Below are 144,179 nucleotides of genomic sequence, written 5' to 3'. Positions count from 1 at the left end.
ATTAGCGGTGTCCTGGAGTGGTGTTTCCGCAACGGTTCGACGATTTTCTGACTCGTCATCTTCAGGAAGAGTCTCTGATTTATGTCCAGTCCATTCCTTTAAAGCTTTTGGGGTGTAGATTTCCCTGCTGAGGATCCAACAAGTGCGCCAGTAGCATGCTTTCGGACGAGAATTCGCTGCTAATGGTGACACCCCTTGCACTTCCCCATTCGCATCGGGGTGGGATCCAATCCGAGCGTCGAGTCACGTCTGTTCCACCCGCAGCTTCCTCCACTTTCACATCAGAGTGTCCCTGACGTATTTTTTGCTTACACCACATCCCATATATAACTTGCTTGGATACTGCAATCCAAGGTGACAATATTATCCTTTACTCTTGTCTCTCTGCCTCTTTTATGACCGAATCCGACAGTAATTCTAAACATTCTTGTAGCACATCTCTGTGGGGAGAACGTCCACAGTGCCAGCTGCCATCTGACTCCTGGCGGGAGCAGCACGGTAGTATTCACGTGTCTCTGCGATAGCGACTGGCAGATCTAAGGGACTCGTCCCACATGTCGTCACCGAGCCGAAGTGCCCCTTCTGACGTCACGATCGTGGCTTACAAAGGCCACTGACCATTCATGGGGCTACAGTGAGCACGGCGGGGCGCCTCTCAGCTGAAAAGAAGCTACTGTCTGTACGTCAGTGACAAACAAGGCCAACTGAGACGTATTTTGCCTTGCTCTCCAATGACAAAACATGTACCAAGATTGAACAAAAGCCGTCGTTATAGTCAGCAGAGTTCCCTTTGGCCCATCAACACCACCACCAATCAGCCCTCCAAGTAGGCAACCGGACATATGTATTTGGAAAAATATCATGATGATCTCTCCATTGGCAAAAGATTCCGGAATAGCCCCCATTCCGATCTCCGGGAGGGGCCTGACAAAGGGGAGGTGACGATGAGAAAAATACTGAATAACCAACGAAAGGATAACGTTCTACGAGTCGGGGTTTGGACTGTTATAAACTTGAACGCGACAGGGAAGCTATAAAATCCATAAAGGGAAATTAAAAGGATCATTCTAGGTGTAGTAGGGGTCAGTGAAGTGAAATGGAAAGAAGACAAGGATTTATGACCAGATGAGTATAGGGTAATATCACTACCAGCAGAAAACGGTATAACGGGAGAAGATTCTGTATGAATAGGAAGGCAGGACAGAGAGTCAGTTATTGCGAACAGTTCACACAACACTGACAACGATAGTTCAGGTCTACACCCCGACGTCATAAGCTGAAGATGAAAGAACAGAAAAAGTATATGAGGTTATTGAAAGCATAATATAGTACGTAAAGGGAGATAAAAATCTAATAGTCATGGGGGACTGGAATGCGGTTGTAGGGGAAGGAGTAGAAGAAATGTTTACTGGAGAATATTGGCTTGGTACAAGAATGAGAGAGGAGAAACCAATTGAGTACTGTAGTAAATTTCAGCTAATGATAATGAATACTCTGTTCAAGAATCACAAGAGAAAGGGGTATACTTGTAAGAGGCCGAGTGATACTTGAAGATGTCAGTTACATTACGTCATCGTAAAACAGAGATTACGAAATCAGATACTGGATTGTAAGGCGAACCCAGGAGCGAATATAGAGTCAGATCAAAATGTAGTAGTGATGAAGAGCAGGCTGAAGTTTAAGAGATTACTCAGGAAGAATCAACACGAAAAGAAGTGGGATATGAAAGTACTAAGGAATGACGAAATACGCTTGAAGTTCTCTAAGGCTATAGATACAGCAATAAGGAATAGTTCAGCAGGTAGTACAGTTGAAAGGGAATTGACACCTTTAAAAAGGGTAATAACAGAAGTTGGAAAGAAAAACATTGGTACAAAGAAGTCAACTGCGAAGAAACGCGTGACTAACAGAAGTAACAGAAGTAATTCAATTGATCCATGACAGGAGAAAATATAAAAAAGTTCAGGGAAATTCAGGAATACAGAAATACAAGTAGCTGAGGAATGAAATAAATAGAAAGTGCAGGGAAGCTAAGACGAAATGGCTGCATTAAAAATGCGAAGAAATCTAAAAAGTAATTATTATCGAAGGAACTGAGCAAGTATATGGCTCAAATGGCTCTGACCACTATGGGACTTAACATCTGAGGTCATCAGTCCCCTAGAACCTAGAACTTCTTAAACCTAACTAACCTAAGGACATCACACACATCCATGCCCGAGGCAGGATTCGAACCTGAGACCGTAGCAGTCGCGCGGTTCCAGACTGAAGCGACTAGAACCTCTCGGCCACATCGGCCGGCTGAGTAAGTTTATAGGAAAGTCAAAACCTTTGGGGAAATTAAAGCATGCTTGGTAACATTAAGAGTGCAACGGGAATTCCACTGTTAAATCCAGAGAAGAGAGCGGACAGGTGGAAAGAGTACCTTGCAGGCCTCTATGAAGATGGAAGATTTGTCTGATGTGATAGAAGAAGAAACTGGGGTCGATTTTGAAGAGGTAGGGAATCCAGTATTAGAATCATAATTTAAGAGAGCTTTGGAGGACTTAATAACAAGTAACACAAAGGAGAACATTCTATCAGAATTTCTAAAATCATTGAGGGAAGTGGCAGCAAAATTAGCTATTCACATTGGTGTGTAGAATGTATGAATCTGGCAACATACCATCTGACTTTCGGAAAGATATCATCCACATAGTTCCGAAGACTGCAAGAGCCGATAATTGCGAGAATTATCGTAGAATCAGAATATTAGCTCATGCATCCAAATTGCCGACAAGAATAACGTACAGAAGAATGAAAAAAAATGAAGAGGTGTTGCCTATTACAATCAGTTTGGATTTAGGAAAGATATAGGCACCAGAGAGGCAATCCTGAAATTGTGGTTGATAATGGAACAAGACTAAAGAAAATTCGAGACACGTTTATAGTATATGTCGACCTGGAAAAAGCGTTCAGCAGTATCAAATGTTTCAAGGTGTTCGAATTTCTGAGAATAATAGTGGCAAGCTATAGGGAGAGATGGGTAATATAATATGTGTACAAGAGCCACAAGGGAATAAAAAGAGTGGGAGACCAAGAACGAAGTGCTCGGATTAAAAGGAAGTAAGACAGCAATGTAGTCTTTTGCCCCTATTGTTCAATCTCTACATCAGAGAAGCAGTGATGAAATAAAAGAATGATTCAGGAGTAGAATTAAAATTTTAGGTGTAAGGATGTCAATATACCATTCGCTGGTGACTTTGCTATCCTTAGTGGAAGTGAAGAAGAATTACATGATCTGCTAAATGGGATGAACAATTTAATGAGTACAGAATATGAACTGAGAGGAATCCGAAGAAAGATCAATGATAATTAACAGAAAAGAGAAGAGCTAGGAACTTACCATCAGGATCGATGGTTACGAAGTAGATGAAGTTCAGGAATTCTGGTGCCTAGGCAGCAAAATGACGAATGACGGCAGAGCAAGGAGGACCTCAAAAGCAGACTAGCACTGGCAAAAAGGGGATTCCTGGACAATAGAAGTCTACTAGTATCAAACGTAGGCCTTAATTCGAGAAAGAAATTTCTGAGAATGTACGTTTTGAGTACAGTATTGTATGGTAGTGAAACATGGACTGTGGGAAAACCGGAACACAAGAGAATTGAAGCATTTGAGATGTGGTGCTACAGACGAATGTTGAAAATTAGATGAACTGGTAAGGTAAGGAATGAGGAGCTTCTTCGAAGAATCGGAGAGGAAAGGAATATGTGGAAAACACGGACAAAAAGAAGCGGCAGGATGATAGCACATCTGTTAAGACATAAGGAAATTAATTCCATGGTACCAGAAGGAGCTGTAGAGGGCAAAAACTATAGAGGAAGACAGACACCAGAGTACATCTGCAAATAACTGAGACCGTAGGTTGCAGGTGCTACGCTGAGATGAAGAGGTTGGCACAGCGGGCCGCAACAAACCAGTCAGAAGACAAAAAGAATGAAGAAACAGAAGTGTTGAGTCGGAAGCCATAGGAGCCGATCTCCCTTTTCTGCTCGGTCGTATGAGGACGTCTTGGCGTTTGGAGGACCTCAGGTCATCAGCTGAAGCAGAGGCTTGGTCAGCTAAGCACTTATTACAGATATACTTCTGGCCATTAAAATTGCTACACCACGAACAAGACGTGCTACAGACGCTAAATTTAACCGACAGGAAGAAGATGTTGTGTTATGCAAATGATTAGCTTTTCAGAGCATTCACACAAGGTTGGCGCCGGTGATGACACCTACAACGTGTTGACATGAGGAAAGTTTCCAACCGATTTCGCATACACAAACAGCGGTTGACCGGCGTTGCCTGGTGAAACGTTGTTGTGATGCCTGGTGTAAGGAGAAGAAATGCGTACCATCACGTTTCGGACTTTGATAAAGATCGGATTGTAGCCTATCGCGATTGCGGTTTATCGTATCGCTACATTGCTGCTCGCGTTGGTCGAGATCCAATGACTGAGAGCAAGTTATTATTATCGAAACACAAATATCGATGTAATGAACAAAACACAGTTTTTTGGTATAATCTCTGTGTAACATATGACATGAAGATCAGAGACAATGCTTTGATTGAACTATCTCTCCTGTTTTTGTTTCGTCTAGCGGTAGGCCGCCATTGTAGTGCTGTCTGATAATTAACGACTTCGTAGTGCAGGGAGCTCATCTTCCCTAGCAGGATTTAGTCAGCCATTACGCTGACGATTCATGTTATTAAATGTAAATGCGAAAGGCTCCTAAATTTTGATCTTTAATTAATTTCGAATTAAAATTAATTTCAGTTACCAAAATTCACAGCACTGAATGAGTTCAGTATGTTTCATTTTGGCCGCCTAGCGGCAGACGAGATTCTCTCCAGTTTTGCCTTGCAAATAATGAACAAGAAATATTGAAAATCATCCCATTTCGCAATATCTCAGTTAATCTTTATGTAATTTGGTACATAAATAACCAGTAACACCTGATACCCATAGTAATAATTACAGTTTGCGTAAGAATACGCATATTTTCTTTTCTAAATAGCAGCGCTCACGTAAACTATTTATTAGAAGGCGGTGAGTGGCGCGTTGTGTTTAAAAAATATTATATCATACGTAACTCGGGGAAGCCGTACGAGTGTTATCGCGGTGTAAGTGAATTAAAAGTCTCATTCTAGCCCACAATATTTGAAGCCACACCAACCAAAATCATAAAATATATTATTATAAAAACAAAAATATACACTTATACCGTGATAAGTGTCGCCCAGCGTGGGGCTGAATGTTTATGTACCAACACTATATACAGAAATATTGAGTACATAAAATTAACCGGGGTATAGTCGTATTTATAAAAAAAATTACAAAAATAGTAGTAAATATTTACATGTATGTAATGATGTGTATGATGCAAGAACTAGTACCATATATGTAACATTGTTCCATGTACCAAATATGAAAACTTGCACCTGTACGAGACTTAGGCAGTGAAGATTTGTGGACTGAAGCTGAATCAATACATAAAATTCTCTCAACCAAGATATATTCAGCAGCAAGCAATACTAATTACCATAGGTAAGGGCATTACAGCATGTGCTTCTGGGCTGGAACCGAGAAGAGGAAAGAATCCGGATACCATGCCCTGTGCTAACCTTCTTGCCACAAATTTGTCATAATTGTGAATTACGTTCTTTTACCACAGTGAAAAGTTGGTCAGATTCATTTAATATAAATTAGTACTAGTGAGAGAACCAGTGATAGAATTTGCTGGACAGCGAATTGTATTTGAAGTAGAGGTCAAACAGCTGTGCGATTTCAGATAAACTCAAGTGTAATTGACGATAGGTTCACTTGTGTGTGTACTCACACCAAAACAATATTTCTGTAGAGATAGATATTTGAAGGACACAAGTATTGGAAAGGATTACGTCATAAAGTGAGTGCAAAAGGATAGGTGATAGATTCATTTGTAGTAATTAGTAAGATTTCATTAGATTATGTCAGTATTTTCTATGTGTTTTGTATATTTTGTGTATTTCTTGTGTGTTGTTGTTGTTGTGGTCTTCAGTTCTGAGACTGGTTTGATGCAGCTGCCCATGCTACTCTATCCTGTGCAAGCTTCTTTATCTCCCAGTACCTAATGCAGCCTACATCCTTCTGAATCTGCTTAGTGTATTCATCTCTTGGTCTACCTCTACGATTTTTACCCTCCACGCTGCTCTCCAGTACTAAATGGTGATCCCTTGATGACTCAGAACATGTCCTACCAACCGGTCCCTTCTTCTAGTCAAGTTGTGCCACAAACTCCTCTTCTCCCCAATTCTATTCAATACCTCATCATTAGTTATGTGATCTACCCATCTAATCTTCAGCATTCTTCTGTAGCACCGCATTTCGAAAGCTTCTATTCTATACTTGTCTAAACTATTTATAGTTCATGCTCCACTTCCATACATGGCTACACTCCATACAAATACATTCAGAAAAGACTTCCTGACACTTAAATCAATACTGGATGTTAACAAATTTCTCTTCTTCAGAAACGCTTTCCTTGCCATTGCCAGTCTACATTTTAAATCCTCTCTACTTCGACCATCATCAGTTATTTTGCTCCCCAAATAGCAAAACTCCTTTTCTACTTTAAGTGTCTCATTTCCTAATCTAGTTCCCTCAGCATCCCCCGACTTAATCCGACTACATTCCATTGTCCTCGTTTTGCTTTTGTTGATCTTCATCTTATACCCTCCTTTCAAGACACTGTCCATTCCGTCCAGCTGCTCTTCCAACTCCTTTGCTGTCTCTGACAGAATTACAATTTCATCGGCGAACCTCATATTTCTTCTCCATGGATTTTAATACCTACTCCGAACTTTTCATTTGTTTCCTTTACTGCTTACTCAATATACAGACTGAATAACATCGGGGAGAGGCTACAACCCTGTCTTACTCCCTTCCCAACAACTGCTTCCCTTTCATGTCCCTCGACTCTTGTAACTGCCATCTGGTTTCTGTACAAATTGTAAATAGCCCTTCTCTCCCTGTATTTTACCCCTGTCACCTTCAGAATTTGAAAGAGAGTATTTCAGTCAACATTGTCAAAAGCTTTCCCTAAGTCTACAAATGCTAGAAACGTAGGTTTACCTTTCCTTAATCTTTCTCCTAAGGTAAGACGTAGCGTTAGTACTGCCTCACGTGTTCCAGCATTTCTACCCAATCCAAACTGATCTTCGCCGAGGTCGGCTTCTTCCAGTTTTTCCATTCGTCTGTAAAGAATTCGCGTTAGTATTTTCAGCTGTGAATTATTACACTGATAGTCCGGTAATTTTAACATCTGTCAACACCTGCTTTCTTTGGGAACGGGATTATTATATTCTTCTTGAAGTCTGAGGGAATTTCGCCTGTTTCATACATCTTGCTCACCAGATGGTAGAGTTTTGTCAGGACTTGCTCTCCCAAGGCTGTCAGTAGTTCTAATGTAATGTTGTCTACTTCTGGGGCCTGGTTTGGACTTAGTTCTTTCAGTTCTCTGTCAAACTCTTCACGCAGTATCATATCTACCATTTCAACGTCATCTACCTCCTCTTCCATTTCCATAATATTGTCCTCAAGAGCATCGCCCTTGTATAGACCCTCTATATACTCCTTCCACCTTTCTGCTTTTTTGCTTAGAACTGGGTTTCCAACTGAGCTCTTGATATTCATGCAAGTGGTTGTCTTTTCTCCAAAGGTCTCTTTAATTTTCATGTAGGCAGTATCTATCTTACCCCTCGTGAGATAAGCCTCTACATCCTTACATTTGTCCTCTAGCCATCCCTGCTTAGCCATTTTACACTTCCAGTCTATCTCGTTTTTGAGACGTTTGTATTCCTTTTTGCCTCCTTCACTTACTGCATTTTTGTATTTTCTCCTTTCATCAATTAAATTCAGTATTTCGTCTCTTACCTAAGGATTTCTACTAGTCCTCGTCTTGTTACCTACTTGATCCTCTGCTGCCTTCACTATTTCATTCCTCAAAGCTACCCATACTTCTTCTGCTGTATTTATTTCCCCCATTCCTGTCAATTGTTCCCTTATGCTCTCCGTGAAACTCTGTACAACCTCGGGTTCTTTCAGTTTATCCAGGTCCCATCTCCTTAAATTCCGACCTTTTTGCAGTTTCTTCATTTTTAATCTGCATTTCATAACCAATAGATTGTGGTCAGAGTCCACATCTGCCTCTGGAAATGTCCTACAATTGACAATCTGGTTCCTAAATCTCTGTCTTACCATTATATAATCTGTCTGAAACCTTTTAGTATCTCCAGGGTTCTTCCATGTATACAACTTACTTTCATGATTCTTGAACCAAGTGTTAGCTATGGTTAAGTTATGCTCTGTGCAAAATTCTACCAGGTGGCTTCCTCTTTCATTTCTTAGCCCCATTCCATATTTACCTACTACGTTTCCTTCTCTTCCTTTTCCTACTGTCGAATTCCAGTCACCCATGACTATTGAATTTTCGTCTCCCTTTACTACCTGAATCATTTCTTTTATCTCCTTATACATTTCAACAATGTCTTCGTCATCTGCAGAGCTTGTTCGCATATAAACTTGTAGTGTTGTAGTAGGTTTGGGCTTCGTGTCTATCTTGGCCACAATAATGTGTTCATTGTGCTGTTTGTAGTAGCTTACCACACTCCTGTTTTTTTATGCATTATGCACCTGCTCCTGCATTACCCCTATGTGATTTTGTATTTATAACCCTATATTCACCTGACCAAAAGTCTTCTTCCTCCTGCCACCGAACTTCACTAATTCCCACTATATCTAATTTTAACTTATCCATTTCCCTTTTTAAATTTTCTAACCTACCTGCTCGATTAACGGATCTGACATTCCACGCTCCGACCCGTGGAACGCCAGTTTTCTTTCTCCTGATGACGACATCCTCTTGAGTAGTCCCCGCCCGGAGATCCGAATGGGGGACTATTTTACCTCCGGAATATTTTACCCCAGAGGACGCCATCATCATTTAACCATACAGTAAAGCTGCATGCCCTCGGGAAAAATTACGGCTGTAGTTTCCCCTTGCTTTCAGCCGTTCGCAGTACCACAACAGCAATGCCGTTTTGGTTATTGTTACAGGGCCAAGACAGTCAATCATTGAGACTTTTGCCCCTGCAACTACTGAAAAGGCAGCTGCCCCTCTTCAGGGACCACACGTTTGTCTGGCCTCTAAACGGATACCCCTCCGTTGTGGTTGCACCTACGGTACGGCTATCTGTATCGTTGAGGCACGCAAGCCTCCCCACCAACGGCAAGGTCCATGGTTCATGTGCGTGTGACATTTTGGGGGAAACAAGTTTCTGTGTATATTTGTGTCCAGTTAGTGAGTGTACATTTATGCAAACATGGTTAAGACACGGAAGGAAAAACTGATAGAGAGCGAGAATATGTCTGGGCATGATAAAAATGATAATGTAGTTTCCAGTAAATAATCCACTCGAAATGCCAATCTCTCAAATTTCTAGAAAGGAAGGTGAGCAGCCTGTGAAAGATAACTTATCAGGCAATGCTGAGGATCATGCTCAGATGAGCAGAGTAGTTCACTCAGCTGCTGGGACAGGGAAAGATGATGCTACTGCATCAACAGTTAATGTTGTTCAAGTACCTGTGCCAACAGCTGATTTCTTGACTACTTATGGCACAATTAGATTTAAGGGAGAAGCAACGTGTGGAAAAAGAAAGACAGGAACGCCTTGAACGAGAACGCAGGGAACAGGAGCGTGACGCTCAGTTCCTGGCATAAATGAATGAAATGTTTGAATAACGTGACAAGTAGACTTGGCCACTGTTTCTATGCTTCGATACAGTGTATCGACACGTGGAACTGTTTCAGTGTTTCGGAACGGCTGTGGTTCACTGTTTCGAAACAGTGGTGTTTCATTCCGCTCCTGTCTCGGATAACCCCACCAGATTCGATCCCGAGCCAGACACAGAAACTGTATCGTTGTTTCAAAATAAGGCTGTTTCAGTCCACCTGCGCTTGGAACGGACTAATTGTATCGAAACAGTTATGTTTCATTCCGCTCTGTGTCGTACGAGATTCGGGATCGGCACAGATACTGAAACACAACATAACACTTCATGAAACACTTTCAAGAGTGTCGAAATCTTTTTGACAAGCAATGGAATGAAGCTTAAGATATCCGAAAATAAAGCTTCGTTTCTAGCTAACTGTGTTATTACGAAATGGCGTAACATCTGCTTTATAAACACAGTGCACAATGAAACAACGCATACTATTCACATTCAAAATAATAAATATGTGAAAATCATTCGATTAAATTACTCTTTTTTTATAACATACGATTCTCTTTTCATGTACAGTAATCGCATTAAGAAACGCAAGTAAGCCTACAACATTTTGAATAAAAAAGGCGTAGAGTGACAGTTATTGAACATATACATAAATTTGATCTAGGTATAGTTGCAAGCAATCTGTTTGACATATCACTGATAGTGTAATGGTGAACGGGAAGGGCTGGGAAGCATGGTGACTTTATAGTAATGGTTCGAAACACCTTGAAAGACAAAATTTTTTTCTGTTATATTTTGTTATTTATTCGAATTATTTAGCGTTATTTGTGAGTCTATAGTCACTGTGCCTATTATCCACAATTATTCCCTTTGTGTGCATGGAAATTAGTAGGATGGGTATATTACCCATATTAACGGAATGTGGGAATCCCAGTAGCATATTCGTAGTTTCTGCAATTTGCTCCCATCTCCAGTTCCATTCGTGGTGGTTCTTCTGTCTTCAGCTATGGCTGTCCTCAGCCAATTGAAAAGTATGAAAGTCACACGACACGAAAGCAGCGTATTTGCTGCAGGAAATACGAAACTGCCAAGACGCCCAAGTGTTAGTTTCATACTTTCTGCGAAATGATTAGCGTTCTCGCGCCTCATTTGTGTTTATATCGACATATTTATACAGAAGACATTCAAGATGATAAAATGTGTAGGTCTATTAGATTACAAAAGACAAACTGTTTCACTGTTTCGAAACAGCGTATCGAAACATTACATTGTACTGTTTCATTTGTTTCGAAACAGTTAAGGGTTTCAGTTTGCCCATCTCTGGTGACAAGGCGCTAGTGTCATATTTGTCACAGGAGATCGATGTGGTAAAACAACAAGTCACAGAATTGTTTGAACAAAACAGAGACATTCCGCAAAAGGTAACACAGTTAAACGAACGCGTAGATCAAATAATAAAAGCGCATAGCGTCTTAGAAATTCAAGTGAAAGATGTTGTTAAAATAGGGGACGAAATTTCAAGCAATTTAGATCATAAGATTGACGATTGTGTCACGCAAATTATGGTTCAACTGGAGCTCGAGGACCGTGATTGGTGCGACACCGTATAATAACACACATTATGGAAATACACCACATAATATATGTGGGGTAGGAAAATCAGACTGCGAAAGAATGAAACCGCTCTCGCCAATGAATTATACAGGTATTACGCTGCAAACGAGGCTGGAATACTACCAACCGCAGCACAAGTAAAACATGAAGAATCGTTAAACAAACACCGGCAATTTCAAACATTTAACGATGAAAAGAAAAGCGTAGATCCAGTGATTTTCGTAAAGAGTTTTAGAAACGTGTTACCTGTGTCATGGACTGAACATCAAAATGTTCAGTTAGTGATTTCATTTATTACTGGAGACGCAACACTGTGGCCGAAGGAGTGTGTGTGTGTGTGTGTGTGTATGTTGGGGCTTATGGTCGCTCAACATCGAGTTCATCAGCGCCCTGACACACATTAAGAGGAACGAATGTGGACAGACTGATGAAAACTGAAAAACACACTCAAAGAAAGCAGGAAAAGAAGGAAAATACTACATAAGAAAGTAAAACCGAAGGAAAGGGAAAACATAGCAACAAGAATGCCACACTAAATTGTCATTGGCTGGCCACTTACATAAAATATGGGCGAGCTTGTCACACAGTGAGCAAATTAAAATCCTCCCCCTAAAATCTTTGTAAAAACATTTGACATGGCACAGAACTTCAAAACTTTAGCCACATTCGTCCGAGTGTTGCCTAAAAGAGATGGCAGGTCCGCCGGCAAGTCAGCCGCAGCCCGCTGGTCAGAAAATAAAACGCAATCCAATAAAACGTGTCGCACAGTGACCTGGACGCCGCAAGCACCACACATTGGAGGGTCCTCCCGCCGGAGCATGAAGCCATGCGTCATAGGGCTGTGGCCTATTCGAAGCGGAGTGAGGAGAACCTCGTCCCGTCGATGGAGCTGAAAGGAAGTACACCACACACGCGTAGTGGGCTTGACTATACGGAGATTATTGTCAGTCACTTCTAGCCACTCATCCTCACACCGACGCATGACCCGTGAGCTCAACAGCGAGGTGAGTGCGTGCAGGGGGATAGCACAATGAGATACTTGTGGGGCGAGACGCGCCTCCTTGGCTGCGAGATCTGTCCTTTCATTCCCAGCAATGCCGGCGTGCTCCGAAACTCAGCAGAAAGTTACAACCTTGCCCAGTCGCTGTAGTCGGAGGAGGGCATCCTGGATGGTCTGGACGATTTTATCTGCCGGATACAAACGGTGCAATGAGTGAAGGGCACTGAGTGAATCGGAACAGACAAGAAATTTCGAAGAGGAAGAATGTCTCATCTGCTCCAGAGCCCGCAAGACCGCAGACAATTCTGCATTAAAGACAGTAAAAGTCTGAGGCAGTCGGACCTTGAGTACACGATCCGGAAAAACAACTGAGCAACCAACGGAATCCCCTTGTTTCGACCCATCCGTAAAAATAGCTACATAGTCGTGGTGCTCAGATAAAATGGCAGAAAATGCTGCATTAAAAACGATGGCAGGACTGCAATCTCTCTTGTACTGCAATAAATATAAAATCACTCCGGGCCGCTTCAGTAATCAGGGGGTCAGGGGGTTAAAACCCGGGATTTGGGGTTGTACAGACTCAACACCAAGTGACTCTAGCACACGTTGTATACGGATCCCAAACGGCAACGTAGCCCTGGGGCGGCGGGAAAAAAGGCGGTCTAGAGGTGGATGGGCAACAAGATGGTGAGCAGGCGAGCTTGGAGTTGCAAGAAACTTAGAAGCCTGGCGCACCAGCAGGAGCTGCCGCCGGATGGTACGTGGCGGTTCCCCAGCCTCAGCACAGAAGCTGGGTACGGGACTGGTCCGATAAGCACCCGTGGCCGATGGAGACGGCGGAACAGTGTCCGACGTTCTCGGAATTTGAAAGCAAATTTCTAGCCAGGTACTGGTATAGATCTCTACAGGAGAGGCTACGTGAACAGGTGTACAACCCTGAACCCTTTAATCCTCGCTGTGGTAACCTAAGGAAATACTTTGAACGATACTTGGACAAGACAAGGTATTAGGAGGAACACATGTCGCGAGAGATGTTTTACGAATACTGAAAGGCAAATTACCAATAGCGATTAGGGAAAAAATTAGTGCACGTACCAGATACCTACCTGGAACTGTTCATGGCAACAATAGATTCTTTGGACTTAATACATGAGGATTCCCGGCAGAATAACGGTCAAGGTAATAATAAAGCAAGAAATCAGAGTAATGATAGCCCTAGTAAAAATGGTTATGGCAAAAATAACGAATATTTGCATGGAGAGAACCTCTATAAGAAAGCGAACTCAGTGAATAATGGGCCGCATGCTAATAACTGGAATAGCAATGGTTATAATGCCAACCAGTGTACCAGCATGAAACTGTCTCCATCAAAAAAAGGGGGGGGGGGGAGACAATTATAACCGAAAGGGGCGGAGCGAAGGGGACGAAACTCCTACTTCGTAAACAAAAATATGAGAACAAACAATGAGCAGTGGCAACGGACAGGGCCAGCGAATTGGCAGGCACAACAAGCCATGCCAACAGGTCATGTGCCTGTCAATCATATTAACGTCATTCCGATGCCACCGCCCCAACCTCAGCCACCGAATAGTTAGCCAAATCAGTATGTCACGCATGGTACATCGCAAACTGTGACAGACCGAGTATTGGCACGGTGCGACAGACCGTCAAACTCTGGCCGACCTCTGTAAGCTCTTCCCAGACGGTAGGCAAGGTTAAAGAGGGGGGAAGGCTGAATGTGGATGTGCATTTACTCCGTTATAATGACGGATGCTATATGAGGGAAGAATTAACAGTTGATCCGCGATCTGTGGAGTAACAGGAGGTAGAACATGTACAGGCTGCATTCAGAGCAAAAATAAATGTTATAGAAGTGACAGTAATACTTGATACAGGGGCGAGTGCCTCTTGCATAGATGAGCAGTTATTTAAATGTACAGATCGTGTAGAGAAGTTTGCCAGGGAAAAATTGTAAGGTCGTAGGTGCTCTACGGGGCAGAGTGCAAGTGATAAGGAATCAGATGCAGGCTGACATTGCCATGGAAAAAGAAGCCATATTATGCTCATTCCTTGTGGTTAAGAATCTTACAGTGCTTGCATCCTGGGACTTGGTGCGCTGCGGGAAATGAAGGCTATAATTGACCTCTCCCAGGCCAACTGCACATTATCCTATCGCAACCGAAAAGTTGACCTGGCACTGATAAGCACTCCGGACGTGTATCTAAACTACTGCCGGAATGTCCGAATAACTGCAAATGAGCCATATACATTGAATATCAATCACTGTATCAGTAATCAAAACACTAATGAACAGGAACCCGATTGGGAGTCGGAAGCTGTCACCATCAAACAACAAATTGAAGAAAAAGTAGCCGAATCATCTTACTTAAGCCTGTAACAACAAGCTGACTTAGGTCAACTATTAAATCAATTTGTAAAAGTGTTCTCAGAGAAACCAGGAATCATCAAGGGATATGAATTTGATATGCAGCGTGATCTGAGGGAGCGCTCTGAAATTGTTGTCTTACCGGCTGACAAAGGCAATGCTACAGCTGTTGTCTCCCATAAGGGCTACACCGATAACATGCAGTGTCTGCTTAATGACGATTCCTACCGGAAGATCAGCGTTGACCCTACAAAGAAGGTGGAGAACAAGACGAGATCGCTTCTCAAGGACGCAGATTTAACGGAGAGTGACGCTAAGAAATTGTTACTCCATGGTCCGGTACCGCCTAGACAATATGGACTCCCGAAGGTTCACAAAGAGAGGGTACCTTTACACCCCATTGTCAGCAACATCAGGACACCTACATATTTGTTGGCCAAATCCCTGACGGCAGAATTAAGTCCTTATGTGGTTAAATGACAACATCACATCCGTAATTCCTTAGACTTTGTTAAACGCCTTGATAGCTTCAGGTTGAATGAGTCAGATATCATGGTGAGTTTTGACGTCGTTTCCTTCTTTACTAGGGTACCCTTGCGAGAGTCACTAGAATTGATTAGTCAGAAGTTTGACGAGAAGACCACTGAACTTTTTAGGCATGTCTTGACTTCCACGTATTTTCTTTTTAATGGAGAATACTACGAACAAATGGAGGGAGTCGCCATGGGTAGCCCACTAACGCCGGTGGTAGCGAATTTGTACATGGAGAACTTCGAGGAGGAAGCCCTGTCGTCATCCGAATGGAAACCTACTTGCTTTTACCGTTACGTGGAAGACACGTTCGTCATCTGGCCACATGGTATGGATAAACTCCTTGACTTCCTTACACATCTAAACTCCACACACCCTAACATCAAATACACTACGGAGACTGAAACAGAGGGGAAATTACCTTTCGTTGACGTCTTGGTCAAGAGAAGGGCTGACGGTCATGGGGTGTATCGGAAGACAACGCACACTGATCTGTATTTGCACGCAGACAGCTGCCACCACCCTTCACAGAGGAATGGGGTACTTAAAACTGTAATACATAGGCTGCGCAATATCTCTGACGCAAAGAGTCTTCCCCTAGGAATTGGAACATCTGAGAACTGTTTTTCGAAAAAATGGGTACTCAGAGTGACAGATTCAACATGCTCTCCACCCAACCACTACAGCACAACCTGTGGAGATGGATGAAATCACGAGGGAGGAGGTAGGCACTGCGTTTATTCCATATACAGGCGCACTCTCGGGGAAAATCGCCCGAATTTTGAAGAAACATCGGGTCGGAACTGTGTTTTGTCCTCCGAATAAAACTCGTGCACTGGTGGGGAGCGCCAAAGATGACCTCGGTTTGAGGATGGCCGGCGTGTATCAGATTCCGTGTGAATGTGGCAAGTCGTATATTGGTCAGACGATACGTACCGTCGAGGATCGATGCCGTGAACACCAGAGGCACACTCGACTGATGTATCCGAGCAAGTCGGCGGTCTCTGAACATTGTTTGTCGTAAAATCACGCTATGGAGTATGAACGCACGAGGATTCTGGTACAGACGTCGAGATACTGGGACAGCGTTGTTAGAGAGGCCATCGAAATTCGCACCAATGACGATCTCATAAACCGTGACTGTGGCTATAATCTTAGCAAGGTTAGTGATCCAGCGATTAAGTTAATCAAGAGTAAATCGAGCAAACGTATAGTTGTGACCACCACGGCGGACAGAGCCATCACTCCGACGTCATATCAGACGCCGTCGCAGTCTGTTCCACCGCGCGACCGTGGCGCGGGGCGCGGACAGAGGAGGGAGCGCGCCGCGGGCGGAGGGTATTTAAATCGGCCGCCGCCGCGACCGAACCCAGTCCCCTCTGAGCAGCCATAGCTTACGGATCTCCGTGACGGCACGTTCATAGGAGCTCAGTCCGTCAGCTTACCTGATGATGGCGACATGTACGATCGCCGAAATATTTTGCCCGTTGGACACTTAGACCGGCAGTACACCCGTGGATATTTTGATTATCAAATACGACGGGATAAACTCAAGAATCACATATATGTGGTACTTTTTAAGAATATGTGTACGAGTGAATTGCTTATGAACGAATGTCATGCATTTAAATGAGTGCAATCAAACAAATTATTAGTAAACGAATCCGCGTAATGGCACTTTGCACAAAGGTAGAAATGAGAGAGAAGCATTGTGCATGGTTGTCGGAAACGAATACTAGCAGCGAATCGTTGAACGAATGCGAGAAATAGAATGATTTATATTCTAAACAGTATAATACCTGAAAGTATGACAGATAATTAACATCTGCACAGATTCCAGCTTGGAAGCGCTTGCAGTTACATCCGTACAAGCAAGGCAATTGGAAACGTAGCAACAATAAAAGCAATGAATCAGTGTTAAATGAATATAAAGAACATATGTAAAAAGCTACTGAACTCACGAGTCCAGAAAGACCAATTGGTCGACACTTTAAATAAGAGGTGCCAACTTGATCAATCACTTAGCACAGAGTGATAAGACATATCTAGAAGGGACTCTGATTTGTGTCGCGTACGAAATACGATTGTGTAAAGTGAGAGCCATATTTCTTATGTAGCTCAAGTAATCGGTGTTAAAATATGTTCCAATTTGCAAGTGAGACTAACGGGACCCTTAGTGCAATATGGATAAACTGAATCACTAATTGGAATGTAATGGAAAAAGTGAACAGTAAACTGTGGCCGGCCGCGGTGGTCTCGCGGTTCTAGGCGCGCAGTCCGGAACCGTGCGACTGCTACGGTCGCAGGTTCGAATCCTGCCTAGGGCATGGATGTGTGTGGTGTCCTTAGGTTAGTTAGGTTTAAGTAGTTGTACGTTCTAGGGGACTAATGACCACAGCAGTTGAGTCCCATAGTGCTCAGAGCCATTTGAACCATTTTTAGTAAACTGTGTGATAACACACTGAGTGTTGACTGTATTCAGCAGTAAAAAACTGTTGTTTGAGTACAGTGAACTAAGATAAATAAAATTAACAGTATACATGCTGGTGCCTTCCGCAAGAAACAAGTTAACATGCGAAGTAATACTGACATCCATAGTGTGGAAAAATGTTTCTGTGGACGGAATACTCCAAGTGGACTGTGAATGGACGCTAAGGGTAGCGAACTGCGGATTCTGGGGCTGACAAACGCACGTTAGAAGTGACACAGGCCAAATATAGTGAAGTGAAAAGTGTCACAGCAAGGTACTAGCACGAACATTCACCACAATGACAGTGTGTAGTGCTGAGTAGTGATCACTTAGCAAAAAAACTATGATTAAATCCGAGTAGTGAAATGTGAGAGTTCGAGCCACAATATTTAAAGAACTGGATCTCGTACGTTCGCCTGTTATATAAGTGCATACAAAAACAGTAAACACGAATGACTGTGGAGTGCTTGAAAACCAGTAACATTTCTTTCAGCACTAGCGATATGTGTATTTGTCTTATTTTGCTGATGAACTGATACGCGGTCGAATATTTGCATGTTGCGTTAGGCGAGCAGCCGGCAGATGTTCCTGACTGCACAGCTGATGCGCCGCGCCTGTCGACTGATCGTCAGCTGTTTGCGCGGACGTCACAGCGGAGGTCAACGAACTGTCGCACACGCTTCTGTCGTCGCCAACAACGATCCGCCGACAGCTCAACAATACACCGGCGTCGACAACTCTTATTTCGATGACATTTCGAATTGTATTTATGGTTGATGACGTATTAATAAACACCGACTAGAATGTAAATTTGTAACAGACATAATGTGCAGAGGACACAGAAATTGAGAAACCGATTGCTTATGTCAGATCAAACGTATTGTACATGTAAAAGCAGTGACTATATGTTTCTTATTGTGATGTATATGTGTACGTGAAAGCACAGATAGACATTTTGCGCAAAGGTGACTTAATAGTTCAAGACAAACGTACTGTGTACGTAATTTCAATTAACATCTATTTCTTGTTGTATGTATATATAGATATATATTTTTTTCTTTGTTGATTAATTGAATGGACATGTTATCAGCATAAATAATATAAAGAGAGACTGAATGTCAACAATCCGAAGGCTCCGGGCAATGTTTTTGACCCGTTTTTCCTTACGCCTGTGATTCAAATGGGGGAGCGTAAGCAAATTTGTACCGGGTCTGTAGGATTCCGGATTGTTCACATTCCTGATAAAAAATAGAGTTGGAATTAGTAGATGAACTCACCTGTAATAGTGAGATCGAAACATAAACACATGAACTATGTATGACTTATATAATTGTGTACTGAATTAAATGTACCTATCTTAAACATGTAAACTAAACACTTAAATAATGATGTAAGACGGTAGCGAGTCTGTACATAAAGTAGTAAACCACATTAAATACACCCTCACGAGGGGGCCCATCTGACGGTACGTCACATAAATGGACATTTGGAGAAAGGGAAAGGAAGTTTTTGTTATGAGACGTGTGAATTATAAATTATTTCAAGACTCTGTACGTGTGCGCGATGTGTAACAAATAGTAAAGAACGCAAGTTATTATTACCAAAACACAAATATCGATGTAATGAACAAAACATAGTTTTTTGGTATAATCTCTGTGTAACATAGGACATGAAGATCAGAGACAATGCTTGGATTGAACTCTCTCTCCTGTTTTTGTTTCGTCTAGCGGTAGGCCGCCATTGTAGTGCTGTCTGATAATTAACGACTTCGTAGAGCAGGGAGCTCATCTCCCCTAGCAGGATTTAGTCAGCCATTACGCTGACGTTTCATGTTATTAAATGTAAATGCGAAAGGCTTCTCAATTTTGAACCTTCATTAATTTCGAAGTTAAAATTAATTTCAGTTACCAAAATTCACAGCACTGAATGAGTTCAGTATGTTTCATTTTGGCCGCCTAGCGGCAGACTTCTCTCCAGTTTTGCCTTGCAAATAATGAACAAGAAATATTGAAAATCATCCAATTTCGCAATATCTCAGTTAATCTGTATGTAATTTGGTACGTAAATAACCATAGCCCCTGAGACCCATATTAATAATTACAGTTTGCGTAAGAATACGCATATTTTCTTTTCTAAATAGCAGCACTCACGTAAACTATTTATTAGAAGGCGGTGAGTCGTGCACTGTGTTTAAAAAATATTATATCGTACGTACTTCGGGGCAGCCGTTGTCCGTACGAGTGTTATCGCGGTATAAGTTAATTAAAAGTCTCATGCTAGGCAACAATATTTAAAGCCACCCCAACCAAAATCATAAAATGTATAATTATAAAAATAAAAACTTACACTTAAGTTGATGCTTGATGATCATAGCTTCAATGCTACTAGAGTTTGCTTTTTACAGAACACTGATGTTAGTGAGCCGATCTTGCCATTCCACCTTTGGGATCCTGCCCAGGCAGCGGAGGTGGTTCTTTTCGAGACATCATACGTACCTCATTGTAGTTCATGCTTCGCTAAGAGATTGGCCTTAGAACTGATGTTATGGTTATCAAAGACCCTTACCTGAAGATGACCAGAAGCTAAACGCCAATTTGAAGCACTGTTGTCTTTCAGCGACAATATTTTAATTTTCTGAAAGATTGCTGCCAAGATAGGGGGAGTGTTTTATGTTCTCCAGCATTTATATTATGATTCTTGGGGGGGAAATGGTTGGGTGCATGGTAAAAAGGATCTGCATCTTCCGTATGTTAAGGCTTAGTGCAATACTGTATATGCTTCATCAAATGCATTTATGATTGCGTGTACATCTTCTTCTGTTTTTGCAGAACGACGTTACTAACTGCATATAGAAGTTCAATGATGCTGGTAGTGGATTCTTTCTTTAGTCTCGGCCCATAGTCTACCGAGATTGAACAAACCACCATCAGTCCTGTATACTCTTCCTATGCCGTTTGGAAGCTTCTCGTCGACAAGAGGAAATATAGTGCCAACAAATATTCAAAACAAAGTGGGAGCTATCAGACAGTCTTGATTCTCTCCGCGAGAAACAAGAACGATATCATTCATGTTATCGTTCAGCAGTCTGGATTTTTCTGGAACGGAAAATCATAGCTGATACTGCGCTTATGTCGAAATCCACGCTTTGTTTCAGGCAAACAGTCTTCAGCGGGAGGAATTAGGTGGTTGGATAGAATTCGAACAAGTATTATTCCAGCACCATACAGAAGGGATATTCCGCGGTAGTTACCACAGTCAATTCTGTCTTGTTTCTTGAAGATGGTAACCATCAGTGTATCTCTTAAATCAAGAAGAATGGTTTCAGATCTCCATGTTTTGAAATTGAGAATTAATATATATTCAGTGAGGATACATCCAACTTCCTTCAAAATTTAACTGTGATTCCATCTGAACGGGCGGCTTTGTTGTTTTTGAGTTGATTAATAGCTTCCTCAGCTTCTTGTAGACAAGAGACTTCGCCAAATGAGCTTTTGTAGATTCTTGCAGAATTGTGCAAAGTGTTGTTTCATTGATCTCTGGATCTTTATTTAAGAGTTCGTGGAAATGGTTTTTTCATCTTGTGTTAAGGGAAAAACTGTCCTTCAAGAGGTAGGAGTCATTCATAGATCTCCGCGGGCTTAGAGGTTGAGTTTCTGGACCATATATAGTTTTTGTCATGCTGAAGAAAGCTTGAGCGTTGTTAGAGTGTGCTAGATGTTGCGTTTCTTGGTATATCACCGTCCACTATTTGTTTCTGAGAGCACGAATTTCCCTCTGCACTTCCCCCTTCGCTTTTAGTGATTGACTTTTCTCTGTGAAATCTGGTGCGCCTTTCTCTTTTTGTTTACTAGTGTCTAGTGCCTAGTCCCTCGTCAATATTGTCAAACTAGTCTTGGTGTTTGGTCTTGCAGCATCTAACTGACTCTTCAGCAGCTGACATTATTGCAGCATTCAGTGTCGCCCAGTGTTCTACAGCGCTTTTAAGATATTTATGAGGTAGCCTTTCATGCAAGAGTTTCTGGAAGTTTTATTTACTGTCTCTATCATTAAGATGGTCTGTATATATTATACAGGGCGGTTCATTGATCGTGACCGGGCCAAATATCTCACAAAGTAAACGTCAAACGAAAAAACAACAAATAACGAAACTTATCTAGCTTGAAGGGGGAAACCAGATGGCGCTATGGTGGGTAGGGTCGTATCCTGCAACTCGTTGGTTATTGGTGAGTCTTAGTCTCATAAGTCTTTCGTTTACTTCAGTAGGTAGTTCATCAACGTGAGAAACAAGTTAGTTTGGTGTAAAACTTTGTTCTTTGATTTGTCTTTCGCTTGTTTTTCTGGTTTTACTCAGTGTTGCAATATCGATATAAAGTCTTTTAAGTTGACGGTAGTCGACAGCTGTTCGATTTCCATTATTCATTAGAGTTCGGCTGTTCCAAATAGCAAAGTTTATTTTTATTTTCTGTTGATCGCATGTGGTGTACCCTCTGTGTACGACTTCCCAATCGGGTTAAAACTTAGACTGAGAATGTTCAGGTTAAATTTTACGGCCCCCTCCGCATTCGAGGTGAGGAGTGTGGTTTCTCAATAGACCTGCTCAGTCAGGAACGCAGCACACGAGTTGCTTTATAGCCTCTCCTCATGTAAAGCGGCGATTACATATTCGTCGTCTACATGCCTGTTTGTCAATAGGAGATTCCAATCTGTACGATCCTACTCCCGTCACAAAGGATTTAGTGTGTTCCGCTACGTTCTTCAGGTGTCTGTGCTTGATATCGTTCTATCTGGAAATGCCGCAACAGTCACACATTCCTTCACAGGCACCCACTCACATAGTAGTTACCACCCCTGGAGATTCCGAATGTGCTGCATCCTTCGTCTGCCTTCCCACCGTCGACGAAACTGGCTGTCCGTGCGCCTAGCGTTCCATTATGAACTTTAAGCCACTCCCAGCTCAGCCGCCTTCCTAGGAAGCCGTCGATGTAATAGAGGAGACTATACCGAGAGTATATCGAGGACTTTCTGTCAGCGTTTACTCCCTCAGTCTTCCAGGATCCGTCCTCCTTTCACAAAGCAGTGGGCTCCATCTATATTATCCTCATAAAGATAAAGTCACCGTTCCTCCAGCTCCACCATTCTGAATTCCACATTCTCCACCTTGGCCGCCACTGAGGTCCTCAGTGTACCCTGGAAAGGGGTCTTCATGAGATATTATGAGCTGCGCCAGTTGAACCAAAGTTTTTTTTAATGAGGTGTTATTTCTCCCTCCTTTTCTGTCTAAACCGAGCTTTGGACCTGCTATGGTGAAGTTACAATAACATACACATGAGGGAATTGTGAGACGAGAAAGCTGGACTCAGCGGAAAACTGCACCACGCAGCAGTAATGACTACAACGGTCAGGTCGATGTCGCCACGCCAGGGCAGGTCTCTTCCTATGGGCGACGTGACTAGATACCAGATTTTAGTGAAGCGAATGCACCTAGAAGCGATATTAATATGTCTGAATTTTGAGGCGGAAGCACTTCTCATCTCTGTAGTCCAGCAGCACCTGTCAGGGCCGTGACAGATACTGAGAGGACTGGCCATCACCAGCAGCAGCCATGAGTCGGAGCCAATTCTGCACATGTTGCCGCCCCAGATATTGAGAGGGTATCACCAGCAGTAGCCATGAGTTGGAGCTAATTCTGCCCCTGCCTTCACCAGCATGAAGTTCCTCGTGGGGCAAAGTGGCACAGCACTGCCCACCTGCCATCTATGTAAGTGTGTGTGTGTTTGTATTGAACTGGGGACCTAAAAACGAACTAGACGATTTGTTCCCGCCACAGCTCGCAGTGGTACACAACACCACAACAGTCTACAGCAGTCCACTCACCCGACCGCCATCCCACACTGAACTCAGGATTACTGTCCCGTTCGGCCTCCTGTGGACCCCCTGGGAACGTCTCATTCCTGACGAGTGTAGCCCCAATGTTTTTCGTGGTAGAGTAATTATGGTGCACGAGTAAATGGAGACAGTATTTGTGCAGCAATCGCCGAAATAGCGTAACTGAGGTGGAATAAGTGGAACCAGCCTGCATTCACCGAGGCAGATGGAAAACCGCCTTAGAAACCATCCACAGGCCTCCCGGCAAACCAGACGTCGACACTAGTCCGCTGAGCTGATTCGTGACAGGGACCAGCACACCTTCCCACTCGTGAGGTCGGGAAGCAGTGCGTTAGACCGTGTGGCTAGCCTGGCGGGCTGCCATCCGTGCCAGCACTGAGTTTCCCCCTCAGGACGCAGTACCACAGTGCCAGTCACCGTTGGACCACTGCCAGCAGTGGGTTGAACTCTATGCACAACAGTCTCCACACAACCTTCGCTGGTCACGTGCGGATCCAAAGGCTCGTCCTAGGCGCCATCGCCGACAGAGTATTTGTGCAGCACTGCTGTCACGACTGTCGTCTATACAGGCCACCGACCATCGACGGGAGTGCAGTCAGCATTGCGTGGCCCCTACGTAGCATCCTCTTACCACTGCACTCTTCAAATTATAAGATTCGAAGATGACTGCTATAGTTAGTGAATATGAAGAATACTAGCAAAATATTTTGAATATAATGAAGAGACTGAGTAGTACAAAGTGTGAATTGAGAGTAAACTGGAAAAAAGGCAAATGTAATGAGAAGTAGCAGAAATGAGAATAGAAACTTAATGTCAAAATTGGTGGTTACGAAGTACACGAACTTAAGTTCTGCTACCTTGGAAGCAAAATATCACTTGACGGTCGAGCAAGCACAGGTAGAGAGAGCAGTCCTGGCAAAGAGAAGTCTACTGGTAACAAACATAAGCGTTGATGTGAAGAAGGATTTTTGAGAATTTGTGTTTGGAGCACAGCAGTGAAGCGTGCACAGTGGGAAAACCGGAGCGGAGGAGAATCAAAGCGTTTGAGGTGTAGCACTACAGAGGGATGCTCAAAATCAGATGGACCGGTAAGGAAAGAGAAGTTTTTCCTCAGAATAGTCGAAGAAAGGAACATATAGAAAATAGTGACATGAAACAGGGATGACAGGTGTTCAGGAGTCCGGGAATAATCGACATGGCACTGGAGGGAACTATGGAGAGTAAAATCTGAAGGTTAAGACATAGACTGAATACATTCCGCAAATAATTGGAGGTATGATGTGTGCTACTCTGGGATGAGAGGTTTGGCGGAGGAGAGAAATTCGTGTCGGGCGCATCGAAGTAGTCGGAAGCCTAACGACTAAAAAAAATCGCAGTTCGAACTGTGATTCTCCTCTACAAATTTTTTCCCCACGTAACAGCAATACTTTGCCACCGTACAAACTAAACAACTCTCGAAAGCGAGGAAGTGGTTTATTTCATTGTCACAGCGTCTGTATTACCGCTAATTTTGTTACTGGGTGTTACCTAGGTATTTGGATAAAGAAGTGGGACACTGAAAGGAGAAATGAAAGGAATGAGGTTTATTGCTATGTAGTAAATTCACCTAACAAACCGTGTCATTACGTACGATGGTAGCTGACGTTGCTGTTGGTGTTAGTGTTAGCTGTTGACGTACCCAACAGCGAGAAGAATGGTTTGATGTAATTCGCTATGCAAGTCTACCGCGTGCAAGCCACGTCTCTATGTAACTTCTGCTTCCATTTCACAGAAGCTACATACTGTACCCAGGTCTTGGTCTCTCTCAGAAGTCACCCCCTGTATCCAACACACACACACACACACACACACACACACACACACACACACACACACACACACACTGCGCATTACCAAATTCTGTACTTATATGCACCTCAGTATACTCCCAGTCAACTTATCCTATATTACTCAAATTGCTATAAAGCTCTTTTCTCCGCACTTCACATATGGAGTATTGTTTCCACTACCTTTAACACACTTGGGGAAAATTTTCGCATATACTATTTCGCTTTTTGGTTACTACTCTAGGAATAAGAAGCAGAGCAGTGAACTACCTACCCATTGAGAAGAAATAAAAACTTTGAGGTTTGCCGACGACATTTTAATTCTGTCAGAGACAGGAAAGGATCTGGAAGAGCAGTTGAATGGAGTGGACAGTGTCTTGAAAGGAGGATATAAGATGAACATCAACAAAAGCAGCACGAGGATAATAGAATGTAGTCGAATTAAATCAGGTAACGCTGAGGGAATTACATTAGGAAATAAGACACTTAAAGTAGCAGATGAGTTTTGCTATTTAGGTAGCAAAATAACTGATGATGGTCTAAGTAGAGAGGATATAAAATGTAGGCTAGCTATGCCAAGGAAAACGTATTTGAAGAAGAGGGATTTGTTAACATCGAATATAGATTTAAATGTCAGGAAGACTTTTCTGAAAGTATTTGCATGGAGTGTAGCCATATATGGAAGTGAAACATGGACGACAAATAGTTTAGACAAGAAGAGAATAGAAGCTTTTGAAATGTGATGCTACAGAAGAATGCTGTAGATTAGATGGGTAGATCGTGTAACTAATGAGGAGGTACTGAATAGAATTGGGGAAAAGAGGAAATTGTGGCACACCTTGAGTAGTCGAAGGGATCGGTTAGTAGGACATGTTCTGAGGCATCAAGACATCACCAATTGGGTATCGGAGGGCAGTGTGAAGGGTAAAAATCGTAGAAGGAGACCATGAATACAATAAGCAGATTCAGAAGGATGTAGGTTGCAGTAGGTACTTGGAGATGGAGAAGCTTGCACAGGATAGGGTAGTATGGAGAGCTACATAAAATCAGTCTCTGGACTGATGGTCACAACCACAACATCTTGGAATATGGCTGGAAGCATATAATGTTTCGTTATTTATATTTTGTGGACAGTGATCCACCGGAGATTTCACGATTAGGTTGTCAGAGACCGAACCAACATAACGGGTTTCTAGTGAGGCTAGTATTACATAGAATAAAGGGTTTTCAATATTCAGGCTGCAAACTGATTAATATAAGGGGTGATCAAAAAGTTTCCGTTTGAGTGTGTTGCGAAGCGCAACTCCGGTGCAGGTATGTAAGCACTAAGTGATCAGTATTGCAAATCGTGTCTTTCCGACGCACGTTCTCTAACTGATGAAAAGCGTCAAACAATAGCAACGTGCTGTTATTCTTTTTTTTTGCTGCCGATAGACTAACACCAGTAGACATCCATCAGGGAGTGAAGAATGAGTATTGGGCTGCGTGTTTATCGAAAACATTGTGGAATGATGTGACAAGTTCCGGACTGGTCACGGTTCGACAGTCTGATCGATCTGGGAGGCTATCCTCGTTCTTTAGGGACAAGTGGGAGGCACTGAAGCTAGCACCCTGCACTCCCTGTCTCCTCATGCGATTATCACGCCTTTGGTCCCTTAAAAGTGCCTTGAAGAATCGAAGATTCCTGTCGGACAAAGATGTGACGCTGGCTGTTAAAGACTTCCTCACTACAGTTCAGAAAAGATTATGTTGCTTTATATCTTATTTCATCCTTTTCGATATGCGGGCACAGGGAGCGGATCATTAACTATCTCGGCTTGAGATTGTACACTGGTTTCTGCAACAGATTAATGACAATCCTCTGTTTCTGATTCTTCGTGTTGTCTCCTTGACTTAGATGGCTAACGTACAGACTGTTTTCTGAACGCTGAGACTATTCAAAAATCTTACATAGGCTGTCATATTATTTACACAAGAAGACGTACTTACCAGTTTGAGCATGTGACTATTTTCAAATGCTTTGCAGATTGTAAATGTTGTTACAATACTTGCAGTTGCCTTGGTGACGTATGTGTTATGTTTAAGAACTATTCAGTGCTACATGGGAATACAAAATTTTTCGACACAAACTTTTTTTAAAATCATTGATATTTCATTGCCCTCGCCCCATATGAGATGGTGGCGTGTTGGAAGTCGAATTCCACTCTACAACCAAATGGTTTAAAAACATAAACTAATATGATTGAAAGATGACAAGCTTACAAATAGTCTTAACCCTGATTTTCTAATCACTTTTACTGTAGACATGTCGTAATCGGGTCGGTATGACCCGATATGAAAATACTAAAAGAAAAACAACTACTATCAACACACAATTTTTGTACAGTTGTTGACCTTATTACATATCAATATGTTGTCGATAATAATAGTAATTACTAGTAATTGTAATAATAATAATAATAATAATAATAATACACAGGACCCCTTTTAAAACTGTTATAAAAACAATAATAATAATAACAAAATATAGAAGTTTATTTGAGACTATTTCTGATTTTAATAAGCACTTAGGGTACATTTGAAACAATAGACAGTATTCCATAAGGCATCATTTTGAGAAAGGATTACATTGTTTTTCTGTTCATACAATTGGGGGAAGTGGCAACAAAACGACTGTTCACGTTGGTATGTAGAATATAAGAGTCTGGCGATCTACAATCTGACTTTCAGAAAAATATCATCTACACAATTCCGAAGAGCTGACAAGTGCGAGAATTATCAGCTTAATAGGTCATACATCCAAGTTGATGACATGAAGAAAGTACAGAAAAACGTAGAAGAAAATTGATGGCTTTAGGAAAGGTAAAAAAATGAAATGAAATGTCGTGTGACGATGGCCTCCCTTCGGGTAGACCGTTCGCCTGGTGCAAGTCTTTCGATTTGACGCCACTTCAGCGACTTGCGCGTCGATTTAGGAAAGGTAAAGGCAACAGAGAGGCAATTCTGACGTTGCGGTTGATAATGGAAGCAACACTAAAGAAAAATCAAGACACGGTCATAGGATTTGTAGACCTGGAAAAAAGTTCGACAATGTAAAATTGTGCAAGGTGTTCGGAATTCTGAGGAAAATAGAGGTAAGCTATAGGGAGAGACGGGTAATATACAATACATACAAGAATAAAGAGGGAATAATAGGAGTGGGCAGCAAAGAATTAATTGCTCGGATTAAAAAGGGGGTAGGAGTATTCTTTCGCCCCTAGCGTTCAGTCTGTACATCAAAGATGCAATGACAGAAATGAAAGAAAGAATCAGTAGTAGAATTAAAATTCATAGTTAAAGGATATCAATGATACGATTCGCTGGTGACATAGCTGAGTGAAAGTGAAGAAGAATTACAGGATCTTCTGAATGAAATGAACAGTCCAATGAGTATAGAATATGGACTGAGAGTAAATCGAAGAAAGGCGAAAGTAACGAGAAGTAGTAGAAACGAGAAAAGCGAGAAACTTAACATCTGGATTTATGGTCACGAAGTAGATGAAGTTAAGGAATTCTTCTACCTAGGCAGCAAAATAACCAAGACGGACGAAGCAAGGAGGACATCAAAAGCAGACTAGCACTGGCAAAAAGGACATTCCTGGCCAAGAGAAGTCTACTAGTGTCAAACATTGGCCTTAATTTGTGGACGAAATTTCTGAGAATATACCTTTGGAGGACAGCACTGTACGACAGTGAAACAAGGACTGTGGGAAAACCGGAACACAAGAGAATCGAAGCATTTGAGACTGGTGCTAAAGATAAATATTAGGAATGAAGAGGTTCTGCACATAATCGGAAAAGAATATGTGGAAAACATTGACAAGGAAAAGGGGCAGGATGACAGAATAACGGGACATCTGTTGAGATATCAGGGAATGAATCAGAGGTAAGCCTTCCCGGCACGATTGCGGATTGATAGTGGCGAGTAGCCGGAAGAGCAGTGGACGTCGTGTGCAGCTTAGTTGGCAAGTTCCTGACTACTCTGCAAGCTTAAATTTGACGGCACCTCGAACACCACCTTTATGGTTTGAAGCGCAATAACAGTCCTTCTTGTAATCCTGGAAGTCACCACTCCTTCACACCCGGGTGGAGTTAAGTGTTGTTTTCTGTTTGGTACTTGTTACCGTAATGCCACGTCTGTGTTAATGTGGAACTGGACCTGTTATATTAACACGCCTCCGAGTGATTGTGTGTATGGTCATCGTTCGGTGTAACATGGTAATTTGTTGTTCCAGGCCATATTTCAAGCAAGTGTACGAGTATTCTCTGTTATAAATTGAGTTGATGAAATTCAAATTGTAACATAGTCTGTGAAAGCCAAACGAATGCAGTGGGCCGGCCATGTAGCCCGGATGGAGGATCACAGATGGCCTCGGAAGCTCCTGGATTTCACACCTACACGAAAGAGACCGCCAGGGAGACCCAAGAAGCGTTGGTGGGATGGACTCCATGAAGATTTAAAACAAATGTCAATAGATGTGGACGAATGGCGGATAGCAGCAATGGACAGAATACAGTGGAGGAGGAAACTTGTAGATTCGTGCGTTCCACTGGGCCTGATCACGTAGTAGTAGTAGTAGTAGTAGTAACATAGTCTGTGGCGAAGGTAAGGCACTCTTTGTAGATGAGTATGCCCTGGCCATTGCTTCAGCAGGCGCTGATGTTTTACCTTGTAATCTTCAAGTAATTTTAGGGGGTGTTAGACTTGTAACTTACAGTTGTTGTCGCTTTCACAATAAGGTAATATTCCCTACATCTTAGCTATTCTCGTCTGTAGCCTTATTTGGGAAGATTACTGTTCCCTTACGACGTGTACTGGCCGACTAGTTTTGAAAATGGACGACGCGTTCCTGTTTCCTGGGCCCAGAGAAGGGACGCGTTTTCTTTCTGCTCCGTCACTTCCGTCGTCGCGTGAGGTCTGGATTCGCCCACAATCTGATGCCTCTACCAGCCGCATCGTGTTGGCTCAAGTTGAGTAAATTTGGTCGTTTGATGTGCCACAGCAGAGTGGCGCCACATAACCTTGGACTCTTATTGCTACTTCTGGAGCATGTTAAGTTTTAAAGACTTTAACTTACGCATACAAACTGTTGAGTTTTTTCCTTTGTATCCTTGGTCATTCGCTAATTCCACTAACAGTAAAACTTGTGTGCTTGTTGCTTGTTGGCTGTTACAGCCAACTCTTGCATTTGCCAACTTATTTTATTTTTTGCAAGATTGTGTATTTATTTAAGAACAACGTTTCTGCTCCTGTGCACCAGCTGGGAGTCACATTTTAAATTGTATGTCTTTCCAGCTGTGCCTGTATTTTGGGGGATTGAGTATTTTATTGCTTAAGGGATTTTATTAAGGCTTATACATTGTTAAGGGCTTCCAGCAGCCAAAATCAGTGGCGTGACTAGTTATCCATTCTGTATTTACGGTGGGTGGTGTTTATTTGTTTATCCATACATGGAAATTGTCCGTGCATTTAGTGGAAGTCATTTGTAATTCATTTTACTGATAAAAATCAATCCGTTGAACTCGCTTGCAGACACACATGGTTGGTGTGACTTCTTGCTTATATTTAGGAACTTTAGATTCGTAGTTTCAAGCCCTGTTCTGAACGGTATAAATTGCTAAAGTTTGTAATTAATTAGTAGATCCTGTTCTGTTCTTTAAATTACTGTGAGCGTTGTCATTCTTTTAGCACAATTTTCAAATTGTGATTATAATAATTCTTGTTAAGGAATAAAGTGTATTCCGCGAAACAACAAATGACGAAATGTGTGGCTCCACCTTCCATGTGTTTTTCCTCAAAATTATCCCAATCCTAGCTGTGAGGTACCAAAAAGGCTACACAGCTTCTTGGTAAAAGCAAGAAACATGCGCATTGTTGTAAATCCAGAGGATTTGTTGACTGTTCTGAGTAACTTGGAACGGCAAGAATCATCGTTACCATTAAGTATAACAGAAAAGTAAAACATTTTTGACAGTAGAGTAATAGAAACGGAAATGAACGTGTGGCATCGTTGGCCGGGTGGCTCCATCCGGGGAAGTTCGGCCGCCAAGTGCCAGTCTTATTGCAGTCGACGCTATACTGGGCGACTTGCTCGTCGGGATGAGGATGAAATGATGACGAGGACAACACAACACTCAGTACCCGAGTTGAGAAAATCTCCGACCCGGCCGGCAATAGAACCCGGGCAGCTTTTGGGCTAGCACGTTACCCATGCAAGCTGCCCGTGTTCGATTCCTGTGAGGTCATTGTCACTCGAACATTACATATGTCACTATTAAAGTCTATGACAAGCTGCTTAAAATATTTTAAAATATTTTCATACACATATTGCTTATGCGTTTTCTGACTAAGTCACCAAATTTCATAAAGGTATCTTGGTAGTTAAATAACGAGAAACGAAATTTATAACTGTGTCGGTTCATATAGACCTGCACTAACAGCAGGTTTGAAACCGATGAAAGGGATGAATTTTGTTGGCGTTTGCCTAAATCATTAATGCTGATTTTCTTTGTTGTTTAAATTAAAACTGATGGGCTAAAAGATGAAAACAAAAATTTGTACTTGAAACACAGTGTGGAAGTGGTGACGTACTTCTATAAAAGAGCACGGCATTTTGATTGGAAATCTGAAGGAGCTTCTCTGGCAGAAAAGGATTTGTGGAAGGGAAATGTATCATATACGGTTGAAATGCGTGGGTAAAAAACTGCTGGAGTCTGTTGGACAGTAACTGCAGAGGTAAGGTGGGCGGGGCTGTGGTATCAAGGGAAGAAGGAATGGGGACGGATGGAAAGAGAAAAGCGAAAGGGAAGTCCTAATGTTGAGTGGATAATGGGGCAGTTGTCAAAACTGGTAGGATGGATAAATACATCTACATCTACGTGATTACTCTGCTATTCAGAATAAAGTGCCTGGCAGAGGGTTCAATGAACCACCTTCATGCTGTCTCCCTACCGTTCCACTTTCGAACAGCACACGGGAGCACTTACATTTTTCCGTGCGAGCCCTGATTTCTCTTATTTCATGAGAAGATCCCGTCGCAACGAAAACCGCTTTTGTTTTAATGATTGCCACTCCAACTCACGTATCATGTCTGTGACACTATCTTCCGTATCTCGCGATAATACAAAACGAGCTGCCCTTCTTTGTACTTTTTCGATGTCATCCGTCAGTCCCACCAGATGCAGATCTCCCACCGCACAGCAGTACTCCAGAATAGGGCAGACAAGCGTAGAGTAAGCAGCCTCTTTGGTAGACCGGTTGCACCTTCTAAGTGTTCTGCCTATGAATCGCAGTCTTTGGTTTGCTCTACCCACAATATCATCTATATGATCGTTCTAATTTTGGTTATTTGTAATTGTAATCCCTAAGTATTTAGTTGAATTTACACCCCTCAGATTTGTGTGACTTATCGCGTAATCGAAATTTAGCTGTTTTCTTTTAGTACTCATGTGAATAACTTCGCACTTTTCTTTATTCAGGGTGAATTGTCACTAGTCGCACCTTACAGATATCTTATCTAAATCATTTTTCAAGTCGTTTTGATCATCTGATGACTTGGTAAATGACAGCATCATCTGCGAACAATCTAAGACGGCTACTCAGATTGTCTCCTATGTTGTTAATATAGATCAGGAACAATACAAGGCCTATAACACTTCCTTGGGGAACGCCGGATATTACCTCTGTTTTACTCGGTGACTTTCCGTCTATTACTACGAACTACGACCTTTCTGACAAGAAACCACGAATCCAGTCGCACAACTGAGGCGATACTCCGTAGGCATGCAGTTTGATTAGAGGACGCTTGTGAGGAAAAGTGCCGAAAGCCTTCTGGAAATCTAAAAATATGGAATCAATTTGACATCCCCTCTCATTACTTCATGAGCATAAAGAACTAGCTGTGTTTCACAAGAACGATATTTTCTGAATCCGTGCTGACTATATGTCAATAAATCGTTTTCTTAGAGGTACTTCATAATGTTGGAATACAGTATATGTTCTAAAACCCTACTGCAAATTGACGTTAGTGATATAGACCTGTAATTCAGCGGATTACTTCTACTTCCCTTTTTGGGTATTGGGGCGGATTTCATTGACTGGGAGGAGTCGGTGGAGTTGCTTTAGCATAGGGTAAGGAGTGTCTGCAGGTGTAACGATGGTGCGATATGTTAATAAAGGCACGGGTGCATGACACGGTTGGGGATAAGAGAGGAAACAATGAGGTTATTGGAATGAAATTTGAGGACAGTGCAGAGTATACGAACGTGTTCCGTGTGGCATAGACGGTCGAGTGGATGGGGAGTAGGGGGGAGGAGTAAATAGATAGATCAAACAAGGCGATGTGCAGTGGTTTCAAGGATTTGAAGGTACCGATAGAATTTAGGAGGAGTGTGTTTCCATGTAGTATTTGCATAGGACGTCTCGGATCAGTATTTTGTATCTGCGGAGGATAATAGAGGGATGCAGCCTATTGCACGTAAAAGAGCGTTCTACAAATCCTTGTTGAACCACTTTATGAATCTCCCATTAGAAAATGATGAAGTTGTTAACGACCTACGAATATCAGAAGCCGTACTGACAAAAGACTACGATTTAAATATGATTAATAAATGTACCAGAAGAATCTGAAGACGAAACAGTTATAAATGACGGAAAGGTGTTAACTAGAGAAAAAAAGAAAACTAAAAATACTCTATAATACTATACACAGGAATTATTTCAGATGAAGTGAAGCACATCTTCCAAAGACAAACGTTTGTGTTAGTTTTCCTACCGACAACGCGCTAAATAGCATCATCCGCCATAAAATACAGAAAGGGCAGCTGTTCAGTAAGTCTGGCATCTATAAAATAAATTTTGAAGACTGCAAGAAGGTTTAAATTGGAAAAACGTGGAGAAATTTAAATACACGTTTTAGGGAAGATAATAATCCGTCCACATTCGGCACACTTCTCAATGTAAACAACCACTCCATGTTAGATACAAATAAAATTAAAATTGTTTTACACTGGGCTAATGTGGAGAAAACAATGAACATTTTGGAGGAGATAGAACTATACGAGCCTCTTGAAAAGTAACCACCGCAAATATTAAATGAGAAAACAGATTTGAGAAACAGAATGTCTTGAGACAACTTTATTGTGTTTTTAGTACCATATGAAACAACGATGGTAGGGACTACTTTTACTGTCATGATATCTGGTAATGAAACAAAACAACATTACATAATATGTTTTAATATATTAGTGACGTTTCTACGAATTTTTAAGTACCATAATAGTAGAATTTTAACAAAACGACAATTTGGTTTGTGTAGTAATAACGAATGAAATTGATTGTATTATTGAAGTTATTGTAAGCAGTTTTTACTTACATTAAATAATGGTTTTCATTAAGAACAATTGCAAGACATAGAAGGCATGCAATACTCAGGTCAGACTCCCGAAGCTTACTCTGCTAGTATACATTGACTCATTAGAAAATGTCACTGCATAAACATATTCTGTTTGTGTTGCCTGTTCCTGCGTTTTTATAACGACTCTCTTTACGCCCATGTGAGTGAAGGGACACCTTGTGCCGCTAAATACTTTAAGCAAGGACGCCGAAGCCGTTTATCAACAACATTTCAGTTATACAACTTTTTATACAATACGCTACTGTATGAAGACATTGCGATGTGCAGCCGCTGACTTGGTTTTATCTCGCTGGGAACGTGCACTCATTTTGTGGTCTCTTGTTTCTGTTTGACAGCAGAAGGCAGTCAGTGAGTCTCATTAGACGGGATGAGCATCCCCAGGGAGTTGAGCGTCTCGATGCTCGAGGCAGAGACCACCATACCACGACTGCTTTCCCCGCAGAGTAACTGAGCGTGGCTTTTTGCCTGTTGTGTATGGACGTCAGAGGACAGGACGCTGTGGCGCCGCCCGAGCAATATGAGAGAATCAACTGATTTGACTCCAAATTTTTGGTGCATCCAATGGAACGCCAAGCCACCTTATTTTACACAAAGATGTAGATCAGTCGGTGGGACACTGCTCCAGACCAGTACCAACCTTATGTTTGAGAATCAGCGTTTTCTACTCCAAGGGTGAGAAGTTTTTGCTGTGTTCCCTCATTCATCGTGAAATACGCGATATTCTAATTTGTCACATCGGTAACAGCACAGGGGCGTCTCCTTTTAGTGAAGTCTTAAGAAGATGAATCTGAGCCACTGATACATGTACATTTTCTTGTAGGTGTGCGACTACTCACAATACTGGCCACAGGTTCAGAACCAGAAGTTAGGACTGATTTGTCTAACGAGTTTCAACGTCAGCGGAAGGTGGAAGTATCTGATCCTGTTTAAAAACTTCATGAAACACATCAACCATGGACAGGATTAGGAAGACTCCAGTTGTCGTTCTACTACAGGAGGATATCCGTCCATCCCACATGTGGAGTAAGGTGCGAATAGAAGGCTCCTTGAGAAAAGAGAAGAGAAGATACGAGCTGTAGCCTTACGAATTTTGGAAGGGTCCATAATTTTTCACCTCATTCAACTGGTCATTCCTCTATAAATAGACCACCGTGGGAAGGATGCCGCAGATTGATACTGGTAATTATGGACATTCTGACAAAACTGATTATGCATGGCTTAATGTGTTGTACATTCTGTGATGCACGTTCATTTGTAAGAAACAATGACAAATCGAAAATTGAAATCACTGTGCTGTGTGTCCCTACTAGAGGTAGTATGGACACCCTAATGTAACCATAAGGGGAGTTACAGTAAATCGTGTCCATATGAAGAAAAGGAAGATGAAAAACTAAAGAATTTAATGTTTTATAAAGCTGATGAAGCTATGACAGCTGACAGGTATTTGGACGAGAGACGGATCAAATGGAAAAGGACCAAAATCTAGGAACTGGGAGCAACTGAAAATAATATCTTGCAGGAAATATACACGAGGTGCATTCAAGTTCTAAGGCCTCCGATCTTTTTTTTCTAATTAACTACTCACCCGAAATCGATGAAACTGGCTTTACTTCTTGACGTAATCGCCCTGCAGAAGTACACATTTTTCACAACGCTGACGCCATGATTCCATGGCAGGGGCGAAAGCTTCTTTAGGAGTTTGTTTTGACCACTGGAAAATAGCTGAGGCAATAGCAGCACGTTGTTGAATGTGCGGCCACGGAGAGTGTCTTTCATTGTTGGAAAAAGCCAAAAGTCACTAGGAGCCAGGTCAGGTGAGTAGGGAGCACGAGGAAATCACTTCAAAGTTGTTATCACGAAGAAACTCTTTCGAAACGTTAGCTCGATGTGCGGGTGCGTTGTCTTGGTGAAACAGCACACGCGCAGCCCTTCCCGGACGTTTTTGTTGCAGTGCAGCAAGGAATTTGTTCTTCAAAACATTTTCGTAGGATGCACCTGTTACCGTAGTGCCCTTTGGAACGCAATGGATAAGGATTACGCCCTCGCTGTCCCAGAACATGGACACCATCATTTTTTCAGCACTGGCGGTTACCCGAATTTTTTTTGGTGGCGGTGAATCTGTGTGCTTCCATTGAGCTGACGGGTGCTTTGTTTCTGGATTGAAAAATGGCATCCACGTCTCATCCATTGTCACAACCGACGAAAAGAAAGTCCCATGCATGCTGTCGTTGCGCGTCAACACTGCTTGGCAACATGCCACACGCGCAGCCATGTGGTCGTCCGTCAGCATTCGTGGCATCCACCTGGATGACACTTTTCGCTTTTTCAGGTCGTCATGCAGGATTGTGTGCACAGAACCCACAGAAATGCCAACTCTGGAGGCGATCTGTTCAACAGTCATTCGGTGATCCCCCAAAACAATTCTCTCCATTTTCTCGATCATGTCGTCAGACCGGCTTGTGCGGGCCCGAGGTTGTTTCGGTTTGTTGTCAGATGATGTTCTGCCTTCATTAAACTGTCGCGCCCACGAACGCACTTTCGACACATCCATAACTCCATCACCACATGTCTCCATCAACTGTAGATGAATTTGAATTGGTTTCACACCATGCAAATTCAGGAAACAAATGATTGCACGCTGTTCAAGTAAGGAAAACGTCGCCATTTTAAGTATTTAAAACACTTCTCTTTCTCGCCGCTGGCGGTAAAATTCCATCTGCCGTACGGTGCTACCATCTCTGAGACGTTTTTACAATGAACGCGGCCTCATTTTAAAACAATGCGCATGTTTCTATCTCTTTCCAGTCCGGAGAAAAAAAAATCGGAGGCCTTACAACTTGAATGCACCTCGTAGTATGGGAATTGGCAGTAAGTTGGAATATTTGTTTGTTATATAAACAGACATATGGGGTAAACGAAAGGTCATTGTTGATGACTGACGCCAGAGTAGTACCATCTCAGAATCCTTTTATCGACAGACAAACAAAAAGATCAAATGTGTGAAAGCCTGTATGTGGATTAAAAGCCGTGGGTGCTACAGGCAAGTTAAGCCAAATTGTCAAGAAAATAATTGTAATAGTTGTGAAAGCCACCACCAGTCTAGGAACGAGCGATTTGACACAGTGATTAGTACAATGGACTCGGATTCAGTAGGAAGACGGTTCAAATCCGCGTCCAGCCATCCACATTTAGGTTTTCTGTGATTTCCTTAAATCCCTCCAGGCAAATGCGTCTCTAATGAAACACGATGTCGAAGGGACATTAAACCCTAATGTTCCTTTCTTCATTTCTCCAGTCTAGGAGGGTATAGGGACTATTGGGTTAATGATTCAAAAATTTTTCTTCACATTTAAATTATTTCTTTACTTCCTCTCGTGTCCCATGCACCGGATGAAATCACCATTTCACCATAAAAGCGGTTTGTTCTGATTAGAGATGCTGACAGACAAAGCTCCTTGACGTGCCTGAAAAGCCAATGAGCTTAGTGCGGGAGATATTAAGTAATGGCCTCAGGGATGCCAGCAGAGCTTGAATTGAGAAGGTGTCCCTTAGCTCTCAGCCTTGCATCCTGTATTCTTTTCCCTCTTGTTCCCTTTCTACTGATTTCTGGAATCTATTCCGTCAGTGATTGACCACAGCGACCCCTCTGATTGGCTGGTGGTTTCTTTACCGACTCTAGGGAGCGCTCAATTTTACTAATTACAGGATATTGACCACTTTTACGTATCAAACCATCTGTTTTTTTTTCTACACTTCCCAGATATCTACACACCCTTACCACCCTGCTATTATCAGGACGTAGGATTTCAAACTGGAGAATTCAGAGTAGTGCATAACTTTTTATGACTATAGACATAAATCTGCACTTAATTACGTGGATGCTTCTCTCCAGAATGTGGAGCTCTAGCATTTGAAAAAGCGCAAGCCATTTGTTTCTTTAGAACGATTATCGGACACGTTCAAGTAACTGTAGGCATATCTCATTGAAGTCAATCGGTTCTGGAACTACTGAGCAAAATTCATGCTCACGCATTTCGACGTTTTTAGAGAATGATAATCTATAATTGCGTGGACTTTCGCGGCCAGAGTTGAACTAGAAGTTTTCTGAGTATCGTACTGCGTCATAATGTACAAATCTATACTGGAGAAACCAACGTTTCGGACAGGGTTACAATGGTCTTTTGAGTCAGTCAGTGTAGCCGTGACCGAAACGTTAGTTTCCTCAATGTAGTTTATTATACGATGACTCGGTACAATAGCCAGAAAACATGGTCAATGGTAATCTATTCTAGGAAGATGAAGGATTCTGGAAATGAAACTTCCTGCAGATTAAAGCTGTGTGCCCGACCGAGACTCGAACTCGGGACCTTTGCCTTTCGCGAGCAAGTGCTCTACCATCTGCCAGGAAGTTTCATATTAGCGCACACTCCGCTGCAGGGTGAAAATCTCATTCTGGATTCTGGAAATATTCTGTGAAGCTCAGTTCGCTCTGGTCGTGAATGAGATCCAAAGAACCGCACAGAAAGGCAAAGACTACTTGTTCCGTGCCTTCCGGAAGACCGAGGTTACCGAGTGCTAGACCAGATTTGTGATTCGAGTCAGCACTTCCTTGCAGATAGAGCTCAGTATGTCGTCACTGACGGAACAAAATGAATATAACTTAGGGAATTCCCTAAGGGAGAGAGATACTACTGTTATTATTTAGATTGTATATTAATGATGAAGTGAATGACGGTACAGGCTGCGTCAGACAAGTCACAGACGTTACTGTTGTCTATCGGAAGGTTGCAATTGCAGAGGAATAGCGAAGCGCAAGGAGATTTCTAGAGGATCGACGTTTGTAGCGGGGACAGGCAGTTAACCCTGGACGTTGCACAGAAATAGACGAAGGGAACCATAACTGTAGAATTACATGATCGACGATAAACACTGGAAACAATAAGAACTGTAGAATACCTTGGAGTACACATCCAGAGGGATCCGAAGTAATTCACCACGCAACTGTAGCAAAAGCGGATGCTTGGTTGACATTCACTAGCATTATGGGGTTGTTATACTTAAAGTGCAGCTACTAAGGAAGGTCCAGTGTGGGCTGTAATTATGGTAGCGAAACTTGGTAGACATGCCGATGCGTTAATGCGGAATCGATTTACAATGGAAAACAAATGAACCCACCACCAGGTGTAGATCGCCGATCTACATTGTTTGTATAACGGTATCACATCCACACTGTCATTTGACAAGCCATAAAGTGAGTGAATAGCATGTCTATCGGGAAGAGAGACCGTGCGCCTTTAGTGGAACTGTTTCATGTGAACGGCAGCAGATTACAGTGCTGCACTGAGAGAGTATCACCGATTGATGACCTGAGAAGAGGCCCAACGTCATTAAATGTTTTAAAGATGATTATAACGAAAGTCTAAAACATGGGTCAGGTTGGTGTGGAATCTTGAAGAGTACGGCGTCCTACACCGGTGAAAGTTATGGAAGAATAAGCTGATGCGGTAATTGATCATGCAGCACATGTTCTACACTATGTGATCAAAAGTATCCGCACACCTGGCTGAAAATGTCTTACAAGTTCATGGTGCCCTCCATCGGTAATGCTGGAGTTCAGTGTGGTGTTGGCCCACCCTTAGCCCTGATGACAGCTTCCACTCTCGCAGGCATACGTTCAGTCAGGTACTGGAAGGTTTCTCGGGGAATGACAGCCCATTCTTCACGGAGTGCCGCACTGAGGAGAGGTATCGATGTCGGTCGGTGAGGCCTGGCACGATGTCGGCGTTCTAAAACATCCCAAAGGTATTTTGTAGGATTCAGGTCAGGACTCTATGCAGACCAGTCCATTACAGGCATGTTATTGTTGTGTAACCAGCCGCCACAGGCGGTGCATTATGAACAGGTGCTCGATCGTGTTGAAAGAGGCAATCACCATCCCTGAATTGCTCCTCAACAGAGGGAAGCAGGAAGGTGCTTAAAACATCATTGTAGGCCTGTGCTGTGATAGTGCCACGTAAAACAACATAGCCCCCTCCATGAAAACCACAACCACACCATACGACCACCATCTCTGACTTTTATTATTGGCATTACTCACGATGGTAAATGACATTCACCGGGCGTTGGCCATACAGACACCCTGCCATAAGATTGCCATATTGTGTACCGTGATTCGGCACCCTTACAACGTTTTTCACTCCTTAATCGTCCAATGTTTACGCTCCTTACACCAAGCGAGTCGTCGTTTGACATTTACCGGCATGAAGCGTGGCTTATGAGCAGCTGCTCGACCATGAAATCAAAGTTATCTCACCTCTCACCTAATTGTCATAGTCCTTGCAGAGGATCCTGATGCAGTTTGTAATTCCTGTGTGATGGTCTGGATAGATTTCTGCCTATTACACGTTAAGACCCCTGAGCCGTGCACAGCTCGCGTTTATCTCATTTATTGTTTGTCATATTCTATTACAGTACTGCCGCCTCGTTTTCTTATTCCATTTACTGGCGTCACTAACTTCCTGTCTTACTTGCCCGTGAGCGGCAGCCACAGCGCGTATCGATAAGTGCACTGTCGTACCATCTCTGGAGTGACTGATAGTATTTCCGGGTCGTCGTCTGTATGGCAGTCAATTCGGAGGCGACAGCCGGTGCTCGCCGACCGCTGGCGACACACATGAACTGTCCGACAGAGGGAGGTTGGTGCGGGACGACAGTTGGTTGGTCGTCTCATCGGCCGACGTATACTTGGTCCTTTCACCGTTTCCGGGCCTGGTAAGTTGGTCGGTTGGCGTGGAGCAGCGAGGAAATCTCCACGGCGTATAGTTTGGCCGGGTCTGCTGGCGGCCTCTATACCGTGTCTCAGTGTGTGGTGTTGTTCCCATTGTTACTAGGATCGTGGTTCACCGATCCTGGACATAAAAATTGAGTTTTGATTTAATCTACCAGCAAGTCAGAACTGTTCACATTGTGTCGTTAAGAGTTCGTTGTCAATTGTTGGAATATTCCCGCGAGCAACAACGTGTGTTTTCAAGCTGACAAATTTTAGTTACCCTCTGGTGGAGTTTAACTGTGCTTTGTTATTAGAATTGAAGTGCAGCAGCGGAATCCTGTGCCTTGTGGCTGTTAACGTTCCAGTTACCTGCCAGGTCCATTGACGTAAATTCAGGCAGTGTATTTTCCTCATTGTGTTGTAGCTGTCCAGCACTGTTTGTAGTTTGACAGCTCAGTGTATAATTGGTTGTTCCATTGAACTCCCTGTTGTGTGCTGGTTGGGTGAAGCGGAGGTTAGCTTGTCGGTAGGTCCGTGGACTGTCTGTCGGTTGGGTTGTCGTCAGATCCACAGTGGTTTGGCCGACTGCCAGTCCCACCTAAGCGAGCATTAGTGTCTGAATTCCAGGCCGACCCTCGGAAGTTCTGAGTGCCCTTGGGTGTATTGCCTTTTCTTGTTGTTTGTACTTTTAGATTAAAGTTGTTTTGATCTTGAAGTTTCAGATTATTTGGCCCTTCAGTCGATTTTGAATTAAAGTTGTTCTGCTCTTAAGCTGTGAGATGGTTTGGGCATTCAGCCTAATTTAAGAACTATTTTATGTAAAGCCTTTGCATTTTTAAAATTAATGTTATAGAGTGTTATCTGTTGGGCCTTCAGCCGATTTTGAATTGAAGTTGTTTGCTCTTAAAGTGTCAGATTCTTGGAGCCTCCAGCCTAATTAAGGAACTATTTTAAGATAAGGCACTGCTTTTTAAATTTCTGGTTTTGGTTGAGCTTTAAGTTATTGGCTTTCAGCGGTTTCTAAATTAACGTAGTATTGGCCTTATGGCATGAGATTGTATGGCGCATTCAGCTGCTAATTAAGTTCCAAAACTAAAGCGTTTTTTTTTTTAAGTTTTGTTTTTGGATCTTGTAATTTTGACCAAATAAAAGGTTGTATGTTCGAGTGTAACTGACACCCGCTTATTTTGGCCCCTTTCCACAATTTAAACTACCTGTCCTGTCCTGCGGGTTCAGCAGGGCGAATCAACCCTCTTCAACTGTCGGTGGTCTCTGTCAGTTAACAGACAGGTCGGCCTGTACGCATTTGTGCTGTCCCTTCACGTTACCACTTCACTATCACATCGGAAACAGGGGACCTAGGGATGTTTAGGAGTGTGGAAATCTCGGGTACTGACGTTCGAAGTCCATGAGTTCCGCGGATCGCCCATTCTGCTCTCTCGCGATGTCTAATGACTACTGAGGTCACTGATGAGGAGTACCTGGCAGTATGTGGCAGCACAGTGCACCTAATAAGAAAAACGTATGGTTTTGGGGGTGTCCGGAAACTTTTGGTCACATAGTTTATGTAGCATTTGTGTTCGTGCAATGTCACGAGAACTGTCCATCCGACGGTCAACAGTACGGAAAATTTTGCGCTCTATTTTACTCTGGTACCCGTACAAGATCTATATGGTGCAGCAACTGAAACCTCACGATCCACAGCAACAGTCTGAATTTTTTTCTGGCGCGGATCTAGTTTGATGAGAGACTGTGGAGTGACGAGGCACATTTTTTACTACAGAGTAGTAGGGTTGTGTACAAAGAGCCATTGCATTCGCCGTATGTGACTGTATGGTGTGGATTCAAAAGCATCTTTATCTTCGCTCCGTTCTTCTTTGAAGAGAATACACCCAGAGGGATTGTCAGAGGTACCGTGACATCTGCGCGTTAGCGAGACCTTTTACAGCCTGTCATTCCTGCTTTGCAAAAGTGCAGTTTTGTTGAAATCACTGTTTTCTTCCGAGATACGGCAACACCTCGTGTCGCTTGCCCAGTGAAAGACCTTTTTAATGCAGCTGTACTGCAATGTGCTGTCTCCGGATGTTTACCAGGTGCATGGGATACAAGACCACCTGATCTGACTCCATGCTACTATTGGCTCTGGGGATATCTAAAAGAATGCATTTGTCAGCCAGGAACACATCCAGTCTCTACCTGATCCGAAGGCCAGTATACAGGAACACGTTTCTCAGATCTCACCGGAACTGTTGATCAAGTCGTTTTACCGATGCAACATCTCGCCGACTTCTCTGGTGCTCTTGTCAAGTAACTAAGCCACATTTAATAATGAAATCAACATCATGCCTTTCTCACCTGATTGACGATTTCTGCTCATGGCCCTTTCCTAATCGATTATATATGGAAACACTTCTATACGTCTTTCTTCCATTCACAGCGCCAGATTTGCACCTAGTGGCTAAAACAGAAAGTAATTTTTTCCAGCATAAATTGGTTCCGCATTCACGCATTAGGGTATCTTCTAAATTTTACTGTCATACGAGAATTACAGCCCATAACGGACCTTTGTGGGTAGCCGCACTTTAATTACAACCGCCCGGTATATTAAAAAACTATAATTCACTCACGGTAAAAGTGTCTTACAAAAAACTTGTTCAACCGATTCTTGCGCATCGCTCATTAGCGTGGAACTTATCCAGAGTTGGTTTAATAAAATAGATAGTGTGGAGCGTTTCGTGACGAGTTCAATTAGTCGTAGCGTAAGCGCTATCGATATACTCTGCAGACTCCAATGGTAGACACTTAAAAAAGAGGCGTTGTGCATGACTAGTAGGCTTGATGTTGAAATTCCAAGAGCCCAGTTTCCAAGAAGGACCGGACAACCTATTCCTTCTTCCATGTACGTCTAGCGAAATGAGTTCTACTAGAAAATCAGAGAAACTAGTGGTCATACGGAGATTTATCGAGAATCTTTCTTGCCATACACCAATCACGAATGGAAAAAAGAAGGTGGCTTAAATATATAACACGGTTTGTGACAAATTTAAAGCGAATTTGAGGTGGGAAGGAGAAAAGTTCAGATTAACATTTGCTAGAGTATTCACGACTGCAAATGATAGAGAAAGTAAATGTAGTAGCGAAAACTGGAGGATCAGGAATGGAAGTGGAATTGATAATTATGACTGTGGGCCATTTGATGGAAGTCAATCAATTTGTCTCGTGGGAGATGTCACCGCTCCTCTCACGAAAACGATTTCGACTTCTTAGGAGTCGTCCTATAATGGTGAGTACTACCCACGACAGACGGAAATCGAATCTCGTAGCGAACTGCGCAGAAATTGGGTTCCAACTTTCCAGTTGTCAAATGAGACGATCAAAGGATTAAATCATATGGAATAAAGATTGCTGATTACTGGTTGGTTATAATTAAACTTTCGGCTACTTGCGAGGGTCTCCTTGAGAAACGAATGATCATAGGACAACAATAATTGATCGAATCATTGATAAGGACATGCGAAAGAGAAATAAGGATCAAATCATTGAATGAAATGCATTTTAGTTTCCACATGATTGGGAAAAACTTTTCATTGCCTAAATTGTTTACGTTGCAAGTTAGAAACGTTGCTCAATGTGATCTGCACTGGAACCGCACTAGAGATTGCTCTACTGCTCATCGGAACAACGATGGACCAAGCATGGAATGTTGTGCTGTTGTGACATAGTTCGTTCACTGCATGAAGGTCGTATATTGCGTCCAGCACCCTCAATCATAGCAACATTTGTGGTGCAATCGGCCATAGACCTCTCCCAAGAGCAATTCCAAAATCACCAAGTGATTCGAACTACTGTCTCATGTTCTTCAACTCCGATGCAGAAGGAGAACCTCTCCGTATTTTTCTAACGCGTCGATACTCAGGAAGATGAGCAGCACTATTGCTATTGTTTTGAGTAACCAGCGTTACGAGTACACTTCTGCTGACCTTGTCCAGACGAGCGCTGTCTGTCTGCAGCTGTAGTTCACCCTGATGGTAGTGTTTCAGCCCTAAGTCGCCATACCAGTAGCGGTGCCTAACGGCAAGTTATGACATTAACGCTACTAAGAACGCAAATGTCTCAGCTCAGGCTGAACATCACTCCTATAATGTTGGGTACCCATACGGCAAATGTTTTTTTCCGTTTACACTGGTTCAGGAAGCGGAAGTTTGAATATATCCAATCTGTACATTTTCTCAAAAAGTTCCTACGAACAACAGGAGAACCGACTCATGAAGGACACAATTTAGATCGGCTAGAGTAAGTAACAGACGTGAACTTCTCGAATCGGTTAACACAGGGGTGGTAATCAGTAACAATAAGGTTGTTATGGTGCAGTGACAGCGAGTGTTAAAGGGGAACGTAATTGAATGTGAGAAAATATTCTTTCTTACCAAGTATAAGAAAAACAGATTATAGATAATCTGATCATTCAACATTAACCTTCCTTCGTGTGTGTGAAGACTTGGAGCTACAATGGATAAAATTTAAAGATGTTCTGCAACATGATTCATTCATGTGACGAGCAACATTTCAGAAGCATAGACGTTGATAAGCCGCGTTGAAAAGTTGTTACGAAAACGAAGATAGCTTCATTATAGGATGTAGTGATACCAGACGAAAGCAAACTGAGCAATACGAAAAGTGTTTATTGAGTTAAAAAATGAAGTTTTGACTACCGAGGTGACGAAACTTTCAAAGCAATATTGATCTTATATACAGTAAACAGATCGATTTCATCTTATTTCTCAGTAATAACACTGGCTTCTAAAGAGAAAATTTCAGTCAAGAGGCCAAATACTAACTCGGTCTTCTGCAATTGTTTCACTGTGAAAGAACTAAACAGAGTCACTCTTTCACTCACTGCACAATTGCTGATGTGGCAGACATTGAAATAAGCAACTGTGGAATAAAATATGTAACCAGAGGAAAGAAATGGATCTGATGAGACTTTTTCTCATTCCTTCAATATTATGTATATAAAATTGTTCGCCATCTAATAGCAATGTATCGAAGGAAATTGGAGGAATGAGTGGTTCCAATGGACTGGAAAAATTCTCTGGTCATTTCTGTTCTCAAGAAGGAACATAGGACAGATACACTTAATCAAACGGCTATATCGCTGACGTCAATGTCTTGTACAATTACCGAACACGTTTATAATAACATATTTTGTCCCTTTTGAAGAAAGAAAACTTCCTATACAGAAATAATAACCGATTCTGCAAGAAAGAGACAGCGAGAAACTAATTTGGATCTGTTCGCTCACGAGCTAAGGCGGTCGTGTGTATAATATCTGCCAGGTTGATGCAATGTTCTTCGACTTCCTGAAGGCATTCACATGGGAGTTCAGAGTGGCCTAGGGCTATACGAGCGAAAGCTAGACTCAGGTTGGTTGGAAGTATTCTAAAAGAGTGTAATTAATCTATGAAAGAATTAGCTTACAAAACACTCGCTTCATGGGATTGTGTTACTCGTCTCTCTGGGACCATTAGTAGGTAGGACTAATAGAGAAAATCGATAAGACCCAAAGGAAAGCAGTGTGTTTCGTCACGGACTGATTTCGTAAGAACGAGAATGTCAGTAGTGATATTTTCATTGTTTTCTACAAGAAGTGGGTAGCAATCACAGTTTAGTCAATAATCAGCCGTCTTTAGTGAATTAGCAGTCTAGTTAAAAGTTGATTAAGTCTCTTCAGTAAATTGATTCCTTAGGATGGATAGGATGTGTGACTGCTGTGTACGGACGCAGGAGGAGCTGGCCACTCTTCGCGAACAGCTGAGCATGTTGATGGCCGCGGTCAGCCGTCTTCAGGCTGTTGCCTCGGAGTGTAGCGGCAGTGGGGAGTCTGGTGCGTCGCAAGGTACACCCCAGGTGTTACGTGCTTCACCCACTGTCCCTGCTGTCGAGACATCTTCGCGGGTACCGGGCGCGGTTGGGCCACCCTCTCCCCAAGGGGAGTGGCGGGTTCAGCGGCGTTCGCGGCGCACGAGGCGGAGGGTCAATGTGGAGGCTGGCCGTGTGGCATCGCCCGCTCTGCCTGTGAGTGGACATGTGGCCGCTCCTTCAGCAAGGTCCGAGCAAGCACACGGGGGGAGGGGTTTATTAGTTATTGGGAGCTCCAACGTTAGGCGGGTGATGGAGCCCCTTAGGGAAATAGCGGAAAGGTCGGGGAAGAAGGCCAGTGTTCACTCTGTCTGCTTGCCGGGGGGTCTCATCCGAGATGTGGAGGAGGCCCTACCGGCGGCGATAGAGAGCACTGGGTGCACCCGACTGCAAATTGTTGCTCATGTCGGCACCAATGACTCCTGCCGTCTGGGTTCAGAGGTCATCCTCAGTTAGTACAGGCGGTTGGCGGAGTTGGTGAAGGCGGAAAGCCTCGCTCACAGGGTGGAATCAGAGCTAACTATTTGTAGTATCGTTCCCAGAACCGATCACGGTCCTCTGGTTTGGAGCCGAGTGGAAGGCTTAAACCAAAGGCTCAGAAGATTCTGCCGAGAGCTGGGGTGCAAATTTCTCGACCTCCGTTATCGGGTGGAGAAATGTAGGGTCCCCTGAATAGGTCAGGCGTGCACTACACGCCGGAAGCGGCTACAAGGGCAGCGGAGTACGTGTGGAGTGCACATGGTTTTTTTTTAGGTTAGAGAATTCCCTAGTCATCAGTCCCCTAGAACTTAGAACTACTTAAACCTAACTAACCTAAGGACATCAAACAACACCCAGTCATCACGGGGCAGAGAAAATCCCTGACTCCGCCGGGAATCGAACCCGGAAACCCGAGCGCGGGAAGCGTACTAAATGAAAGAGGAAACAGATTAAAGATGCGTTCCAAGAGGGTGTAGGCAGTATAGAACTTACACACGGATACTGTCAAATGCCCACGGCGGGAGAATGGGTGCTATTGGAGCACGTTCGCTGGCTTCTTGCTGGTCAGCTGTCCCAAACACGATTCGTGAATGGAACAAAACAACGCGGAAGTGACGTTGTTACCAGATATACTCTTCTCCGTAGCTTCTTCATACCTTTCGGGATCTTGTGGAATAAGGATGTAGATCTCACTCTTTATCCATTGACCCGTTGTTGATAGCCACTGTTCTCAGTGTATAGGAATGTACGTACCCAGAACAATGAAGAATGAAGATACTAATGTCTAGCGGTAGTATTAGTGTGTACACTCTTTCGATAACAATTAAAAATGAAACTGATTTAATCAATTTTGAACCATGCAAAGAATTAAAATCACTCCATTGTGATTAACATCTATTTTATAGTACATTAGACACGTAGGAAATTAATTTGCAGTATTGAGGGAAGTTGGTTGATGGCAACAGTAATTTAAGCGAATGATTGGTGTGACACACCCACAGTTAAGTACAGGAATCAAAAATTCTCTAACTTATTGCAAAAATGATAATCACATTGTAAAAAGAACATAAAGCAAACAAATCTGTGACATGATAGACCAAAAGTACATAGACCTAAGAGTTTTAGCTGGTTTACAAAAAAAGCCAAAAAGGAAAATATTGAAGGTATATGCCAATTTTTTACAGAGATAGTAGCAAGATTTTAGGAAGAAATTGTATCACTGCAAGAAATGGATAGGCAGAAAGTTTAATGGGAATGGGAACAAAGTGTAAAGGTGAAGTACATTGTAAGTTTGTAAAGTGGATGTAAAAACAATAAAACACTGTAAAGTGAAAAGACGGCAGTAACGAGGTAAGTTTTATTGAAGTTTCATTAACCAAGAAGTTTTTTCAGTGGTAAAAGGCTGCAATAAACAGAGTGAGAAAATTTTATTTCTCTCAGCCAGAATGATAAAAAATTTCACACGAAGGTTCCGGTGAGCATTATGAGCTTTTGATATATTAAGCAAAGGATCGAGAGTAGCTTTTTATGTTGGCAATGATGATGAAAATATGGAACAGCAGAATTTACTGAAGTCGCTATAATAGCTTCTCAGCTGTGTGTTAACGTTCTTTTGTATTACAGGCCAGTGTAATCACTGAGAATGGAAAAAAAGATCATCGGAATACTTGTTATTTACTCTTGCAAGATTACGTAGATAAAGCACATATCCCATACAGTCTCGTATACAAAAATCGATGTCTCCGTAGCATCATAGCTTGCTTCAACGAAATGAATTAAGTAGTATGAAACTAAGCATTAGATTCATTAAAATAATTATGGCTATATTGCAACGAGGTTCGAGTGACATGTTCTAGTACTCCTTATGAAGCAGGGCCTAAGTATGACAATTGGCATCAAACGAGTTCACAGACGCACTGGTCGCAACAGGTCGGTATAGGCTACAGGAAAATATTAAAGAAACGTTCAGTGAATTTGAATGGGAACCTTACTAGAGATTATGCAACACACAAAGAGATATATCCATTTTTCCGTTGGTCAATTCTCGGATGTAAAAGGAAATACAATAGATAATATTGCTACAAAGTATCTTCCGCCACGAACTGTACAGAAGCTTCGGGGTACACATGTAGTTGTAGATGTAAGAGATTCCGAGAGATGGGGAAGAGTACATGGTAATACGCAAACATCTTTTGTGAATATTATGCAAGCGTTGATAATCTGCGTTTTCGATGAAACCAACGAAGTAATGAAAGATTTATACGCTAAATTCGTTCGTTGGACATACTACATCAAACAAATAGCAGATAAACGCAGCCATTTGCCTTTGATCAGGAAACAGACGGACCAATCATGTATTTATGCAAAGCACCGTTTGCTCTGTTTTTACAGGAGACGCACATTTCGGTGACCAATCGATTGCGAACGATAACAGCGACATCTGATATCCGGTACGTTAACTACATTCCGGTTGGTGCTGCGAGAGCGGAGAGCTTCCACCTATCGTTGCTAGATGGCAGAAGATGTGCGACTGTGGCCATACACCAGTGGCATCGATCGTGGCTTTGTTGACACTTCAGTGACGGAATTCGCGCCGAGTAAACAGCTGTTGTAATTGACGAGCCCTTAGGTGAGGCGCAAATCTGTTGACTAGAATGAGAAAGCTCACACAAAACGCTTTTCCCAGGAGGACATACACAAACACACATGCGCTACAGTTGAGAAGTTACAGTTTAAGATCAAGCTCACACGGCTACCCAGTTCCAAGTATCTCATTTGTTTGCAAATCTGGCATTTCAGATGGTCAAATAGTTTATATTTTTCTTCGATTGTACTTGTCACATTGTAGGAGAAAGTTGGCTGGATCTGCTAATTTGTCCAGTTGGTTTGTTCGTGAACCACTCTATAACTCTAGCTGCCTTTCCTATTGTGATACTGTAGATTATGTAAGACTTCGATTTGTAAATTGAAAAATTTCGCTAATTCTACGGCTCCCTACTATGGTAAAGAACTCAATCCCCCCGAAAAAATTCCCCAGGTTGTTCAGCATCTACGGTGACTGGCTGCAGAATGATTGTATTTCATCTGATTTCTTACCAGTATTTGTCTTTGTATCTGCACTGGATTGAAAACACTGGCACAACAATGCAAATGTCGACGGTATGCTAGGAAATGAACTTGCTCCATTCACTCACAGTACTATCTTTTAGCAGCAGTAACGTCTACATTACTCTTGGTCTTCAAGCTTGGATTAACCTTTTCACTCCCGTGGGAAAAAAAACACAAAACGAAAAAACCACAGGAAATTTTTGTTTTCAAGTTTTCTAGCGTATTAATCAACAAGCATGACGCAAATGCAAATGAAATATTTTTTGGTGATTCGCAAAGCATGGTATTGTATTGTATTGTATGTTAACAGGGGGCCTAGAAACGCAAAGGCATTAATGGAGGCTCACATATGTAGACCACACGTCTCACTTGTCGTGGAAACGTTCTGGCCTTTGCTTTGTATTTTCTTTCCCTTTTTTGCAATAAAACATTTTATTCCATTATACATGTATTTTATTTGAAACAGTAAGTTGTGTATACCAATACACATAGAAAATAAGATTCTTAATGCTAATCTATTTGAAATATATCGTTTCCAGTACAGGTTTTTGTTGATGGTCTAAAGCAACTTCATAAATGCAATAAAATATAATAATCATTCACTAATTTCTGCCAAGTAACGATTACAGTTAGTTTAGTGATAATCTTCAACTGAATTATTATCCTGAGTGCATTTGACGCACATGTCTCTTTATCCCGGAATTGCATGCAGGTTTCCTGCATTTTGAGAATTCCTTGTCTGAACAAATTTTGATAGTTGGCCAACATTGTAAAATCTTTCTTCTGAAACTAGTTGAGCACAGCTTTTCTTGGTTTTTTACTCAAATTTTCTACGTCTTCATTGTCAGAGGAATTCACTGTAAAAGCCCATCCTTTTCCGGTTGCTACCAACACGATATCTTAACATTCTTATTGTTTACTAATCAGTTCCATCAGACTAAACAGAACAATCTTCACATAAAAATGAGAATTCGTGTATCATCCGAATCAGATAATTGCGCATTGCTGTCACTAAGAGGAGCTTGTAATTGGTCGTCAGTTAATGTTTCATGCATTGCTCTAGTGTGCAGAAACAACGGTTCCTTCTGTATTTCATGATAAAGGACCAAACTGAAATTAGTAAAAATGCATGCGACTTTAGGTCCACTTACAAGGACTTTCAGAAAACTGCCTATTTTAAAGTAACGAACAAAATTTATTTATATCTGAACTAATTCTCAACATCTAGGACAATCAGCGAACTCAAGACAAAAAACACAAATTCTCAGCTTAATACTTAGACAGAATAATATTTACACACCTCTTGTAGTTTTAGAAGTAACTAAACTAAGACATGAATCTGTTCGTGCAAGGTGCTGCGCCCTAGTTTTAAAACGAAGAACTAGAGGTTCCACACTCGCGGACCATCGGTTTGTAAGCAGAAAAATACGCCTGTTTAAGGGGAAAAAATATGTACGAAAGTCCACATGTGTGGATGGAGGGAACGTAGAGCTTAAGTACTGCTCGCTTCCGAAGTCGAGTTTGTGTTTTCGATATCATCAACTAACTGTACGTTAACGGCGATATATCGCAGAGTGGATAGGTTTACTGATGAAAAGTCGGCCTGTATGCACCTCGTGGTAAGAGCTAAGTGAATATCATTGAAGAAAGGCACCACGGCGATAAGCTACACTGTTCACGAACCGGCTGCAACCGCATCACATTACTTTTGCGCTGTGTAAGGGTTGTTGCATACTATACATTTCATGTCGTACGTTTTCGTGGTTTCATAGGCTTCTTCACTATTCTGATACTCTCAGAAACAGGTGTAATCAGGGTGACAAACAGAAGGAACCAACTTCGAGTCAAGCCCATGGAGAACAGGTTCCTGAATGAAAATAGAAGACGATTGAATAACCTTAGAAATTTTGTCGTTGGATTTGTGAGTATATATTAAAAGGTTAATTAGTTAGATATGCAAGGACACTGTAAAGAATACAAAGGTGTACAAATTAAAACTTGTTGAGAGCTGTTTTACATCTGGAAGGTGATTCGTAATATTTAAATACCACTGATTCGCTTTTCTCCATAAGGCGTTTCGAAGAATCGAGAATGAAACATTCACATATTTTTTGTCTCAAAAACATTATTCAACCATTATTTATATAAGAGTTACATACGAACCTGTGTGACTTTTAGTACCAAATTTCACATTTCCATTCACTTTATAAACAGCACGTCAGTAAAATCTTGTTCGTTTCGTAACAAATATTTGCCTTTCGGATTTGCTCGTGTGTGGTTTTCCATAGGATTCCTACACAGCAATCGGCAGTAAGCTGTAATCGCGGATGTTTTGCAGCGTTCTTGGTACTTCCGCTCCGTTACACGATTATCCTGCCGGAACCTCTCACGTTGTTCTTCACTCACTGCCCCCGAGTTGTCAGTAAATACGTCCAAATGTAAAAACATGAAATATAATTCATGACTCATGTTTCACCCAATGTTCTCAACTTTGTGTCACCTGTGAGACATAGTCAGGATGTTTATTGTTTCCTTTAAAACTCTCCATAATTCTTTCTTCAGCTAGCACTGATTTGAGCACTCACAAAAATACCTTCTTTAATTTTGGCTTCAGACAGGGCAGGAAACTTGTCGCTGTAACATTTAGAACAATCACCATCTTGGTCAAGAGATTTCACAGATTGTCTTAGTACACCAAGTTTATTTGAAGAGTTGGCAAAATAATATTGTTAGGATCCATCAAAAACATGGTCTCTTGAAAAAATGGTTAAGGCTTTCTTGGCCACTTGTGTCGGGTTCTTGGGCCGGCGTTCGTTTGATGATTTTACGGACGTTTCGCCAGCACCAGTTGCTGGCATTTTAGAAGCTTCACCCTCCACCGCCGGTGGTGAACTGGAGACGACCTCGTGGCCGCAGACTAGATGTACCTGGCGCATTACGTCGGAGGGCTTCACCGGTGCGGTTCTCCTCTTACTACCTGCGACGGTCATTCGCTGCAGCACGGGAAGCCAGGATTCGTTTACCTTAAGGCTTTCTTCTTTCTTGATGAAGGTATTCCCGTATTTTTGTATTTCTATCGCCGCTCTCAACAAGCTGGTGTGATAGTGCTTCTCCACAGCCTTAACTTCCGTGTCGGCGAAATTTGCTACGTGGTCGGTCTCACACAGTGCTTGCTCCGCCACGGACGATTTCTCCACCTGCCCCACCTGCAATATCGCTTATGTTCTTTAATCCTGTTGTTGATTGATCATCCAGTCATTCCGACATAAACTGTTCCGCATGTGCACGGAATGCGGTATATTCCGGACATTCCAAGTCGGTCCTTTGCCAATCTAAGGCACTTTGATCTTCTTAGGCGGTTTATAAATCGTCTTTACAGAGTGTTTGCACAATATGTGGCTGATTCTGTCTGTCGCTCTGGGAATGTATGGCAGAAATGCCGAACCCGACATTTATTTTCCTGATTTGTCATTTCCCCGAGTGTTTGACTCTGTTACACTTCTAATATAACTTGTAGAGTACCCATTGTTACAGCATACTTTCCAAGTGTTGCATTTCGTGTCTGAGGTGCTGCGGCTCGCTTTACGAGAATATTGATCATGTCTCTTTTCTGGTTCGGGTGGTGCTTAGATGTTTGTGCAGGTATCAGTCCGTGTGTGTCGGTTTTATATACACGCTGTGTCCCAGGTCTTCGCCATCCCTTGTGACCAGCACGTCTAGAAATGTTAGTTTTTTTGTCCTTTTCTACTTCCATGGTAAATTTTATGTTGGCATGCAGGCTGTTCAAGTGTGTTAGGAAGTCACCGAGTGTTCTTCACCATGGCTTCACACACCGAACGTATCAACGACGTATCCGTACCACACCTTAGTTTTACAAGTCGCGAAGTCCAGTGCCTCTGTTTCGAAATGTTCCATGAATAAGTTGGCCACCACTGGAATGAGAGGACTACCCATGCCGACACCTTCCAGCTGTTGGTAGAAATTGGTATTCAACGTGAAATAGCTCGTGGTGAGACATACATGACATAGCTTTGTGATGTCTTGCGGGAAAATGAAACCGATGTGCTACAGAGAGTCACTGAGTGGCACTTTCGTAAACTAGGAAACAATATCATAGCTGACCAGAATGTCGTTTGGTGCAAGTTTAGTTTCTTCAGCCCGTTAATGAAATTTCCCGAGTCCTTTATGTATGCGTCAGTTTTCCCCATGTGCGGCAGCAGCAAGGAGGATAAGTGTTTTGCCAGTTTATACGTCGGTGAGCCAGGAGCGCAAACAATCGGTCTTAGTGGAATGGATCTAAGGCAATCGAGGACGGAAGAAAAAGTGTGAAAGATGCCGGAAGCAGACTGACAAGGCAATTTCCGACCTGTCACGCGCAGTGCTCAACCTCATTGAACGACAGTTGACCGAAGAGGAAGAGTCTTTTCTTCAAAAAGGAGGGAATTTCGCTATCATCCGGATAACTATACCTATGGAGGACATCATTGCTAATACCGAAACGGCCATGCCGACCCTTCCTTGTGAAAGATCAGAGGGAGCACGCACTGGAACAACCAGGATACTGTGCCGAGCAAAACAACCAGCTTGCAATCTGAAGAAAGAAGAGCTACAAGCTATTAAGAATCTAACGCCGAGAAGAGTATATTGGTACCGCCTGCCGATAAGGGAAATGCTACCGTCATAATGAAAACCGAAGATTATGAGCAAAATATCCGGAACCTATTAGATCCGACGACGTACCGGAAACTAAGCGCACATCCGACGCAGCATATCACACTGGATACGAATCGGTTAATCAAGGCATCTTCTCTGCCGGCGGATATACAGAGGAACCTGCGCAACACAGAAGCCATACCATCACGGCCGTATGGATTATCTAAGATCCATAAGAACAACGTTCTCAGTCCAGTGGTGGAAAACTTCTTCATGGAACATTTCGAGCATAGGCACTAGACTTGGTGACATCCAAGCGTAAGGTGTCGTACAGATACGTCGATGATACTTTCGATGTGTGGCGCAATGGTGAAGAAAAGCTCAGTGACTTCCTAAGACACTTGAACAGCCTCCATACCAACATTTACTATGGAAGTAGAAAAGAACAACAAACTACCATTTATAGATGCGCTGGTCACAAGGGATGGCGAAAACCTGGGATAGAGAGTGTATCGAAAACCGAAACGCAAGAACCGATACCTGCACAAACTATCAAACCACCACCCGAGCCAAAAAAGAGGCGTGATTCATAGAAGCAGGACGCGAGCATGACGGATATGTGAGCCGCAGCACCTCAGAAGAGAAATGCAACACCTGGAAAGTGTTCTGAGGAGCAATAGGTACTCCACGAGTTACATTAGAAGCATAACAGAGCCAAACACTCGGCGAAGCGGCAAATCAGACAAAGAAATGTCGGGTACGGCATTTCTGCCATACATTCTCAGAGTGACGAACAGAATCGGCCGTATATTGCGCAGACATGGCGTGAAGACGATTTTCAAACCGATAAAGACGGTCAAAGAGTGTTTTAGGTCGGCAGAGGAGAAGAGGGACCCACTTGCAATGTTGGGAATATACCGCAACAAGAACATGCGGTAAAGTTTATGTCGGAATGATTGGACGATCAATCAACACCAGGATCAAAGAACATAGACGACACTGCAGGTTGGGGCAGGTGGAGGGCGCGCAGTGTGTGAGACCGACCACGTAGTAAAATTCACCGACACGGAAGTTAAGGCTATAGAGAAGCACTTTCACACCCGCTTGTTCAAAGTGGCGATAGAAATACAAAAGTACGGAAATACCTTCAGCAATAAAGAAGAAAGCCTTAAGGAGGAGAACCGCACCGGAGATGACCGCGGAGAAGACCTCGGATGTTAGCGCGCCAGGAACATATAGTCTGCAGCCGCGATTCGGCTCCAGTTCACCATCAGCAATGGAGGCTGAAGCTTTGACAATGCCAGCTGCTCGTGCTGGCGAAACGTCAGCAAAATCATCAGACGAACGTCGGCCGAAGAAACCGAGACAGAAGCCAATAGGCATTTTGTCATTGTTCTTGTTCTAAATCCCACTTACGAATATAATACTAATGTTTTATGAATCCCTGTCGTTGGCCTAATATCATATAAATTGTTTTAGACTACTGATGTTCAACATACTGAATTTTCTGCAAAACATACTTAACTTTCGTAATTATCCTTCAGCTACAATGAGTGGGAAGACATTACCATTGTTTACCAGCACACCCTTAAGAGTTCTTTTGCTTTCTTTTCCGTTATCGGTCGTCTGCCTGGTTTGTTGCTGCCTGCAACGCTCTCGTGTGCCAACCCCTTCAACTCAGAATAGTACTTGCAACCTAAGTCCTCAATAAGCGATGGATGTATTTCAATTTCTGTCTCTCTCTGCAGTTTTTAGCACGCAAAACTCCTTCTAGTATCACATAAGTTATTTCCTGACGTCGTAACAGATGTCCTATCCTTCTGTCCCTTCTTCTTGTCGTTGTTTTCCACTTGTTCCTTTTCCTAGACTCTATTAAAACAGTCCAGTAACCTGGATAACATGTAACAGAATGCAATTTGTTTATTACGTTTGGACTGTTATTATAGTAAATTAGATTCTCTCCGTCACTGAAGTGCTGCTAAAAATCTTTTCCTCTGTTCTTGTGGAAAGACAGTGGCGTATCAGCTGCATATAAATTGTTTCCCTGTAGTCTGGAACCTAATAATGACATCCTCGGGTAGCTTTAAATCCTTTAGTATGTCTCTTACCTTGGCTTGCACTAATGGCTGTCGTGCGTGTTATGTTTTAGGAAAGAAGTCATCGGGTACAAGTGATGATGATGAACAAATTGTTACTGGTTGTATTTGAGATAAGATCAGTATTGTCTGTAGGTGGCTTAGGTAGCATACCAGAGCGATGTGTCACTGGTCCCGACACAGATCGCAAGTTTAGATATAATTTCTATTTTTTTTTTTTTTTTTGTATTAAAGCCCTTCACACTGCATGCAGAAAAGTGATAGAACGGTGATTTTAAGGTATACGCCACACCGTATGTATTCCAAAACTTAGAGATTGTTTCTTCTCCTTCGTCCAGTTTAGTAAGTATTCAACAGCAACACTGTACACAGTATGAGCAGCCCAAGTCGTCGACTCATTTACTAGTGTGATTCCTAAATAAGCATCGTAAAAATTATCCACAAAATGACGTCATGTTTCATTCTCTGCTTCTTCACAATAAAACTACCACAAATATGGAGAACTGAAATTGGATTATTTACACAACACCCCCTATCCATTATAATGTACTGAATTGCATATGTTAAAGATAACAAAATGACAGCGTCCATGCGTTAATTTCTTGCTTTATAGAATAATTATTACGGCCTGTATAGATTAATTCACAATAGAAAATTGTGTAAGCAACTTTTGATGTGCTTCCATCTGCCTTTAACCATCCAACTAGTTTATTTAAGTAGAATTATTCCAATGGATTGGATTGTTGTAATGGTGTAATGGTTCATGGTCACATAAAATGTAAACAAAATACACTCGTTTCTCTTGACGGGACTTACACACTGTTGATATTTATCATGAGTGATAAAATCCCCTACAACTGAAAAAATTATTTCTTTCTAAAAAGGAAAGCACAACCCAGTTTCGGGACCAGTGTCCCATCTTCAGGTGCATCTACAAAAATATAAATCAATGCTAACATGTCTCTACATTGTTAAGATAAGAAAAGCTAAATGGAACCAACAAAAATTCTTACAAAACACTCCTGCACCTACATTAAAATGTGACTCCATGACGGATGCATAACTGAGGTAAAACAGGTTAAAATATGCTAAAATAGTGCAACATGGTACATGGCATTAAACAGAATATCCTCTTCAACCCCAGGCGTGCCAGAAAGCCTGTCGCGGAAGACCTAAATAAACAGGCAAAGGCCCCTAATGAAAAGAGCGGAACTACCGTTAAATTGAATTAACAACGCGTTGTGCCAAATCCCCATTACGAAACTTACAACGGTCCAAGTCCAAGGGCGTTTTACACATGGATACGCATGAAAGTAGAATGGCGGTCATTTGATCACTGAAACGTTCACAGAAAGGGGGTTATACAGACTATGCACCTGCAACTATGTGCGGAAACACAATGAAACCCGTTGTGTAAAATTTGCGGCTCGCCATAGTTGAATTCACGTCATCGTGAGAAGTTATATTCATATTTATAACATTTCTTCATGACATCACTATGAGGTGAACATGCCCAGTTTCGACCGTCACTGGTGTGTATCATCTTTCCTGATCGTATCGAGTATGAGCGCGTTGAGCCTCCCGCAGCATGAAGCTCACATCTGCTATAACTGATGCTGTAACTTAATGATTCTAGAAATAATGTGACTCGCTGCTGTTTCCAATATCTAATTACTTCAAAGCCTGAAAATGCTTGGGATTTTTTCATTTCAAAAATGGTCTGCAAATGCAAAATCATTGTGTGTGCCTCCTAAATAGTAATAAATGGGAACGTTTTTATCGGTCGCGCACCAGTGGATAAATCACATCTTGCTTCACCTTATTCGATTTGGCCTGTTTATTAACTTCGTCGTCTAGTTACGTGTACAAAATTAAACGTTCCTTGCCCAAGAGAATAATAAAGGTGATATTACCATAATACTTGCACACCAGAATAATGAAGGTGGTATTCCCATAATATTCTTCTGAAACCGTAAAAAAAACTGTAAATATGGAGTTTGATTGTGACTGCGACAGCCATTCGCGTAAAACAGCAACTAATTATCAGCATTTGGACATTCCTTGTAATTTTGGACTGGTAAACGTAAATCATTTGAGAAAAGATTGAAATCCTGAGAGTTTCAGGAACAAGAGACACTGTGTTATTCTTGCATCTAGCGAGTACACCACGAGAGAGGCCATTTCAGAGGAACAACCTTAATCGTAACATCGTCACATATTTGCGTTCAGCTGAGGTGAAATTTGTTTTGAAACTGTTTTTTTTTTTTATGTGCAGGAGCTATTGACGATGAATTTCTTGATGATCAGAAGAGAAAAACCTTAACAACTACGGTGAAAGATTTGCTCGTTTTCGATCTGTCAGTTAGGACAACACTATTGCAGTTCGAGTAAAGGAGGAGAGTGGAGAGACGCCATGTGCTCTGTTTGATATTACACGCTGTGGATGCAACGTATCACGAAGATTGCTGGAAAAAAAGGAAATAAACTGTTATAGGCTCGGCACCTACATCGAGAACGAGAGGGCGATTTGAAGATGAACGAATTTCTGTACCAGTGGAGCAGGTATTGTGGCACACAGAGCGAAATGTCGAGCGACAGCCCCCATTAGACGAATATTTGGAGCAAGTTGCGGGGAAAAAGACCTCATATAAAGTAAAAGACAGTATGAGGGAAATGTAGACGGGTTGTAACAACCAAAATTCGCAACGGAAAAACTTTTACGTGCTTTGTTAGTTCAGGTGATACGTTATGATATGTGTGTGGTATTCTTCAAAGCGCTAAGACAAACAAGTATAGCTGGAGAGAATCGTAAAAGCAGCTGTCATAAAAATCTTGGAAGATATTTGGTCAATTGCGTATCAACTGTTCTTCCATCTTATGATAAAGTCTGTAGTGTGGGTGAGAGATAGGTGCGTTGTATACTTCATGTCTTTGAGAACTGCATTTCAGTGAAGAAATGTCGAACCAGGAAACGGAAAAGATGATATTTGTAGCGTATGCATTCATTGCTGGCTTTCGCACTCAGCCGCTCACGTCTGTTATCTTACATGGTGCGGTTCTCTTCATTCGCAGGAACTTGGGATCAAAAACTTCGATTAATCTACTTTCTGACTTGGGATACAGTACTTATCACGAAGCTTGACAGCTGATCTGTGCGCTGTTTGCCACACTGTAGAACCCATGTGAAGTGTAACGTTCTGTGTTGGGAAATGTCGATTTCATTGTCTTCACTATCAATGGCTGGGATACTTTTCTCAGCAGGGGAGGCAACAAACGCGTCACTCCAACAACGCCTCCTCCACCGTCAGAAATGTGTGTGCAATAAGTGATAGTTCAACTCGAAAATTAGTCTACTTCTGATTTTCAATCACTTATGACATCTTCAAATTTTTCTTGTGCCTTTCTCCCTCATCGGCGCAGGCTGTTGACGAATTTGGCATGATTAATTTAAAGGGTGCCCTTCCTGCGCCACCTACAGCTTGTTTTCTAGAAATTCCAACATCTAGGGATATTACTTGTACTGTATGCATTTACAACACCCAAATAACGTTCGAATATCAATATCAACCGTTAGAACGAATATGTCTACATTCACTTTGTTCAGATGCGTCGGTTCTTAATTGGAAAACGGCGCGCTTTTGTTTATTACAGAGCCATCTAGCACGAATGGGAAACAATGGTTTGATTGGACTGTACGTATTTTGTGGCCTAGACTCCGATTATGCAATAAAATGGGGTGGTTCCGATTTGAAAACACAAATGCATGTGAGATGCTTAGGAGGAAGCTAGCTGCAGCACGGATAAATGTCGTCTTTATTAATATCAGTTTTTCACCTAGAACATTATTTTCGTCCGATACGTTGTTTTCGAAATATTTAATTGCCTCAAGTTCAAAACAATACTTGTACATGTTTCAACATGCATATAAAGCTGCCAAAAAAATAAGACCATCTACATCTTCGACGATAACTATTTTGGAATCAAATGTTGATATGTTGATTTTCGTATCTGATTATTAGCGTATACGCATCTTCCGTGGTTTGCTCGACTATGAAGTTCTCAGCTTCGAATTTTGTCTACAATAGTCCAATGAGGCGATTCTTGTTTTTAACGGTACCCGGAAATTTATCTTGGGAGACATTTGGGATCATAGTCTCGTCAAAAAGTGTGTCTACTGAAACAAGTTTCCTTTACCGTCAGAGTTACTCCGCATATTTTTTTCTAGGTTGTGATACTCTTCCGAATATCCGTCAGATACGATGACTGCATTGGATGTTCAGTTCGATCGAACGAATGTGACGTAGTTAATGCAAATAGATGACAACTATTCACTGCGATACCAAACGACACGGCGCAATGAGTATCCGCCATCGCTGGCATATATAGCGTCGCCAAAATATATCTTTCCAGTATATTGCATAGACGCCTTGTAAATAGAAGATTTAACGCCCTTCCTTAGAAACCACGGATATAAAAACATATACGACGCTGTAGAACGACAGACTAGTACTGACAATTCAGATATAATATTTGAGCTCTGACGTTTGATGTTCAGTAGATAAAAAAAAAAAAGAAAGAGAAAAGCCCTTGTGTATGGCGCCGTTTTCCAATATGGCAGCACGAGCAGGCAATGATTCAAGGCGTTAAAGTGAAAATTCGAAAAGAGTGTTTCGAAATCAATAAAAATACTAATTCGCTTTTGTTGGGCAGAACACGCAGTTGCCATATAGGAAGATAAAGAATCAAAATTGCGTTTAGTTGTGCAAGGGCTTACGTAGATTTGGCTCATTTACATTAGTATTATAAATAATATTTGTATTCCATGTAGTGTTAGCATATTTTGCGTAAAATAAACACCGCCGAGTTTGTCAGTGCAGTGTGTCGCCACTGATTTGCAACGCGCACTGCGAGAGGGTCTGTGTAACTGAGAAACTGCATGTTGCAGCTTGTTGTGACACAGTGGTGTAGAGAGTAGCATACTCGCTGTGCGCTTGGCAGACACACAGAAGGGGGAAGAACATGACCACATTTCGGCGACCTACCTTTTCTCATGCTTCTAAACTGTGCTCCCTCCTCTTCACTCCGTTACACCCCCAGAACACAATTTACCCCTTAATATGGCACAATTGTGCTTAGGTCATACATGTAATATTTGGTCTTAATTCAATTAACAACAAATATTAATCTTGTACCTATTTTTGAGCCCCATGCATCGGGAAAACTATCGTAAAATGGGATGAATACAAGCAGTGAGCTGAAGGGAAACGGAACTTACAGAACAAGCTCTGCGCTATCGAGCTGGAAGAAAAAGGGAGTGTTATTCAAACATCTGTTTGCGTAGGCAGTGAACCAATCTAACAGGTAAAATTATTAACTTCAAAGCTGGCGACAATGTTAGTTGATGTTTGGTTCATTTGATGACAAACATTGTAAGTCGTGTTGAATTTGCTTACTTTGAACTTTATTTTTAAGTACCCCTCCGAATTGTATTATATAAAGTTCATGAAAAACAAATCAGTTGCCCTGTTTGGTTAACCATAAGTTCAGTTTTAAAGTATACGCTAATCTGACCTGAGCTTCAGATAACTGAAGACAGAGAGTTGTACTTTCCGTATTTTTGAAATGAACAGAAACAGTAATTGTCAGGGCTACTTCAGAAGAAGATCAAGAATTTGAAGGAAACGAAGAACCACCGAGCAGTGCCCTCGACTGAGGAGATTATGGTGCGATTAAAGTATTTGAAAAAAGTAAGGAGTTATTTACACGAATATAAAATATTTTATTTAGAAGATAAAGGTTACGTTACCTTTTTTAAAGAAAACAAGGCAGTTAAACAGATGAGGTGCCATATTTTAGTCGTGGAGTTTTTAATCGGAAGCTCTACATTGCTTCTCGGCATACTACTTTCAGATTGAAAGACGGAATTTTTAAACATGATTTCAGTGACTTAATGTACCTGTATTAATATGCAAACCGAGTTCATCACCTTGATGTTACAAGAAAGTAATCACAACGAACAATTTTCTTTGGAAAACAGAGTAAAAAATCACAATTCATACAAAATGTTTAATTTCATTTCTTGTTCTCCTAAATCCAAAATACATTTTGATGTGTCCCTATTCACCCTAGAAAATAAATAGTAAAAATAATAATATTAACACTGCTGTCTCCATTCACGCCTCTCTGTGGGGTGAGAAACACAAACTTTATATTCTTTTATGCTGTAAAAACATGAGCTGGCTCTCAAATCGAGTTATAAGTTTAAAGATGGGCACAAGTCCTATAACCCATGTAATTTCGATTCTCATATTCATTTTTAAAATGGAGAGTTGAAAGGTTCCTATTCATTCCATTTTACGGTATTAATAGGAATAGGACATTTTTGTAGAAAATTTAATGCATTTTAAATTTGTACTGGGACACTTTTTCACTAGAGACCGCGATTTTTGAGTTACCCAGGAAAGATTTTAAAAAGTGTCCTTCGAAGCTGCTGTAGTGTTTCGGGATATTTGTAAACATCCGTCGACAAGAGATGCTCGTGAATAAATTGAATAAGGATAAATGTAATGCGAAAGGGAAACTGTATGCAGTGAATGTGGATAAGTGGTTGAGCCGGCGAGAAGGGGACCAGTAAAAATGGTGATACAATCACTGGTCATTTGTTCGTGGTGCAGCAAGTGCCTCAATCCGAGAGCCATGGAGTAAACGACGCACCAACAAGAGCGTAATGAACAACTGAAGAGTGGTAGCTGTTTTCATAGCTTTTCTCGCAGGTCCTGCAGTATGCATGTATTGACGTTTGAGTGTACTCAAGACAGTGACATTACCGTAGCAATTGTTAGCTGTGTTGTGAAAATAATAATGAAAATGTTGGGCAAAATGTACCCCTGTTTGTGAGAAGTGTGGTTATTTACTTAGTAGCACAATTGAGGGAACTTGCAGAAGCATTCCAGGGATCTTCACCGCAGTTGGATCGACAGGGAGGTGGCACGGAAGGATCCGTACTACCAAAAAAGAAAAAGAATCCTCTGAGAAGGGAAGATAAAGGGAATACTACTTTTATCTGGCTGTGTATTGGTGTCGGCAAAATATTGTCCTGTTATATCGGCCAGGGACGCAACTTCCCGCTTGTGTTGGTATAAGACCCACCACAAATCTTACAAAATAAACAACAGCAGGAAAAGAAGGAAAAACACGTCCCACTGCAATCCCCTCCCACCATCCCCTGCACTCACTATCTCCAAATGACAACATGGTAACTCAAAAAGCAACAGTGAACTAGAAATTAAAAATGACGATAAATAAACCCACATCAATCTGAATACCAACACGGAAAACAAAAACGCTACAAACTTATGCAACAAACTAATATGTTGGTCATAGCACTCCGTTCTGCTGTGCAAAAATTTGCAACTGCACGAATTATTTCTCCTCTTTATGCCTTCGTTGGCTGAGCTAAACTAACAACCAACACAACAATAATAAAGGACAAAATTTGTATAAATTATCCTACAGCATGCCCGTGCGTGCCCTTTCGCATCGACGAAACAATCCAGTACATTCTCACCGCAAGCAATCGAAGCTCACCGTAGCCCAACTCGCGGATTCCACACAGCTAACGCAGCGGGCCACCGCGTCGTCGATCGCCCCCTGGTGCAATGCCGTATAGCCTAACAGCACGCCCTAGTCGATCCTTCTCGTCTAGGCCTTTCATCACACAACCGCCAAGGTGACGCAAACTGCAGGCATTTTTAGTACAATGTCGCCAGTTCGCAGGTTCTTGGGACGTGGACGCTGTGCTGCGTTCCTCAACGGCGTCACCTGCAGGGTTATCGGGAAACGAAGTCTTTGTCACACTCTTCAAGGCAAACTACTGCCTCCTTTTATACTTTCTTCCTTTTCCCATATCTGAAGCCGCATTTACGATTATGTTTTACCCATTATTTCGTAACTTTCTGTAGTTCTTTAGCATACCTATGTTTTTCTCTCTCTGTTTCTCAGTCATTATTTTTTGTTTTGTTTCAACAAAACCCCTCTCAAATACATTTTCCTTTTGAGCGACCAGTTCCTGTAGCCCCCCAGTCAAGCACGATAGTTCGCAGGGCGATGAGCAACAGGAAGACGCTCTTGACAACCTTCGACATTACTCACAATCTTCTTCCTCTTTCAATCCTCCTCTAAGGACATTGTTACCACGATATCAAAATTCGATTACTTCCTCAAGTCTCAAGTCTATTCTCACGTTATCTTTCCTCCACTTCCCTTCGTGTCTACAATCATTACTTATATCTTCTTGGAACTTCTTTGTTGTGAGTTTCTTTTGACTTAGCACCGAAGCATTTTATTTAGTTGCTTCTCTGGCTCTGGCATTACTGCAATGTCATCAACAAATCTGATGCAATGAATGTGTGAAAAGTTAATTTTTATTCCAATGTCTTTTCTTTCCTCGTTGTTATTGCCTCCTCCGAACATATTTAAAAAAAAAAAAAAAAAAAAAAACGTGATAGAGAACACCCTTGTGTATCTGTCCTAATTTTTGCTTGTTTCTTGCTACCATTGAAATCCAGTTCAGTAGTTTGACTTTAGTATAAAGTCAAAATAAGTAGCCTGTTCCTTCAATCAACTGCTACTTTGCGCATTGCTTTAAATAATAACTTACAATCAACCACATCAGCCGGCTGGAGTGGCCGAGCGGTTGTAGGCGCTACAGTCTGGAACCGCGCGCCCTCTACGGTCGCAGGTTCGAATCCTGCCTCGGGCATGGACGTGTGTGATGTCCTTAGGTTGGTTAGGTTTAAGTAGTTCTAAGTTCTAGGGGACTGATGACCTGAGATGTTAAGTCCCATAGTGCTCAGAGCCATTTGAACCATTTTGAACCACATCAAATGTCTTTTAGAGATGTTTACTTCTCATCTTCTTTCCAAAATTCGATATAGTGCCGATATTGCTTCCCTCGCTCATCTGGCGGCTCTGAAACTACACTGATAATTGACTAAGTTCCAGTTTACTTTCTTTTTAATCCTGTCTTTAATTTCTATTATTTGTACATTTCTTTGTATTTGACCTCAACAGTTCTACTTTTTGTGAAGTCAGGTGATGTGATAACGTTTTCATAGTATTTTCGCGAATAAAATGTCTGTTGTGTTAATAATTATCTCAGGTCACTTACATAAGTTTTAGTTGTTAGTAACGACCAAATTATATGTCGTAGTGTGTTGGTACTGAATGACTGCACATGAGAATCAGTAGATATTATTTTGGCAGTGGCTTGTCGTGTGTGTGAAGATGGCAGCTGCAGTGTGCGACAAGGGCTTGTACTGACGTCTACCGACTAGGACACTACCTGTTTGTGAAATGAGACAATCTTTTTGGAGCATTTTATCTCTCTCTCTCTCTCTCTCTCTCTCTCTCTCTCTCTCTCTCTCTGACTTACTTTAGATGTGTTGAGATGAAATACACCTTTGGGTCTTCTCACAAGCGATCTATGTTGTGCTGGGATGTCCTTAGTAGCTGAGCTGAGATACTTGGCCTGTTTAGTTTTGTCCGTAAGCAAGGTAGGTAACGTCAATTCCTCTGAACTCTGTTGAGGAAAAAATTGTCACGAGAGCGTCAGATGGACCGTCAGCTGGTATTGCCATAAAGCTTGAGAAAGGCCTTCATCCAGGCTGTCGCTTAGTAGGAACCAAAGGTTGCTTTACACGCTATATTAACTTACGGTCACTCAAGACTTACTCTAGGCACTTGACGAAAGGCATGTGGGACCATATTGTGGAACTAGTACATATTATGCTGGCCAAGTATCTTCATAACTATTGTTGTTCCTCGGCTGGTTATCGAGTGAAGTTAAAACCACTTATCCTTTGCAGGATTTCCATACGTTGGTGCTCGCGAATTCCTTATCTGAATAGTAATTTTTGTTAAGGTAGATTGTTCATTCAGCATGTATTTATGCTCATAGAAATATCCTTGTTATCCTACTATTTGTTTAGAATGCGTTATAAATTCGCTACAGGTGATTTTTCAGTGCATTTTATAACTATGTTTGATTTTAATAACCTTGCGTAGTGTTTGTAGGAACATGTGGCCGCACATTGGTCAGCAATTGACCACACTGCTGTCTGTAATTGGAATTTACTATTCTTTTTCACTTAAATACGCATAATTAATTTAATTGATGAATAACGTTTCCTGCAACCCACAGTATAATTTCCCGTAACTTCAGTACCATCATTCATTCCCATTTCACAATCTCGCCTTCTTGGAAGGCGACAGATTCAACACAGAATGTTCTTTGGGATAGTTGCAGATCAGGCAAGAATGTTGTCATAATTCACAGATCAACACATCTAGATCGTCGTCTACCATCCAGGAATTTGCCCTGGAGCGACTTGGGGAAATCACGAAAAACGCTAAAACAGTCATTGCCTTCAGTACCAAGTCAGTACCAAGTGTTTCACATCAGGTCTAACCGGAAAGTATCCCACACTAGGGGTGTTACACCTTGTTGTTGTGCTTGTGTTCTTCGTCTTATTTATCGTGCTATTTGCTAACAACTTTTGTTGATAATTCTCTCCTTTCCCTCGCTGAAAGAAATGCATACTAGTCAAGAACGTACCTGTCTAAAATCATTCCTTTGTACGCTTTGTCATTGCCGACTGCTGCAAAACTCTGCCTTGTTGGTTCATAAATATCATCAGGTCAATTCGACCTCCACCATAGTACTATTGTCTGGATGTAGGTCATCCGCTGGGTTCCTATCCTGATGGCTCTTGGGGGTTCTTCTAGACTGGAATTATTCAGCTATTTTCTATGCTTGCCTGGGCAGAGACTGGAATCTCCTCACACAAACCTCACACTTTGATAGTGATCTTCAAAGGTTCAGAGCTGACGATTGTGATAAGGGAGTACATCGGCACTTCATAAAAAGCACGTAAACGACTAAGTGGAAGGACTGGACCTTAGAGATCGGAGAGCTGCATTCACCTTTTATTGCACACAATGTTTTCTTCGACTGAACAGTTAATTCAAATAACAATGATAATGAAAAGTTTTGCCAAATGAGTAGTTACCAGATATCTAAACAGGCAAACGTTTGCCCTTAAGACAATAATTATGATGCAGATACAATCAGTAAAAGCAAGAAACTACGTTGAAATACAATTGTATAAACAGCTCAGCGTTATACCGACTATTAGTTACATATCAGACTGCAGCTGCCGATTTATGCTAATGCAACTTTCATGGGATTATTGTATCATGATTAACAGTATAATGATACGGATAAATCGTTACAGTTCGAACGGCAGAATCCCATTTTACGTTAACGCAAATTTCATGTGATTACAATAATGCGATTACAATAAAATGCTTTCGATATTAGGTATCTCGAGGACAGACTAAAGACAAGCTGAACATTGGCAAAATTTAGTTACAGATAATAAATGACACGCTTGGAAAATGCTTTACCTGAATAAACAGAATAAGCAGCTTTAAACATGCAATTCTTTCATCTGAAACACAACTTAGTTACTTGCTGAAAAGGACAGGCAATAGTTATATATACAGAAATTCTTTTAAAGTTTGGACCTTGGACCTGTTAATGACATTTATCTTATAAATATACCTGAGCTCCAGGTACCAACCAGGTACAGACACGAACGCCATACGCAACAGGCAGCGTGGACAACGGACATTTATCCTGCTCGACCAATAGTGAGAGGTATAGAAGTCTCAGTCAGACTTCGTCCCACATATACTCGCTAAAACAGGTTTAATTTCAAAGCAGGCAACTGTTACATGGTTTAAGTGGAGCTTAAGCGGAACGTAAGAATCTATTAAAAAGAAAGACACATAAGGGGGCTGAAGGCGTAAGTCAGACCCACAACCCAGACTCAGAGACACAACAAATCGTAAGAAATTATGATCCAATAAAACGCGCGTCCCAATACGATAACGAACAAGCTACAACTTAAACTCCTTAAATTAATAATCCCATCCTAATGAACCCAAGACAGTGCACTTAGAATAATGTTAGATAAAACAACATCAAATTAATACCTGAACATGTGGAACAAATTGTCACTACATTTAAGCATTAACCAAATCACACTCAAACCCCAAGTATCTTAAACAAGCAACTGAAAACATATTAACATAAGATTACCTCAAAGAAACGTGTAAAATGATATATTTTCCTTACAATAATTACACGTCCTAGATGGAGCCAAACATTCAAGACTCCGCAGAAAGATGTGGTGGTATGACCTACATTGGTGCAGTGGTCTATTCAGTGATACACTAAATATTAACAGACTAAATACTAAGATTAAATTATAATACCCAGTAAGCCCCAAGTTTTAAATGATAAACCAGAATATTGATTTAATCAGATGCCAACACGAATAACTACAGTCAAAATGGCACAACAAGTTTCGTAGGGGCGAACCACAAGATAAATTGTGCACTTAGTTTCGTGACTGAGATTCAACCAGTAATCTGTGTCAGGCTTGTCACACTTGCATTACGGAGGGCAGAAAATGTGTCTCCAACGAATGACATAAATACAACGATATCACCTTATTACGTCAGTTGAAGTCCATGTCCAGCAGCATCGGGAAGGTGGGTCGCGAGTGAGGATCCGCAACAATCGGCTAACAACCACCAAACTTTTTAGTTATGCAGTTCGTCTCAAAACACGCCCAATACAGCAGGCGGTAAACCTATTGGAGGTTTTCATAGCGACAGTATTCGCCGCCGAGATTGCCTCTCATGTCTACTGTTAACTACAAGCCGTTGCTAACTACTTCTCACTCCGCACGTTCGCTCGGCCGATCCTCTCTCGTGCGTGCCGAACGCTGAAAGGGTACGATCTCTGGAGGAGAATCGATAGAACGAATGCCTGTGGGGCTCAAATTGGATATGATTATGAAAATGTTGATACTTCTGTAAGAAATACTCGAACATTCAGTTCTGTACAGCGTAGTTATGTTATGGCAAGGAATCGAATTTTGCAACACGTTCACGTTCCCAGCCTACGATGTTCTTCGCACAAGTGTGCATCTACTGCACACGAATCGCCGGAGGGGGTGCGTGTCGACGAGATCACAGACACAACGCCACCCAAAAGTCTGCTCTGGTGGTGTGACACAATGGCGGGCAGTCGGCAGAACCGGAACCAAGTGGCAACAACGACATGAGGCAGCGTTGGAGGTGGCAGTGGGCAGCGTCTGACAAGTAGTGGGATGGTGCGGCGACCTTGCATGGTACTCTGGCCAAACTTGTTTTGAATTGGTGTGGTTGGCTCCGAGTAGTCACCGTGTGAGGCAGTCAGCAGTAACAAGAAGAGCACTGACGGTGTTTTGTGCCATTACCAGAGGCCACTGTCCAAAGTGGCAGGCAAGTCATAGGCTGGGGTCGGGGCCTTGTTGGCACCCCAGCCTGACTTGTCTCAGCATTGAAGTGTCTGGTTGCAGTGATCCGCTGAAGGTGTACAAATGTGTGTGAATTCCTAAGGGACCAAACTGCTGAGGTCATCAAAAAAATGTGCGAATGGCTCTGAGCACTATGGGACTCAACTGCTGTGGTCATAAGTCCCCTAGAACTTAGAACTACTTAAACCTAACTAACCTAAGGACATCACACAGATCCATGCCCGAGGCAGGATTCGAACCTGCGACCGTAGCAGTCGCGCGCTTCCGGACTGAGGTCATCAATCCCTAGACTTACACACTACTTAAGCTAACTCAAACTAGCTTTTGCTAAGATCAACACACACACCCATGCCCGAGGGAGGACTCGAACGTACGGCGGGAGAGGCCGCGCAATCCATGACATGGCGCCTCAAACCGCTCGGCCACTCCGCGCGGCCTCAAGTTGTCGCAGTGGAGGCCCCGAGCAGGCTGGGTAGTTCCCAAGTTGTCTACGAAACAAGAGAAAACACGGAGAGAAGATTATTTTTGAGGCTTGAGCAGCGTGACAACAGCAGCAGGGTACAGGAGTGATCAGCACAAGGCGTGGCCAGCCGAAATGAGGACATGTCGAACTGGGGTAGTGGATGGCGTCTTCTTGTATGTATCCAGGAGAGGATTGCAGTTCTTAGTCAATGAGCTGTAACGTGAAATAAGTTGCTTAATGCAAGACAGCCCAAAGCGCAAAGTGATGTGTGCTTGTGTGGGCCACATTCACTAATGGTAGGCAGTGGCAGCCGTCTGAGTTTGGACGACTAGGTTGCAGTACGGCAGACTCAACCACGACAGGTGAAGTCGGCAGGCTTATGAAAACAGGGTGAGGCTGGGAGGAATTTGATGGTGCTAAAATTATTGTCAAGGGTTTTTCATGGCGTGACCATGGTGGCACAGCGTGTAACGTTTTAATTGTGAAATTATTGTTCAATAATAGTGTACTAACGATAAGTTAAAGTAATTTCTGCTTACCTGCATTCTCTGTTATTGATTCTTTGCTTATCCATTTCATTGTGGTCGATGCAAAAGCTGTAGTTCTATGGTCGTGTTGTTTGGGGGGGGGGGGGGGGGGGGGGAAGGAGGAGGCGTTATAGTAGTAGGGTGTAGATAATTGTAGTGCGTCTGTTGCTTGTCCTGTCCTTCATAAACATATTAATGACCAGAAGCTGGGTTTTACTTTTGTTTTCTGCCCGTTTTTAATGTAAATCAATAGCAGAAACAAGCTGTCATTTTAATTTGGAGCTTTCATGGGTAACCACTAAGGTACAAAGCAAGACTACTTTATAGAGATGTATTTCTCCACAAGTTTTCTTGTGTTTCTCAGTTACTTTGGGGCAGCATATTGTTTTGATCTCTTGTTTAATTAGATTGAAATTATTATTATTGTATTGGAATCTAGTGCAACGGCTTACTACTCATATGCGCTGTGGTGTTGTGATATATTGTTTAAAGGAGGAAAATGGTTCAAATGGCTCTGAGTACTATGGGACTTAACATCTGTGGTCACCAGTCCCCCAGAATTTAGAACTACTTAAACCTAACTAACCTAAGGACATCACACACATCCATGCCCGAGGCAGGATTCGAACCTGCAATCGGAGCGGTCACGTGGTTCCAAACTGAAGCGCCTAGACCGCACGGCCACGCCGGCTGGCTTAAAGGAGGAAATATTAACCTTGAGTTAGAAATATGCACCTTGTCTTGCCGTTGCAGAGGTAGGGTGCAGTGCGCCTCAATGCCTTAAATTATTCTTCCACATTTATTTTTAGTATGACTTTTAATACTTTTTATATCTTTTCTGCTTTTTTTACACTTTACTTTACCTTTATAACATTTTGTAAGGAACAAATTACTGCTTACATAATAAACCCAACTTGCAACAAAAATTGCAATCTATATATTTCTACCTTTGTTTATCATTCCCAAAGCCCTTTGATTCATTTGGTAGATGCTTCAGAGACACCGTGGTGACAAAGGGAAGTTGAATGCTCGAGGAGACAGATGAAGTAACAGCAGGCTTTGCATTGATTGTCATCCTGTCTGCTTGCGGCCGCACTTCTCGCACATTGGATTCTTCTTCACCTTCTTCGCTGCATGATGTGTCGTGGCTTGGCTGCAGCATCTAGGAGCGAAGTTCCTGAGGCGCTGCTGCAAGGATTTGGGACTGGCGCTTGCGAAGTTGATTTTGAAGAAGAATGAGGGCGAGGGTTTTCAGGAGTTGTGGACGTGTCAGGATTGCCCTTGCACATTCATTTCAGTCACGTTGCGTAGCGAGAAGAAGATACCGAGCTGCCATCTTCTATAGGTGATCCTATTACTGAACCAAACGCGCTGTTGCAGGCGCTGCGGTCAGTGGTCGCAGTGAATTCCTGAGCGAGTTCCTTTTTGTTTCTCTGGACTGTTGCAGCCACGGTCACCTTGTGCTTGAGTGGGAGCGTAGTGGCCAGCAGATTGTTTGCCGTTAGGTTTGTTCCCTATCCAGACATCTTTCTTATGAGACATTCAACCACTCAAACTGAGGAGTTGCTCTCATGGAAAGCACCGCCCCGTTGCTTCCACCTCATGGTGGAAGTGTACAACAACTCGGAGTTGCACGTGGCGAAGATCATTATGCCGTACTTGGCTGGTTTTGACGGTATATACTGAATGAAAGAGCACCAGCCACCTAATCTCTCCAGTTTCACGTCGATCGTGACTTTGCTACTGTGGATGTAACTGTCTGGGCAGTTCCTATGGAACAGGCTGAAAATTTTACGGATTGAAGTGAGTTTATACTGTGCACACCGCAAACTGTCGAGTACTGAGATCGTCAAAACCGAGACAGCGCAGGAGGAACCCAAGTCGAGTGATCGTCATCGTCAAGAGGAAGATCTCAACACCTGTCCCGGCAGTAGTCCAGAGGCTTCCCACATTCCTTTTTCCTGCTTTGAACCTTCCCATTAGATAGAGAAGCTTGAAGAGGTACATGTCTACAGGTTTGTTCTCCTTCCCATACAGGGTTTCCGTCTTGGTCTTATAGTTTTCAATACACTTCTCGCTCTTCTAGTTGGCACAGGCGACGATCTGGACATTGGCGAGAGTAATGGAAAGACCGAGGGTTTCCTCGGGAGTCTTTGCATTCTTGGCGTTCCCCTATAACTTAGAACTACTTTAACCTAACCAACCTAAGGACATCACATACATTCATGCCCGAGGCAGGATTCGAACGTGTGAGCGTAGCAGTCGCGCGGTTCCGGACTGAAGCGCCTAGAACCGCTCGGCCACCGCGGCCGGCCATTGCGTTTCTCTTCGTTCCAGAAGCAGCTATGATGATGCTCCACAATGTGATCTGGACCATCTGCGGCCATGGAGATTTCTTCTTTCACTTGATAACCCCATCCTTTCCGAGGAAGAAATCTCGATATGTGATTTGGCTGTAGGTTTCTTTGTCGCTGGCATTCCTGCTTGAGTCAATGTCGTGTTCGCTCTCTGAAATTTGACAGTCACGGTCCTCGCCAGCATCATCATCAGACAGCGGTTCTTTCCCTTGGCCTTCCTCTAAATTTTCGGCAGTCCCCTTTCTTGCTCCATTCCTTGCAGCAGCTCCATTAGCCTACCTGTTTCCTATTCATACAACCACATTTGAAATATAATATAATATACGTAATACATAAGTACTAGAAGCTCAGATACATAACTGTTATTTATATCAGAAATTAGCACGTGTGGCAGATGTCAGATAATACGTTTATTTTTAGCTTTTTTTGTCGTAGAGGCTTATAAATCGTACAGTATTGTTATGCGCGATGATTTTCGGCTGGTGTTAATCTTGTTGTGAAATGTGCTGATCCTGCTGTACAGTTCCTGTATTGACAACCATGGAAATGTAGTAGAAGAAGAGCAGGAATTCTGCTACATAAGATCAGCTTACTCCAAAAATGTGTCAACTTGTCACACAAAAATAAAGTAATTAATCAAAAAACGTATTAACTTTCCCCAAAACTTTCACATTGTAAATTCACAATGGCTGCTGGAAATAAAGTGAAAGACTCCGTAGTAACTTGAATATGAGAAAATTATGTCTTACCTAGATAAATGGAGTGCTTAGATAAGGAGGGCTGAGCTGAATCCATCGAGCCATATCATTATAGATTTAACTAAGACTAGTTAAGATGACGAGGGAATTCGCACGACCTTTCAAGAGGATCTGCTGTATCAACAAAATGCATTTGCATTCTGCTGACATTGCTTTGAGTTCCATGCTATACGGATACTGCTCTTTGGTAGCAAAAAATGCTAGTTTGCTAATACACAGTGCACATTCAGTTGTCAGTTAGAACGGCACTAGGTATGTGATTTGCAATGGGAGTTTCTGCCATATCAGCAAAGGGTATTTGCATTGCGATCTTGTGATCAAATGGCTATGCATTCTAAGATATATGAATGATGTTACTTGTGAGTACAAGTTGTTGTCAGTGTGTACATTGCTAATTTCGGTGAACAGTAGACTGCAAGTTATGTCAGCACTACTGCTCATGTATGTTTTGCAACAAGTTTTCTGTGTACAGATGAATTTAATGTTATGAGCAAGTTATACAGAGAATTCACAAGTGGAAATTTTTAATTTCAAGGTCCATTATGCTTGCAAAATTTTGTAGGAAACCAAACATAAGTTTTAGAGTTCCTTTGGGCATAGTATTGTTTAATTTGGTAAGTCTCGTGGACGAGTGCAATTTAAGCTGTAAGTTAGATTTGCAGTGGTGCACATGTTCTGCAGGTAGGCATTCTGATCACATTGCTAAGCTAAATGCATTCAAAGATGTGTGGTGAATTACTTTTTTTCGAGCATAAGATGTTTTCAGTGTTTAGTTTATTAATTCTCCGTTCAGTTTAAGCTGTAACATCTGCAGGAGTGTTCGTGTGTGTGTGTGTGTGTGTGTGTGTGTTCAGCAACCAATTTTTACGTATTTAGATGAAATTAATTCGTGATATGGGTATCGAACTACGGTCATCTACTAAATTATAATTTATTTAACTAATTTCGATAAGTCAGCTGTGTGTATTTTAATAACGCATAAAAATTTATATGCAGAAGTATTTAATTTGAGGCTCTGTAAAGCTTGCAAAGTGTGGTACATGAATCAAATTACTGTTATTAACAAATTCTGCTTAACCTAAAAACTGTTATCAGTAGTGCCAGTCTGCAACGTGCATATATTTTAATAAGAACAAGAGACAATTTAGATATGAAAAAAAAAAATTGCAGGTCCCTTGTGCTTGCAAAGGGTATTTGGTGTTCTAAATATTACAGTTTTATTTTGGTGCAACGTTTGAACTTTTGAGACCTGTAATTATATAGCTGTGTTAATATAAGGAGTCTACATGTGTTTTTGAACTCGATAAATGATAGATAATTTTAACAAAGGTTTTACTTTTGACATATTGACTTCATTATTTCTTTGGAGGTATTACATCTCTGTCGGCATCTTTACTCATGTTGTGCGTGAGTATGGAATAAGTTGTCTAATTTAAGTGATACAGGGCAATATAAACATCGCCTTCCTACCTTCCTAAAATGATATTTGCGTCGTTGTGTTTATGCTGTTTTGCATCAATTTTTTTAGATATTGGCGTTATTTAGTAGCAGATTATAGGAAATATATTCTGTGAACACTTTAGAGAGCCTTGGCATTGTAATTCTCATTAGTAAATATTACACCAGTTCGTTTTGTGTTAATAAATTTGGACGTGGTCGAACGAGTACTGATGACGAACGCGCTATGGGCGTCCATTTGGAGTCACCACAAAATCCATTTATATTAATGCAAGAATGCCGAATAAAAATTCGTGAGATTGCTGAGACTCTGTGCTCTGTGCACGATATCTTGCATGGAGAACTGGCTGTGAAGTAGCTGTGTGAGAGGTGGGTGTCGCAATTACAGCCGGCACACCATTTCAACACCACGCCTGGCACTGTTCACGTGCGATCTGCAATAGTTTTTGCGCCGAATTCTGACTGTTGATGGAAACTAGATCCATCATTACACATCAAAGTTAAAACGGTTGTCAAAACAATAAACAAATGGGTGGTGAAAGTGCGCTGAAGAGGTCGAAGGCTATTTTGTCAGCTAGTAAGGTGATGGCCATTATTGTTTGGAATTCACAAGGAATAATGTTCATAGTTTACTTGGAAAAAGGCAGAACCGTAACTAGACGTTATTATGCTTTGTAACTTCTGTTGGCTAATGAGACCAAGACTGGCGTGCAAAAATATGCACTTCACCAAAATAATGCAACATCTCTCACATGGCGAAACTGATTGCATGAACTGGGCTTTGAACTGAATCCTCATCGGCCGTAATCGTCAGAATTAACCTAAAGTCACTTCTTCCTATTCTCTAACTTGAAACTTTTACTTCCTGGGAAGAAAGTCTCATCAAATGAGGGAGTGATAGTTGCAGTCAACGAGCATTCGGCAGAGTTTGGCAGATCTAATTTTTCCCATGGGATTTAAAAGCTGGACGATCGCTGGGCAAAGTGCACATCCCTCAAAGGAGACTAACGAGGAGTAAGTAACATTTTTTCTTGCTTTTTAGCAGACTTACCATACCGCCCTATTTGCAGTTCTGCGATAAGAAAAATCCTTTATTCGCGAAGACTTGTTTCGGGAGTAACGTCCATTACCAAACCATCACCTTCGTGGTTAAATTCTGACAAGAAACACAACCAGTACTTTTGCAAATAGACAGAATCGTCAATCATGACCAACATATGCAAATTTAGCTACAGAGTATCACTATTGCTTCCTTCTAAACAGGACCAGGGCTGCGTAGTCTAAACAACATTGACAACATGTGGGGTGAGGAGGAGGGGGATAGGGGGAGTACATGCAGAAATTTCACTGGGAAGCCTTTACACATCCTCCATACAGTCCTGATCTCTCCTCATGCGATTTCCACATTTTTTGAAGCCCTGAAGCAAGATAGTCGTGGCCCATGATTTTCTTGTGAATAACAGGTTACATATTTCCGTAGGCAACAGCAAACGTTTTTTCATGAAGGTATTGACAATCGTGTCTCAAAATGGAGGAAATGTACTAGGGGCGGTCAATAAGCAATGCAACACATTTTTCTCTCGGTCAATTTCACTTGAAAGAAATGCATAGTTCGTTGTGGGACATCGTGGAATATTCTCGGTTCAGCTCCTATAGTTCTATGAAGTTAAGTGGTAGCGCTATACGTAGGATTCAAAATAGCGTCTTTAACGGAAGTGCATTCCAACCAGAGAACTGCATTGAATCTCTTTTGGCTGCGGAGACCCGGCAGTGAACAAAAACACGGTGAATCGTTGGAAGAATCATCTATCATCACCGCAACAAGGTCGTACAAATCTGTCATATCTTACGCGACCCGGCCGGCCGCAAACAGCTTTCTCTACTGCAGTATTGCAGCGTACGGACACTCTCATTCGACGTGATCGACGGATCTTAATCAGACACCTCGCTACACAACTGGACGTCTCTGTCAGTGGTGCTGATACACTTATCAACCAAAATCAGTGTGGGTTTAGGCCTCTTAGAGGTTGCCAGGACCAGATCTTTAGCTTACGGCAAATAATGGAGAAGTGTTGTATCTATGCGTTGTAGATCTAGAAAAGGCATATGACCGGGTTCCTAGGAGGAAGTAATTGTCTGTTCTACGCGATTATGGTTTGGAGGCAAACTTTTGCAAGCAATTAAAGGTCTTTACATGGATAGTCAGGCAGCAGTTAGAGTTGACGGTAAACTGAGTTCATGGTTCAGAGTAGTTTCAGGGGTAAGACAAGGCTGCAACCTGTCTCCACTATTGTTCATATTATTTATGGATCATATGTTGAAAACAATAGACTGGCTGGGTGAGATTAAGATATGTGAACACAAAATAAGCAGTCTTGCATATGCAGATGACTTAGTTGTGATGGCAGATTCGATTGAAAGTTTGCAAAGTAATATTTCAGAGCTAGATCAGAAATGTAAGGACTATGGTATGAAGATTAGCATCTCCAAGACGAAAGTAATGTCAGTGGGAAAGAAATATAAACGGACTGAGTGCCAAATAGGAGGAACAAAGAACGGGTGGACGGTTTCAACTACTTAGGATGCATATTCTCACAGGATGGCCACATAGAGAAAGAACTGGAATCAAGATGTAGCAAAGCCAATGCAGTGAGCGCTCAGCTACGATCTACTCTCTTCTGCAAGAAGGAAGTCAGTACCAAGACTAAGTTATCTGTGCACCATTCAATCTTTCGACCAACTTTGTTGTACGGGAGCTAAAGCTGGGTGGATTCAGGTTACCTTATCAACAAGGTTGAGGTTACGGATATGAAAGTAGCTAGGATGATTGCAGGTTCTAGTAGATGGGAACAATGGCAGGAGGGTGTCCACAGTGAGGAAATAAAAGAAAAATTGGGAATTAACTCTATAGATGTAGCAGTCAGGGCGAACAGGCTTAGATGGTGGGGTCATGTTACACGCATGGGAGAAGCAAGGATACCCAAGAGACTTATGGGCTCAACAGTAGAGGGTAGGAGGAGTCGGGGCAGACCAAGGAGAAGGTATCTGGATACGGTTAAGAATGATTTTGAAGTAATAGGTTTAACATCAGAAGAGGCACCAATGTCGGCACTGAATAGGGAAAAAATGGAGGAATTTTATAAGGGGGCTATGCCCCAAACTGAACGCTGAAAGGCATAATAAGTCTTAAATGATGATGAAGATGAATAGTAGTGAATAATAGGGTGTTTTGGAATCCAGAATAAATCCAACTCGCTTCCAGAAAAATAGTATTCCGTTAGTTACTGAATGCTCCTCGTAACTTCATGGGGCAAATGAAGTAGCACAAAGTATTTCGAGCAGCTCATACGAATGGTGGTAAAAGAAAAAAGGAAGAAGAAACAAATTCTACAGAGAGTAAGGCTAGAATACAGCAAGAAAGTACATATGAATGTTGGTTGCCGTAGTCAAGCAGAGATAAAGAGTCTTGCACAGGGCTGACTGGCGGAGAGAGCTGCTTTAAACCAGTTTTCGAAAAGAGCAGTAAGAACAATATAGTATAACCTCGTCTCTTGGCGAAACAAGAGGTAAGGTGTGGGCGAGTGTGAGGAGGCTTACCCCAGTTCACTGCTACCAGCGTCACATCATAACGCGTCGGTGCTTAACATTCAAAGGACTGCACCATTTTCTAAGAGTGAAACTACAAATTAAAGGAACTTTCCCGAACTTTGGCACTGTATGCTCCAGTATATAGATGTTAACTTTGTGAGGTCTCAGAATGATCAAATGAAAGTGGCAGGCAGAATATACGATCTTAAGAAAAATAAGACTGTATATAACACTACTAAGCTAAAAACATCTACGTCTACGTGATTACTCTGCTATTCACAATAAAGTGCCTGGAAGGGAATTCAGTGAACCACCTTCAAGCTGTCTACCTTTCCACTCTCGAACTGCACGTAGGAAAAATGAGCACTTAAATTGTTCCGTGCGAGCCAATATTTCTCTTATTTTATCGTGATGATCATTTCTCCCTATGTAGGTGGGTGCCAACAGAGTGTTTTCACAATCGGAGGAGAAAACTGGTGATTGAAATTTCATGAGGAGATCTGGTCGCAACGAAAAACGCCTTTGTTTTAATGATTGCCACTCCATTTCACATATCATGTCTCTGACACTATCTCCCCTATTTGGCGATAATAGAAAACGAGCTGTCCGTATTTGTACTTTTTCGATGTCATCCGTCAAACTCACCTGATGCGGACCCCACACCGCACAGCAGTACTCCGGAATAGGACCGACAAGTGTGGTATAAGCAGTGTCTTTAGTAGACCTGTTTCACCTTCTAAGTGTTCTGCCAATGAATCGCAGTCTTTGGTTTGCTCCACCCACAATATTATCTACGTGATCATTCCAGTTTAGGTTGTTTGTAATAGTAATCCTTAAGCATTTAGTTGAATTTGCAGCCTTCAGATTTGTGTGACTTACCGCGTAATCTAAATTTAGCTGATTTCTTTTAGTACTCATGTGACTAACTTCACACTTTTCCTCATCCAGGGTCAATTGCCTCTTTTCGCACCATACAGATACATTACCTAAATCATTTTGCAAGTCGTTTTGATCATCTGATGACTTTAAAAGACGGTAAATGACAGCATCATCTGCAAAAAGTCTAACACGGGTACTCAGATTGCCTCCTATGTCGTTAATATAGATCAGGAACAATAGAAAACTGTTCAGAATTTGCATATCTATGTCAGTATAAAAGATACAAATCTCAACTTGATCAGAATAATATTTTGACCAAAATCGGCGTTTCACCAAAAATTTAAGGTCGTAATATTTGACTCAGAAAGATGAAAATTCGTATGTAGCCTGAGTTTGATATGAAAATGTGAACTTTGTGACACCAATACGCTACCTCTATTGGTTTTCAACTTCTTTACCAAGACACAAAATCTGGGATGAAAACATCCTTAATCAAGAAAGATCAAGTCATTTGTATTTGTAATAGAAAGTCTTCTTACAACACTCGATTACGTTCATGAAATAATACAGCTGTGCCAAGTTTCAAGACTGTATTGCATATAATAATTATTATTGCAAGGAATCTGAAAGAGCTGGTTCAGCGATCATCTTCTATTGTTGCCTCCAAATTAAAAATTCTAGCCGGCAAAGTTTAAATGCAGTCGAGCTAAAACTTTTTCTGTAGCTAAAGCAGACTTAACTCTATTTTGCACAAAAATTAAGAAGATTGTAAAGTGTTTAACGACAAAGATATTAATTAATACGTATCCGAGAAAGGGGACATTTAGATATTGCTGACTGTGCCTAGGGCGATTGATTCCAGATGTGAACTCGTGAGGATTGTACGTCGTCCTGGATCGCTTGGATTTCACGGAAGTAAGTGTGTGCTACCCTTAATGTTGATAAAACTGCGTGGCAAGTGCGATATTACTTTCCACTTTTGAAGCAAGCAATTAAGTTTTGGTGATTAGAAGTCAGACCATTTTCTTTGAAACTTCACATAGAGATCGCCTCTGAACTGTTAACAGCCTTTTCCGATAGGTGTGTTAGACAGAATACTAAGACATGTTTTGCGCATGTGAAATTTTACTCAATGTATTAACACTACAACCGCCGGAACTAGTACTATGCTTAGAACCGCCCATTTGGTCTAAGTGACCACTTTCTTTGTAAGTACATGCTGTGCTGTTTAATGTAAATATTAGTGACCTTGTTAACAATGTATCACTTTAATTATGTTTAATAACAGTATCATTGTATTTTACAACTACAATGGGAACATAATATTACTAGTATTAAAGAACATAGTTCACAATATCTATCTGCAACCATACTAATTGTATTGCAGTAGTTTTAAAATTCATAGAAATTAATCTTACTGGAGAAACTAAGTACCCATGAATATGTTAAGAGCAAGACCAATCATAAAATATGACCATGATAGTACCTAATCCTACTTACAAGCATTACAAACTGCAGTTTTTATCACGTGTGGGATCGCTCTCTAAGTTTTTATATATTTTTAGGTTTCATGTACATATTTTAACGGTTTTTGTGATAATATTTACTATATAAGTGACTTATTAGTGGTTTCTTCATTCGCCTCTGCCTTTCTTGTGTTGTGACGTGATATTTGTGAGTGTTTCGTATCGAGCAACGTAACCTCTTAGCTGTGTTTAATTCCGCGCTGACTAGTTGCAGCTGTAGCGGCGCATCGAAAGCTAAGTACTAATTAATTGTTTGCGTATAGTGGTTTATTTAGGAACGTTAGTAGTCTTCAACCGTTTTTTTTTTGTATTTTCTGGTGAAATAATTTCAGAAGAACCTTTTGGGAGCTGTTTTCATCTTCGTTACTGTGTCATTAGACGTTTGATTCTCTTTCTCTATTAGTCTTTTGTTATACTCACATTTGTTGTTTATTAATACTGTTAATAATAGTAGTTACTTCCCTTGTATAGTAAGTTTGTGAGTATTGTAGTCAGGTTTTAACATATTTTTATTGTAGTAGCGGAACTTAAAAAAAGTAAAATTTTACCATGAGTGAGAAGTGTGGGCTTTGCCGTAGCTTCGTGAGTAGTGGATTGCGGTGTGAGACTTGTTCGAAGTATTTTCACTGGGGGGGGGGGGGGGGGGGGGGGATGCAGTGCGGAAGCCAGTGGGCATTCAGGTGAGATCCTCTCCTGGAACTGTAGGTTATGTAGCAAGAGTAAGTTGATAGAGGAGCGGGAGCGTAAGGTCTGTGACCTCTACGTGCAGTTGAAGAACGCACAGGAGGAAGGAATGGGAGCTGGCTGTTGGCAAGAGATCATCTAGGAGAAGAAGATTTTCAGATAGTTTTACTACTGGTGTTTACAATAGATATGACCAACTGTCAGAGTCTAGTGGAGAGGAATCTCTAGTAGCTGTAGATGTGGGAAGTATGCAGCAGACCTCAGTAGTTACGGTGGCTAGAACAGTTGCAAAGTCGAAGAGGAAAAATAAGGTTCTGCTGTTAGGTAGTTCTCATGGCAGAGGTGTAGGCCAGCAGTTGTAGGAAGTGCCGGGAGTGAGTACCAGGTCACCAGCATTGTGAAACCTAATGCAGGATTGGCTCAGGTGGCTGTTAACATAGGGGGGCTATGTAGGGATTTTACTAAAGAGGATCAGGTAGTGATTGTGGGTGGGGAGTATGACATAGATGGTGACCTGGAAAAGATAGCCACTCACACTGGCAACACGAATGTGCATTTCGTGGAACTGTTTCAGCGTCACGATCGGCCTCATCTTAATACAGCCGTCAGACTGGGGGTACGCTGATGACAGAAAGCATGGGTCACATTTCAATGGTGTCGGTGGAGTCTATCAGCAGGACGGGTTTCACTTGACATGGCCTGCACCTCAACAGTTATGGGAAGGGAAGGTTAGCAAAGCTTACATGTGACAGCATAGGTGGGGTTGGTGGGATCACTCATGGGAAAATTCCTGCAGTAGTGGGTGTTAGAGCTGCACCTTTTTTAGATTGAAGTAAGCTGGTAGGTATTCCTGCTTAAGGGAAGTCTCTCTAACAAAGGAACCACTTTTGACAAACCTTAGGTATACGAGTAATGAGGGAATTAGAATATTTCATCACAATATACAAGGTATTATATATAAAGCTAGTGAATTGCTTATAGATGTTGACTCTGAAATTCCTTACCAGGATACAGGTTTGCTGGCAGCTTTTCGAGGAGCTCTTTGTGATGTGGGGGATTAGCCATGTATGTGAAAAACGGAATCCCATTTCAGTCAATTGATGTTTCAAAGTACTGCACTGAAAAGGTGTTTGAATGTTGTGCAGGTGTGGTTAAATTTAATGGAGCTAAATTTCTAACTATTGTTATTTATAGATCCCCAGACTCTGATTTCACAACATTTTTGCTAAAGCTAGAGGAGGTTCTTGGTTCACTTTATAGGAAATACTAAAAGTTAGTTATATGTGGTGACTTCAATATTAATTGTATAAGTGATTGTGCAAGGAAGAGGATGCTGGTAGACCTCCTTAATTCATATAATCTTATGCAAACCGTATTCTTTCCAACGAGAGTGCAAGGGAACAGTAGAACAACCATAGACAACATTTTTGTTCATTCCTCATTACTTGAAGGGCATTCTCTTAGCAAAAAGGTGAATGGCCTTTCAGATCATGACGCACAAATTTTAACTCTAAAAGATTTTTGTGCTGCAACACGTGTTAAATATAGTCATCAGCTGTTTAGGAAAGCTGATCCAGTTGCTGTAGAGTCCTTTGTAAACCTTATCTAGGAACAAGAGTGTCAAGATGTTTATAGCGCTGATACAGCAGACGGTAAATATAATGCTTTTCTCAAGACTTTTCTCTTGCTCTTTGAAAGTTGCTTTCCGTTAGAACGTTCAAAACAGGGTACTAGCACAAACAGGCAGCCTGGGTGGCTGACTAGAGGGATAAGAATATCTTGTAGAACAAAGTGGCAATTATATCAATACGTTAGAAACAGTCAGAATCTAAATGCAGCAGCCCATTACAAACAGTATTGTAAGGTGCTTAAAAATGTTATTAGGAAGGCAAAAAGTATGTGGTATGCAGATAGAATAGCTAAGTCTGAGGATAAAATTAAAAACATATGGTCAGACGTAAAGGAAGTGGCTAGTCTGCAGAGACAGGTCGAGGATATAGAATCAGTGCGTAGTGGGAATGTCCGTGTTACTGATAAGTTGCATATATGGACAGTATTTAATAAACACTTTCTGAATATAGCAGGTGAACTAAATAGAAACCTAGTCCCAACAGGGAATCATATAGCGCTCTTAGAAAAAAGGGTTCCGAGACTGTTACCTGAAATGCTCCTCCATAATACTGACAAGAGGGAGATTGAGTTAATAATTAAATCACTAAAGACCATGAACTCTCATGGATATGACGGGGTATCTAGCAGAATACTGAAGTATTGTTCTATGTATGTTAGCCCAGTACTTAGCCATATCTGTAATTTTTCCTTTAGGAGTGGTTGGTTTCCTGACCGATTAAAGTACTCGGTAGTAAAGCCACATTATAAAAATGGAGACAGGGATAATATTGACAATTATAGACCTATTTCTATGGCATCGGTGTTTGCTAAAGTTATCGAGAAGGTTGAATATAGAAGGTTACTGGAGCATTTAAATTCACATAATTTGCTGTCAAATGTTCAGTTTGGTTTTAGAAATGGTTTAACAACTGAAAATGCTATATTCTCTTTTCTCTGTGAGGTTTTGGACGGATTAAATAAAAGGTTGCGAACGCTAGGTGTTTTCGTGGTTTAACGAAGGCTTTTGACTGTGTTGACCACAAAATGTTACTGCAGAAGTTGGACCATTATGGTGTGAGGGGAGTAGCTTACAATTGGTTTGCCTCTTACTTTAAGAACAGAAAGCAGAAGGTAATTCTCCGCAATATTGAGAGTGGTAGTGATGTTCAGTCTCAATGGGGCACTGTTAAGTGGGGAGTTCCCCAAGTGTCGGTGCTGGGGCCACTGCTGTTTCTTATTTATTTAAGTGGTATGCCTTCTAGTATTACAAGTGATTAAAAAAAAATTCTGTTTGCTGATGACAGCAGCTTGGTAGTGAAGGATCCTGTGTGTAATATTGAAACAGTATCAAATAATGTAGTTCATGAAATAAGTTCGTGGCTTGTGGAAAATAATTTGATGTTAAATCACAGTAAGACTCAGTTTTTACAGTTTCTAACTCACAATTCAACAAGAACCGATATTTTGATCAGACAGAATGGGCATATTGTAAGCGAGACGGAACAGTTCAAGTTCCTAGGCCTTCGGTTAGATAGTAAGCTGTTGTGGAAAGCCCATGTCCAGGATCTTGTTCAGAAACTAAATGCTGCTTTATTTACCGTTAGAAGAGTATCTGAAATAAGTGACACTTCAACACGAAAAGTAGTCTACTTCGCTATTTTCATACCCTTATATCGTATGGTATTATTTTTTGGGGTAATTCTTCTGATTCAAAAAGGGTATTTTTGGCTGAAAAACGGGCTGTTCGAGCTATATGTGGTGTAAGTTCGAGAACGTCTTGTCGACCCCTATTCAATAGTCTGGGAATTCTGACATTGCCCTCACAGTAGACATTTTCTTTAATGTCGTTTGTTGTTTGCAATATTAGCCTATTCCCAAGAGTTTAGCAGCTTTCACTCAGTTAATACTAGGCAGAAATCCAATCTGCATGTGGAATGCACTTCCTTGACTCTTGTGCAGAGAGGAGTGCAGTATTCTGCTGCAGCCATTTTCAATAAGCTACAACAAGAACCCAAAAATCGTAGCAGTAGCCCAAACTCTTTTAAGTCTAAACTGAAGAATTTCCTCATGGCTCACTCCTTCTATTCTGTCGAGGAGCTCCTGGAAGATCTAAAAAATTAAGCAAATTCCAGTGTTACATTGCTCATTTTCTTTATTTAAACTTGCTTGTCACTTGAATATGTTTCTTATATTTCATTTTATCTGTTTCTAATATCGTGTTATAATTTCATGTATTGACTTGTTCCATGACCATGGAGACTTCTCCTTCATTTGGTCCCACTGAACAATAAATAAATAAATAAATAAAATAAAAAAAATTATATCTACACGGTCCACGAACGTATCTCTTGCATCTCTTGCACATTTCATTTGTCTTGTTTCTGCATTTCCTCATTTGGCTTCTTCTCTTTCTTCATCACTATCGTCCTTTTCTTGTCCATCCATTGGCATCCTTTCCTGATTTCTGGTTTCCATACAGGCTCTACCTAATTGTTCTACTAGACTTAGGATGAAATTCCTCCTACTTATTTTGATCTCTGTCACTAGCTTGAAAATGATCCATGTGTTGATGGCTGCTAAATCAAGGATATTGTGAAATACACTCCTGGAAATGGAAAAAAGAACACTTTGACACCGGTGTGTCAGACCAACCATACTTGCTCCAGACACTGCGAGAGGGCTGTACAAGCAATGATCACACGCACGGCACAGCGGAAACACCAGGAACCACGGTGTTGGCCTTCGAATGGCGCTAGCTGCGCAGCATTTGTGCACCGCCGCCGTCAGTGTCAGCCAGCTTGCCGTGGCATACGGAGTTCCATCGCAGTCTTTAACACTGGTAGCATGCCGCGACAGCGTGGACGTGAACCGTATGTGCAGTTGACGGACTTTGAGCGAGGGCGTATAGTGGGCATGCGGGAGGCCGAGTGGACGTACCGCCGAATTGCGCAACACGTGGGGCGTGAGGTCTCCACAGTACATCGATGTTGTCGCCAGTGGTCGGCGGAAGGTGCACGTGCCCGTCGACCTGGGACCGGACCGCAGTGACGCACGGATGCACGCCAAGATCGTAGGATCCTACACAGTGCCGTAGGGGACCGCACCGCCACTTCCCAGCAAATTAGGGACACTGTTGCTCCTGAGGTATCGGCGAGGACCATTCGCAACCGTCTCCATGAAGCTGGGCTACGGTCCCGCACGCCGTTAGGCCGTCTTCCGCTCACGCCCCAACAACGTGCAGCCCGCCTCCAGTGGTGTCGCGACAGGCGTGAATGGAGACGTGTCGTCTTTAGCGATGAGAGTCGCTTCTGCCTTGGTGCCAAAGATGGTCATATGCGTGTTTGGCGCCTTGCAGGTGAGCGCCACAATCAGGACTGCATACGACCGAGGCACACAGGGCCAACACCCGGGATCATGGTGTGGGGAGCGATCTCTTACACTGGCCGTACACCTCTGGTGATCGTCGAGGGGACACTGAATAGTGCACGGTACATCCAAACCGTAATCGAACCCATCGTTCTACCATTCCTAGACCGGCAAGGGAACTTGCTGTTCCAACAGGACAATGCACGTCCGCATGTATCCCGTGCCACCCAACGTGCTCTAGAAGGTGTAAGTCAACTACCCTGGCCAGAAAGATCTCCGGATCTGTCCCCCATTGAGCATGTTTGGGACTGGATGAAGCGTCGTCTCACGCGGTCTGCACGTCCAGCACGAACGCTAGTCCAACTGAGGCGCGAGGTGGAAATGGCATGGCAAGCCGTTCCACAGGACTACATCCATCATCTCTACTATCGTCCCCATGGGAGAATAGCAGCCTGCATTGCTGCGAAAGGTGGATATACACTGTACTAGTGCCGACATTGTGCATGCTCTGTTGCCTGTGTCTATGTGCCTGTGGTTCTGTCAGTGTGATCATGTGATGTATCTGACGCCAGGAATGTGTCAATAAAGTTTCCCCTTCCTGGGACAATGAATTCACGGTGTTCTTATTTCAATTTCCAGGAGTGTACGTGTACAGGCCTTCGACTATTACCAGAGTGGACAGAATATTTGTTCGTCATATGGTCCAAGACATCTACAGCAAATTTTGCGCTACCCTAGAAGCTCACTATTTCGGGAAGGTGTTTCGAATTATTTTGTATTTCAACATCTGTGTGCATGGTGCTATACGTAAGAAAATTTTTGTTCTTTTTCTTTGGTAAACAGAGTACCACCTTCCTTTTCAAGAGTTTATAGTGTTCGGCATTTCTTTTCATGCGTGGTTGACAGTGCCGACAAGACTAGTTTTCTCTTTTTCCAGTCCCTCCCCAAGTGTGAACGTCGTGAAAAAATTATCAGTAGTCACGTTTCGCCCTTTATTGTTATGAAGAGGTAACTGAAGTTGAAGTCAAAAAAGAAAAAAAAAGTTGAATGAATAGAGGTATCAGATAATGAAACTGGATTCAATATTTCTGAAATTAAATCAAGACAGGAAATACTAGACACTGCTTTAAAACCGGTTGAAATGTCAAGTGGCAAGGTGAAGGCAACAAAGTAGATGCAATGACCGTTTTCTAAACTCGAATCGCATCATAAAGAACGGATCAATAAGATGAAACCCAGTAGTATACAGTTAAAAGAAATAGTTCAAATGGCTCTGAGCACTATGGGACTTAATTTCTGAGGTCATCAGTCCCCTAGAACATAGAACTACTTAAACCTAACTAACCTAAGGACATCACACACATCTATGCCCGAGGCAGGATTCGAACCTGCGACCGTTGCAGTCGCGAAGTTCCAGACTGTAGATACAGTTAAAACATGAGATTGAATCTGGCAGTAAGGAAATAACTAAAGGATGGAATGACCTCAAAACTGAACAGCTTAAAATATAAAACTGGTTCTAAAACCATGACCTGCAAGTAAAAGAATGGCAACAACTAACTAAATTGCCTATATTTTCAAAAGCGATGTTGATGAAGTTCGTAAAGATTTCAAAGAGGCAGATGATCTTACTGAAGTGAGGTGATCAGAAGGAAGGGCAATGAATCCAAGCTGTAATCGGTTTGAGGAAGTAACTAATAGAGTAAACGCTTATGAGGAGAATATTAAGAAAGTAAAATCTGACTGTGTAAAATTATGTGTGAACATTAATAGAAAATTTTCTGACAGGATCGAGGATGTAGAACTTCAAGTAGAACTAAATACTAGTACAACCAACATAGAAAAAAGAGTAACCTATGGTAGCTCTTGTGATACTACCGTACAGCATGTTACTTCAGTTGACGCCGCTTTCATTGGATATCGTCATTTTTACATTTTGATTCAGACAAACACATTTACCCATTGGAGTTCTGGAATGATTTTGAGGATCTTTCTCCAAATGCATGGCGAGAACGTGAGAGAGGAGAAGTTTTGTCAGGGGACACTTTGCGATGGTTAGCTCACGTAATGATTAGATGCAAGACTCAGTCTGAATTTAACACTGCATTGCTTAATGAATAACGGTCACACAACAAGCAAAAAAATGTTTCGAGGGAACTTGGGGGTGGTAAAATGTTTACTCCAAGTCGTGAATCAGTTAAATAGTTTCCTAGAAAGTGGATTTCACGGCATCTGACAGAAAATATGAAACCGGAAATGATGATCAAGGGACTAGACGGTAAGCTGCCTCGGTGTTAGCAGAAAAGTATCACTTCCACACCTAGACATAGTCTGAATGTGTTCATTGAGTATCTGGAGCAGGTGCAGAACACTGTTAGATTCTTTAACAGTCCTGTGAACGACCGAAATAATTATAGTAGGAATGGGATAGTTAGAAGTATGGATGTTCAGAAAACACTATCTATCACATGTTATGTGGAGAACATATCGTCCTATTAGACAGCGTGCTGGAAGATGTAGCAAAAGGAAGGTATGGAATTAAAGTTAGAGAAGCCTGATATAAAATTCTTGGGCCATGAAATTGGTAGGGAAGGTACATTAAGATTTTTCCACATAATCACTGAAAAGTCTGAAACGCCCAGAAATAGAAAGAAGCTCAGGTAAATGTTCGGATTATTTGGGTTCTACTACCATTTTCTGAAAGATCACTTATTTAACGCAAGTCGTCTACTCCACTTGTTGAAGAAGACTACCCCATCGGTTTGTACTGAAGAGTGCCAGTCTGCTTTTGAAGAATTAAAAAAGTGCTTGATGAGTAGTTCGCTCTTACACTATGTAGATTTTTCAAAACCGTTTTGCATATCATTTGACACAAGTGGTGATGGGATCTCAATAGAGGTGTTTCAGATGGAAACAGAAGGCGACCAAAAGGTATATAAAACAATCGCGTTTGCGAGTTGTTCACTACAATCTGCCGAGAAAAATTATGAAATTTCGGAATTATGGATGTTTGGTGCACAGATGTTTGAGCATTATTTATCAGATCACATGGTGATAATAAATAGTAATCACGATGCCCTTACGTTCTTAAAAACTTCCTAATTGAGACACCCTGGACTAACAAGGTAGACTGTTTTGCTTCAGCAGTTCGACTTTGAGATTAAATACAAACAAGGGAAGAACAATCTGGTAGCAGATAGACAATCAAGAAGTGCTGGGTTATGCAGAGAATCAAGAATTCCTCTAGCAGATAAGAATAAGGTGTGCATGTTGCCTGTACATGAGGTCAAAGAGGAAAGTGCCCTGAAGAAAGTATGTAAAACTTAAAAAGGGATCAAAATGGTGATGATGAGTTAAAGTTAATCAACCGCCATTATAAGTTCCCAATTATCCAAAGCGGCACAGTACTTATGCCTCCACAAAGGAATTTTATTCCAAAGAAGGAAGTTAGATTCGGCGGAATAGAAGATATGTTTTCCTTTTCAACAAGTGGTTCTTTTATAGATTATATTTATCTACGATATGGCCGTAATTGGTCCAAGAAATGCATTGCTAAATTAAGTCAGAAGGTGGCTTTAGACAACATGCATGGCAGAGTAGTGTGTTGTATGTTGTATGCACAATGTAGACTCTAGTGAATCCTTCCTCATGATTGACTGACTTTAGGAAGTACACTAAATTATGTCAAATAAAGAGAGATAATGCCAAATCGCTGTTACAGAAGGTGGAGAAGGACTATTTTGTAAAGACTGGAAAGCCTAAGAGTCTGTTATCGGATAATGGCAGGCAATTTGTATCTGAAAAATTTAAAGTATGTCTAGCATAGACCGGAAGTCTCCACATCTCCACAGGAAAATATGAGCGAGAGGTTTAAATAAGCAGTGTGGAACGTATTGTGCCAGTAAGCATTCAGCTTTGGCCGATGATATTAAAAACTTTGAAGAAATCATCAACAACATTAAACATGATGTAACATGCTTTGCTCCTTCTGAACTAATGTTTAACCACGAACAACATACCATTATTTGAAACATGGTTGACCCTCCAGTACTATATCAGTACTCTACTGATGAAAAGAAACACAGGCTAGGGAAAACATACGTTCAAGAGCCTTGGACAGAAAAAGACGGCAAGACGCAAAATGAGTCCCCACTAGTTTTAACATAGATGACTGGTGTGACACAAAACGAAAGAAAAATCTAACAAAATTTCGGTGGAAACAAAGAATTTTACATATGTTTATCAAGACCAATCAGGATAATAGGTAAGCCTCATGCAAATGCATACCGACTGGATACCCAAAAAGTATGAGAGAACTAGGTCTACGAACCATTGCAGATTTGAAGCCTTACAAAATTGACAGTAATTGAATTCTGCTATTCTTTGGTACATACACAGTATGGAGCACTGTTCTACCTGTAGTAAGTAAGGAATGTACGACTTCATGTTGTACATATGCTATTAGATTGTAAAATCTTCCTCGCAAGTAAGAATGATTCCCCGAAATAACTATACCTGAATGATGAGCCACAAGAGAATATGAAAGCTAGATTGCAATAGTAAATACTAAATGTTGAAATATCAATGGGTAATGGGTAATATCAGAAAAATAATGAAAAAAGTTAAAAATAATAAATAAGATCAATAAAAAGGTTTAGTAACAACAAAATACAGATACTTTGCACTAAGAGAAGTAATTGAAGCTGAAAATTCCTAAATTTTGACAGATTAAACTGCATAAATTAATAGTTTTCGTGCTGGAAGTAAGGCAGTCTGTAGATAAGAGAGAGTAATAATATGGAACCAATAGAGGCAAGCCAAAGCGTTTTGATCTTAATTGAGGGAGATGTGTGAAAATAGATCATACCAAAAATACGTGAAAATAATGAGGTCAGTCGGCTGATAAAGAAAAAAAGGGAGAAAGAAGTGTCGAAATATATAAAAAGAGAAGTATATTGATAAATGAAAATAAGTTAGTAGGCTGACATATAAGGTAAAATTATGGAAAACTGATATGTAATTCCGTCACGCCTCGTGAAAAGGGTCGAGAAACGTGTTACATTCCTTGAGACGATACTCAATTAACAGTTAAATATTGGTAGTCATTTGACAACAATGCAGATAAACTAATGCGCTAAGAAATGCAGATTGTAGAATATTGGTATGTTATAATAAAAACCGATTTATGATTATTTGGGTAGCAAAGTAAAGTAACGTTGTCAAACAAATGTCTTGTTTAACATACTCATGTGTGTGATAAACGAGCCATATGAAGACAGAGCTTACAAAAGTTACTCGGTTTTCTAAGTAAAGCAACAGCTAAGATAATGAAGTAAACTGCAAACTAGCCCGAAATGTGACTACTTAAAAAACATATGTTACCTTTCAGAGCATGAAATCTATGGTTTATAAAAAAAATTGCGGAGTTAGTGATTCAAGCTTAATAATGAAGTTAGTAGAGTAATATCACGATTTTATGAAATGGCGTGATGCCAATAATCATTTTGAAAATATTAATAATAGTTTTCCAGATAATAAATTTTAAAAAGAAACTTCTTTCTGGTAAATTCTCAATTAATTACTTAAATTATAGAAGGGAAGCAGAGTACAGATTGTGTTTTGTCCCACCTTAGATATAAGTTGCAAGCAGAAGCTTTTGCTATGTTATCAGTTTCTCAGAGATACGGAGGCCTCATGAAAGGCAACCTACAAGCTATATGGAGAGAAAAGTGAGAAGGACACCAACCAACGTGAATCCTCTCCTTCTCGTTTTTGTAAAGAAAGTCGAAAAAAACAAGGCTTTTGTCAAACATACCTTTTACATTCTTGTGGTAATATTCCCTACCACGTATCTCTTTATATGTAACTGAGGCATGAGTTACCAATTTTCATAGCTTTATCTTTTAAACTGCTTTCATGATGAAATAATATTATGAGAGTTTTCATCTCCTGTTTCACTCACTTTGTGGGATGAATTTCCAAGAACAGTGAAACTTTTTTTAAATTTCTGACCTAGGTGTCAAATACCAATTTTCATAGAAGTAGCTTTAAAAATACTTAATCACATCTTTATTAATGATTTATTTTCAAAAATACCTCCACCCCTTAGCAGTGGAATTTCCAAAAATGCTGAAACACATATTTTGCAACATTTGATTCAGAGTCCATGGACCAATGTTTGTACAGTTCTAGCTTTACAATTGCCTTAACAGCGACATATTTTCAAAAACCCTTCGATTCCCTATTTCAGCCCCTTAGCAGCGGAATTTCCAACAATCCCTTCTTCAACGACATCTACAGTATGAATTGTATGCCCTCTTCAAATTAATGGTTTCTATCGTTAGCAGTTTGGGCTTGGCGATTATGACTCATGAATCAGTCTGGCCCTATTTCACTCTCTTAGAGGTTGAACCAACTACAGATTTTCATAGATTTAGCTTAACAAATGCCTGCATAATGAAATATTTCCATGAGAACTTTCATCCCCTATTTCATCCACTTAGCAGTTGTATTTCCAAAAATATATTTTTAATTTGTAGCAGAGAAGCAAGATTATAATTTTCAAAGATTTAGCTCTGAAAATACTTTGATAATGAAATATTTCATAAGACATTTCATCCAGTATTTCATCCGCATAGGGGTTGAATTTCCAGAAACACTGAAACGTGTTTTTTCTAATTTGCAACCGAGGAACCAAATTAATAGTTTCATAGATTTAGATCTGAAAATGCTTTCATAATTAAATATTTTATAAACCATGTCATCCTCTATTTCACCGACTTAGGGGTTTTATTTTCAAAACAATACTGAAATGTATTTTTTTTAATTTGTAATCTGGAAGCCAAATTAAAGTTTAGAGAGATTTAGCTTTGAAAATGATTTCATAATGAAATATTACATAAAATATTTCATTCCCTATTTCACTCACTAAAGCGTAACATTTCCAAAAATAATGATACGTATTTCTTTCATTTGTAACCGAGAAGTCAAATACCAGTTTTCATTGACAAAGCTTTAAAATTACTTTAGCAATTGTTTGATAACGAGTTTTTTCAGCAAAACTTTCACCCAATATTTCACCCCTATGGAGGCTAAATTTCAAAAAATGCTGAAACATGTAGTTTTTCATTTCTGATCTAGAAACAAAATAACAACTTTAGTAGTTCTAGCTTCAAAACTGCCTTACTACCGACATATTTTCAAAATATGTTTCATCCTCTATTTCACCCCCATACAGATAAAATTTCGAAAAAAAACCTTCTTAAACCATGCCTACAGTATAATGTCAGCACCATCTCCCAATTTCAGTCTTATATTCTTTGCGGTTAGGGCATCGCGATGATGAATCTGTGAGTCAGGACACTGGCTTTCGTATATATAGATAGGATCCTTGAGAATTTAACAGATGGCAGTCGTACGGGGAAGACGGTTGCTGTAGAGCGAGCGTGGGCGGGATCTGCCAGTCCCGGACGGACAGCGGATCAGAAAGACGGAAAGGATGAGATGCACGCGGTGGGGGGGGAGATGCTGGAAGATCAGACGGCCGTCCTCGTGCCCTGAATCAGTAAATAGCGTTGCGTCGTGCCGGAGTAGGCGAACGACCTAGCGGCGCGTCCTGCATACTGATGCGCCGATACGTCCTCAATGAAAAGCCCCGTCCGCAGCTGGCAGGACCGCCTGTCCAATACTGGGGGAGAGAGTGGCTTGCGTTTATTCGTTCCGGGGCGCATTGCTTTCGGAAATGTCCCGCTGTAGCTGAGAGCGACTCGTCGTATAGAAAGGCGTCCACTGTTGCTGCAGGAACCTCGAAAAGATTGGACCAGTAATGAAAAAGTATTACGTGCACTCTCATCTCTCTCGGCTCCCACTGTTGTATCACTCCGCGACAAATACTTGGAGGCGAACTACTACAATGAAGTTTATCGGCCGACATTTAATATTTAATTCAATAGAAGAACTTTTATAAAACGGAAGACAATGTGTGGGCACTGACACAGTATTTCACTTCGTTCGTACCTCTGTTGATAAACTGCACCTTGCGGTGCTAGACCTGAAGATGAGCTGGAAGGCAGATCGAAACCAGCAGTAGTCATTAAAGTAAATGATAATTCACATTTTGTTTTTTCATTTATGAAACTTACATTAGTTGGTTGGTTCGTTGATTCGGGGGAGGGGACCAAACAGCGAGATCATCGGTTCCTTCGGATTAAGGCAGAAAGTTGGCTGTGCCGTTCCAAAGTAAAAATCCCGGCATTTGTCTTACAAGATTTATGGAAATCACGGAGAGCCTAAATCAGGATGGTCGGACGCGGGTTCGAACCATCGTTCCATCTGGATACGAGTCCAATGTGTTAACCACTGCGCCATCTCGCTAGGTAAGCCTACATTAGTTCAGTTGGTTAGTGATGCAGGACCGTCCGCACTGGAGACAGTAATAATCAGTTCCACTCAGCATATGTGGGTCCACCAGACAGGACGGCCCGACGTCACAATCTACTCATGTACACATCAAGCCTAATAATTGTGGGTATACTAAATGCAACGCAATGGATAGCGATATCGACATATACGTACGGCGGTAGCGTCGCGCTCACAATGTATAAATGGGAAGTGCATTAGCCGAATTAACTGGTCGCTGTGACCGAGCGGTTCTAGGCGCTTCAGTCTGAAACCGCGCGACCGCTACGGCCGCAGGTTATAATCCTGCCTCGGGCATGGATGTGTGTGATGTCGTTAGGTTAGTTGGGTTTAAGTAGTTCTAAGTTCTAGGGGCTGATGACCTCAGATGTTAAGTCCCATAGTGCTCAGAGCCATTTGAACCATTAGACGAGTTGTAATTTTTACTCAGGTGATTCATTTGAAAAGGTTTCCGATGTTATTATGTCCAGACGACGGGAATTAGCAGACTTTAAACGCGGAACGGTAACTGCGGCTAGATGCATGGGACATTCCATATCGGAAATCTTATATTCACAGTTACAAGAGTGTGGCGAGAATATAAAATTTCAGGTATTACCTCTCGCCGCGGACAACGCAGCGACCAACGGCCTTCACTTAACAGCCGGGAGCAGCGGGTTTTGCGTTGAGCTTCAGTGCTAACAGACAGACGACCCTGTTAGAAATAACCGCAAAACTCAATGTGGAACGTACGAGGAACGTGTCCGTTAAGGCAGTGAGGCGAAATTTGGCGTTAATGGGCTGTGGCAGCAGACGACCTACGCGAGTGCCATTGCTAACAGCGCGACATCTCTTGCAGCGCCTCTCTTGTGTTCGTGACCTTATCGATTGGACCCAAGACTACTGGTAAAACGCGGCCTGGTCCGATGAATCTCCATTTAAGTTGGCAAGAGCTAATGGTAGGGTTCGAGTGTGGTGGAGACACCACGAGGCCAGGGACCTAAATTGTCAACAAGGCACTATGGTGGTTCCATAGTGGTATGAGTTGTGTTTAGATGGAATAGATTGGGTCCTCTGGTCGAACTATACCGATCATTGGCTGAAAGTGGTTATTTTAGACTACTTGTGGACCATTTCCAGCCATTCATGCCTTTCACGTTCCCAAATAAAGACAGAATTTTTATGGATGGCATTGCACCATATCACTGGGCCAGAATGGTTCGCGATTGATTTGAAGAGCATTTGGCACAGTTCGAGCGAATGATTCATTCAGATGGACCGGAAATTTATGGTACATAATCAAGAGGTCAATTCGTGCACAAAGTCATGCACCGAGAACACTTTCGCATTTATGGGCGGCTGCAGAGGAGCATGGCTCTGCATCTCAAAATGGTTCAAATGGCTCTCAGCAGTATGGGACTCAACATCTGAGCTCATCAGTTCCCTAGAACTTAGAACAACTTAAACCTAACTAACCTAAGGACGTTACACACATCCATGCCCGAGGCAGGTTCGAACTTGCGACCGTAGCGGTCCCGCAGGTCCAGACTGAAGCGCCTAGAACCGCTTGTCTGCATTTCTGAAGGGAACTTCCAATGACTTGTTGAGTCCAGCCCACGTCGATGTGCTGCACTATGCCGGGTAAAAGGAGCTTCGACACGATATTAGGAGGTATCCCATGGCTTTTGTCACCTCAGTGTGTATTCGACGGGCACGAATTGAGTCTGACGGCTAACCAGAGTGTTGTATAAAGTGATGATCCGTTGTGGCGACACCTTTAGTCGAGTCTTCGTTCGCCTCTGCAAAGCAATAAAGCGGTGATACTGTGAAAGGATTCGAACAGTCGTTGGAAGGTTACCAGAAGGAGATGTCTACTCACAGCCCACATATTTCCTGTAAGTTAAAAGACGATTGTTCGCGGGCACAGAGCATAGGCCCGATAGTGTCTCAGACGTGTTCCATCACGTTCAAATCTGGTGGATTTGGTAGTCAAGACATCAACGTGAGTTGACTATCACGCGCCTCAAACCACGCTCCATGATCGACCGTCACAGTTTTTGCGTTGCAAGAAGGACATTTATTCTGCTAGAAGATTCCATCGCCGTCAGGAAAGGAATACAAATGGTTCCCATTAACGTTCCTATAGTCCACAGCAACCATGGTTCATCGATTACTACCACAGGTACCATTGACGCACAACTGAATAGCCCTCTTAGCAATATACCGGCCTACGCCCTGCACCATGATTCAGTGCCAGTTTCGAAAAGCATTCTTCTGGATTGCGGGGTAAAATGTCTAGAAGAAAAAATGGTTTGCAATTTATCTGGATTCAGTACTCTCGCAGTGTCAAAATAATGTCTTAGCTATTACCGAGAATCAAAACTGCATACATATAATATTTGTTACATGTAGCAGTGTGCTTATTAAGTAGCACGCCTCTCTGGTATTGGAAGTTACTCTCAAGATATCTGCAGCTCTGTGAAATGAGTCTTCATCTGCTAGATGTCTCGTTTCTAAGGTCGTCGTAGGTTACAGCAAATGAATAGATTAACTGCCCGTAACAGGCGGTTCGGAATTTGTCCATACAAAGACAAGATTCTAGATTCGAGTCTGTTAAGCATTATCTGTTCTACGAAAATCTAGATGTTCCCGCCATCATGTATTTTATACCCTGTTTTTAACGTACTTCCACCTCACTACGTTAATTTAAATTACTGCTGTCACTGAGTTGCTGTTTTACCTGACCGTGTGCGGCGTTAGCAGCGCGTATCGATATATCCCCTCTCGTAGTATCTTTGCTCTACTGCTGTTACTTCCCGCTCGCTGTCTGATGTCAGTGAGTTGGTCGCGAATTCGGGTCTGCCAGTCACTTGGAACGTGTCTGGAACGCAGTCAGGACCTGGCAGTGGTGGAGTTGGGGCAGCACTAAGGCCTGCGTCAACATGACTCGCCCGACCATTGCCGCCACGCATCACTGGAGCCGGGCCACGGTCTTGGTGGATCGTCGGTCGGTCGTCCAACAAGACGATGCGCTGTGGCTCGCCGATCATTACTGAGTCGGCTGTGTACGTGTTTAAGAACTTCCGATTTGTCTTCGTGCGCGCTTAATTACCGTTGGCTATCGTTCAGGTCTTCGTGCAAGTGTTTGTCAGGTTGTGAGTGTAGTTGGAGTTATTTCCTTTGACAACTTATTTTAAATGTTGTCGGCCTCTGAGAGCTCGGTTGTCTCATCGGGCTACGTGTAACTGGTCCTCTGAGTGCTTCAGGGCCCCTTCAATTACCATCTTGTGGAATTTGGGTCGGTCCCTTCCTGGTGCAGGAATGTCGTTTAGCGAGTGGGCTTGTGTCCTCTGCGTGGCTGTGTCGGAGCCAGTATTTCCGCCATCGTGTGTCTGGAGGTGAGTGGGAGACGCACCAGCAGTGCAGTCGCGATGGGGCAGCAGTCGCGGACGGACCAGCAGGCAGTCGGTCGGTTGGTGCGAACCAGGGAGGATCTCCGTGTGGTGCAGTCGGCTGGGTACGCAGGCAGTCCCTGCGCACTGTCGGAGCGTGTTTGGAGCTGTCCGATCGCTACGAGCTTCGTGGTTCGCCGACCCAGGACGTCGAAATTGAGTAGTGGTTCCAACTAACTAAGCCACGTTTACTCATCTTGTGGTAGTTCGCTTCAGTGGTTTGCTGTTGGGAAGGTTTTCTGGTGAGCAACACAGAATGGTTCTACTGCTGTGATTTAGCGGCCATGCAGTGCAATTAACTATTTTGGTCGAGTACGATTTGAGTGCACCAGTGGAATTTTCTGCCTAGTGGCCGTTAGTGTTCCGGTTACCTGCCCTCGTCGCTAATGTAATTTCAGGCAGCGACCTGTTGTCGCTGTCAAACATGTTGCGTAACTTTGACAGCTAAAACATACTCCATTGTGGATTTCCACGTTTGTAAAATTGCCGATTTGAGTTCTCATGTACTGACTGACGGGAAGCAAGTAGTTGTGTCGGTCAGTCCATGGCTGTCCCCTGGTTTGGTTCCGACGGATCAAGTAGAGTTGAGCTCACCACCTGTCTCACATAAGTGAAGAAGAGCAGACCGACCTCCCTGTGGGCTTTCTGAGGGCCACCAATATTTATCTGTTGTCACCTATTTAAAATTTTTGGCTTATGGTTATTTGTCTTTTTTTTAATTTTGCAGAATTAATTTTTTAATTTATCTTTCAAGGCCTTCTGCCTTTAAAGATTCTGGTAATATATTTTAAGAATTTTGAAGTTTAATTGTGGCCCTCAGCCATTTGTATTGCACCTCGCGTGTGCTGTTTTTGAATTATTTTATTGCTATCTTAATTGGATTTTTACCTTGTTAACATTTCTTGTTGGAGGCCTTCAGCCGTGAAAGAGTTGCATTCTCTAAAGATTCGTTATGTGCCGCTTTGGTTGTAAAGGTTATTAAATTACAATAAATGACAACTGCAAGCAGACACTGACATTAACCCTTTGACCTTTCCACAATTCTATTACCTGTTCTGCCCAGCGGATTTAGAGGGCTTCTCATCGATAAAACGAATAAAATACTTTTGCGATGAATAAAACTCTCCCAGGAAAGTTATCACCATCCGCCGGCTCTTGAATTGCTACCAAAGGCCATCTGTCCGAAGGTCTATTCCAGTGAGTGACACATCGGTATTAATGTATACTGTGTGACTTGAAATAAAATTTGTAGTTACCATTTCTCATTAACAAATGACGTTTTTACTTATATTCTTCTTATGCAAGAACAAATCACTTATTACCCCTATATCATTACGACTTATGATTAAACTTTCTGGATTCCAAATTTAACAAGGTAGCTGACTTGTAACGATACATCTAACTAGATTCAGATAAGAACTTATTTCACGTGAAACCAATTGTAGAACTAGTACCAGAGTGTCCTTTGATAATTAGTTCATCAGTTATTAACAAAGTGTAGAGAGAAACAGGGTGTACCACAGAGCGCGCAGCTTCTCTCTGGCACTCATGAATCAGAAATTGTTCACTATGTAAAAAGCTTAGTAAATTTACACGACTTTCATGTAAGCAGCACGTATTACATTGTTTAAAAACCTATAGCGTCTCATTGGTATTACATTCATAGAAACGCAAAGACTGGTACCCTAAATGGAGTAGATATTAAACTAGCCATGTTTACCAGACACTTACATCGGAACAATTAACACGCTTCCATTGGTCCTCGTTCCTGTGTCTGCTGGGGGCCGAACCGCACAATAACCCTGGGTTCGGTGTTGGACGGTGGTGGGGTGGACTGCTGTGGCCTGTTGTGGGGTTATGTACCACTGAGGGCTACGGCGGGGACGACGCCCCTCCATCATTTCTAGGTCCCGGGTTCAATACACAATAAAATACACAATGTCTAATGCCCGTTGGCAATGTAAAAGGTTTTGAGTCAATCAAATGATTCGCCCATTAATGTCAGATATTTTGATACCCAAAAACTCACTCTTCAAAGCCATTGGGTACTTTCCATTGATCTAGCGTCATGAAAAATTTGGCTAGAAGCAAGGTTTCACTGTACAAGTAAAGGAAGGAAATGCGAAAATTGTTGAACTCTGATTATTTCAGATAAAAATATCATGTTGTCGTTGGTACTTACACTCTACTGATCATCTGTCAAAAGCTCAACAGAAAAATATTACTGCATGCAAACATAAAATGTAAGTTGCTGTGATGTTTGTAAGACGTGCACTTCATTCAGCATTCAGTGCTCGCATTTCATATTTCTTATCCATGCGTCCTGGTATTCGGTAAACCAATAATTTAAGTAATATTAATAATTTCTATGGGTTGCCTGATTTATTTGACGATTTTTACACCTTGTCTCACACTAATCTATGAGAGGAGCTTGGCGCCAGGAATTTTCTTTATTTATGGTCGAGGGCAGCGGTCTTCCTAACAGCCATGATGGCTCCCCGTTTCCTATCCTTTTTCCGATCGCCAGGGTAGCACGTGGTGGCGTTTGAAAGTTCAGTAGTGGCCAAAGTTTCTCCTGCTCTCAGTTCCCCAACGTGCCTTACCAACCTTGTAACTGAGATTTCTTCTCAACTTTAACGTCGCGAGGTCGCCTCCCTGTGAAATTCCGGCCCTATGATTGGCCAGTTCAGGTGAGCGCCCGTTTTTCGCGGGCGGGCGCCAACCGCCCTCCGCGGATGGATAGCCGACAAAGGGGCAGTAGTGAGTTCTAGTGTGACCGTGCCTGAGGCCGGAGGTGCTGCTTCCAGGAGATGAAGTTCGGTAAGCATGAGCGCCGACGTGCACTGTAGATTCGCGCTCTGCGGCCCAGAGGGAATCTTATAGGTCATTGTACTGATGTGAGCTCCTAGAATTACGGTTTATGCAATGTGTTCCGTGTTATAAGACTGTAGGGTTTTCCTTATACAGTCGGGCATAATGTGCGAGACGTGTTGGTTAGTCACAGAAGCTTGCAGTACGGCACTAAAGTTCATACATTCATGCTCACTTTTCCACTTCGTCCGACAGTAGCTCTTTCAGTTCTCCTGTGTAAAATTCGACTCAGAATGTCTGTCTTCCTAGCTTGAAAACTTGTGCCTTTTGTCCTACGCCACGTGGTGCGTGTCTGGCGTCTTGCTGGTCGTATTCCTTTAGTACAGGAGGCTCCCTAGCGATTCACCCACAGTAGCATCTTTCTTAGTCTTCGGCTGATTCATGGTGGTGGTCGTTGCATGCCTGCAACCCCTTCCTTTAGTAAATTGGATCCCATTTGATAATACGGCGATCGTCCCTAAAATTCCTTGTCTCCTGCTATCGTGGCTTATGAACGAGCGTTGGGGCAGCTGCTGAACTCAATTCTTTCTTCCCCCACCCCCATTTGATTGCATAATTGTTCAGTATTGAACTGTTAAATAAATGAGTCCTTTAATCTGTAAATTCTCCCTTTCATTGCGTGAAACCATCCTTAGTGTCACAGTAGAATAATGATGAACTATAACGGTTGCTACAAGGTCGTGCAGGTCTCGCGCCATTAATGATAGGATCAAGATTCAATATCGCGCGTCTGGCACCACCACTGCACGCATGGCACCGATAATAGTAATAATAATTTTCAATTATTCCCCATTGATAGTCTGGGAAGTGTTCACGGCTCAGTGTGAGTACGTGAGCACTAAATACACTTGATTTGGTGGAAGTAGTGGCCTCTGTTTTGCCTTGCCGGTTCAAAAAAAATATCAAAAATTACAGCCCCTACACAGAGGGATAGTAACCTGTAAAAATAAAACGAGCCAGCGCTTCACATGTTTTAGATAACAGGTTCTAGATTCCTGATAGATGAACTATATACACTCCTGGAAATGGAAAAAAGAACATATTGACACCGGTGTGTCAGACCCACCATACTTGCTCCGGACACTGCGAGAGGGCTGTACAAGCAATGATCACACGCACGGCACAGCGGACACACCAGGAACGGCGGTGTTGGCCGTCGAATGGCGCTAGCTGCGCAGCATTTGTGCACCGCCGCCGTCAGTGTCAGCCAGTTTGCCGTGGCATACGGAGCTCCATCGCAGTCTTTAACACTGGTAGCATGCTGCGACAGCGTGGACGTGAACCGTATGTGCAGTTGACGGACTTTGAGCGATGGCGTATAGTGGGCATGCGGGAGGCCGGGTGGACGGACCGCCGAATTGCTCAACACGTGGGGCGTGAGGTCTCCACAGTACATCGATGTTGTTGCCAGTGGTTGGCGGAAGGTGCACGTGCCCGTCGACCTGGGACCGGACCGCAGCGACGCACGGATGCACGCCAAGACCGTAGGATCCTACGCAGTGCTGTAGGGGACCGCACCGCCACTTCCCAGCAAATTAGGGACACTGTTGCTCCTGGGTTATCGGCGAGGACCATTCGCAGCCGTCTCCATGAAGCTGGGCTACGGTCCCGCACACCGTTAGGCCGTATTCCGCTCACGCCCCAACATCGTGCAGCCCGCCTCCAGTGGTGTCGCGACAGGCGTGAATGGAGGGACGAATGGAGACGTGTCGTCTTCAGCGATGAGAGTCGCTTCTCTCTTGGTGCCAATGATGGTCGTATGCGTGTTTGGCGCCGTGCAGGTGAGCGCCACTATCAGGACTGCATACGACCGAGGCACACAGGGCCAACACCCGGCATCATGGTGTGGGGAACGATCTCCTACACTGGCCGTACACCTCTTTTCATCATCGAGGGGACACTGAATAGTGCACGGTACATCCAAACCGTCATCGAACCCATCGTTCTACCATTCCTAGACCGGCAAGGGAACTTGCTGTTCCAACAGGACAATGCACGTCCGCATGTATCCCGTGCCACCCAACGTGCTCTAGAACGTGTGAGTCAACTACCCTGGCCAGCAAGATCTCCGGATCTGTCCCCCATTGAGCATGTTTGGGACTGGATGAAGCGTCGTCTCACGCGGTCTGCACGTCCAGCACGAACGCTGGTCCAACTGAGGCGCCAGGTGGAAATGGCTTGGCAAGCCGTTCCACAGGACTACATCCAACATCTCTACGATCGTCTCCATGGGAGAATAGCAGCCTGCATTGCTGGGAAAGGTGGATATACACTGTACTAGTGCGGACATTGTGCATGCTCTGTTGCCTGTGTCTATGTGCCTGTGGTTCTGTCAGTGTGATCATGTGATGTATCTGACCCCAGGAATGTGTCAATAAAGTTTTCCCTTCCTGGGACAATGAATTCAAGGTGTTCTTATTTCAATTTCCAGGAGTGTACATACATAGGTAAGTTTGTATGCAACCCTCAGTTCGCGAGCCCCATTGTCACTTCGCCAAGCGATGCTATGTATGGACCACTGAGGACGTCTCTTTGAAATTCCTTCGATTCAAGTTCTATCGGGCAACCTGGAGGATCCGACTAACATCGGTGGACATTTCCCCCTCCGGAAAAACTGCTAAGTAGCTAGTAGTAGTCCAGAGATGTTACACCATTTTCCCTTGATTTTCTGAAGAACATCCGTAAACTGCACACTATTTACGGCGGTAATGTGGCAGAAGCGTAGCTAGGACATTAACACGCCGGTGCTTGTTCCTGTTAGCGAGAAGGCAGCCAGTGTGGAGTTGTGTGCAGCAGCGCTGGCGCCGCTCCAGCGGCGAGCGGACAGGGTCTAGGACAGGGCGGCCGTGGCTGGCGGCCAGAGCGCCAAAACATGACCCTGGCAGCCAGGCGGGCCGCCATCCGTTCTAGGACGCTGCGCCCCTCCTCTACGCTGCCCAGACGTCGCTTCAGTGACGCGCGCGTGAAATATACCTCGCTTCCAGTAGAGCGCGCACACTGCGGTGGGCTTGGATACTTTACTGCGCGGCTCCGGACGACAGAAAGGGCTACGAGCCAACAGTGGAGACATACAGTTTGTGAAGGAAAAAGTGAAACGTCGATCTAGAGACAAATAAGTCATCATAAACGGTATTTGTAAAGCCTAACACTATCAATATGCACCGTACAGTCAAATGTAAACATAGGCTTCTGCTCTGTTGTCACAATCAATAAAATTCTTCTCGGTTTGTGATCGCACTGTCAACTATAAAATTCCGACGTTAGCAATACACCCTGAGTAAGGCGTCTTGCAATAGTCGCCAAAACTTCGCAGTTTTTGCGGTCACAAGCCCAGAATTTTATTGACTGTACACTTACATTAATGTGACCACCTGCCAAAAGCCTAAATAATCATCTATTGCACTGTGGACTGCTGCAAGACATGTGAGAAGAGAGTCAATGGGGTTCAGGAAGGTACCGTCAGTGATGTGGAGTTATGCCGCCTCCAGTACCTTGACAAGCTTTTCTCAGTTGTGAGTCCATGATAGGAACAGCACAATGTGGGTGGGCTCACAGATTATCGACTGGAATTAAATACAGCGAGTTTGTTGGCCAGGAGAGTACTGTAAACTTATCCGGGTGCACTTTGAACCATGCGTGCACGCTGCAAGGAGTGTTAGATGTGGCACTGAGGTGATGCCATCGTGGAGAAGAAAAACTGAATGTAGGGATGGAAGTTGCCCCAAGGATAGATGCAAACTTGTATTGATCCAATATGGTTTTCAGAATGACGAGATCATCCAGAGAATGTCACCAAAATATTCCTAAGACCATAATGGTCTTTCCTCTGGCATAGAACATTCTGATGATCCAACGACCTTTTGTCTGATGGTGCACGAAATATAATACCGGGTGATCAAGAAGTCAGTATGAACTTGAAAACTTAATAAACCACAGAATAATGTAGATAGAGACGTAAAAATTGACACACATGCTTGGAATGACATGGGGTTTTATTAGAACCACCCCAAATCACTAGACGCGTGAAAGATCCCTTGCGCGCGTCGTTTGGTGATGATCGTGTGCTCAGCCGCCACTTTCGTCGTGCTTGGCGTCCCAGGTCCTCCGACGTTAGTCCGGGCGATTATTGCCTTTGGGGTTACCTGAAGTCGCAAGTGTATCGTGATCGACCGACATCTCTAGGGATGCTTAAAGACAACAACAGACGCCAATGCCTCACCATAACTCTTGACATGCTTTACCGTACTGTTCACAGCATTATTCGTCGACTACAGCTAATGTTGAGGAATGATGGTGGACATATCGAGCATTTCCTGCAAGGAACATCATCTTTGCTTTGTCTTACCTTATTATGCTAATTATTGCTATTCTGATCAGATGAAGCGCCATTTGTCGGACATTTTTTGAACTTTTGTATTTGTTCTAATAAAACCCCATATCATTCCAAGCATGTGTGTCAATTTGTACCTCTCTATCTACATTATTGCGTGATTTATTCAGTTTCCTAATTTATACTGACTCTTTGATCACCCAGTGCATCTGCAGAGGCCAACTGTAACCAGTCGGCGAACGTTCAGTTGCTACCTTTGTCGTCAATGAACAGCAGTCACATGGCTGCATGTACCAGGCTTCTGACGAGAAGGTCCAGGCTCGGCAATGTTCACCGAATGGTTGTCGAGGACACTTTGTTGGCAGCCCCTTGGTTCATATGGGTGGTGAGCTGCTAAACAGTTGCACTTGTTTTCTCCCATGCATATCTGCAGGTGGCACCTATGGCCTATGGTACACCACAGTTGCCTCGGCGCCAATTTTGGATAGCACCATTTTGCCGTGCACTGTGTACTTCAACCACGGCGGCATGGGGACAGCTTACAAATATAGGTTTGTCGGAAATGCTGCCACCCTTGCCCCGGAAACCAATGCCCCTGTCTTCTTCGACAGCAGATAAATCGCTCTGTTATTTCATTACAACGGCTGAACTGTTTACCATGTCCCCCTTCTTTCCACAAAAAGTTTTATATGCCCTCCATGGCTAATGCTGCCATGGAACAGAGGTTATGATCATATTAATGTGTCAGGGGGGGGGGGTGTACGTTTAGTCCAACAAAAAACAGAAAAGCACCAAGAACAGAAGGAGGAAACTGATTTACACTTCTTGGGTTAAGAGGGTATTTGGTATTTTTCAGAGATTACAAAAGCGAATAAAACTTACAAGGAACTTGGCAATGTGAGCCAACTCTGGGCTGGAAGGATGCTTTTGTTCGGTTGGGAAGGGTGTCATAAAGCTGAAGAAATCTGACCCACAACTGTTGGTCTTTGGTATCCTGGATACTGGCACTGTGGTTTAGTTGACATTCGAGCTAGTCCCATACATTTCTATGAGAGACAGATCTGGGAACCCTGCTGGTCATAGGAGAATGTTTACTTCATGCCGACAGTTCACAGACACATGCCATTGTGGTAGAGGCTTGTCCTGTTCCTGATTTGCACCATGATGTTGTCGAAAGGATCGAAGCAGGATGATAGTGACCTAACGTTGCGTGACGGAGTATCCTCAATAAATACCAGCCATGACCTGAAGTCATATCTAATGGCTCCCCACAACAAAAACATTGGAAGCATGAGACCTCTCTCCACTTCGCTGCCATACTCGTTAATGATGGGCAGAAACATGACTCATCATTCAGCACAACGTGACGCCATTCAGTTACTTCTGGTAACGACATCACCTCGTCACAGGTCTTTGTGATGTGATGTTAATGGCAGCCTACACGTGGGACAGTACTGTTCTAATCCACCTGCTGTTAGTCTCAAACCAACGGTACGGCATGATACAGAATGTTACAAGGCATACTTAACTTGTTCTCGACGGGGGCGGATATGAAGGGCTTACGATGTGTTTGGTGCACAATAAGGCGATCCTGAGGCGATCCTGCCAGGTGGTGGTGAAACGTGGTTGACCAGAACTTTGACGACGGGTAGGCCCACTATCATGTTCCTATTCCGTCCAACATCGGGCCATGCCGTCCAACATCGGGCCACTTGCACATCCACATGGCCCTCAGATCTGAATAGTGGCCCTCAACGAGGCCCATTTGAAACTTTGTCACTTGGTGATAACGCTGTCTCACAGGTGTACGCTGTACACACCCCTTATAAAGCCTACCAAGTCTAGTAACAACACTTAATAGGAATAACACTAACACATTCTGTTGACTGAGAATTACAGGTATAGCTCTAATTATTTACATTACTCACCAGTAGTGTGTATATATACGAAGTTACTTTGACATCCAACCTAATCTTCTGGGCGCTTCACTTTGTCTTACCAGGTAGTGTACATGTAGAAATGTACGCGACTGACTACAAAACTGCCCACTGCCTGTCCGTGATATTTGTCACTGGTGCTACCCTTATTTAATGTGTTGTGCATTATAGTGGTTTGCAGTAGTGCTGTTGTGATTGTGCAGATATGGATGAAATGTTGGCCATCACATTGTGATGGCCACCAGGACATCATCTCGCTTCACTGTAAATTTCCATGGAAAAAATGAGGCTGTTGACACAACTTACTGGAATGCATGTAGATGATGTCTTTGACAACTGCTGGTTTCTCAGAATTCGTTTAAGGATTTTATAATCCGAGAGAAAGACAAATTTCACAGTATTCTGTAATGTCCTTGATCTTTTATAAACATTCATGAATTTTAAGGAATATTTTCGTATGTTCTGGAATACTGCCGAGAAAGAATGTTGTGAAGTGAATATAAACATTTCGTTTTTCATGCATGGACAACAACAGGAAGGTTTCACAGTTTCTATTATAATAATCGGGGTTTGCGACTTAAATCTATCTTATTGTGACGGCGATGTTGATCTCTTTGTCTAGAGAATGAGACCCAACAACGATTACTGCCGCTTTAATTAATTAAAATAATAAAACTGCTTCTGCTGTGTTAGATTTAAATAATGTTAGATTGAATGAAGAGTAGCAATCTAAATCCATCTACGCGCTGTCGAAGTTCAATAATAAATTCTATTCTCCTTTTACAAACACACTGAGTGTAGGGGAGACAGGGGCGGAACGGCCAATCTACCGTTTGGAGCAAATTTTGGAGGTCTGAATGACGAAAAAAAATTTAGAAAAACTAGGAACCGTTTATTCAAACATTTTTCTCACAAAATGTGCTAATGAATATAACAGAAATAACACATTTCGTCTCTTACATTAATAAACTAAATAAGTATATACAAGCCCGATCCACACAGTGCGTCAGCGCACTTGTTATGAACCAACTTCTTGCACTGCTTCCTGTAACTTCAGTCAGGTTGGAGAACCAGTGCAGTTCTTTCACAGTCATATAAAAACGTCGCTTTTGCACATCTTTAAGCTATCTGAGAAGTTCTGTTTCATGCTTCTTATTCAAAATACACTGATATTTTCCGCAGGTTTTGTCATCAGTTGAAAGGGATTGTCCTTTTTAATTTTCACTTACCGTTTTAAAGTGCTCAAAGGCACGAAAAATTGTTTCAGTGCTTTTTTGTTTGTCATCGTTTTATTTATTACCGATTCAACAACTTGTCCCATATTTTTCGTTGATCAACTTTGACTCGCCGTTTTCCATTATACAAATGATGCGCCATCTGCAGACGAGAAGGCAAACCATGCGGTAGAAGTCGTCAAATGAAGAATAAACGGTGACCGAGGAGGAACGAACTAACCAGTAGCCCATCCCGCCCCAAACGCAAATCTATAGAGAAAATATTCAGTAACCATCGTAAACAAGTTTTTCCAACTGCATTATATGCAGAGATAGATAAGAATGTGCTGATTTAAGTGGACTAGACGTCGATTGTGAAGAAAAAAGTATGACAGATTTACCTTAGTTAGAACTGGGCCGGAAAGTTATAATAGAACGACGAATTCACGCACATTTATAGGCAGACTAAGCAACTCGCTCGACAACAATTACAACCTTACTAAACCGTAACAGTCATTGTTTCGTTAAACACTTGTCAGTATGAGTGCACTGTAACGCCTCTAGACGAAATTAGACGACAGAGGCCACTCTTCCATGATATTCCATTGTGTTCACTTCTCTCCCGGTCTACGAGGCTGTTGTTGTTGTGGTCTTCAGTCCTGAGACTGGTTTGATGCAGCTCTCCATGCTACTATATCCTGTGCAAGCTTCTTCATCTCCCAGTACCTAGAGCAACCTACATCCTTATGAATGTGCTTGGTGTATTGATCTCTTGGTCTCATTCTACGATTTTTACCCTCTAATACTAAATTGATGCCTACCATGTCCTACCAACCGATCCCTGATTCTTGTCAAGTTGTGCCACAAACTTCTCTTCTCCATAATCCTATTCAATACCTCCTCATTAGTCATGTAATCTACCCATCTAATCTTCAGCATTCTTCTGTAGCACCACATTTTGAAAGCTTCTATTCTCTTCTCGTCCAAACTATTTATCGTCCATGTTTCACTTCCACACATGGCTACACTCCATATAAATACTTTCAGAAACGACTTCCTGACACTTAAATCTATACTCGATGTTAACAAATTTCTCTTCTTCAGAAACACTTTCCTTGCCATTGCCAGTCTACATTTTATATCCTCTCTACTTCCACCATTAGCATTTATTTTACTCTCCAAATAGCAAAATTCATTTACTACTTTAAGTATCTCATTTCCTAATCTAACTCCCTCAGCGTCACCCGACTTAATTCGTCTAAATTCGATTTACCTCGTTTTGCTTTTGTTGATGTTCATCTTATATCCTCCCTTCAAGACACAATCCATTCCGTTCAAGTGCTCTTCCAAGTCCTTTGCTGTCTATGACAGAATTACAATGTCATCGGTGAACCTCAAAGTTTTTATTTCTTCTCCATGGATTTTAATAAATGCTCCGAATTTTTCTTTTCTTTCCTTTGCTGCTTGCTCAATGTACATACTGAATAACTTCTGGGAGAGTCTACAACCCTGTCTGAAACCCTTCCCAACCACTGCTTCCCTTACATGCCCCTCGACTCCTATAACTGCCATCTGATTTCTGTACAAATTGTATTTCCAATAATTTTACGGAATCCAAACAGAGCTTCCCCGAGGTCGGCTTCTACTAGTTTTTCCATTCATCTGTAAAGAATTCGCGGTAGTATTTTGCAGCAGTGACTTATTAAACTGATTGTTCGGTAATTTTCACATCTGTCAACTCCTGTTTTCTTTGGGATTGGAATTATTACATTCTTCTTGAAGTCTGAGGGTATTTCACCTGTCTCATACATCTTGCTCATCAGATGGTAGAGTATTGTCAGGACTGGCTTTCCCAAGGCCGTCAGTAGTTCTAAGGGAATGTTGTCTACTCCTAGGGCTTTGTTTCTCCTTCCACGTTTCTGCTTTCCCTTCTTTGCTTAGAACTGGGTTTCCATCTGAGCTCTTGATATTCATACAAGTGGTTCTCTTTTCACAAAAGGTCTCTTTAATTTTCCTGTAGGCAGTATCTATCTTACCCCCAGTGAGATCTGCCTCTACATCCTTACATTTGTCCTCTAGCCGTCTGCTTAGCCATTTTGCACTTCCTGTCGATCTCGTTTTTGAGACTTTTGTATTCCTTTTTGCCTACTTCATTTACTGCATTTTTATATTTTCTCCTTTCATCAATTAAATTCAGTATTTCTTCTGTTACCCAAGGGTTTCTACTAGCCCTCGTCTTTTTACCTACTAAGTCCTGTGCTGCTTTCACTATTTCATTCCTTAAAGCTACCCATTCTTCTTCTACTGTATTTCTTTCCCCCATTCCTGTCAGTTGCTTCCTTATGCTCTCCCATAAACTCTGTACAAACACTGGTTCAGTCAGTTTATCCAGGTCCCATCTCCATAAATTCCCACCTTTTTGCAGTTTCTTCAGTTTTAATCTACAGTTCATAACTAAGAGATTGTGGTCAGAGTCCACATCTGCTCCTGGAAATGTCTTACAATTTAAAATCTGGTTCCTAAATCTCTGTCTTACCATTATATAATCTATCTGAAACCTGTCAGTATCTCCAGGCTTCTTCCATTTATACAACTTTCTTCTGTGATTCTTGAATCAAGTGTTAGCTATGATTAAGTTGTGCTCTGTGCAAAATTCTACCAGGCGCCTACCTCTTTCATTTCTTACCCCCAATCCATAGTCACCTACTACGTTTCCTTCTCTCCCTTTTCCTACTACCGAATTCCAGTCACCCACGACTATTAAATTTTCGTCTCCCTTCACTATCTGAATAATTTCTTTTATTTCATCATACGTTTTTCCAATTTCTTTGGCATCGGCAGAGCTAGTTGGCATATAAACTTGTACTACTGTTGTAGGCGTGAGCTTCTTCTCTATCTTGGCCACAATAATGCGTTCACTATGCTGTTTGTAGTAGCTTACCCGCACTCCTGGTTCCTGTTGACTCACTCTATAGGTGGGACTATACAAGACATGGCGTACACCTCAACAAGAAAGGGAAGGGTAAACTGGGTGGGCTGATAGCAGGAAATTTAACGGGGGGACGAACTACATCTCATGGTGGAAACTCTTTCTTAGTGTAAGATCTGTGTCCAGTGGAAACTCAGCCAGGCAAGTACTAAAGATGTTAAAAAAGTTCAAGATACTCACAAAAGTAAAGTGCAAAATAATGTTAGTATATTTCATCAAAATATTGTGGCACTGAAGAATAAAACTGATGAGCTTCTGCTTTGTTTAGAAGATATAGAAACTGAGAAAGTCATAGATGTACTGATATGCAAAAGTTTAGCACCAATGGGTACAAATTAGCTGCACATGTAAGTAGAGATAATATAATGAGAGGAGGAGTTGCCATATATGTCAAAAGCTTCCACAGTGTAAAAAAATTAGAAACTAAAAAATTTTGTGTAGAGAAACATATGGAAGCATGTGCCATTGAACTTAAACTAAATGATGGCACTTTCATAATTATAACAGTGTATAGGTCCCCCCTCAGGGAATTTCCAGGTATTTCTAGAAAACATGGATGCTTTGTTGTGCTATCTGTCACACAGGGGGAAGCAAATTATCATTTGTGGGGATTTCGATGTTGATTCCCTGAAAGAGTGTAATAGGAAGAAAGACCTTGTAGTATTACTCAGTTCTTTCAATTTGAGCCTCGTCATTGACTTTCCTAATCTGATAACAAAGAACAGCAGTATATTGATGGATAACTTTTTTATAGACCAAGATAAGTTTAAGGAAATAAATGCTTATCCTGTTGAGAATGGTCTTTCAGATCATACTGCACTTCTAGTTACAGTACATGACATAGCTCCATGCAGTATATCAAATCAGACTTTCAAAGCAGTGCGTTCAATTAACAATATAAACATTGCAAACTTTAGGGAAAGCCCACAGCAGCTAGAATGGTATGAAGTGTATAAGGAACCCGATGCAAACTTGAAATATAACTTATTTGACAATACATTTTTAAAGGTATTTGAAAATTGTTTTCACAAGAAAATAGTTAAACGTAATTCCAAGAAAACATATAAAAACCTTGGCTAACTAAAGGAGTAAGAATATCTTGCAACCGTAAAAGAGAACTGTATCTAACAGCAAGAGGGAGTACTGACCCTGAAATTGCTCAATATTATAAAAACTATTGTGCGGCACTAAGAAAAGTCATTAAAAAGTCCAGAAGCATGTGTATCATGTCTGATATCAGTAACTGTGATAATAAAATTAAAGCAATTTGGAATATTATCAAAAGGGAAACAGGGCAACCAAGAGAACAGGAAGACTTTAGTACTATAAAACTGAATGACAAGTGTACTAACAATCTATCAGAAATTGAAAATATTTTCAATAATCATTTTTTAAATGTTGTGGAGAAAATAGGATCTAGAACTTCACTATAAGAGGCAAGGCTACTACTAGAAGAGGACATACCTGTGCATTTTGAAACAACTGTAATTCCACCAACCTTTCCCTCTGAAATCAGTAAAATAATAAACTCACTGAAAAGTAAAAGCTCTTACGGAATTGATGGCATTTCCAGCAAGGTACTTAAAGCTTGTTCCACACAGATAAGAAGGGTTCTCAGCCACATATGTAATAGCTCTTTGCAGCAGGGTGTTTTCCCTGATAGACTGAAATATGCCATTGTAAAACCATTGCATAAAAATGGGGATACGTCGGATGTCAACAACTACTGCCCAATCTCTCAGCTCCATCAAAAGGTTTTTGAGAAAGTAATGTATCCAAGGGTAGCCTCCCACATTTGTAAAAATAAAGTACTAACAAAATGTCAGTTTGGTTTTCAGAAAGGATTTTCAACAGAATATGCTATATACGCTTTCACTGATCAAATATTAAATGCTCTGAATAACTGGACATTACCCATTGCTATTTTTTGTGATCTCTCAAAGGCCTTTGATTGTGTAAATCAAGGAATTCTTTTAGATAAGCTAATTGATTATGGTTGGAGGGGGCAGTGCACAAATGGTTTAGTTCACACTTAACTGGAAGAAAGCAGAAAGTTGAAATACGTGGTTCATGTAATGTTAAAAGAACAGCTGATTCCTCAAACTGGCGGGCTATCAAGTACATGGTCCCACAGGGTTCGGTCTTAGGTCCATTACTGTTCTTGATATACATTAATGACTTACCATTCCACATTGATGAAGATGCAAAGTTAGTTCTTTTTGCTGATGATACAAGTATAGTAATAACATACAAAAACCAAGAACTAAGTGATGTAATTGTAAATGATGTTTTCCACAAAATTATTAAGTGGTTCTCAGCAGACGGACTCTCTTCAAATTTTGATAAAAAAACAGAATATACAGTTCCTTACAGTAAATGGCACAACTCCAGTAATAAATATAGACTTTGAACAGAAGTCTGTAGCTAAGGTACAATTTTCAAAATTTTTAGGTGTGTCCATTGACGAGAGGTTCAACTGGAAGCAACACATTGATGGTCTGCTGAATCGTCTGAGTTCAGCTACGTATGCTATTAGGGTTATTGCAAATTTTAGTGATAAGAATCTCAGTAAATTGGCTTACTATGCCTACTTTCATTCACTGCTTTAGTATGGCATCATATTCTGGGGTAATTCATCGCTGAGTAGAAAAGTATTCATTGGACAAAAACATGTAATCAGATTAATTGCAGAAGCCCCCCCCATGGTCATCCTACAGACATCTATTTAAGGATCTAGTAATCCTCACAGTAACGTCACAGTATATATATATATATATATATATATATATATATATATATATATATATATATATTCACTTCTGAAATTTGTTGTTAATAATGCAACACAGTTCAAAAGTAATAGCAGTGTGCATAACTATAACACCAGGAGAAAGGATAATCTTCACTATGCAGGGTTAAATATAACTTCGGCACAAAAAGGGGTAAATTATGTTGCCACAAACATTTTTGGTCGCCTACCAAACAGCATAAAAGCCTGACAGATAGCCAACTAACATTTAAAAACAAATTAAAAGAATTTTTAGATGACAACTCCTTCTACTCATTGGCTGAATTTTTAGATATAAATTAAGGGAAAAAACAACAACTCAAACATTAGTGTCATGCAATATTTTGTGTAATGTAATATCTTGTACAGACATCTTTTATTAACCTGACACGTTCCACATCATTACGAAGTGTTGTATTCATGATCTATGCAACAAGTATTAATCTAATCTAATCTCCTATTTTTTTCATTATTAAACCAACTCCTCCATTACCCCTATTTGATTTTGTCTTTATAACCCTGTATTCATCTGACCAAAAGTCTTGTTCCTCCCGTCACCGAACTTCACTAATTCCTACTTTATCTAACTTTAACCTATCCATTTCCTTTTTTAAATTTTCTAACCTACCTGCCCGATTAAAGGATTTGACATTCTACGCTCCGATCCGTAGAACGCCAGTTTTCTTTCTCATGATAACGACGTCCTCTTGAGTAGTCCCCGCCCGGAGATCCGGATGGGGGACTATTTTACCTCCGAAATATTTTACCCAAGAGGACGCCATCATCATTTAACCATACAGTAAAGCTGCATGCCCTCGGGAAAAATTACAGCTGTGGTCTTCCCTTGCTTTCAACCATTCGCAGTACCAGCTCAGCAAATCCAAATCAGTCAATCATCCAGAGTGTTGCCCCTGCAACTACTGAAAAGGCTGGTGCCCCTCTTTAGGAACCACACGTTTGTCTGGCCTCTCAACAGATACCCCTCCGTTGTTCTTGCACCTACGGTACGGCTATCTGTATCGCTGAGGCACGCAAGCCTCCCCACCAACGGCAAGGTCCATGGTTCATGAGGGGGCTAAGGCTAAGCGAATTTAAAATACCTCGAGAAATACCACAAACCCGCAATATAGTGGTTAGCAAAGACACTATTTAATTAAAATAATTGGGAAAAATAGCTCTAATTGTTCAAAGTCATATCAACTCTAGCACAATGACATGCAAGTCAGGTTGACCCACGATTCAATGACCGTAAGTGTCGATCAGCATTGAAAAAGCTGTCCCCACACTAGTAAACTTGAGCTATACTGAGTACATATTAACTACAACTCCGACCTGTCTTAACTTGCCAGCCGGCCGGCGTGGCCGTGCGGTTCTATGCGCTTCAGTCTGGAACCGCGCGTCCCCTACGATCGCAGGTTCGAATCTTGCCTCGTGCATGGATGCGTGTGATATCATTAGGTTAGTTAGGTTTAAGCAGTTCTAAGTTATAGGGGACTGATGACATCCGATGTTAAGTTCCATAGTCCTCAGAGCCATTTTAACTCGCGAGAAACAGGTTCCACAGAATTACTGCCAGTCCAGACCAATGCGAATTTCTCTTATTTCCCACTGAAATATAGCGAAAAATTTCGAAGTATAGTAATTGTCACGGAAAACTCTTATATCTAAATATGTGCAACCAGACCACCATCTAAACCGACATAGGTTTTGCTTCTAAAACCCCTCATGTTCCAACTACTCTCAACGCAAGATGTCCATAGCCTTTTGTAAATTTAACGCCCCTTTCCCTGACATTCTAATAATCTACAACGGCTTATACCCTTCTTCAGAGTTTTTTATACAATAATGCAGTCTTTCGACGTACTCTTAGATGTGCGCTAAAAATCTGAATAAAATGGCATATCACACTTGAGTCTTTGTAAAATAATTTACCCACAAATTAAAGTTAAGCAAACGCATATTTTAAATGCAGTGATCAAATTCAGTTTTCTGCTCTATGTGTCTTTAATAATTATCGTACAAGTGTCAATACGACATCTCTGTCTCTTTGGAATTGCTCTCTTCTGCAGCAGTCAGAAGTAATGTTACTGTAATCATTTTTAAATTAAATGAAAAGCTCTGAAAATAATAAATAAATAATTAAAATAACAAATAAGCACATGAATCCTATAAAATAACTGTTGTCCGAGATGTGTTTACACGTCTGCCAACACGTACTACCTTGCTGGTAGGGTAATTGTTTTTGTCTATAACAGTGGTGGTCAGAAGAGGAGGAAACTGCGAACGCACCGCATTTAAATGGCAATGCAGTCGCACCTCATACGACGTAGTATCATATTTCACAGTTATCGACAAACAGATTAAAGACGAAACAACTATTCAGTGTTATTTAATTATTTTTGGAGGGATGAAGACATCATGTAATTTTTGTCTGCTGCCATCTGTTGATATACGGACAGATGCATACAACTGCACAGATTATTCTACTCAGATTGCCATATAATAGTTACTAATTTAATTTCATAATAGAAAAAGTTCCTTTCGGGCACATATGTTAGTCGAAATATTGTAGCACTTTCGCAGCATTATTATGGAGACATGGGAACCCTGCCTAAGGAAAACAATGCTGAAGTTCAGGACAGTTTTAGCCTTACAGGTATTTGTCTTTAAAACAGGAATTTTCTTGCAGGTTAGTCAGTTACATCTGTACGTGCACGGCGGCAAACGGCCTCGAAAACAGCTCGAAAACAAATCTGAGATTGGAAATGTCCTCTAAACCGTTTAGGAAACTATCTTTGTGATTCTTTCAATGCCACAATGAATTCTTCAAACCTCTTTTGTAATTTAATGACTGTGTTTGCCAGAATGTATGCCTTGTGCAGTGCAGTTTTCTTTGTAAATGCATCTCTATCAATCAGAAAGAAGTTCTTTCTCAAGTCCGCCTAAAACTCGAGTTCTGAAATTCACACGATATTTTCTAAACTTCGTTCTTGCAATCCTTTTTGCTTCATATGACCAACAAAAGCGAGTTTTAAATCTAAAAAGCGTTCCAGGCATGGCCGCTGACTTAACCAACATAATTTGCAGTAATGTATAAAGCCTCCACAATCTTCTCCCAGTTTCACCGAAAACTGTTGGAATTGACAGTGTAATAATGCGTACCACCTCAGAAATTTTACTACCAGTACCATCAGCTTTGTACGCTCTCAGTGCCTGAAAATAAAGCATAAAGTGGTTCTTGATATACAGAAACGTGAATCCCGTCTCTCGATAGAGGTAATTTTTTCCTCTTTCACTGTTAACTAAATCTTTCAATTCTTTGTAAATCTGCAGTCCCAGTCGATTATACGATTGCGTAACTTATATTGAGAATTCTCATCTCTGTAATGTTATTCTCATCCTGTTTTAAAGGTTTGTAATGACAGATCGCTGGACCTCTACTCTGCCGCTCTTTGTGAAAATAGCGACAGAATCTGTGAACGTCCTTTATAACACGAACAATTAGCGATAGCTAAAAAACGCTGACTCAACGATTCTGCCAAAATGAAGAGAGTTGTGGCGACCCAAAAACGCCACACTATAATACTCAAAGAAATGTCGCGCTGTTGTGGATACTTTCGGTTTGGCCGGTCAGCGGCTTGCACACAGTGCACGCATAATAAAGTTAGGCAAGCCGGACCACCCTGGTCTGTAAAATACCCTGATTGTTAATGAAATGTTCAATTAAAATGTCTCTCACAGGTAATTTATTTAAGCAATAGGACACATATACTAATGGCTATTAAAACTGCTACACCTCGAAGTAAAGCAGATAATAAACGGGTATTCATTAGATAAATCTATTATACTATAACTGACATGTGATTACATTTTCACCCAATTTGGGTGTATAAAGCCGGAGAAATCATTACCCAGGACAACCACCTCTGGCCATAATAACGGCCTTGATACACCTGGACATTGAGTCAGAGCTTGGATGGCGTGTACAGCTTCAACAAGATACCACACTTCATCAAGAGTAGTGACTGGTGTATTGTGACGAGTCAGTTGCTCGGCCACCATTGACCAGACGTTTTCAATTGGATCTGGAGAATGTGCTGGCCAGGACAGCTGTCGAACATTTTCTGTGTCCAGAAAGGCCCGTACAGAAACTGCAACATGCGGTAGTGCATTATCCTGCTGAAATGTAGGGTTTCGCAATCGCAATAGGCTACAATCTGGCCTTTATCAAAGTCGGAAACGTGACGGTACGCATTTCTCCTCCTTACACGAGGCATCACAACAACGTTTCATCAGGCAACGCCGGTCAACTGCTGTTTGTGTATGAGAAATCGGTTGGAAACTTCCCTCATGTCAGCACGTTGTAGGTGTCGCCACCGGCGCCAACCTTGTGTGAATGCTCTGAAAAGCTATTCATTTGCATATCACAGCATCTTCTTCCTGTCAGCTAAATTTCGCTTCTGTAGCACGTCATCTTCGTGGTGTAGCAATTTTAATGGCCAGTAGTGTATCTGCTTCCGTCAGTATGGTGTCACGACTGTCAGCACAACAGGCCAAGTGTCCCCCATCCTTTCTTTTACTATCCAAATTACAGTTCCACTACGGGTTCCTATTGCACACTTCCACTGATGGTGGATTGTTTATAATGCTATAAACCGAAAGGTCATGTGATATCTTCATTCTCGTCAGATAACGTTAAGCGTAAAGACCGACAGCGTTATTGATTCTTCTGTCAGACATAGTAGTCTGAGTATTAACAAAGCACTACAATTCATTTATTACTTAAACTACCGTTAAGTGTCAAAAGCAACCGATGGTGTGTGTCTCTGCTAATACCAGTTAAACTGTGAAGTCTAAGAAGAAAACCCATTCGTTACTGTCTGACTGTAGTGAAACGAGAAAGAGATTAAATAGGGAAAATGTAAAAACAGTTAAAGAGAAATAGTTCCTGATACAGAATTAAATGATCGTTTGATCAATACGTATAACAACAGTACGTCATAACGCTGTAAACAAATTATAATTTCCGTAGAGGTGCAGAGTACACAAAGTCAAATTTTGATAAACACTGGCGGTGAAATAGCACTATTTCTGAAGATTATTATAATTACATTACTTTAGACAGCATGCAGAATGTGGGTGGCAAAGTACACGGGTTGAGTGGGTGACGTTATTTGGAAGGGTTTTACCAGGGGGAAGGTAAAGGCAAGCACAAGGGCTGCGGTGTGCACGAGGAACCTAAGGATAATACAACAGCAATACAATCCACAGTTAAAAATGTTTAACAATTGGCAAGCTTAATTAAATATAGCAACCTTAAATAATTGCGTGTATTTATGATAATGAAATCTTAAGCGCCGGCCAGGGTGGCCGAGCGGTTATAGGCGCTACAGTCTAGAACCGCGCTACCGCTACGGTCGCAGGTTCGAATCCTGCCTCGGGCATGGATGTGTGTGATGTCTTTAGGTTAGTTAGGTTTGAGTAGTTCTAAGTTCTAGGGGACTGTTGACCTCAGACGTTAATTCCCATAGAGCTCAGAGCCATTTGAACCATTTTTGAAACCTTAAGCGGATTTTTGTTTTCAGTTCTCACTCAGTTTGGTTTTTAGAACACTGTGTCACAGATAGATTTAACAAATCCAAAGAAAATTCAGAGTAAAGGTATTTTAAGTAAGATGTTTGCTTTACATATTTAACAATTAAGACAGTGAACGTCTTGAAATACTACCAATTTCCTGAATTCGTGCCAAAACTTAAGGCTAACGAGTATTGACGTTAAGAAAATGACTGATTAAATTTATAACATCAAGAAAATAAGACCGTTAGTCACTTCTTTTGTTAAAAAAATCATTTCTGAAGGCACACAACTGGTTAAAATCGTAAAACCAACATTCATTAACTGGCTAGTAATAATTTACAGAGATTATAACCCTATTAAATACATTTCGTTCACTCGCACAGAATGTAAGAAAATACTGCTAGCCAGACACTTAAATGCAGTTCAATCGCCAGATGGAAGGCAAATTAAGTGAGACACTTTAACAGAAACCTTTAAACATAAAAACTTTAACGCAGTTGTTATGTACAAGTCCACAATGATCCAAGGCCAAGGCGCTGAACCCTTCTCCTTTGTTCAAATGGTTCAAATGACTCTAACCACTATGGGCCTTAACATCTGAGATCGTCAGTCTCCTAGACTTAGAATTACTTAAACCTCACTATCCTAAGGACATCACACATTCAAGCCCGAGGCAGGGTTCGAACCTGCGACCGTAGCAGCAGCTGGACTGAAACGCCTAGAACCATTCGGCCACAGTAGCCGGCTTCTCTTTTTTCACAGCAATAATACAAATAAGGTTACCGCATTGGACAGTTTCCTTCCTCCATCAACTGATCGCCTCAGACCACTTGGACCGACAGCTTTAATTGCTTACCCAACAACATTAAATTAAAGGCGACTGCACTAAAACAGACTAAGTCTATAACATTATTAAGGAGCAATAGTTGGCAGCAATAGTTGGCCACACCGAAAGATTTTATTGCTTAAAAGGGTGTTTGACGTATTAGCATTGAAACAAGTTTAAACTCCGTCATCTGAGAAGAATGAAACCTGCATGTACCAAGTTACTGCCAGACTGCACTAAAGAGGTTCAATGTATGTATTTACAGCAAACAGAACACGACAAGCGAGCGTTTACAGTTGTGAACCTTAACAGATTAGCTCATGTAATTCAGCTGACGAAGATAAACTACAAAGTCACATGTAGACGTTTGCTTGAGGCTACTACACTTGTGACACATTTCACCAGCGTACTCAATTCCAAGCATTAAGCTCGATTCGAGAGAAACACTGCCAACTAGCTTCAGATGCAGCTCGCTACTTCACGAACATTCGTTACACTCAGATTTCTCCGAAGCGCAGTAGGCCTCACCGTTTCAGTCTCCGGAACTGGTTCCATCAGGCAGCGTACACAGTTGTATCAATAGACACGAGGTCACTTTACAGCTCTACGGACCACCTCAGAGAAAGACAGTCGTAGCGAACTACAGCAGCAGCACCCGACTGACTGCGGGCTGGTCTCCACACCCTGTCCGGGCCCACAGCACTCCTCCAAATCCGTTCTCACGACCGCCTACCGCACGCGTCTCTCCGTTCGCGCCACAACCCCCCCCCCCCCCCCCATCTCTTGCAGCTACTTTCTCTACTCGGCCTTTTGAAATTCTCGCAAAGGCCTTCTTGCCGAATGAAAGAGTATCCTCGTATTGAGGGACACGGCTCAGTTATTTCAGTGGTTAAACAATCGAGTCAAATTTACAAAGAACTTGGCAGTAAGGGCACACTTACCAGTACAGCATTACAGCCCTTCTGGCCTGGATACATGCAGTGATTCGGTTGAGAATGTGTTACGATGTTGTATCGTTTCCAGAAGTATAGAGCTCCAAAACTGTTGTAAATGGTCTTTCATTGCATGGACACTGACACTGGGATGGAATTGGCAGCCGAGCTGGTCTCACACATGCTGTACTAGGATCTTGCTTGGGAGCACCCCGAAATCACGAAGACAGTTCATAGAGACTAGTGCCATTGGCGGACGAGGATTGCCATGTTGAAAAATGAGAGGTAACATAAGAGGACGCGCCGTTGTACTATCAGAGTTCCCTCATTCACTACCAGCCGTGATAAGAAGTCGTACCCGATTACACTATTACGGCAGCAGTAACGCATTGGAAGAATAGGACTTTTGCCAGGTCACCATCATAGTCACTGGCGAAGGTAATTCGCGGCAGTGCAAAAACATGATTCATTGCTGAACACAATGCGATGCCATTCATCTATGATTCCCAGTAACGGCACTACTCCAAGCGCAGCTATTTGTGTTGTGGTGTTAATGGCAGCCTACACGCGGGATCATAATTTCTTAGTCCCGCTGTAGCTATTCTCCAAAAATGGTGCTCGATGACGCAGAACAGTATTGGGAGTGCACTATTTATTCTTGGACGGCAGCTGCACATGTGAGGGTGTGCTATTAGGTGTGACGACGTGCCTGAAGTACATTACGGCGACCCTCCATTGTGTGGGTGAAACCAGAACCTTGAGGACATGTACGCCTGCCCTCATATTCCCATGCTGTCTAACGTCGCGCCGCTGTCACACCCAGTGCCCCAAAATCTGGATATTACGTTATTCGACTAGCCGATGAAATGCCCGACGAAATGAAGATCCGCAGTGAGGCTACTTTGAGGCTTAATGAGATGGTGGTGACGCTGTCTCATACTACTATGCGGCTCCTCCGTGTACTTCACAGTGATCACTCATTTGATTTCGTTCGCCCCTCTTATATCTTCCCAGGACAGGTAACAACATTAAAAACGAACTGGACAATTGCACTAATGCAACGTTCTACCTGCCACAGACAAATGTAACTCTAAACCATTTGAATGCCTGCAGGTGGTTCGTACGTGAATGAAGTAACATTGACATCCGATCATGTCATCTGGTGTTTCACTTCTTTTTCTCAGGCATTATATATCAAAATGTATACGGTAATAATGGTAGTTGTATGTACCTTAGTGGTGTGTATACATACTGAAAGGAATATTATCAAACGAATTAAAATTTACTGAGGTGTTGGAATTCTGCTAAAATTGGTTGAGAGTCCAATTTTCCGCGTTATCTGCTTTATTGTAGTCCCTCAGAGACTTTTACAAACGTTTCGTAGCATGCTGGTACATCCTCAGGTGTATTTCTGTGTAAAACAAATTATAGCTGACTTTAGAAGAACACTACTGCTGACTTGCTATGTAAATCCATGGAATGCGAATTAATAACAAGAAATGAGCTGCTATAACAAAATTACTTTTATGGTCTAATTTCCTTTGTTATTTAAAGTTCTTAATGCGTGTTCAAAGGTGTAATGAGGAGCAATGCTGACGCAACCACCAAAGAAAGTCAATAAAGTCAGTGTTCACAGATAATTTACGCTCCAAGAGCGCCAGACGTCCCTAAAATAAAAGTGTTGTAAAATTAATACTGAAGAAGGTCTATCAGCGGGTGTAAGTAGACCCAAATGAAAGAATAATTGAAACAAAACTCTTGGACTCATATGTGGTAATGTGAAACGGTCTAGAGTGTTCACATCTGAGTACTGATATGACATCGGAACGCTGTAGTGTTGACTGTTAAACATACTGAGATGACATTGGAGAATACACCAGCGTCCAAACACAACATGTGAGTCAAATATTATTGTTTTAATTATTCTTACATTTAGGTCTACTAAAGTCCCTGTTGGACCGCTTCAGCATTACTTTTACAACACTTTTATTTTAGGGAATTCTGGTTCTCTCTGAACATAAATTATCAGTGACAACTCGCTGTATTAAGTTTAATTCCGTTGGTTGTTGCACCTTGGAACACGCATTGAGTCATTTAGATAACATGGGATATTAGACCTTGTAAGTAATTGTATGATAGCGGCTGATGCCCCCCCCCCCCCCAAGAACCATGGACTTTGGCGTTGGTGGGGAGGCTTGCATGCCTCAGCGAAACAGATAGCCGTACCGTAGGTGCAACCACAATGGTGGGGTATCTGTTGAGATGCCAGACAAACGTGTGGTTCCTGAAGAGGGGCAGCAGCCTTTTCAGTAGTTGCACGGGCAAGAGTCTGGATGATTGACTGATCTGACCTTGTAACACCTAACCAAAACAGCCTTGCTGTGCTGGTACTGCGAACGGCTGAAAGCAAGGGAAAACTAGGGCCGCAATTTTTCCCGTGGGCATGCAGCTTTACTGTATGAGTAAATGATGATGGCGTCCTCTTGGGTAAAATATTCCGGAGGTAAAATAGTTCCCCATTCGGATCTCCGGGCGGGGATTACTCAGGAGGACGTCGTTATCAGGAGAAAGAAAACAGGCTTTCTGCGGATCGGAGCGTGGAATGTCAGATCCCTTAATCGGGCAGGTAGGTTAGAAAATTTAAAAAGGCAAACGGATAGGTTAAAGTTAGATATAGTGGGAATTAGTGGAGTTCGGTGGCAGGAGGAACAAGACTTTTGATCAGGCGAATACGGTGTTATAAGTACAAAGTCAAATAGGGGTAATGCAGGAGTGGGTTTAATAATGAATAAAAAAAATAGGAGTGCGGGTAAGCTACTACAAACAGCATAGAGAACGAATTTTTGTGGCCAAGATAGACATGACGCCCACGCCTGCTACAGTAGTACAAGTTTATATGCCAACTAGCTCTGCAGATAGCGAAGAAATTGAAGAAATGTATGATGAAATAAATGAAATTATTCATATAGTGAAGGGGGACGACAATTTAATAGTCATCGGTGACTGGAATTCGGTAGTAGGAAAAAGGAGAGAAGGAAACGTAGTAGGTGACTATCGGTTGGGGGTTAGAAATGAAAGAGGAAGCCACCTGGTAGAATTTTTCACAGAGCACAACTTAATCATAGGAAACACTTGGTTCAAGAATCATAAAAGAAGGTTGTATACATGAAAGAAGCCTGGAGCTACTGACAGGTTTCAGATAGATTACATAATGGTAAGCCAGCGATTTAGGAACCAGGTTTTAAATTGTAAGACATTTCCAGGGGCAGAAATGGACTCTGATCACATTCTATTGGTAATAAACTTTAGATTAAAACTGAAGAAACTGCAAAAAGGTGGGAATTTAAGGCGATGGGACCTAGATAAACTGAAAGAACCAGAGGTTGTACAGAGTTTCAGGGAGAGCATAAGGAAACAATTGACAGGAATGGGGGAAAGAAATACAGTAGAAGAAGAATGGGTAGCTCTGAGAGATGAGTAGTGAAGGCAGCAGAGGACTTAGTAGGTAAAAAGACGAGAGCTAGTAGAAATCCTTGGGTAACAGAAGATGAAATTAATTGATGAAAGAAGAAAATATATAAATGCAGTAAATGAAGTAGGCAAAAAGGAATACAAACGTCTCAAAAACGAGATCGACAGGGAGTGCAAAATGGCTAAGCAGGGAACGGTAGAAAACAAGTATAAGGATGTAGAGGCTTATCTAACTAGGGGTAAGATAGATACTGCCTACAGGAAAATTAAAGAGACCTTTGGAGAAAAGAGAACCACTTGTGTGAATATCAAGAGCTCAGATGAAAGCCCAGTTCTAAGCAAAGAAGGGAAAGCAGAAAGGTGGAAGGAGTATATAGAGGGTCTATACAAGGGCTATGTACTTGGGGACAATATTATGGAAATGGAAGAGGATGCAGATGAAGATGAAATGGGAGATACGATACTTCGTGGAGAGTTTGACAGAGCACTGAAAGACCTGAGTCGAAACAAGGCCCGAGGAGTAGACAACATTCCATTAGAACTACTGACGGCCTTGGGAGAGCCAGTCCTGACAAAACTCTACCATCTGGTGATAAGATGTATGAGACAGGGGAAATACCCTCAGACTTCAAGAAGAATATAATAATTCCAATCCCAAAGAAAGCAGGTGTTGACAGATGTGAACATTGCCGAACTATCAGTTTAATAAGTCACAGCTGCAAAATACTAACGCAGATTCTTTACAGACGAATGGAAAAACTGGTAGAAGTCGACTTCGGCGAAGATCATTTTTGATTCCGCAGAAATGTTGGAACACGCGAGGCAATACTGACCCTACGACTTATCTTAGAAGCTAGATTAAGGAAAGGCAAACCTACGTTTCTAGCATTTGTAGACTTAGAGAAAGCTTTTGACAATATTGACTGGAATACTCTCTTTTAAATTCTGAAGGTGGCAGGGTAAAATACAATGAGCGAAAGGCTATTTACAATTTGTACAGAAACCAGATGGCAGTTATAAGAGTTGAGGGGCACGAAAGGGAAGCAGTGGTTGGGAAGGGAGTGAGACAGGGTTGTAGCCTATTCTCGATGTTATTCAATCTGTATATTGAGCAAGCAGTGAAGGAAACAAAAGAAAAATTTGGAGTAGGTATTAAAATCCATGGAGAAGAAATAAAAACTTGAGGTTCGCCGATGACATTGTAATTCTGTCAGAGACAGCAAAGGACGTGGAAGAGCAGTTGAACGGAATGGACAGTGTCATGAAAGGAGGGTAGAAGATGAACATCAACAAAAGCAAAACGAGGATAATTTAGTGTAGTCGAATTAAGTCGGGTGATGCTGAGGGAATTAGATTAGGAAATGAGACACTTAAAGTAGTAAAGGAGTTTTGCTATTTGGGGGAGCTAAATAACTCATCGTGGTCGAAGTAGAGAGGATATAAAATATAGACTGGCAATGATAAGGACAGCGTTTCTGAAGAAGAGAAATATGTTAACATCGGGTATTGATGCAAGTGTCAGGAAGTCGTTTCTGAAAGTATTTGTATGGAGCGTAGCCATGTATGGAAGTGAAATATGGACGATAACTAGTTTGGACAAGAAGAGAATAGAAGCTTTCGAAATGTTGTGTTACAGAAGAATGCTGATTATTAGATGGTTAGATCATATAACTAATGAGGATGTATTGAATAGGATTGGGGAGAAGAGAAGTTTCTGGCACAACTTAGCTAGAAGAAGGAATCGGTTGGTAGGACATATTCTGAGGCATCAAGGGATCACCAATTACATATTGGAGGGCAACGTGGAAGGTAAAAATCGTAGAGGGAGACCAAGAGATGAATACACTAAACAGATTCAGAAGGATGTAGATTGCAGTAGGTACTGGGAGATGAATAAGCTTGCACAGGATAGAGTAGCATGGAGAGCTGCATCAAACCAGTCTCAGGACTGAAGACCACAACAACAGCGGCTGACGACTTTCGTCATTAATTTGCATGCCAGAAGTTTCACTTTTAATGTTACGATTTCCGTATTTAGAAGGTCATTAATAGGGTTCTTGGGACGTTTTTAATACATTTTTCTTGTGCAGAAATTCACCTGAGGATGTATCTGCAGTGTACGAAACGGGTTGCACCAGTCTCTGATTGACTACAACAAACAGCTAAAGTACCACATTAGACTCTCAATCATTTTAGCAACATTTCAACACCCCAGTATATTTGAAATTGTTTTAGTGTTTCTTCTCGTATGTATAATTAATTTAGCTGTGGACGCCCTTTTTATAAGATTTTTGCAGTGGTGATTAGTGCTACATGAAAGATTAGCGTGACTACATATAAAAAAGCCAATTTGATTTGAAGCTCTTTGGCATTTTAGATCTGAGTGCTCGATGGTAGGGACTCGAACCCAGAACATTGGCAATGCTGCTTTGGACTAAACGTATCAGCTATGAGTCTCGAACCGCCCTCGCAGCTTTGAGTCCATCAGTATCTTTCTCATACCTTCCAAACTTCACAGAAGTTGTTCTGCTTCCATTGCTGGACTGAAAATCCTGGAAGAATAGATGTTGTCGTCAAGTGGCTTCGCCAAAGCCTTGATGACTGCTCCCAAAAGTTTCACTCCGCAGCAAGAAGTGCATTGTTTCGATTCTTCACGTGAGATTTAAACTGTGTACGGGACCGGGATTCAAACCCAGAACCTTGCTCTACGCCGGCAATGTCTTACCTGTTCAACTATCATGGCATGGCGCTCGACCCATTCTCACAGTTTTATTCACAACATTGTCAAATGGGTATTCTGGTGATGACAACAGAGAATGTCACTTTATGAGTGGTGCTGTGGACCATGGTTTGACAGTACAGGCTGCTGCAGGGAATTTGTTGGCAGCAAGACGTGGTCCATCGATTTGATGTTTATGTATCAGGTAAATCTGAAGATGAAGCTGGCAGCAGCGAAATCGATCATGTTACAATGAAAAAACTGAAGATCGTACCACTACGTTAGAGCGGCTTGGTCGACAATAGAAAGTTTAAGAAACTGTCACGGTACGACTAGGACTTAAGCGCTGCGGGTTTCGTAAAAACTTAATTATGTTTATCAGACAGTTCAACAGATCCGGGAACAGAGAATCGATCATTTGTGCCTGTTACCGATAGTGATACTAGCAAGATATTGGTCCAAGAGATTCCACGGTTTTCGAGAATGGAATCAAATAATAAACCGCTTCAGTTGTTCTTGTTTCACCTGAAGATGGGCTTGTAACCACCAGAAACCGGTCGCAATTGAACGAAAAGATCGTTTACAACTGAAGCGATTTATCATCTGACTCCACTGCGGACGTCCTGTCGACCACATTTTCGAGGATGTTTTAATTTCAAGAATTAGTTGAAAACAGTTGAAACGTCCCCTTAGAAAAATTATACACGACTGTGCTTAAACTGACACACAATAGTTTTTAGTGCAACGCAATCTGACTTTCAATAATCCCTACAAGAGAATGGCCCTGACTAACATTAACCTATATGTTTCACAAATCACTTACCTCACAAAAATCTTCGTTACTCGAACTACTGCAATACAGCGAGCGCCACTACTGCCAGCTAACTAAAAGAGTCAAACTACGGAAGTCACTAACTACTGATAGGCACAGTTAGCAAATGAAAGAATTTAATAGAGAACAAACAGTGTATTTACCTTTACAGTCATAATATATATATATATATATATATATATATATATATATATATATATATATATATATATATCAGTTCATGACACCAATTCTTACAAATTTCAAACCTCCGCCATCTCTCTCCCCACGTCCACCACTGCTGGCGGCTCACCTCCAACTGCGCAACGTTACGTGCTGTTAGCAACCAGCTACCGCTGCCCAACACTACAATGGCAGACAACAATGCAAACCAGCCACAGACTGCACATGGCACAGCCAGTGATTTTCATACAGAGCGCTACGTGACGGCGGCGTTACCAATAAAAAAACCTAAACAGCCTACTTACATAGCCCCCACGCTCCCCACAAAAAATTTTACACATTGTTTTGGACAGTGGCCAATACAGATTTGAAAAAATTTTTCATAATTACAATAACAAAGATCTGAAATGCACACACTTATTGATACAATGTTGGTCAAAAGCTAAAATTTCCTCACAGTCTATAAAGACAGTCCTGATCGTTCATCACAATAAAATAGCAGTGTTTTTTCTCAATGTCTGAGCAGTAAAAGAAAATGTACACGGAAGTAGTGGATTTCCATGCAGTCTTGAAGAAGTAGTGTTGTCCTTCCAACGGAAAGACAGTGCTCACTCTTGACATGCAGACAGGTAATGGGCCACAACAGAGCAAACCCACAGCAGAGTCAGTCGAAGTTTTGAAGAATATTGGTAGGTTGGTCATCACAGAGCAGACCCACTGTAGTCCTGGTAGAGATTATGGTATTGGTGGGCCACTAGAGGTACAGACCCACTGCAGTCCTATCTGTTGCAACTGTGCAGGTGCACAATCACCATTGAAAAGTCTTGCAGAGAATGCAGCAAGTCCATAAACCACCAGTTGTCCACTCACAAAGAATTTGTTGGAAATGTCCTTAGAACCAGCAATGCTGTTATCCAGTCCCTTGCTGAATTATCAACACACTTGCAAACACTATCAGTCCCTACTTCTCATATATTGTTCATATACTATGGCCAACAGAAACGTGTGCAGTGAAATGTAACTTACAAGTTACTTAATTTGATGAACTGGTGTCAATTACAATTTTATAATATAAGAATACAATCACAAAGGTAGAAAATCTACCATTAAAGAACATAATAGTACAGATAACATTTGCAGTAATACAGGCTTTACAAAAGAATCGAAATAACAAATACATCAGTGATACAAAAATTATGACATAAGTACATACATAAAAGATCAGAATAACTTTTGAAACATCAACTTCACACATGAGCATTTAAAACAGAACAGATAAATTATGTCTAGACATCTATACAAAGTAAATAACATATTATCAGAAAAATTCTACTACGTAACTCTCGTCAGATAAACACATAAAGACAGGAAGAACACAAATACCCAAGGGTACACAAACACATAGTGGGATAACACAAGAGGAAAGGGCAGGGTTTGTTTTCAGTGTAACATTTGGTACTGCAGTCCACCCCAAAACTTCATTCCATAGATCGTCCCTCTTATTCCAGCATTTGCTCCAGCAAAAAAAAAAAAAAAAAAAAAAAAAAAAAAAAAAAAAAAAAAAAAAAAAAAAAAAAAATCCTATCCAAGCATGCTTTTTGTATTTATATGTTCACGTATTTCTTACCTCATTATTTATTTTCCAGTATCTTACCTCATCATTTATTTCCAAGAAAATCCTACCTACACCAGCTTTCTGTATATTTTTTGTATAACCTCTCAGTGCATTTCTTCCAATTCATCGCAACTCATTCTTTTATATAGGCTACCCCCTCTTAAGCTAACTTAAACCAACTGAGCTCAGATGCTAAACTAAGGGACGACGCAATGCAGCAGCACAAAACCATGAACACAAACAGCAATGACAAAAAAAATGACAGTGGGCAAAGCAAGCTACAGTAAATCTAAATTACCAAGCAATGCAACATTACAACTGATATGAACCAATGTGCAGCAACAAGAAAAATAAATCAGTAGTAAAACTAGCTTAACAGAGTAATACAAAGTGAAATTTAGTAGCACTATGCCTGGCAAACAGCAGCAGCAACCACAATAACTTATATCTAAACATGACAAAGCTCAAGCAGAAAAAAATATTACATTAAAGACAACAATGCAGATAAGGGAAATGTATATTCACATCTTAATGTCTATATAATTAAAATGGTGCACCACAAGTTATTCTACGAGAAATATTACCAAGTAGTTGAAAAGAAAATTATGTATGCAGTTACTGTTATTAATCCCTTCTTATTGTTCTTTCCTTTCCAAGTGTTCCTTTTTCGAAGAACGTGGATCATAAAATTATTATTTAATAGATCTGTTGACAGAAAGTTTTCACATTAGCAAATGCATTTAATTTTATTTTATAAAACCAATGCTGCAACACAGCTGGAAAACAAATATCAAATGAAATAAGCATCTATGTACAAAGCATAAAAATATCATTCAATAGTGATGTGGCATTTCATAAGTTAGGAGAAATTCTCTCAATTCTCATAGAAAGACGCTTGTCATTACCAGGTGTGCAGATGTAAGAAAGTATCTTTCCAAGAAATGAGCGTGTCGGTTTTGCGATACTTTCTACAAAGGAATGTCAATAGCGAGGATAATGGCCTCTCTTTTTTTTTCTTGTGCCTCTGAAAGGCACACACTAATGGCTTGTTTCCAGATGGCTGTTACGCAGCTGCATTACGTGCAGGTGGTCACTTAACTTTCTTACCGAAATATTACGACACCTGTTTCCGCTACAGTGGCAGTCTCATATAAAAAATTTCACAGGCCAAGAACTGGCGTTACAAATCTGTAGAAACAAAATCCTATTGATATAACAGTGTCCAAAAAATTTTCGTCGTCATTGTAATACATTCACGCATTTACATACATTTCATCTCTTAAAGTACTATTCTTGGTTTCCAACCACCTTTTTCACAAACCAGAGTCCCTAACCACTACTCATTATTCCTTACCTTATTACACATATACATATTCGTCGACACTTCTTCAATATTTCATCATAACAAATAAGTAGCATAATCAAATTCCTCATATAGCATCAGCTTATTGATCATAAACATACCTCAGCAGCATAATACACATAGTCATCGTAATAATAACATCATAGCACCTCAGTCAACTCTCAAAATCGTCGTAGCTTCCTCCAATAATTTCAAAACCTAAAAAAAATTCTTTGCTCATGTCAAAAGTGTCATCTGCCTCAAACGTACTTTAAAAATCATGATCCCATTACAAATACATCATTCAAAGCTCTCATAGTATCACAATGGTTCCGAAAAAATATGAACAGTTCACAAAGTACCGACAAAATACAATTTCGTAAGTGTGAAGTTATCCAACCGTGTAATTGCGTATACATCTGTCACTGATGTAGTAAAATAAATGTTTGTCTCTCACAGTTAAATGATCAGATATCTGTGTAAATTGTGTGTTAGAGAAATATGGTACCGATGTGTAAAGTTGTATAAGCAAATACCATATTAGCTAGGGCTCCTTGTGCTTGCCAAACACATGGTACACAAAGTAAGCGTATACCCCCCTGAGGATTAATGTAATTATACCCTCAGGTGTTGCAGATTACAGCAATGGAATGAAATTTATCACGAAATCTTTCTTTGTAATTCAACAATCTTGAAAAATAAATGGATTATGTACGAAATTATCCCTCCAATGCGTGCCCTGTAGTGCTAAATGGGCACAAAAAAAAGGAAGGCCATTATCCTCGCTATTGACATTCCTTTGTAGAAAGCATCGCAAAAACGACACGCTCATTACTTGGAAAGATATTTTCTTACATCTGCATACCTGACAATGACAAGCGTCTTTCTACGAGAGTTGAGAGAATTTGTACTAACTTATGAAGTGTCACATGACTATTGAATGATATTTTTATGCTTTGCCTTTCATAGTTGCTTGTTTCATTTGATATCTGTTTTCCAGCTGTGTTACAGCATTGATTATATAAAATAAAATTAAATGCATTTGCTAATGTGAAAACTTTCTGTCAATAGATATGTTAAATAATAATTTTATGATCCACATTCTTCAAAAAAATGAGCACTTGGAAAGGAAAGAACAATAAGAAGGGACTAGTAACAGTAACTGCATATATAATTTTCTTTTCCAGTACTTGGTGATTTTTTTAGAATTAGTTTTTGCAGTGTGCCACTTTAATTATATAGACATTAAGATGTGATTATAACTTTTCCTTATCTGCATTGATGTCTTTAATATACTATTTTTTCTGCTTTGTGGGTTTGTCATGTTTAGATATAAGTTAGTACATTTACTGCTGCTTGCTTTGCAAATCTGCATTTTTTTGGGTCATTGCTGTTTGTGTTAATTTGTTTTGTGCTGCTGCATTGCGTCGCCCCTTAGTTAAGAATCTGAGCTCAGTTGATTTAAGTTAGCTTAAGATGGGGTAGGCTATAAAAGAGAACGAGTTGTGATGAATTGGAAGAAATGCATTGAGAAGCTATAAGAAAATGATTGGCCAAGAAAGTAGTGTACAGTGGAGAAAAACTATTTTTGAAATAGGATGTGAACAAAATACAGAAAGCATGCTTGGATAGGATATTTTTGGTGGAAACAAATGTTGAGATATGACGAAAGATCTACAGAATGAAGTTTTGGGTTGGACTGCAGTATCAAATGTTACACTGAAAACAAACCCTGCCCTTTCCTCTTGTGTTATCAAACTATGCGTTTGTGTACCCTTGTGTATTTGTTTTCTTCCTGTCTCTGTGTACTGTTCATAGAATTTTTTCTCTTCTAATACTAAGCTACATTCACTATGAAAAGGAATACTGTTATCCTCAAATATAATTTGCATTAATAACATGTTATTTACTTGGTAAAGATGTTTACACGTTATTTATTCTGTTTTGTTCTAATGCTCGTGTGTGAAGTTGATGTTTCATAAGTTATTCTGATCTTTTATGTATTTACTTATGTCATAATTCGTCTAACACTGATGTATTTGTTATTTCGATTCTTTTGTAAAGCCTGTATTACTACAAATGTTATCTGTATTGTTATGTTCTTCAATGATGTAAGATCCTAATGGAGAACAAACAATATATTTACCTTTATAGTCATAATATACACTCCTGGAAATGGAAAAAAGAACACATTGACACCGGTGTGTCAGACCCACCATACTTGCTCCGGACACTGCGAGAGGGCTGTACAAGCAATGATCACACGCACGGCACAGCGGACACACCAGGAACCGCGGTGTTGGCCGTCGAATGGCGCTAGCTGCTCAGCATTTGTGCACCGCCGCCGTCAGTGTCAGCCAGTTTGCCGTGACATACGGAGCTCCATCGCAGTCTTTAACACTGGTAGCATGCCGCGACAGCGTGGACGTGAACCGTATGTGCAGTTGACGGACTTTGAGCGAGGGCGTATAGTGGGCATGCGGGAGGCCGGGTGGATGTACCGCCGAATTGCTCAACACGTGGGGCGTGAGGTCTCCACAGTACATCGATGTTGTCGCCAGTGGTCGGCGGAAGGTGCACGTGCCCGTCGACATGGGACCGGACCGCAGCGACGCACGGATGCACGCCAAGACCGTAGGATCCTACGCAGTGCCGTAGGGGACCGCATCGCCACTTCCCAGAAAAAAAGGGACACTGTGGCTCCTGGGGTATCGGCGAGGACCATTCGCAACCGTCTCCATGAAGCTGGGCTACGGTCCCGCACACCGTTCGGCCGTCTTCCGCTCACGCCCCAACATCGTGCAGCCCGCCTCCAGTGGTATCACGACAGGCGTGAATGGAGGGACGAATGGAGACGTGTCGTCTTCAGCGATGAGAGTCGCTTCTGCCTTGGTGCCAATGATGGTCTTATGCGTGTTTGGCGCCGTGAAGGTGAGCGCCACAATCAGGACTGCAAACGACCGAGGCACACAGGGCCAACACCCGGCATCATGGTGTGGGGAGCGATCTCCTACACTGGCCGTACACCTCTGGTGACCGTCGAGGGGACACTGAATAGTGCACGGTACATCCAAACCGTCATCGAACCCATCGTTCTACCATTCCTAGACCGGCAAGGGAACTTGCTGTTCCAACAGGACAATGCACGTCCGCATGTATCCCGTGCCACCCAACGTGCTCTAGAAGGTGTAAGTCAACTACCCTGGCCAGCAAGATCTTCGGATCTGTCCCCCATTGAGCATGTTTGGGACTGGATGAAGCGTCGTCTCACGCGGTCTGCACGTCCAGCACGAACGCTGGTCCAACTGAGGCGCCAGGTGGAAATGGCATGGCAAGCCGTTCCACAGGACTACATCCAGCATCTCTACGATCGTCTCCATGGGAGAATAGCAGCCTGCATTGTCGCGAAAGGTGGATATACACTGTAGTAATGCCGACATTGTGCATGCTCTATTGCCTGTGTCTATGTGCCTGTGGTTCTGTCAGTGTGATCATGTGATGTATCTGACCCCAGGAATGTGTCAATAAAGTTTCCCCTTCCTGGGACAATGAATTCACAGTGTTCTTATTTCAATTTCCAGGAGTGTATATATCAGTTCATGACACCAATTCTTACAAATTTCAAAACTCCGCCATCTCTCTCCCCACGTCCACCACTGCTGGCGGCTCACCTCCAACTGCGCAACGTTACGTGCTGTTAGCATCCAGCTACCGCTGCCCAACACTACAATTGCAGACAACAATGCAAACCAGCCACAGACTGCATATGGCACAGCCAGTGTATTTCGTACAGAGCGCTACACGGCGGCGGCGTTACCAATAAAAAAACCTAAACAGCCTACTTACACAGTCTTGGGTTAAATTTTAGTTTTTTTTTTTATTTATCAACTACGCGTTTCATCTTACTTAGGCATCTTCAAGCTGATATTAATTTGGTATTTCTTAGGACGACCCTTTAGACAGTGTAGCTAAAGGGCATCGTCGAGTATATCAGGCCAACATCGCCTTCGTTAACCTCAGTAAATACTTTATAGATGGGCATGAGTGACTCCAAGACCTGCATAACGCTTACACGTTCACAGGATAGGCATTATGCTAACTACTAAAGCCCCATATTATTCTATAATTTGCTCCTGTGAACGTATACGCGCTATGCAGGTCTTGGAGTTACTCACGTCCATCTAGAAAGTGTTTACTAAGGTTAACGAAGGCGTTGTTAGCCTGATGTACTCGACGATACCCTTTAGCTACACTGTCTAAAGGATCGTCCTAAGAAATACCAAAGTAAGATCAGACTCAAGATGCCTAAATAAGGTGAAACGCGTAGTTGATAAATAAAAAGATTTAAAATTGCAACCAAGACAGTTTTCAACTAATACTACTAAACACTGGTTTGCTGATTCATGCCACAGATAGATAGGAAGAATTTTTAATTTGAAAGGTGACGTTGGATAAGAAACGAGATATAAGTACAAATTAACAATTTTGGAATTTTTCTCATTTACTTGTAGTGTGAAACCTTGCTTGTTGTCAGATTTCATACTTCCACGCCAACGGTGAGTGCCCTATAGTTCGTGATGGGTGAGTTTGCGAGTATCAAAATATGCGATATAAATAGCCGTATCTTTTAACTGCACTGACTTAGAAGCTGCTATGTTTTACATCGCCAAGAGACCTTAGGCCTTAGGATGTTATATAATCTTCAACTTCATACGTGTAGACATTTCCGAGAAGAAGGGTTTTTAACAGTCGGACAAACAGACCGACAGTCAGACAGATGGACAAGAAAATGATGCTATAAGGGTTCCGTTTCTACCGATTGATGTACGGAAAAATAAACAGTAATGATTCCGTATTACGTAGATTGTACAAGGAAAGTAACTAGTGTTGATGGTGCTGTAGAAGTCGCAAATCTTTAATCTACTCTCCAACTGGGCCGCTACCAGTGGGACACGGCGCTAATGTCGTCTTCGCAGAGGGGCCGCTGGTGTCCTGAAGGGGCATCGGTCAGCGTTTGGCTGACGTCTTCTCACAGCCCTCTCTGCTCTATCGTTCCCGACTGGCCAGCCGGTGCTTGTCTTTACAACGTAACATACACTACTGTCCATTAAAATTCCTACACCAAGAAGATGACGCGCTACAGACGCGAAATTTAACCGACAGGAAGAAAATGCTGTGATTCGCAAACGATTAGCTTTTCAGAGAATTCACACAAGGTTGGCGCTGGTGGCGACACCTACAGCGTGCTGACATGAGGAAAGTTTCCATCCGATTTCACATACACAAACAGCAGTTGACCTGCGTTGCCTGGTGAAATGCTGTTGTGATGTCTCGTGTAAGGAGGAGAAATGCGTACCATCAGATTGTATCCTATCACGATTTCGGTTTTTCGTTTCGCGACATAGCTGCTCGCGTTGGTCGAGATCCAATGACTGTCAGCAAAATATGGAATCGGTGGGTTCAGGAGGGTAATACGGGACGCCGTGCTGGGTCCCAAGGGCCTCGTATCACTAGCAGTCGAGATGACAGGCGTCTTATCCGCATGGCTGTAACGGATCGTGCAGCCACGTCTCGATCCCTGAGTCAACAGATGAGGACGTTTGCAAGACAACAACCATCTGAACGAATAGTTCGACGACGTTTGCAGGTTGCATGGACTATCAGGTCGAAGACCATGGCTGTGGTTACGCTTGACGCTGCATCACAGACAGTGGCGCCTGCGATGGTGTACTCAACGACGAACCTAGGTGCACGAATGGCAAAACGTCGTTTTTTCGGTTGAATCCAAGTTCTGTTTACAGCGTCATGAAGGTGGCATCCGTGTGTGGCGACTTCACTGTGAACGCACATTGGAAGCGTATATTCGTCATCGCCATACTGGCGTATCACCCACCGTGATGGAATGGGATGCCATTGGTTACACATCTGGGTCACCTATTGGTCGCATTTACGGAACTTTGAACAGTGGACGTAACATTTCGGATGTGTTACGACCCGTGGTTCTACCCTTCATTCGATCCCTGTGAAACCCTACATTTCAGCAGGATAAAGCACGACCGCATGTTGCAGGTTCTGTACGGACCTTCCTGGATACAGAAAATGTTCGACTGCTGCCCCGGCCAGCACATTCTCCAGATCTCTCACCAATTGAAAACGTGTGGTCAATGGTGGCCGAGCAACTGGCTCGTCACAATACACCAGTTACTGCTCTTGATTAACTGTGGTATCGTGTTGAAGTTGCATGGGTAGTTGTACCTGTTCACACCATCCAAGTTCTGTGTGACTCAATGACCAGGCGTACCAAGGCCGTTATTACGGCCAGGGGTGGTTGTTCTGGGTACTGATTTCTCAGGATCTATGCCCCCAAATTGCGTGTAATCACATGTCAGTTCTAGCATAATATATTGGTCCAACGAATACCTGTTTATCACTACATTTCTACTTGGTGTATCAGTTTTAATGGTCAGTAGAGTAAATTACTGCCAATGTATTGTTATGAGTTGTTATTTTGACGAAATAACAAAATGCGACGTAATGGCTGACTGCCGGAAACTAGGAGACTAATGGTTTCCCTACTGAACACCTGTTCTAAAAGAATTCAGTCGCTGTTTCATTTAATGTATCGTTTATCAGTGTACGTTGTTACACAAATTTCAATCTTTCATGTTGTTTCCGATACATATAGTGCTTTTCTGACAGTTAAACTGTTAAAATCTGCTTCATGTTTCTGAAAACTTTATACCCGAAGAAGAAAAAATCGTCTTCTTAATGAAACGCTCGAGGCAGGAACGCGATTCTACGCGCAAAGAGACGAACTACCCACAGAGAGCGGCTGGGTGAAAAGGTGAATCGCCGTTTTGTCGCCAGCCCAGGGAGCGCACAGTAGCCTTGGGCTCCGCTGTACCATTCATAAGTCGGTTGCAAACACGGTTTTACACGCTCCAGCAGTGAGCTCGGATTCAACAGGTGGTGGGGTTGGCGCTGACGTACGGCGCAGCCAGCCACTGAATGGACACGCGTGGTGTGTTTGTGTGTGTGCGCGTGTGTGTGTGTGGGTAGGTGGGTGTGTGTGGGAGAGGGCCTGCTCAATGGTATTTCTAGGCGCCTGCACGCTAGGAGGGAAAAATTTGTAAACTACACGTGTCGAGGAAAATGCTGCGTTATGATATTTAAAAGGGTTGTTTAATGGTGCAAACGGGGTGTGCGAGTAGAGTAGTAAACAGCACAAGATATGTAAATACGTTTTTGTATTTATAATTTTGTTCTGATAAACAATTTTCCTCTAAAAATTATTAAGGAAATAAGTGAAAGGAATGTTTATTTACATAAGTATGATTTGGGAATGTTACTATTTCTGGACATTATGAAAGTAGTTTTTGTTATTTCATAGAGAATTACAGCAACTAGATTCAATTTTTATGTTTTTTTTATAAAATGTATTTATAGTATATTTAAAACAAACTGCACACAAACCAATATAAATCAACTAGAAACTGTGGAAGTTTTAGAGGTAGATGCAACAGGCTGTAAATGACTGTGTTTAGGAGGATGCTTAACGTCTTCCAATTCTGTAGCACTACTTGAAGTTTTGCAGCTATCCACTTCTTCTCTTGAGATCACTGTAATCAGTATGCACGCAATTTGATGTGCATATTGTAGTAGGTTAATAACATGCACATCCTGTAAATTGGTTCAAATGGCTGTGAGCACTATGGGACTTAACTTCTGAGGTCATCAGTCCCCTAGACCGTAGCGGTCGCGCGGTTCCAGACTGTAGCGCCTAGAACCGCTCAGCCATCCAGGTCGGCTCCTGTAAATTGTATCGAGTATTCTTGAAGCAAGGAAACACCAATTATTGTATCAAGTTCACCTCGTCCTCCCTTGCAAATCTGTAGTTTGTCTTATGCACTACACGGTCATATTGCTGCGGACTTATTCGAAATCTGTTCATATTACACACATCAAAAAAACGTTTTGCACCACCTCGGTTCTTAGAGTTTCGTGACCTGTACAGAAAATTGGAATAGAGATCAATATAAACATCACTTCCGCTCTTTTCATTCCTATTGAAAACCATAAGTTGCATGTTGTACCACCATACAGCGAGTCCTTCAGAGGTGGTGGTCCATATTTCTGTATACACCGGTACCTCTGATACCCAGTATCGCGTCCCCTTGCATTGATGCATGCCTGTTTACGTCGTGGCATATTATCCATAAGTTCAAGGCACTGTTAGTTGTGATTGCCCCACTCCTCAACGGCGATTCGCTGTAGATCCCTCAGAGCGGTTGGCGGGTCACGTCGTCCATAAACAACCCATTCCAATCTATCCCAGGCATGTGCGATAGGGTTCGTGTCTGGAGAATATGTTGGCCTCTGTAGTCGAGCGAAGTCGTTATCCTGAAGGAAGTCATTCTCAAAATGGGAGCGCGATATGTCGTCCATTAAGACGAATCCATTGCCAAAATGCTGTCAATATGGTTGCACTATCGGTCGGAGGATAGTAGTCACGTGTTGTACAGCCGTTGAGGCCCCTTCAATGACCACCAGCGGCGTACGTCAGCCCCACATAATGTCACCCTAAAACGGCAGGGAACTTCACCTTGTGGCACTCGCTGGACAGTGTGTGTAAGGCGTTCAGCCTGACCGGGTTTCCTCCAAACACCATCTCCGAGAATTGTCTGGTTGAAGGCAAATGCGACACTCACCGGTGAAGAGAACGTGATGCCAAACCAGAGCGGTCCATTCGGCGTGTTGTTGGGCCCATCTGTAACGCGCTGCATGGTGTCGTGTGTGCTCGCCATGGACATCGGGAGTGAAGTTGCGCATCATGCAGCCTATTGTGCACAGTTTGAGTCGTACCACGATGTCCTGTAGCTGCACGTAAAGCACCATTCAACCTGGTGGCGTTGCTGTTAGGGTTATCCACTGCAGTAGTATACCTCGGGTGGCGTGAAGGAGGCATATCATCGACAGTTCCTGTCTATCTGTGTCTCCTCCTTGTCCGAACAACACCTCTTTGGTTCACTCCGAGACGCCTGGACACTTCCCTTGTTGAGAGCCCTTCCTGGCATAAAGTAGCAATGCGGACACTATTGAACCACGGTATTGACCGTCTAGGCATGGTTGAACTACAGACAACACGAGCCGTGTGAACAGTCAAAGGAATTGTGTCTGTGATACAATATCCACAGTCGGCGAATGTATTCAGTTGTTCTGGGAACCGGGTGATGCAAAACTTTTTTCGATGTATGTAATTGTATTTTACTATGCTGCAGATAATTTTCCTCATACACTAGTTGTGTTTGGTACCCGCTCCTTGGACAACGATTGTATTTTACTACATTTCTATGGAGACGGTGCCGCGCGGTGTAGCGGGTAAGCTACTACAAATAGCATAGTGAACGTATTGTAGTGGCCAAGATAGACACGAAGCCTGTGCCTACTACAGTAGTACAAGTTTATATGACAACTAACTCTGCACATGACGAAGAAATTGAAGAAATGTATGATGAGATAAAAGAAATTATTCAGGTAGTGATGGGCGACGAAAATTTAATAGTCATGGGTGACTGGAATTCGACACTAGGAAAAAGGAGAGACGGAAACATAGTAGGTCAATATGGTTTGGGGCTAAGAAATGAAAGAGGAAGCCGTTTGGTAGAATTTTGCACAGAGCATAACTTAATCGTAGCTAACACTTGGTTCAAGAATCATAAAAGAAGGCTGTATACATGGAAGAAGCCTGGAGGTACTGACAGGTTTCAGATAGATTATAATATGGTAAGACAGAGATTTAGGAACCAGGTTTTAAATTGTAAGACATTTCCAGGGGCAGATGTGGACTCTGACCACAATCTATTGGTTACGGACTGTAGATTAAAACTGAAGAAACTGCAAAAAGGTGGGAATTTAAGGAGATGGGACATAGATAAACTGAAAGAACAAGAGGCTGTATAGAGTTTCAAGGAGAGCGTAAGGGAACAATTGACAGGAATGGGGGAAAGAAATACAGTAGAAGACGTATGGGTAGCTCTGAGGGATGAAGTAGTGCAGGCAGCAGAGGATCAAGTAGGTAAAAAGAC

The sequence above is a fragment of the Schistocerca gregaria genome, chromosome 6 (assembly GCF_023897955.1).
Source record: "Schistocerca gregaria isolate iqSchGreg1 chromosome 6, iqSchGreg1.2, whole genome shotgun sequence".
In the NCBI taxonomy this organism is placed as follows: domain Eukaryota; kingdom Metazoa; phylum Arthropoda; class Insecta; order Orthoptera; family Acrididae; genus Schistocerca; species Schistocerca gregaria.
The sequence above is the reverse complement of the archived record's forward strand: the minus strand, read 5'-3'. Positions refer to the sequence as shown.